The following is a 144,179-nucleotide window of genomic DNA, read 5'->3' as shown; positions in this document are numbered from 1 at the left end:
ACAAGCCTATGAGGGAGAAGGAATAGAGGGTTATGCTGATAGAGTTAGATGAGGAAAGACAGGAAGAGGCTCGATTAGAGCATAAACACCAGCATGGATAGGTTGGGCCGAAAGGCCTGTTTATGCGTCGTATATCCTGTGTAATTGTGAGGAGCCAACACAACAGAATTGGTGCAATATCCAAGACCTGGAGAAAGTGTTGGGATCCACAGTGATGGGCCACTATGACGAGTAAACCCCGCCCCTTTGCCTGTCGCGCTGGCCCCGCCCCCTCAGCGCGCGCCGGTCTCACTCGCCGCTGCCCGTGCGGTGACCGCTCGCTCTGCTCACCGGCCGTTGGGTTTTTGTGTGTCTGTGTACCAGCGGTCCGACCGCGAGTCATGTCGCGCTCGGTGATTGAGCGCTGCCTGGCGCTGCTGCTGCGCGCCGCCTCGCGGGTCCTGCTCGTCCTACTCTCGCTCTTCCAGCCCTCCCACCCCCGGGATTGGCGGCCGGTGTCGCCGGCCGTGCGGCCGCTCCTCCTGCTCTCCGGGGTGGAGCTGGCCCGCAGAATTCGGCAGAGACAGGTACAGAAGGAGCCTCATCCCAGGTTTGAGGGGCGGGGGAGAGTGGGGCGGGGGAGAGTACGGGCGGCCGGCACTCTGCGGCCATATTATGGTGCCTGCGTGAGATAACAGACAAGATGTCCCAAAGCGGAAATCAATATCCATGACCAACAAAACTGGCCTTTCTTGCAAATTGCAGAAATGCGCATCTAAATACTGAGTTACAAGGTCAGCGTTTGCCCAGATGCGGCTAGCTTTCCTGTTTACTAAATTAGTGTCTCAGTCGCTTCAGCCAACCTAGAGGATGTTGTCAGCCTGGCTAGGTGGGTAGCACTCTGGCCTCTCTAACCCAAAGGTTGTAGGTTGGACCAGGACTTGCTGAAAAAATTAACTGCATGTGAACGACACGGGGCGTTTGTCCGCAGATTCCTTGCGAATCGCCGCAATTTGCTGGACGATTTGTGCCGTTCGCTTCGCGAAAATGGCATTTCCCCCTTCACCTCCCTGTGAGTTTCATGAAGTTGCTGTATTTGCACATTAAACTCGCCACAGAAAGAAAATTTGCACTTATATAGCGCCTTTAATATAGTAAAATGTGCCACTGCACTTCACAGGATGTTACAGAGGTGGAAATGGGCGGTCTTGGGGATGTGAGGTAGGAAGCTCATTTTGTGATCAAATATAACACCTAGGTTGTGAACAGATGGGTCAGCCTCAGACAGTTGCCAGAGAAAAGCATGGAATCGGTGGTAAGGGGATGGAGTTTGTGACGCGGACCGAAGACAATGGCACAGGTCTTCCCGACATTTAATTGGAGGAAATTTCTGCTTACCCAGTGCTGAATGTCGGACAAGTAGTCTGACTATTTAGAGACAGTGGAGGGGTTGAGAGAGGTAGAGTTAAGTACTGTTAGTGTACATGTGAAAACTCGCACTGCGTCGGTGGGTGATGTCACCGAGTGGCAGCATGTAGATGAGAAATAGGAGGGTACCAAGGATAGATCCTTGGGAGACACCAGAGGTAACAGTACGGAAGCGGGAAGAGAAGCCATTGCAGGTGATTCTCTGACTACGGCTAGAAAGATAGGAATGGGACCAGGTGAGTCCAGTCCCATCCAGCTGGACGACGGAGGAGAGGCATTGGAGGATGGAGTGGTCAACCGTGTCAAAGACAGCAGACAGGTTGCGAAGGATGAGGAGGGATACTTTACCTTTGTCACAGTCACAAAGGATGTCATTTGTGACCTTCGTAAGAACCGTTTCGGTACTGTGGCGGGGGCGTAAACCTGATTGGAGAGATTCAAACAAGGAGTTCCAGGAAAGCTGGGCACTGATTTAGGAGGCCACAACACGTTCAAGGACTTTGGAGAGGAAAGGGAAGTTGGAGATAGGGTGATAGTTTGCAAGAACAGAAGGGTCAAGGTTTTTTTTTGAGGAGGAGATGATGTCAGCAGATTTGAAGGCGAGGGGAACAGCACCTGAGGAGAGAACTGTTAACAATATCGGCTAATATGGGAACCAGGAATGGAAGGTGGATGGTCAACAGGACCTGATAATGCTTTATATGATTGAGCCATATCTGGTAATGGACGGTTAAACCAGTTGTCTGCCGAAGACGTTCATGTCTGCGTCCCTCGGACTTAAGGGAGCGGAGGTAAGTGGTATACCGGGGGTATAACTAGGGTGAGAGAGTATAATAGTTTTAGTGGGGACTGGGGCATCAAAGGTGGTGGAGAGGATGTGATTTAGCAAATCAGTAGCTGCAGAAATGTCATGAAGAATTGTAGGCCAAAGGTTATTTAGTTGGGAATGTGAAAGTGCTGTGGTAAGGGACTTGAGGGAGACAGAAAGAAGTGGGGTTGGGAGGAGGAAGGGGAATATGGGTAGAGTGTGACATAAGTTTAACTCACATTATACTCATCACGGAAAGTTAAGTCTCGTCATTAATAGCGGAAGTACCCTTTTAATGATGTGATAATTTTTAATGACTGCCAACTCTGGCCCAGGAAGTGAAGTTATAAGTGTGGAGTCTCATTCCTTCATGCTGTGAATTGTTGGAGATTTAAAAAATGTCAGATTATTTTTTTTCTTTTCCTTTCTGTCTCTTTTTCTCTTTCTCTTAATCCAATTTTTCTGTCCCTCTGTTTACTTCTGTTTCTGTACCTGATTTGACATTGAATCCACCCACTCTAATACATCCTCCTTCTCAGTCCTTCCTTTGTATTTTTGTCAATCCATATATTTTATTGGCCAAGGTCCTGTTGTTCACCAGGGTCCCAGGGCCCTTGCCGTGCTGTTAGCAGCTCACACTTCTAGCAACTTACAGGACAAGACATTTTTGAGCTGAAAGGTGCAGGAGAAAGTCTAATTAACTGGGTGAGATGCCCTGCTCCAGCAAATTCCGGCCCTAGAGCTCAAAATCAAGGCTGACAAGGCAGTGCTGCACTGTCGGAGGTGCTGTCTTTCGGATGAGTCGTTAAACCAATGCCCCGTCTGTCCCCAAAGATCCCATTTCATTATTCGAATAACAGGAGAGTTCTCCCTGGTGTCCTGATCAAAATTTATCCCTCAAAACAGATTATCTGGCTATTTCATTGCTGTTTATGGGACCTTGCTGTGTGCAAATTAGCGGCCACACTCCTGAGATTTTAGTACATAATCTCAGATGTTGCAACAATAGTGACTACATTTCAAAAGGACCTAATTGACGAGAAAGCACTTTGGGACGTCCTGAGCACGTGAAAGGCTGTATATAATTACAAGTTTGTTCTTTATGGGCGTATGATCATAATTTGATGTCAGTATTTCTTTTGAAACTGGCCAAAATGTAGTTTTATTATTTTAGTTTTAATATTTATGTTTTGTTTTGTACATTAAAGTCATGGAAACTATTGGTGAGATTTAGGACCCATAAGAGCGAGGCTGATCGCAGTCAGCCCATTTAATAAAGCTGTGCTTATTATTTTTTTTTTTAATAAGAGTTGCACATCTTTAAACCAAAAGTGGAAGATGCATTTATTTATAGTTACTTTTGTGTAAGCGAGCATGTGTTGAGTTCTCAAACAGAAAAAGAAAACCGCTGGAAACACTCAGCAGGTCAATCAGCGTCTATGATGAGAACAGATGAAGTTAACATTTCAGGTGTGGCCCTTTCCTCTGGGTTTACTCGTCCTTTCCATAGATGTGGAATGCTTTTGAGTGTTTCCAGCATTTTCTGGGTTTTTTTCCAGGTGTCTTGCATCTGCAGTTTTGTTTTGCTTGGAGCTCTCTCCATTCATGCTCCTAAAGCTTATCATTGTAATTTAGGGATGCTGTCTACTGATTTTGGTTTCAGGCTGGTTGTGGGGCTGGTCCTGTCACCTGGCCCCAGCTTGGGATGGCGCCTTTAATTAACAGCTCAGTCTGACCTTTGTGAAAGAGTCGGGGTCATTGATTGGATGGAGTCCTTGTTGATGGGAGTTTGATGGCCAGACTCTTTGAATAGAATCAATAGAAATTGTTCAACCAGAGGGCTCCATGTTTATTAATAGTTTCAGTGCCAACCTAAGGTTAGGCTAAAATAACAACAGAAAACACTGGAAACACTCAGCAGGCCAGGCAGCATCCGTGGAGAGAGAAACTTCATCTGTTCTTGCCATAGATGCTGTCTGGGCTGCTGAGTGTTTCCAGCATTTTCTATTGTTTCAGATTTCCAGCATCTGCAGTATTTTGCTATTGTATGAGCGGTTAGGCTACTCTGAAATTAAAGCAAACTTCTGCTTAAAGTCTATGTTTAGAGAAGCAAGTTGCGTGTTTGTTGTTTTGTGTGTCCCGGAGGGTAGAGAAATACATATATCACTGCGAAACTGTTCCTTTTATCTTATTTGAATAAAACCATTTGTTAGTCCAAAGCCTGTGCCTCCATTTAGTAAGTGTATATCCAGTCTGGCTTTTTGAGGAGAGGAGGACCATGTGATCAGATCCCTGAGTGTGACTCTTATTTTCCTAGGGCAGGAAAGAGTGCACTCCAGATTGTAGAAGACGAGAGGTCCTCTTAAGGGAGCGACCTGTGACCCCCAAGAAAATATCTAGCATAAAAACCCAAAAACATGACCTTTGGGCTAACTAATTTACAAATTAATTTTGTTAATCCACTAAGGCACTTGATCCTCACCGATTTGGATCATTAATACTGCTGTTATATTGGCTTTTAACTCATGTGATTTATTACTACAGGTATTAATGCCAATTAATGTCAGTGAGTGTATGGCTTTGGCTGCCTTGCTATTCTATGGTACATACAGTGAAGTGGAGAATTAATATACTTGTATGGAATTATCTGCCACATATCATTGTTGAAGAAGAGTCCACAAATTCTTTTAAAATAGAATTAGGTAGTCATGAAAAAGAGGAATATTAAGAGTATGGAGTGTGTGTTTAGACTTGTGGTTTGTGGAGAAAACTCCTAGCAGAGACTTAATGGACCAAATGGCCTGTTTCTTTGCTGTAAAATTCTATGTCCTCCCCCTCCACCACAAGCAGGAAAAATAGTTGATCAAAATGTTTCTCTATATAGATCGGTTATAATTTCAGAATTTATGACATTGGTGAGAGTTAATGTCATGAACTTTATTTAACAAATCATCTCTTGTGTTTATCTTAGGTAAAGTGTGTAGATGTAATACAAGCATATATCAGCAGAATCAAAGATGTCAATCCTATAGTCAATGCTCTTGTTGCAGAGAGGTAAGAAGTTCATTTTGTGTACAATTTGCTAGAGATGACACAATGGCCCAGAAATTCGGGTCGGGGGCTTCCCGCGGGTGCAAGCCCCCGAAATGCACTTACCTTGCGCGCCGGCCGTTGAGCTCTGGGCCCCTGTGGAATCCCGATCCGGGGCCTGGTCCAGCTGCCGGCGCGCAGTGCTTGCGTATCCCAGGGGTGCAGCTAGTTCGATGCGTCCCCTGGGATCACGTGGGCCATGGGGAGCCAACCGGAGCAGGGAATGCTCCATTCATAAGTCTGACAGGAAGTGCTGTCAAGACTTATAAATACTACGGCCCCAAAACAGCACTAAATCTTCAAATAAATTTTTTTTTAATCACATTTTTTAAATAAACTATGAATTACATGAAATAACTATTTTAAACAATTTAAATTTTTTTAAATTTTCTAGCGGGGCTAAAAATAAACTTACCTTGCTTTAAAGTATTTACAGGTAGACTATCCTTTATCCGAACTTCTGAAAACCGAAAGTTTTTTCGTTCAGCATAAGTCGTGCGCACGACATGACCCGAGTGGCGCAAAACATGACAGGAGTGGTCCTCCAGGCCCAGAACAAGAATTCCTGCAGATTGTCGACACGCCGGCCTTTGCTCTCGATGTTAAGTGTGACTGAGGGAGCTCTGCCTTTCCCTGTGAGCAGGGCAGAGGGTCACAGAGTTCCCTCCTGGGTAGGAGATTGCAGGCCGAGCTGGGCAGTGTGAAGGAGGTACCGGGAGAGTGAACCCAACAATACAGCGGCCCGTCCGATATTATTTTTCACCACCCCCCCCCCGACCTGATTTGCGGGCCAGCTTAGCGTAGGAGTCAGCCGATATCTGGCTTTCCCACAACTGGCGGCGGCAGTCGAGCCCCAGACCCCCGCTAAGTCAAGGAATTCAGAGAAGCAGGAAGGGGAATGAGACACGGAACAGTCGCAAGAGGTAGCCTGAACTTTTAAAATTTATATTAAATACAAATACTAATTACCAAATTAATTTAATGTTCAGAGTTTCCCAGTCTGAAATACAGGTAGACTATCCTTTATCCGAAAACCTCGGGACCAGCCGTGTTTCGGTTTTCGGAGAATTTCGGATTTTGGAAGGTGGGTTGGCGGGGGGCCGGCGGGGGGTCGTGCGCCCGACCCCCCCCCCCCCCACGGACCCCGTCGGACCCCGACCCCCCCGCCGGCGCCGACCCCCCCGCCGGCCCGGACACCCGCCGACCCCCCCGCGGACCCCTGCCGGCGCGGACCCCCGCCGACCCCGACCCCCGCCGACTTACGGTCGGGTTCGGCGGGGGGGGTCGGGGCCGGCGGGGGACCGCGGAGGGTCGTGCGCACGACTTACGCTGACGCTCAGCGTAAGTCGGCGGGGGTCCGCGGGGGGGTCGGGGCCGGCGGGGGGGTCGCGCGCACGACTTACGCTGAACGAAAAAACTTTCGGTTTTTAGAGGGTTTCGGTTTTCGGAAGTTCGGATAAAGGGTAGTCTACCTGTAATACCTTCTGAAATCCGAAAATTTCCGAAAACCGAAACACAGCTGGTCCCAAGGTTTTTGGATAAGGGATAGTCAACCTGTATTTTAAAAATAATAAGCCTGTGGAAAAAATGTTTTAATTTTAATTAATTCATCACTTACCTTGTAAAAAGCAGGTCTTACGCCTGCTTTTTACATTTCTAACATCTGGAGACTTACCTTCCCGGGAAAACCTGTTTAAATTTTTTTAAAAAAAAACGAAGTTCGATGCGCACGCGCAGCCCCTCTTGCGCACGCATTCAACCTCTGAACCCCTTCGTTCAGAGGAACGGAAGTGCCGGTTTCCCGCGCATGCGCAGTGCATGCAGGAAACCGGCACTTCCATTGGGCCTACGGGTGAGTACCCCGTGCGTACTCACCCGTGGAGACCCAAGTTTCTGGGCCAATATTGTTATGCCTATGATCATAATCTGAATATCTTAAGTACAGCGCATCAATGGTAGAGATACTGCAATTAACCATGTAGGGGAGGAGAAAATCAGTTACTGCTTCTATGCCCTCTGCCAGAACTCACTTTGTGTGGAGATTGGATGATGACAAGGCCAGAGTTAGCTGTGATACCTCTTGCAAAGAAATAGCTTGCTGATGCTCACTGTTAAGGCTCACAGGAGGTGGCCACTTGGATCAGGTACTGATCCTCAGAAAAGGAGGGGAGAAAAATAGATCAAATAATACACCAGACCGGCTACTGTCTTGCCGCTCCCAGGCTCCATTTCTCTGCTCCCAGGCTCCATTTCTCCTCTCCCCACCCCCAACTAAGCTGCTCTCCTATCCCATGATGCTCTTCAGTGCTTTCAGATCTTGCCCCCTCCCTCTGAATGCTCTCAAAACTCAACCCCTTGAGAACTCAGACTATAGCCCCTCCACCCAAGTTCTTCCAGGGTCTAGCTAACACCCTTCCCAATGTTTCCAGGCTCCCTTACAAATTGGGACCCCGTGTAAAATGTGTACTTTATAATCGACTTTTGTATGGCTGTTCAAGGGTAAAATTACATATTGACTTGAACTGATGATGCATACATTAATCTCTCTCACTTTAAGGATTATATTTTGCCCCTAAGATTATTTTTCTCAAAGTTCTGTAAGGCAATGATTTTGACTTTCATGTCACAAAGCTTTAGCATTGTATTTTAATATCCTTCATTTTCCCAAAACCACATTGTGCTGTTCATTGCTACTCCAGGTTTGCAGCTGCCTTGAAAGAGGCCCAGCAGGTGGATAACAGGCTTGCTGAAGGGAGTGAAGATGAGAAATCACTGGAGGAGAGCGTTCCTTACCTCGGTGTTCCTTTCACAGTCAAAGAGGCATTTGCTTTAGAAGGTATGTCAGTACACTTGAATGGTCACCTGGGTTTCTTGTCAGTCATGATGCATATTTTCTTTTAGGTCAAGAAATCATGATCCCTTCATTTTATCCTCCACCTTGTAATCTGAGCTGGAATGTCACTCCCATTGTGAATACTCCGAGTGCTGCCCTTTTATATGGATTGAACCAAGTTATTCCATCAGATTCAACAGTATAGTCCACAATTCATTGGTAAAGAAGTCTAACCAGTGATTCGCCAGTGGAATGTGTACCCCATTGTTACCACCTCTATGATAGGAAGCCTGCCAGCTGTGCAAAAGGCCACTCTCCCATTCCATGACTGTTTGCTTAAAACAAGTACATAAAAATGTTATTTTGAGAAATCAGCATACTTTGACCCGACAACACCATTTGGACTTTACAGAGTTGGGTAATGCTGGTTTCGGCTGATCTGTCTTGGCTGGAATCCTAAACACACTCTGCTCTTTTCTTCCTCCTCCTGCACCCCCCTCCCACTTCCTTTTCCAGGACTCTCTCCTTCTCATCCTGAATACTGCTAGGAAAGTCTCTAGTTGTGTGTGGAGGATGCCAAATGAGAGAGAAAGAAAAATTACCTACCTTTGTGGATTCTTCAAGTAGACATCCATCATATACACTGCATCCACCAGGCTCTCTGCTATAGCGGGGAGGGTATTTGGTAGTGTTCTGCTTGTCTTTCTAAGTGTTTTAAGATGATGCTGCTATGTGGCGCAGGAGCATGCTACCATCTGGCATGATGTCAAGAGTTTCTTCAAAAAGATGTTATTGCTTTATTAAAAACAACTTGAAGGGAAGTCTAAAGAAGTTAACTTTTTTTAAATTTGGGAAAACAGACACCCTGCTATCTACACTGCAGTATTGTAATCATCAAAGCGGTGATCCGTCTAAACTTATGAAGTTTATAGGTGACTTACTGTTTTTATGTGATACTGTTTTGTGATATTAACTTACTTTACATGTTTTTGCCCCAGGTTCACCCAATTCATCTGGTCTTGTAAGCCGTAAGAATGTGATTGCCCTAACAGATGCTGCTGTTGTGACTAATCTCCGAAAAGCTGGTGCCATCCCATTAGGTGTTACAAACTGCAGTGAACTGTGTATGTGGTATGAATCTAGTAACAACTTGTACGGGACAACCAGAAACCCATACAATGTGGATCGCATTGCGGGTGGAAGCTCAGGTGAGCATTATCCAAATCCTAGTGACGAGCTCACAGAACAAAAAAAAACAGATTTGGCAGTTTCACTTAAGTGATCACGATGTCTGAAATGGAAATATCACACTAGTGCAATATACGCCAACATTTTCGCTAATATTATTGGCAAGAGGAATTTGGCAGAGTAGAGCAGAGGGTTTGGAACCTTCCATTGTGGGAACCCAACACTAATATTCTCACACTCCTGCAGACTGCTTGTCCTAAAACTTTGAAAAGACATAGTCAGTGACCCAAAGATAATCAGTGCTCTTAATGTAGAAAGTGTTTTTTTTTTACTAATAATGGCAACAGAATTATCATGCTTGAAATGCTAGAATTACAGATGCATGGTCAAAAAATTCAGATTTCTGGTTATGATTCCTCCTTGCAGACCCCCAAGTGTCTTATGATTTCCAATTTGAAAACATCTGAAATAGAGGGACCCTTACTCTGTATCAAACAATGTTAAGCCTGACCTGGGAGTCCCTGATGCAGACACTAGATGCCTGAAATTGGAAAGCTTTCTCAACACTAACATTCCTCACCTTGAACCCACATTCACAAACATAAAACAATGGTATAGTACGGTACTAAACATAACCTATCTAGAAGACTTAATGGGCATTTATGGATTGGATGGGGGAAGTGTGTTAAAAAAGCTATCTGACTAAGGTAAAAATTCCCCCCCCCCCCCCCCCCCCCCCCAAGGTGACAGTATTTCAAGTTTTCTTTTTCTTCTGTCCTATCTTGAAGGATGTAATTTATGCTGTTGCCTTTCTTTGTCCTATCTTATATAACAGCAATTTCACCATTTAGGGTGGGAAGGTGTTCTTAAACTCTGGTATATTTAAACTATAAGTAGAAAAAACGGTTCCATTTTGTTGTGGCTTTGTTGTGCAGGTGGCGAGGGGAGCATTATTGCTGCAGCGGGGTCAGTGATGGGCGTGGGCTCTGACATTGGCGGGAGTATTCGAATGCCTGCCTTCTTCAATGGCATTTTTGGACACAAGCCGACAACAGGTTAGAATTATCTCCAACTCTGCACTGGTTCTGTGGTGTACATCATATTGCAAGATTCTGCCTTCTAAATATGATACTGTGACTTATATGGTTTTGTGTTTGTTATGACTTAATTATTTTAGTGAAAGTTTAGATTTGAGGCACAACTGATTTATTAAGGCAGCTCTGTGTTCTGATGTACCACTTTAGTGCTTTCCTTTCTTTTTTGAATCATATAATTTAAAACTTCTTTGTCCCTTTAACTTGCCTGTTGGCTTTCTGTTATAGAGTTAGTAATACTTGCAAGCACTTGTCACACTTATTATTATTACAGACACCCTAGTCCACTCCTCTATCGCCCCCAACAGCCCTTCCCCTTCGCCTGGCACCTTCCCGTGCAAGCGCGGGAGATGTAACACCTGCCCCTATACCTCCCCCCTTCCCACTGTCCAGGGCCCCAAACACCCCTTCCAGGTAAAACAGCTATTTACTTGTACTTCTTGCAATCTAGTGTACTGTATTCGCTGCTCACAATGCGGTCTCCTCTACATTGGGGAGACCAAACGTAGATTGGGTGACCGCTTTGCGGAACACCTCCGTTCAGTCCGTAAGCGGTCACCCCGAGCTTCCGGTCGCCTGTCATTTTAATTCACCGCTCCATTCCCACTTGGACCTCGCTGTCCTTGGCCTCTTGCATTGTTCCACAGAAGCTCAACGTAAACTCGAGGAACAGCACCTCATCTTCCGATTAGGCACTTTGCAGCCTTCCGGACTCAATATCGAGTTCAACAATTTCAGATCATAACCTCGGCCCCTATTACATTTTTACTTATATATTTCTTTTCCACCCCTTTTGGGGTCTCTTTTTCCCCCCCCCCCCTCTTTTTTTCTCTCTCCCACATGGCAGCTGTCTTTCTGCCAGTACACTTCACACCTAATCTGAGCTGTCTTTTGTCTCCACTGTCCTATTACCATCTCGTCTGGTTTTGAATACCTCTACTTCTTTTGTTCTATCGTAGCCCTGCCTTCGATCTATTTTATTTCCTTTCCAGTTTTGAAAAAGGGTTTGCCCTGAAACGTTGACTCTAATTTCTCTCCACGGATGTTGCCTGGCCTGCTGAGTTTTTCCAGCATTTTCTGTTGTTAACTAAATTACATTTCCTGTTTAGCAGAGTTCAGGTTATTTTATTTTAAGTACAAGGGGCACTCAAACCCTGGTTCCCTACACAGGTACAAGTTACTATATTAGCCTATTTTTCCTGCCCCATTTCTAGCATAGGATCTTTAATTTTATAAATATACTTTTTTTCTAACATTGGGTGTCATAGGAATGGATGGGTGACTTCAAACTGGACCAAGTGGCTCTGGAAATACCCAACTTTACAAATCCATGCATTGGACTCGATGTAGATTTCGTAGCAGGAAACCTAGCATTGACCAAACAGTGAAGGAGTCTGTTTTTGAGGGTCCTATATATAGGATTACTAGCTGGGGAGCCCCGCGTTGCGAGGGCAATTTTGGGGCGCTTGGTCTCCCTGCCCCTGTGTGTCCCCCCTCTCCCTGTCATGTCATCTCCCTGTCCTATCCCTCCCTCCCCTCCCCTCCCCTCCCCTCCCCTCCCCTCCCTCCCCTCCCCTGTCTCCCTCCCCTCCCCTGTCTCCCCCACTCCCCTCTGTCCCTCTCTCTGGCCCCTCCCCCTGCCTAGCGCCTGAGGTCCGGAGCTGAGGTCCCCTGCGTATCGCGCGGCTGATGGACGGCCGCTGTGGGCGGGCGGGTGGCACATGCGCGGTCAGTGCGGGCGGCGCGAGCCCCCCGCGATTTCCCGAGGCTCCCCCCCCCCCCGCGATTTCCTGAGGCTCCCCCCCCCCCCCCCCCGCGCGATTTCCCGAGGCTCTTCCCCCCCCCCCCCCCTATTAAATTATTTAATTCCCTAACACATCATTAAAATATTTACCTTAGTTCCCTAACACACACAAAGTGTGGGGGAAAAAATTGTGAAAAATCAAGATGGCGTCCACTCACCTCGGTTCAGAAGGATAAGGCCTGCCCACACACGCACCGATTAGTCGACCGGTCAGGTCACCGAAGCGTAGGATTGGTCAATCGTCGAGTCACTCGACACTCAACTGTAGGAAGGAACCCGCTGTCCGATTGGTGGACCTCGACGTCACACGGTCGCTAATGAGATGCTAATGAGCGGAAGGCTGAACATTTTTGGGATACCGCGGGCGGGATTTTTGTCTGGCCGAAACGTAAATACGCCTATGACCGGTCCAGAATCGCAAGCTTTCTTTTGAGGCGACGCGCGCGTCGGTAAGCTCTGTAACTTTCAAACGTATAGAACACGGAGGGACAGACAGACATCGGGACAGACAGAAGAGCCGCTTTATATATATATAGATTATAAGAGTAACATCAAAAAAACCTGTCTCAGTCTGCATGCAGTTGCAGGCTCTGGCCACCAAGTGTTGCTGTAGAACATCCTTCAGTGTTTGAGCCAGTAGCCATCTTGGTAAAGATATTTTCCCTCGCTCCAGATCAAAGTACAGTAGCATTAATTAAGCAAATTCACAATCACCATTTATTTTTATGGGGAGTGCAGAGCTGTTATAATTGTTTCAATGAGGGTCTCTTTGGAGCGGTGCAAAAGTCCCAGGAAATTTATTATGATTAGAAGGCCTGTTAGGGGATACAAGTGTTGAGAATGGATTCCTCCCCTCCCCCCCCCCCCCCCCCCCCCCCACTTTTTGCACCCAGTGTCGGCATCAAGCACTCCAGCTCAAGTATAGTATACATTACTTGGAGGGTAAAGCTTCCTTTACAGTGCCCAGCATTGTGTTTTAACTCTGGCCGTGACAAATCAGCCCATGCAACACTTTCATTTCCCAGACAAACTGTATTGTTGTCTCTCAGGCTGCTACTTTAGTGCCGAATTATGAGAAGTTTTGTACTCTTCTGAAGCTGGATTCAAATTATTTTGACTCATTTCACTTTAGACCCATATGGGTTTTTGCGAGAGGAGGCAGTTTTATCCTATAACTCTGGATAGATTTCATAGAATCATAAAGTGGTTACAGGACGGAAGAAGGCCATTCGGCCCATCGAGCCCGTGCCAACTCTCAGCTAGTCCCACTCCACCTGCCCTTTCCCCGTAGCCCTGCAATTTTTTCCTTCAGATACTTATCCAACTCCCTTTTGAAAGATAAAATTGAGTCAGCCTCCACCACCCTTTCCGGCAGTGCATTCCAGACCATAACCATTCGCTGTGTAAAAAGTTTTTTCTTGCGTCTCCTTTGGTTCTTTTGCTAATCACCTTAAATCTGTGTCCTCTGGTTTTCGACCCTTCTGCCAATGGGAACAGTTTCTCTCTATCTACCTTGTCCAGACCCCTCATGATTTTGAACACCTCCATCAAATCTTCTCTCAATCTTCTCTGCTCCAAGGAGAACAATCCCAGCTTCTCCAGTCTATCCACATAACTGAAGTCCCTCATTCCTGGAATCATTCTCGTAAATCTTTTCTGCACCCTCTCTAAGGCCTTCACATCCTTCCTAAAGTGCGGTGCCCAGAATTGGACACAGTGGGGCTGAATCAGTGTTTTATACAGGTTCATCATCATTTCCACACTTTTGAACTCTATACCTCTATTCATGAAGCCCAGGATCCCGTAAGCCTTTTTAACTGCTTTCTCAACCTGCCCTGCCATCTTCAATGATTTATGCACACATACCCCGAGATCTCTCTGTTCATGCATCCCCTTCAGGATTGTACCATTTAGTTTGTATATCCTCTCCTCATTCTTTCTACCAAAATGTATCACTTCACATTTTTTCCTGCGTTAAATTTAATCTGCCACGTGTCCGCCCATTTCACCAGCCTGTTTGTCTTCCTGAAGTCGATCACTCTCCTCCTCACTGTTCACTAAACTTCCAAGTTTTGTGTCATCTACAAATTTTGAAGTTGTGCCCTGTACACCTACGTCCAAGTCATTAATATATATCAAGAAAAGCAGTGGTCCTAGAACCGACCCCTGGGGAACACCACTGTATACCTTCCTCCAGTCCGAAAAACAACCGTTCACCACTACTCTCTGTTTCCTGTCACTTAGCTAATTTTGTATGCAGGCTGCCACTGTCCCTTTTATTCCATGGGCTTCAATTTTGCTGGCAAGCCTATTATGTGGCATTTTGTCGGACGCCATTTGGAAATCCATGTACATTACGACAACGTCCGGTTTCAAAGGCAAAAGTGTAATTTTTAACCTACTGTACCATCCAGCCCCCAATATTAAATTCTGCATTTCATTTTTTTTTAAACGTGGCCAGCAAAGCTTCCTTGATTCCCCAAAAAATTATACTGCAGATCAAAATGCAAGAATCTGCTGGAAACCCATTCCCTCCTTTCACGAAGATTTAATTTTGTTTTGCCTGTGACATCTTAAAACTACAAAACCTAAGCCTGATAAATGTATGTAAGTGAAGGTTTCAGTAAAAATGTGTTCAGCATTGAACATTTGATTAAAGCAGGAACTATTGTCCTGAATTAGGATTTTGTATTATGGATCACTTGTGATTTAAATACTCTGTAAAATGGTTAGAAAGTGATGTGCGTGGACCAAAATTGTGATTAAATCAGTATGTACCCATCTGAAGTTGACTGCACTACTTATTCTATAGCCTTTGTAGGTACCTGTAATACTCGAAATATTTTGTTAATGTGTTTTCAGGTTTAGTACCTAATGGTGGTCAGTTTCCAGATGCAACGGGCCTAAGAATGGAATTTCTCTGTACTGGTCCCATATGTCGTTATGCTGAGGATCTCATTCTAATGTTCAAAGTCATGGCTGGTCCAAATATCTCCAAGTAAGGAAAAAGCTCAAACAGTAATCACTACTTCCATTGATATACAGCCTTTAATGTAAGTAAAACATAACAGTGCTCCACAGAGGAAGAAAGGAGCAAATGGAAAACCTTGTAGGAGATTTAGAAGAGGTGTTTGAAAGTTTGGTCAAGAAATGGGTTTTCAGAAGGCTTTAAGATGGATAGAGTGTAAGGCAGAGGTAGCTGAAGGTTCTGCCACAAATGGTAGAATGGATGTGGGGGGAGGGGATGCACAGAAGACCATAAAAATTTACTGCACAGTAGGATGCTGTTTGGCCCATTGTATCTCTGCTGGGCTTTTTGAAGAGGGAGCTGATGATGCTGGAGGAGAATGGTGCCTGCGTAAGAGATGTTTTCAATGTCAGCAAGTATAGGTACCAGGAAAGTGGGTGAGGAGAGAATCAAGGGAGCAAGAGGAAGATCTTGTGGAAGAGACTTTTTTTTGTCCTTCCCTAATTGACCAAAGAAGGTGATGGTGGATCTTCTTGAGCTGTTGCAGTCCTTGTGTGAATGATGCTCCCACAATGATGTTAGGTAGGGGATTCTAGGATATTGACCCAGCAACATTGAAGGAACGGCAATATATGCTAAAGTCAGGATGGTGCGAGTCTTTGAGGTGATGATGTTCCCACCAATGTTCCCTCTTTTTTTTCCTGTGTACGGTCCCTTTAACTGGCTGCGTAGCCCATTCAAATTTCCGCGCATGCGCAGTTTCTTCCATATAAAAACCAGTGGGCTTCCTGTGCGAGACCGCCAGACCGCTGTGCGGCCATGCAGCTTAGCAGGAACGTTGGTTCCCACGCTATTGCTACTCATGACCTTTTCAGTGGTACAAGTGGCAGGGGAGGGAGGTGCTGTCTAAGTAGATCATACATACTGCAGCCACAGTGTGCCGGTGGCAGAGTTGGATATTGAGTCCAATGATGGGAGCTTTGATCAAGAAAACTTCGTTGATGGTGTTGGGTTTCTTGAGTGTTTGGGCTGCACCCATCCAGGTGAGTGGTGAGTATTCCATCGCACTTCTGACTTGAGTCTCTTAGATGGTGGAAAGGTTTTGAGGAGTCAGGAACAATGTTCCCCATAGGCTGCGCAGCCGGCTCACCGGCTTTTGAATGGAAAAATCTGCGCGCGCTGTATTTTGAATGGGCTGCTCAGCCCCCAAAAAATTAAAGGGAACATTGGTCAGGAAGTGAGCCACTTGCCAATCTCTGCTCTGCTTTTGTAGCCACGGTGTTAATATGGCTCGTTCAATTCAGCTTTTGCTCAGTGGTGACTGTAAAGTCTGTGGGTTGTACAGTTAATAACGACACAGACTTCAGGAATAACAAACAAACAGGTCTTTACTATTCGAAGGTCAGGGCGAATCTGCCCAAGGAATCATGCCACAACACTTATATACCGGTGTGGTCACCGTCGGTATTACAGTATACAGAAGCCAAACAAGTAGTGCCACACCTAAAGTAGTTCTCTTAAAGGTGAACGGTTACATACAATAGTTCTCTTAAAGGTAGACGGGTACATACACTACAATCCTCCCTTTTTAGCTTATTACATACAGAGTCCCCATTAAACATAACATATCTTCAACTTCATATAAAACAATTTACAGACATAGTCTCGGTGGGAAACAGTTCACAGGTTCAGTCTCTGCGGGAACAGTTCACAGATTCAGTCTCTGATCTTGACTCGGTCCGAACAACATCTCTTTGGTGTAGATGGTTCACATTGCTAGCGTGACTCCTCCATATCCTTTTCTTGACGTAACAGCTTGAACTTTCGTCCTGCTGAACCAGCAGTGCTGACTTTTACAACAACTGGGTTGCCTTGATATTTTCCTACTTCCCAACTGATTTAACTCCTTTCGTAGGGTCCACGCATGATCTGGTAGAAGTGATAATATTTGCGATAGTTATCATCTTCTGCTTTTTCTTTTCTGCTTTTTGGAGACTCTCGGGGCTCCCTTATCAGCTGCCAGCTGTAGCGCCACCAACTCTCTATGTTCCTTCGACTTTAAGTGCTTCATCCTGATTTCGGCACTTTGGGAGTTTTCATCACAAACTGGGCAGACCACATCCTCGTAATATTCAGTGTCACTCAACAGGTCATGGTAATATTCGGGTTCGTCCTGAGTTAGGCCAGCGAGAGGGCCTTCTACTTCCTCCTTACCCATCTGGACGTTAGCTGACTGTGGTTCCTTCCCTAGACATCTTTCTTGAAAAGACTTCTTCATGCATTCATCTTCATCCCGCTCTTCCTGGGTTTCCTGCAAATCCTTCACTAATGACCTCATTTGTGATTGCAATACTTCCCCTTCCCTCGGGGATTGATTGATCGGGCTATTCAATCCTTCTACTGGAGCAGCTGTTTCAACATTCTGTTCACATAGACGCGATTCAGCGTACTTTTGGCATCCCAGTAAAGTCTGTTTTGCAACCTCAGCTATTTCCCAAACTTTTGAGAGCTCCGAACTCCTTCCCGTTGAAGATTGAAGCTCGTGTTCAGATTGTTCCCATTGCAGAGTCTTTTCCCTCAGCATATGAAGGAGTTGGCTGACCGTTAACTCTTCCACAGGAACACTGTGGATCAGAGTCTTCTCCATTTCATCCACCTTTTCCTCCAATGCTTCCACCTTCTGTTCCTCTTGTACTTTGGCTTTCAGCGCTCGGAAAAGTTGCGCCCTGATGCTCTCTAGCTCATGTTCAGGGACCATTCTTACAGTCTGTGTTTCTTACAGTTTCCTTTTCTTCCACTGAAAGGATTCCCAGTTGAATCTGTTCTTCAAGTTGTTGAACCTCGGACATTGCCGCCTCATATTTGTCTTGGGTTTCCTTCAATATTTTTGAGTTCTTGGACATCTTGTCTTTCATGTTCTGCCATGTCTTTCACCTCTAATTTCTCATCTATGGATGGAACTTCTACCGATGAGTCTGTCTTGGCCTTGAGCTCATCAAGAATTTCCTGCAGCCTTTGGACTTCTTGCTCATGTTCAACCTTTAGTTGTTCATATGCTTCTACTGAAACTAGCTTTTCGGAGGTTGCCGAGTTAACCCCCTCCAGAATTGTAGCCTGGGCCTGTTCATACTGTTCTTTCAACTTCTCACACTCTGCTTGTAAGGAGTCGTAGAGAAGAACTGGAATAACATCCTGGCTTCCTGAAGATTCCTCTTCATTTGCTTCTTTCGCAATTTCCTGTTGGAGTTCAGCCAAGGCTGCTATGCTATCTGCCTCTCGAAGTCTCACTGCCATCAAATCTTCTTTATTCCTGCAGTCTATCTCAGCCATTTTCCGATTACTTTCATTTAACTGAGTGAGTAGTCCCTTATTCTGGGCTGAGAGATATTGCACCTTCTCATGTAGACCATAGTACTCCTTCTCTGCTCGACATAGCTGGTTACTGCTGATTTGGTTCTGTGTTTCAAGTTCCAACATCCTTTGCTTAGCTTCTTTCAGTTTCGCCCCTATAAGCTCCTCTTGCAACATGGCCACATTATTCACATCAGGTAAAGAAGCGTTTCTCTTTTCCATGTCCAAGATTTTTTTCTGCATATCTTTAAGTGCACACTGCGATTCAGCTTCTCTTAACCTTGCTTGCACTAGCTCCGTCTCCAATTGCAGAACAAAATCCTCAGTAGCGTGGTTTGCCTTTATGCTGTATCTCTAAATCATGCAAATATTCTAACTCCTGAACATCATAAGGGAGATGTGATCGGTAATTGGTCACGATGGCTCTATGGTCGCTCTTTGCTTGAGCTAGCTGCCTCTGCTGTCTTTCCAGGTTCTCCCATTCGGTGTCCCAGAACTTTTCCATTGTTTTCATCTCTTGTACGAGACGGTAACTCAACTGTTCTAATTGTTGTCGTACTTTGAAATAAGTTTGAGTCCGAGTTCGGTGTTCTTCCGTCATGGATAAGTCCTTAACTTGAACAGGCTCAGAATTCTCTGTCAAACTGGAGTTCTGCTCTGAAGCTTTATTCTTCTCGGTAGCATAAGCCTTTATGCATGTCTTTGTTTTCTCCACCATAGTCGGCAAGTTCATTTTAGCCTTGTCTTTCATATTTGAGTTGGTCTTATCGTCATCCGTTTCAGAATCTGAGCTGATAGCTTGCACCGAGTCCTCACTCATTATGGCTTTTAGATAGTGCCATTCCATGTCTATTTTCTTGATCCACTCTCGTCCTAGAAGTGGTGGTCCTCCCTCAGATAATACGTACAAGTTCATTCTTGGGTGTTCTTTACCCCTATCTCTCACCTTGACTCTTATCTTCCCCATGGGGTATACCTTATGCCCCGTGTATGTCTGCAATACGAATTTGGTATTTCTTAAGGGTATGTGAGAGAATAGCCGGTGGTAGTCCCTTCGATTTATGACTGATAGAGCTGATCCAGTGTCCAACTCCATTCTTACTTGGACTCCAGCTATTTTTAGTATGACCCAGATAGTTTGTAGGTCAGCTTCCTTACTCACATTGTGAATTCTCAGACTACCCAGCTCCTGGCTGTTTGGGTCTGAGTCCGAATTCTGTTCGTCTGAACTCTTCTCAGCCACCTTGTGTACCTTGTTGTACTTTTCTTGTGGTGGCTTCCTTTGGTTGTTGGTCTTCTTCCCTGACCGGCATACCTTAGCGATGTGACCCAGTTTGCCACATTTCCTACATTCTTGGTTCTTAAACCAGCATTGATTCTGGTCGTGTGTTGTCTTCCCACAACGATAACATTTTGTTGTACTTGAGGTAATTTGGTCCACCCCGAGTGCCGCCGCCTTTAGCTGCATTTCCGCCGTTCCTTTCGCTGCGGCTTCGTGCGATGCGGCTATAAGGACAGCCCTGTCAAGTATGAGGTCGTTCTCTTCGAGTAGTCGCTTTTGTGTCCCTTCCTTGGACAATCCGCATACGAACTTGTCTCGCAGTGCTTCTGTCAGATTCCCTCCGAACTGGCAGCACTTCGCTAGCCTATGCAGTTCGACCAAATATTCCGCGTTGCTTTCGTCTTTCCGTTGCGTTCTTGCATAGAATTTGAATCGTTCAGCCAACATCAACGGTGTGGGGTTCAAGTGGTCCTTCAGAACAGCCACAATCCCTTCGAAAGTCTGATCCGCCGGTTTAGCTGGTGCTAGTAGATGCTTCAAGAGCCCGTATGTCTTTGCGCCCATCGAGTTTAGCAATGTTACCGCTTTGTCGTCTTCCTCTATTTTGTTGGCTTCACAATAGATCTCGATGCGTTCCACGTACGTGGCCCAGTCTTCTATCTCAGAATTAAAATCGTTAATATTCCCTCGCTTAGGCATCTTCCTTTCCTTGGGAGCAGCACAAGTATTTCTTTAAATTCTTATTTATTATTTATTTATTTCTAAGATGGCGGTTTTTCCCGCGAAAATGGCGGTTTCCCGCTCTTTCCTTCTCTCCCCGCCCCTTCAATGGCGGTCTCCCGCGTCTGTCGTCTTCTCCGCCTAATGGCGGCTTCCCGCGTTTCTTCCCTGGTGGGAGGGGTACGCTTTCCCCACAGCGGACAGGTTCAGCCGCTGGGCTGGCTTCCGCACAGCTCCCCTTACTCGGCTCTGTCTTTCTCTCCCGCTCGCATGGCTCTACCGGCGCTGGGTACCCCGTTCACGGAGAACAGTTCAGCCGCTGGACTGGCTCTCGCGCAGTCTCTCTCCCCTTGCTCGGCTCTGTCTCTCTCTCCCCCACGTTCGGCTCTACCGGCGCTGGGTACCCCGTTGGTGGAGAACAGTTCAGCCGCTGGACTGGCTCTCGTGCAGCCTCCTTTGGTCGGCTCTGCCTCTCCCACACGCCCGGCTCCCGTTCGCCTCCCAGCCCTCACGCAGTCCGGTGCTTCCCTCCCCGGCTGCGGCTGAGTTTCTCTCTTCCTGCGCCTGCTCCCGGTCTCAGCGCTTCGTGGCTTCGGTCGCTGCCCGGCTTTTCCCGCCGATCGCGGTCCGGCTATCTCACGACGCCGTTGGACCCGCCTTCCTGACCAGCTCTGCTCCCCCCTCGACCGTGGTCGAGTGCACAGCCCTTATCCTCCGGATTTCGTTACACTTTTCCCTACTCACAGTCTCCGCGGCCGCCTTGTTTCCTGCTGATCGGCTCACTCCGCACCGTGGTAGAAGGGTAGTCAGTGCCTGTTGCTGATGGAAGCTTTTGTTGCTAAAGTCTTCCTCCTTTCTATTGCTGCAGCCTCGTGTTTTCTTCCAGCAGAACGACGAGGGCGGTTGCCTCTCTTCGACGCTCTTTAGTTGCTTTGGTAGTCTTGCCGCAGGGTACGATCGGACTCGTCGCCACTGTAAAGTCTGTGGGTTGTACAGTTAATAACGACACAGACTTCAGGAATAACAAACAAACAGGTCTTTACTATTCGAAGGTCAGGGCGAATCTGCCCAAGGAATCATGCCACAACACCGTCGGTATTACAGTATACAGAAGCCAAACAAGTAGTGCCACACCTAAAGTAGTTCTCTTAAAGGTGAACGGTTACATACAATAGTTCTCTTAAAGGTAGACGGGTACATACACTACAGTGACCCTCAAGATATTGATGGTGGGGGACTTGGCAATCGTGCTGCCGTTTAAGGTCAAGAGGAAGATGGCTGGGCTTCTTGTTTGAGATGACCATTACTTGGCATTAATGTGGCACGAGTGTTACCTGCCACTTGTCAGCCCAAGCCTGGATGTTATCTTGGTCATGCTGTAGGTTGGCATTGGCTGCTTCATTTTCAGAGGTGTTGTGAAATCATCAGCAACTAGCCCCATTCTGACCTTATGATGGAGGGAATGTCACTGATGAAGCAGCTAAAGATGGTTGGACCAAGGACACATCTTTGGGGAACCCCTGCAGTGATGTCCTGGAGCTGTGATGACTGGCCTCCGATAACCACAGCCACCTTCCTTTGCATCGGGTGTGACTTCAGTCATTGGAAGGTTTTCCCTTTGACCCCCATTGACTTCAGTTTTGCTACGACTTCTTGGTGCCATACGCTGTCAAATGCTGCGTAGTTAATGAGTTTAGCTACTTTCGCCTCTCCTGCATTTGGCCCTTGCGTCCATTTTGGATCAAGGCTGTCATGAAGTCTGGAGCCAAGTGGCTTTAACAGACCTCGAACTGTGACGGTGAGTCAGTGAGTATGTATGGCTTGATAGAACTATTGATCACGCCTCCCATTATTTTACTCCTGATTCTGAGATGGCAGTGTTTGGCTGTCTTAAATTTAAGCTTTTTTTGTGGATAGGACATACCTTGGGCAATCTTCCATATTTTTGGGTAGCTGCCAGTGTCATAACTATACTGGAACAACTTGGCTACAGCACTTGCTTTGGTGCACAACATTAAAGCTGGGATGTTTTCAGCGCCCATAGCCTTTGCTGTATCCAGTGCATTCAACCAGTTGATATGTTGAGTAAACCAAATTAATCTGGACATTGGTGGGGACTTTGGGAGGAGACTGAGTAGGACATTCACTTTGCTGAAGACACACAAACACTTCAGTCTCGTCTCTTGCACTCAACGTGCTAGCCTGCACCATGGTTGATGCTGGGGATGTTCCTGGAGCCTCTTGCTCTTAGTTGTCCACCATCTCAACTGATGTAGGACTACAGTGTTTTGCTCTTATCCGTTGGTTGTGGGATCAGTTACCTCTGTCTATAGTTTGTTGCTTTTGTTGTTTAGTATGCTGCAGGTTTGCTCTGTGTAGTAGCTTCACTAGGTTCGTACCTCATTCTAAGTTTTGTCTGGTGCTGTTCCTGGCATGCCCTTTTACAATCCGCATTGAATCAGGCTTGGTTTCCTGCTTAATGGTGATCAAGGAGTGAGGGATGTGCCAGGCCATGATGTTATGGATTGTGATGTAAAACAATTCTGCAGCTGATGTTCCACATGGATTCCCAGTTTTGAGCTTCTATGGCGGCCCCATATTAGAAAGTAGGAGCTTGTCCAGGGCCATTTCCTGGGCCAGCGCTTTCAGCATAGAGTACTGTCTGCAGTTTTGGGTGCCCCAATATAGAAGAGACATAAATGGAACATAGTGTACGTACAGCATAGATTCACTAGGATGTTGCCAAGAATGAGAAACTACAGTTATGAGTGTGGACTTGAGATACTAGGATTATTTCCCCTGGAGCAAAGAAGACTAAAGGGAGATTTAATAAGGTGTTTAAGATTATGAAGAGTTTTGATGGAGTGAATAAGGAAAAATGATTTATTCTGGTTGGGGAATAAGTGAGGTCACCATTTCAAAATTATCACTAAGAATGAGATGAGATGTTAGAAGAAATTTCTTTACACAAAGGATTGTTGGAGCCTGGAATGCTTTGCTGAGGCCATTGCATCGGTTATGATTTTGCTCTTGCCGTTGATACTTCAGATTCAGTCGCTTCTGTAAGCGGTCTGAGCATCTTACTTTTATAGGAGTTGACACACCTATATTTACTTGAGTGATAGTGAGACTTGGGGTGTAACAATGAAAACCCCCTTGTGACCTGAACTGGGTATCCGGGTCTTTTGCACAGTCTTTCCAAAGATGGACTGAGTTAATACTAAATGAGGTGAAATGTAGTACGAATCATTCAGCTGCTTTAGGTGAATGTACAGAACAATAGCTATGATCAGATTCACTTAATTCAATCAATACTACTTATGTCCACAAGATCACACAAAAATAATGAATGCGCTAGATTATCCCACTCATTGACCAACTCCTTTGTATCCTTGAGCCTGCCTCTACCTCAAATTACCCTCTATTGCAAAAGCTAGACTGCCTTTTGATATTCTGCTTTATTTCTTGATTTCTCACACGTGGAAAGAAATCAAAAACTTTCTAATACAATGGGTGTGTGAGATGTTTATCAAGGCTATTTCATTAACGTCTTAACTCCCTAATGTCTCAAATTCCTCTTTTTTTTTCTTTCAGTATTACACACTGCTTTTAAAACACGTTAAAAGTAACTCTTTCTAAATCCTTTCTGTAGAAAAATGGTCAAAAAACTCGCAAATGTGACTTATCTTTTAAAGAAATTTGGACAAATATTTGAAGCAGAGGAAGCTATAAAGCTATGAGGGAAGCAGGGTAATGGGATTAGATTAGCAAACTTCTTTTCTGTAACCTTTGGCTCGGAGTTCCTCTAGAGGCTAGCTGTAATACAGCTACCTGGAGTTGACCCTGCTTTTTCAAAGGATTACTGACTTTAATTAATTTGTTTGGGACAATGTTACTGTGCTCCAAGGTAATCTGAAAATGCAAGCCCTCGCCACACCCTATTTTATTCCACTGGTATACTTTCTGGTTGCATGTGAAGGTTGAATGAATGAGGAAGAATGTAAACATTGATACAGTCTTCCTTATTTGAAATTTAGCTTCCATAGACAAAGCTTCCATTGATCAACAACTCTTCTCGCTTTGAGCATATGGCTTAAAATTATTAGCTTATCACACTAAATTACTGTTTTTATTTGGTGTTCTGTAGTTTCGCACATTTTAATGTTTTATGGTTATCATTATGGTATTTTAATCACTAGTTAGAATTTCATTAATGTCATTTAATTGCCCCTTAAGCACAAAGAACTGAGATTCTGCCTCAGTGAGTTTATGACTCGGCAGAGCTGGGGGCAGGAAAGCTTGCGTAATACCGGATTGTGTGATTTTTGTCCATGGACCACATCTCTAGGTGACTTGTCCCGATCCTTTGTTGCTCTACCTCCCCCCCTTCTCTCTCTCTTTCCCCCCCCCCCCCCCCCAAAAAGTTGGAAGGAATTCTTATTTGTATATTGAGGTCACTCTAATCAAAAAATGAGGAAGTCTATAGCTGTGGTAAATAATCTACTGCTATATGGTATTTGCCTAATGCCTTGGTTACAGCAGAGCAAGTGATGTGCATTTCCCATGTATGTACCTATTGTACATCTATACCTGTGTTGCATTTGTATGTGCTTGGAGCTGTCCATAAAAGTATACAACAAAGGAATTTTTATAGGTATGACTTGAAAGAACTCACTCATACAATGCTCCTGTGTATGTTTGTATATAAGGCAGGCTTGGAAAGACTCACTGCAATGTATGCTTTTATGTAACCACTCGAACTTGCCCTTGTTTTAGATTATGCTATTTTGAATATCCTGTCACAACATTTTCCCTTAAATGGACGGTCAGCCTCACCTATCTCAATTAAGTATAGTAGAGTATTAAATAGTAATATTATTGGTAGACAATTTTGCACCACTGACAAGAACTTCAATCAAATCAACAGTTTATTTTTTAAAGAAACACAAAGTCTTCACTGAAAAACGCAAGTCTTCATCTCTTTGAGGCTTAAGTATGTAAAAATAAATTTTGATATTTTTACACTAGGAACACAGATCATAATATTTACCCCTTACTGTTCAAATAGACTATACACAGCTGTCAGACTTAAAATGCCCAATGTTGTTCCACTAACTATTTGTAACCTGATTGTATGGAATGCTATCATGTGTCCTGACCTGGCGTGTCTCAATGAAGTTGTTAATTCTACTTTGCTGTCTGGAAAAGTATATGTGCACTGACACCTGTAAAAACTAGTACATAAAATGTAACCTAACACCACAGAGGTTTCAATATAATTTGTTTTAGTAGCACTGCATTTGGTTCTAAGGGACAGTGGTATGTCAGGGCTTTGTTTTTGGAATAATGCATGTTCAATTGTTGTCTTGTAATTTTTGTATTTAAAAAGGGTGAAGCTTGATGAAGAAGTTGTTATCAAGAAAGTGAAATTCTATTCCATGGAACATGATGGAGGATCTCCAATCGTGTCCAAAGTGGACAACGAACTGATTCATGCTCAGAGAAGGGTAGGTTGGAATACTTCATTCCTAAAGTTATCTAACTGCTGCTTGTACTTTCAAAAGGTGTTATCAATGCATCCTTGTCCTTTTCTTTTATATATAAAAAAAATTGGATTTATGTAGCACTTTGTATCTCAAACATCCCAAAGCGCTTTACGTTCAATTAAATATTTTGAAATGTAGTGACTGTTCTGTAGGCAAATGTAGCAGCCATTTCATGCACATAATGGTCCCACAAACAACAATGAGATTAATAAATAGTTAATTGGTTTTAGCGGTGTTAGAAGAAAGAATGTTGGCAAGGACATTGGGAGAACTCCCTGCTCTTCAAGTAGTGCCATTGGGTCTTTAATATCCACCTGAACGACCGTAGCAGGCAGATGGAGGCCTTGGTTTAATGTCTACTCTGAAGGACATTTCTGACAATGCAATATTTCCTCAGTACTGCACTAAGGTCTCAGCCTAGATTATGTGTTTAAATTATGGAATGGAACTAGAACCCATATTCTTCTGACTCCAAGGTCTGAATGCTATTAACTAACTGGAGATGTTTTGTAATTGTATTTTTAAAATAAAAAGCTTTCCAAATAATATATTGTTTTGTAATGCATGTCATCCCTCCCCATAATGGAAAGTTAAGTCTTTGATTCTGTTAAATATAGCTTCCTTATTCATTCACCATCCACATACAAATTAATAGACCAGAATACAAATGACATAGTCACTGGGCTGGACCCCTTTAAGACCTTTGTTCCTGCAGTAGTTGTCAGCCAGTGATCTGCACCAGACTGCTATACTTGTAATCATATCTAACTTTCTCAGTTAGTAGTTTAGTTTGTCTTTATAAGTTTTTTTGCAGGTGCTTGTATGTTTTTCATAGTTTTCCATTCAACTTGTTTCCAATTGCTGGTGTTTGTAACCTGACTAGCAGTACCTTTTTTAAATTTTCTGTGTTTGGCTAAGATGAGCGTTGAATCTGTGTTGCTTTGATGGAAGTCTCCCATCAGCCATCTAGATGTCGCTGGATCAAGAGTACCGGCGGTCTGTGTCTGGTATATCTTGCAGTAAAGGAACCTCGACCACTACTTGAGCTAAAGAGTTGTCCATCAACTTGTTATTCAGATCTGTTCCTGACTGGAACCCCAGCTAGCTGTAAAAATCAACTAAAGCTTCAGTTCGGATACATTGTGGCCACAAACATTAGACTTCAGTTCCTTTTACTGAAGGCAAACATGCAGCAATTTTGAATAATGCCAACACGCATTCCAAATTTCAGTTTATCTTACTGGCACAGTCCATTAAATTCTCAGTGACCCTTAAGGGTAGATCCTTGTTTCCAGTCCCAGTATTGATTTCAGTTGAAATTCAAGAATCTGAACTGGATAATTGTTCTTCCTGCCATGCTTGTTGCGATCCAAAATTGTGTGAAACATACACGACCTAGGTTTCAAGGGAAGCCCAATTTGGTTGTTTAAACTTAGGAAAAGGAATAGTGTGAGCTTATGTACCTATATACAGTTTAAAGCTAAAAAGAAGGCACTCGTATTTGAACAATTCATGCAACAAAGACTGGAGTGTCAGTCCAGAGTAAGAAAAGATAAGGATAGTGGATAGATACTCCATTTAGTGCCACACCTTTTAACTGAAAGGAGTCATACCTAGCACAAAGGAAGATGGTTGTGGGTGTTGGAGGCCAATCGCTGCAGTAGCTCCTCAGGGCAGTGTCCTAGGCCCAACCATCTTCAGCTGCTTTATCAATGACCTTCCCTCCATCATAAGGTCAGAAATGGGGATGCTCGCTGATGATTGCACAGTGTTCAGTTACATTCTCAACTCCTCAGATAATTAAGCAGTCTGTGCCTGCATGCAGCAAGACCTGGACGACATTCAGGCTTGGGCTGATGTGTGGCGCGAATGTTACTTGCCACTTAAGTCCCAGGCAATTACCATCTCCAACAAGAGAGCGTCTAACCATCGCCCCATGACATTCAATGGCAATACCATCGCTGAATCCCCCACCAACAACATCCTGGGGGTCACCATTGACCAGAAACTTAACTAGACCAGCCACATAAATACTGTGGTCACAAGAGCAGGTCAGAGGCTAGGTATTCTGTGGCGAGAGCCTCACCTCCTGACTCTCCAAAGCCTTTCCACCATCTACAAGGCACAAGTCAGGAGTGTGATGGAATACTCTCCATTTGCCTGGATGAGTGCAGCTCCAACAACACTCAAGAAGCTCGACACCATCCAGGACAAAGCAGCCTGCTTGATTGGCACCCCATCTACCACATTAAATATTCACTCCCTCCACCACCGGCGTACCGTGGCTGCATTGTGTACCATCTACAAGATGCACTGCAGCAACTCGGCAAGGCTTCTTTGACCGCACCTTCCAAACCCGCGACCTCTACTGCCTAGGAGGACAAGAGCAGCAGGTACATGGGAACACCACCACCTCCAAGTTCCCCTCCAAGTCACATACCATCCTGACTTGGAAATATATTGCCGTTCCATCATCATCGCTGGGTAAAAATCCTGGAACTCCCTCCCTAACAGCACTGTGGGAGTACCTTCACCACATGGACTGCAGCGATTCAAGAGGCGGCTCACCACCACCTTCTCGAGGGCAATTAGGGATAGGCAATAAATGCTGGCCTTGCCAGTGACGCCCACATCCCATGAAGGAATTTAAAAAAATCAAGCTCATTTTGCAAACTTATGTGAAAAGACATCACTGCAGTGCTAACATATGACCAATCATGCCCATGCCAACGTTTAGTAATTTAGACTGAACCAGAAGTAACTGCTTGGTAGACACCGCTGTAAATTACTTTCCTACGGCTGATAGGAAATCTTTAAGTGCAGGACATTCACTCACGTCATGTAGAATGTAATGCCCATTACTGCTTGTTTACTTTGAAGGGGTAAAGAGCTTGGCAGTAAATTTTGGTAAATCCGAATGAATGGTTTAGTGGAAGAGTTACCTGGAAGGGGGAAATAACTCGATCTTTCCTAAAAGGACAATACAGGAAACTTTGTGCTATCCGGCACCCACGGGACCAAGCTGCTGCCGTTGCCTAAAAAGTGCCGTACTCTCCAGAGTTAATGTTGAGAGATATGGAGATTCTTATCTCCGTATTTGACAACAAACACTGTTGCTTAGCAACAGCTTCTAAACACTCGGGTGTGGCCCTAAAGCTCTAGCTGAAGCTATAGCTACAGACCTTGCACAGCTTGACTGTTCAAACAAAGCAAAAAAAACAAACAAAAAGAATAAAAAACGGCTGCTGATTTTTGCCGGTGGCTCCAGATTGCCAGATAGCTCACCTCCGGATAGCACAAAGTTTCCTGTAGCTTAAATATGATTTGCAGTTAGGAAAAGGCACAGGGAATAAATCTCTCAGCCGTTTTCCATGGCTCTTCTGCTGAGGTTATAGTGGATGATCAGGAAAGCCTCCGCCCCCGCGGTTTTGAAATATGCGGTGCAAGTTTTAGAATTGCTGAAGTAAACTGACCATGCCTGCTGGAAACAAGTCAGAGAAGTTTTTAATACCTCTGTTGAGCCACTATTGTCAATGAACAAGCTTCCCTGCTTTGCTGACTGATGGGTTTCATCAGAGGAGCAGAGAACATAACAAACCCATTGAACAAGTCCACATTTAATTTGAAAATAGCTGGTTTTGTAAGATGTGGAACAGTCAATTGAGGAAATTTACAATATGAAGGTGAAAAAAATGAAAGCTACTGCCGACTTTGAATCCAGTGAGGTTATAATGTGGAGACCAGAACTGTTCACAGTACTACAAGTGTGCTTTAACCAAGGTTCTATACAAGTTTAATGTAACTTCTCTGCTTTTCAATTCTATCCCTCTAGAAATGAACCCCAATGGTTTGTTTGCTTTTTTATGGCTTTATTAACCTGCATCGCTACTTTGTGATTTTGTGTATCTGTACCCCCAGATCTCTCTCTTCCTCTACCCCGTTTAGATGCTTATTTTCTAAGGAGTATGTGGCCTTTTTTTTCCTACCGAAATGTACTACCTCACACTTGCCTATATTGAAGTTCATTTGCCAATTACACGCCCATTCTGCAAGTTTTTTAATGTCTTCCTGTATTTTGTCGCAGTCCCCCTCTATTAACGACACCCCTGAATTTGGTGTAATCTGTAATTTTTGAAACTGTACTTCCGATTCCCGAGTCCAAAGTGGTCCTAGCACCGATCCTTGTGGAACACCACTTCCCACCATTTGCCAATCTGAGTAACTACCTTTAACTCCTACACTCTTAGCCAGCTTGTCTACTGTTCTACTTGTCCCCGACTCCACATGTCATGAGTGTACCATGCGATACCTTATCAAAGACATTTTGGAAAACCAAATATATTGCGTCTACTGGATTACCCTTATCCACCCTTTCTGTTACTTCCTCAAAGAATTGAATAAGGTTGGTCAAGCAGGACCTTTCCTTTTGGAATCAGGGCTGACATAGTTTCAGTTTGTAGATGTTTTTCTATTACATCTTTTAGTAAGGATTCCATTATCTTTCCTACCACTGAGGTTAAGCTACTTGGTCTATAGTTCCTTGGACTTGTTCTAACTCCCTTTTTATATACAGGAATCACCTTAGCTGTCCGCCAGTCCTCTGGCACCATTCCCTTTTCCAATGACTTTTTTAATATATATGTATTAATGCCTCTGCTATCTCTTCCCTAGCTTCTTTTAATATGTGCGATGCATTCCATCCGGACCAGGGATTTTATCCTCACTAAGTTTGATTAATTTAGCAATTTTATCACCCCATTCTATCTCAACAAACCTTTAAGTCTGAATTAAATTAATCACAAGGGCATTGGTGGGTTTGAATTGTCTTAACAATCCCAAAAGTTAAATCAGCAGTCTTGCAGTACCTTAAATACCATGCCATTGGCTAAAAATATTTTTACTGGCTGTTTCTGTTTGCTGCTATCTTAAATATTATCAAGTGATAAAGTAAATCTTGACACTGCATATTTAATGTTTTGGTGTTGTATTTTGGCATTTTTTCAGTTAATTGAATACCTTGAAGTGCAGTTTGGTGTTCAGGTACAACAAGTTAAGATTCACAAGATGAAGTATGCTTTTCAGATGTGGTCAGCAATGATGTCTTCCCCAGGGATTGATGGCAAGGTACAGTTGCATTGGTTATTTCTGACATTTAAGGAATTAACGGTATTTTCTCTCTCCACGAAAGAAACCATGAATTTAAACTTTAAAAATATAAGATTGCTGGAATTATGCTAGTGCATATATAAAATGAAGTACAAGATTGTTCAGTAACCTCAATGGTGTCAGAAATAAAAATGTAGTTATATCCTAGATCTTTATTCCACTGTCTCAGGCTGAACCAGACTATTCGAAACCTCAGCATCCTATTTGACCCGGAGGTGAGTTTCCGACGCCATTTCCTCTTCATCACAAAAACCACCTACTTCCACCATAATATCGCCCGTCTGCACCTTTGCCTCAAACCTTTGCTGGTGGAAACCCCCATCCATGCTTTTGTTAACCCCAGATTCGACTATTCAGTGCTCTCCTGGCCAGCCTCCAACTTCCAGCCTCCATAAATGTGCTGATCCGAAACCATATCGTAACTCGCCCCAAGCCCTGTGTACCCATCACCTCTATGCTCGCTGATCTACATTTGCACACAGTCCACCAACACTTCAAATTTAAAAATCTCATCCTCATTCAAATCCCTCCATGGCCTCGTCCTTCCCTATCTCTGTAATCTCCTCCACCCACCCCTCCAAGAACTCTGCGTTCCTCCAACTCTGGCCTCTTGCGCGTCCCTCACTTCCTTCACCCCACCACTGACAGCCATTCCTGCAGCTGTCTAGACTCTAAGCTTTAGAATTTCTTCCCTAAACCTCTCTGCCTCTCCATCTTTATCCACTCCTTAAAGCCTACCTCTTTGGTCATCTGTTCTAATGACTTGGCGTCAATATTTGTCTGAATACAGTCCTGCAAAGCACCTTGGGGCCTTTTATTACATTAAAGGCACTATATAAATGCAAGTTGTTGATGTATTCATTGATGCATTTGAAATGATCAGCTTTCAATACTGTACCATTTGTGGTTTACCTATATATTAATTTATATTGCTAATCTTTATATTTACTTGTCACTATTGACTTGTGTATAGGGTTCTTATCATTTTTTTCCAATACATTTCTAAAATTTACAATTATTCCAGTAATATTTTTGACAGGTTTGTCAATTTGTGCAGTTTTCTGCAATTTTAATAAGTCTAGAAAGTTGGTCTGTGCAGTTTTTTGTGCTGCACAGGACAGTGGCATTTCGTATTGATGGCCTATATCATTTTCCACTCCAGCACAAGTTCAAATGCAAGCCATATTGGTAATTATATTAACTATTATACATTGTTTTCCTGCCTGAGTGATGGCCAGCAGCCAGGTTCCATGTCCACCTGTTGAAAACTGGTCTGTTTTGTCATCCAGCATTACCTCAATCTAATTTAAAGATAGTGCTTCCAGAAAGTCTGGATTCAAATCTTGTATCTACTTCTAAGAAATTTATTTCAGTTTGACAACCTATAGTTTAAAAACAATCAAACTCTTCCCGCCCCCCAAAAAGTCTTAAGTACATGTCCATATGTTTTTGTACAGTTTTTGTTTTGTGACATTTTTATGACATTTTCATATTAGATTTTCAAAATATTACATTGGCTCCCAAATGGCTCAATGGGTTTATCCAGTGAGTAGTTGAGAGACACAGACCAGGTTCAGCCTTTGTACTTGGCTGATTTCAGCTGGGTGTCAGCAGTGGTACTACAGTTGGTCCCATAAATGAATAATTACAATTGAATAATAATAACAATAAATAAACTCCTTACTTGTGCCTTGTAGATGGTGGAAAGGCTTTGGGGAGTCAGGAGGTGAGACACTTGCCACAGAATACCTAGCCTCTGACCTGCTCTTGTTGCCACAGTATTTATGTGGCTGGTCCAGTTAATATTTTGGTCAATGGTGACCCCCAGGATGATGTTGGTGGGGGATTTGGCGATGGTAATGCCGTTGAATATCAAGGGGCGGTGGTTAGACTCTCGCTTGTTGGAGATAATCATTGCCTGGCACTTGTGTGGGGCGCATGTTACCTGCTACTTATCAGCCCAAGCCTGAACGTCGTCCAGGTCTTCTTGCATGCGGGCATGGACTGCATTATCTGAGGAGTTGTGAATGGCACTGAACACTGTGCAGTCATCAGTGAACATCCCCATTTTTAAACTTATGTTGGAAGGAAGGTCATTGATGAAGCAACAGAAGATGGATAGGCCTAGGACACTGCCCTGAGGAACTCCTGCAGCGATGTCCTGGGGCTGTGATGATTGACCTTCAACCACCACAACCATCTTCCTTTGTGCTAGGTACGACTCCAGCCAGTGGAGAGCTTTCCCCCCGATTCCCATTGACTTCAGTTTTACTAGGGCTCCTTGATGCAACACTCAGTCAAATGCTGCCTTGATGTCGAGGGCAGTCACTCTCACCTCACCTCTGTAAATTCAGCTCCTTTGTCCATGTTTGGACCAAGGCTGTAATGAGGTCGGGAGCCGAGTGGTCTTGGCGGAATCCAAACTTGCCATCAATGAGCAGATTATTGGTGAGTAAGTGCCGCTTGATAGCATTGTCGATGACACCTTCCATCACTTTGCTGATGATTGAGAGTAGACTGATGGGGCGGTAATTGGCTGGATTTGACCTGCTTTTTGTGGACAGGACATACTTGGGCAGTTTTCCACATTGTCGGATAGATGCCAGTGTTGTAGCTGTACTGGAACAGCTTGGCTAGAGGTGCAGCTAGTTCTGGAGCACAAGTCTTCAACACGACAGCTGGGATGTTGTCGTGGTCCATAGCCATTGCTGTATCCAGTGCGCTCAGCCGTTTCTTGATATCACGTGGAGTGAATCGAATTGGCTGAAGACTGGCTTCTGTGATGGTGGGGACCTCAGGAGGAGGCCGATATGGATCATCCACTCAGTACTTCTGGCTGATAGTTTTTAAGCAAGTGGAACCTTGTCTGATTCTATGTAGGGGTAAGAGATCAAAGGAAGGCTGTATTCTCTATTTTGTGTGATTTCCCCAAGACCCTGTGGGGTAATTATTTTTTGGGGGTGGGGGGCGATGCAGTGAGTATGCAGATCAGAATTTCATAGCCAATGAGTTGCACAAACTGCTGCCTTCACAGGCTATGGGAAGGGCCAAGTTGAGGCAATTCAGGGTTCCCCTGTTCATTGCTGTGGTTCTGAAAGGTTTGGGAGGATTATATTCCATGCACTTGGATGCAAGAGTTCTGACTTCCAAATTGCAGTAAGAGTTCAAACCAATCACACTAACCCAGATATGTTGGTTGATGTTTCTGGAAGACTGACTAGCAGCTCTGGCTGCAAGGATGCAGACTTTCATAACCGGATTCTGATAGTCCCAGAAAAAAAGTCACTGAAGCTCAAAGTGGCAGGATTTCACTTTTGGCATCCAGGGTGCTCACCAAGCATCAGTCTGTAACATCAGCACTTCGCCGATTTAGGCACATTCATGCATTTCCTTATCTGGATGGATTACAGCTTTTGAGGATACCAAGGGCAGTGTACAGCATCAGTTCTGTTTTCTAGTGAGACTGGGTTATATTGCAAATTAAAGAAAACTCCTAATTACACAAGTTTTTTAAAAATTTGTTTGTGGGATCAGGGCGTTGCCGGCAATGCCAGCATTTATTGCCCATCCCTAGTTGCCCTTGAGAAGGTGATGGTGAGCAGCCGCCTTGAACCGCTGCACTCCGTGTGGTGAAGGTACTCCCACAGTGCTGTTAGGGAGGGAGTTCCAGGATTTTGACCCAGCGACGATGAAGGATTGGTGATATACTTCTAAGTTAGGATGGTGTGTGACTTGGAGGTGGTGGTGTTGCCATGCGCCTGCGGCCCTTGTCCTTCTAGGTGGAAGAGGTCACGGGTTTGGGAGGTGCTGCCGAAGAAGCCTTGGTGAGTTGCTGCAGTGCATCTTGTCGATGGTACACACTGCAGCCACGGTACACCAGTGGTGGAGGGAGTGAATATTTAAGGTTGTGGATGGGGTGCCAATCAAGCGGGCTGCTTTGTCCTGGATGATGTCGAGCTTCTTGTGTTGTTGGAGCTGCACTCATCCAGGCAAGTGGAGAGTATTCCATCACACTCCAATTCAATTTCAATTTTTATTCAATTTCAATTTCAATTCAATTTCAATTTTATTGGTCACATAACTAAATACAAGAAGTGTAATCTAGTCAGTGAAATGCTTTTTTCTTGACGAGCCGAGAGCACCAAGCAGCAAGAACACTTAGCTGCCTGGTACGCACGGAGCTCGCAAGGACGGCAGCCATCTTCATCGGCGCCATCACAAAAAAACACATACCGACATATACACGCATACATACTTTAAATATAAATAAAGCAGACATAAAATAAATAAAAGACATAAAAAGACAGCACATAAAATGAACAAGCAATAATGTAAAAAAAAAAGTAATTTCTACAGTAATTACATTGACATTTCTACCCAGGCTTCTAGAATAATCTCTGGTTACATACAGGGTGGCTGCACTGGGAGAGCATCGTGAGGAACTCGCAACTTATAATTAAATAAACTTAATTAATTAATAAAATTAAATAAATAAAGTGCCCCCTCAGTCTTTCTCGATGTTTCCATCTTGGTCTCTCTCGATGTTTCCCCTCTCTCTTTCTCTCGATGTTTCCTCTGTCTTTCTCGATGTTTCCTCTCGGTTTCTTCCACACACCTGGCCTGCACATTACCCCTGGCTGTCCAACTTGGCGTCCTGGTAACCGGGTTCCGCTCCAGCTCTCGTCCTTCAAACTGTCACTCCAGCTCTCGTCCTTCAAACTGTCACTCCAGCTCTCGTCCTTCAAACTGTCACTCCAGCTCTCGTCCTTCAAACTGTCGCTCCAGCTCTCGACCTTCAAACTGCTCACTCCAGCTCTCGACCTTCAAACTGCTCACTCCAGCTCTCGACCTTCAAACTGCTCACTCCAGCTCTCGACCTTCAAACTGTCACTCCAGCTCTCGACCTTCAAACTGTCTCTCCAGCTCTCGACCTTCAAACCTCCATAGGGTGCAGTTCCTGGCAAGTTGAGGCATAAGTTTAGTATGGCTAGGGTTATATTGGGGTTATTCAGGTTGGATGTTCTGATCTCAAAATAATATGCAAAATTCAGGCTCGACATTGGATATGAATCTTGGGACTGATGGCAGCAGACATGTTGACACAAGGCTCTTTGTAAAACCATTGCAATGAAACCGTCTGGCACGGCAGTCCCCAGCATAATAGCTTATCACAAGAAATTGAGGTCAGAGGTAACAGATACCCTAAAATGGTAGTCTTTAATCTTACTCCATCTCTTGCATACCAGACCTCTTTCTTACAGGGGTCAGCTCACACACCTCAAAGGAATATGGTCCTTACTGTAAAATTCTTGATGCATAAGCAGGCCCAAGTTGTAAACTGATTTGGTTAGCACTGTTATTTAAAGAGCATATCTAAATCAATTGGGTGGAAGGTGAAAGCAGGTTATAGACCGAAGGACTTATTCCCTGAGTCATACAGGATTGAGGAGTTGAGGGATGCTGGGAATTTTGCCTACACCTCTGGTCACAATTTGCATATTAAATCTGTAGTAGATGTAGGTGTCACTAAGTGGGAGCAGATTAGGAGCCTATGTTTAATGTTGATATTATCAAGTGATGTGGAGCAAAGGCAGGTAAATGGATTTGTGGCACAGATCAGCCATGATTTAATAGAATGGCAGAACAGGCTTGAGGGGCGGGCCAAATGTGCTGCTCCTGTTCCTATCTAGTGGAGGTGAAAACTCGAGGCAGTTGGATGCTGTGATGGGGAGAGATTGTTCTATTGAAGGTTGATCTAGATGGGCTGAATAACTCCAACATCTGTACTTATGTGAAATGAGTAAGGATAGACAGTACCATCTTTGTATGAATTGTGGGAGGGAGGGGGGCAAGAAAGGTGCCTGAGACACAACTGAGCCTTTTAAATTTTGCACATAAATAGATTTGACTATGCAAAGCTTGGCCAAGTTCTGACCTAAGCCAATTTAGTTTGGTTTTCTAATGTTTGGAGATTTTTCTTCCTGTGTAGATAAGATAACTATCTGTTTTAATTAGACCCATAATAAGTTACATTTTTGTATATCATGTACATTATTTTAACAGGAACCCGAGTCTTTCAAAAATTTGATGGGAGACTGTAGGAAGGAGATGAAGCCGCTGTGGGAACTGGGGAAAAAGATTCTGGGACTATCGCAACACACACTTCCTGTAATAGGTAAAGACTACCTTGGCAGAATGCACTTCATCTGCGTTAAAAGAAAAAAACAGACTTGCATTTATAGGAGAGCGAGAGGTGCGGCCGAAGATTAAGGTAGGTCCGAGAACGGACTTGCGGGAGAGTGAGCGGAGCGGTCGGAGATAAAGGTAGGCCCGATAGCGGACCTGCAGGAGAGCGAGAGGAGTGACCAGAGATAAAGGTGAGCACGAGCGCTGGGAAGCGAGGTTTATAAAAAAAAAAAAAAAAAAACCTAAAGTGACATCAACACAAGGGAAGGCGCTGATTGGTGAGTAGCTGGTGATTGTTTTTTTTTAAATTCTTGAATTTATTTCTGTTAAGTTAGTTAATAGTCTATTAAATAGAGGCATGGCAAGGCACCTTAGTCCCGTGGAATGCACATCTTGTGCCATGTGGGAACTCCAGGACGCTTTCCTTGTCCTGGACTACTACATGTGCAGGAAGTGTCATCAGCTGGAGGAGCTTGAGCTCCATGTTTCGGAGCTTGAGCAGCAGCTGGTGTCATTGCGGTGCATCCGTGAGGCTGAGAGCTATGTCGATAGCACGTTTCCGAAGGTGGTCACCCCGCAGCTTAAGAGTGTGCAGGCAGAGCGGGAAGGGGTGACCGCCAGACAGGCAGGTAGTGCAGGAGTCCCCTGAGTGCTTCTCGCTCTCTAACCGGTATTCATAAGAACATCGGAAATAGGAGCAGGAATAGGCCACTTGGCCCCTCGAGCCTGCTCCGCCATTCAGTAAGATCATGGCTGATCTCGGGCTCAAAGCCACTTCCCTGCCCGCTCCTCATAACCCTTCACTCCTTTATCTTTCAAAAAATCTGTCTATCTCCACCTTAAATGTATTTAATGACCCAGCCTCCACGGCTCTCTGGGGCAGAGAATTCCACAGATTTACGACCCTCTGAGAGAAGCAATTCCTCCTCATCTCAGTTCTAAAAGGGCGACCCTTTATTCTGAGACTATGCCCCCAAGTTCTAGATTTCCCCACGAGGGGAAACATCCTCTCTGCATCTACCTTGTCGAGCCCCCTCAGTATCTTATATGTTTCAATAAGATCACCTCTCATTCTTCTAAATTCCAATTAGTATAGGCCCAACCTTTCTTCATAAATCAACCCCCTCCTCTCTGGAATTAACCTAGTTAATCATTTCTGAAGTGCCTCCAATGCAAGTATAGCCTTCCTTAAATAAGGAGACCAAAAATGTACGCAGTACTCCAGGTGTGGTCTCACCAATACCCTGTACAGTTGTAGCAGGACTTCCCTGCTTTTATACTCCAGCCCCCTTGCAATTAAGGCCAACATTCCATTTGCCTTTTTGATTACTTGCTGTACCTGCATGCTAACTTTTTGTGTTTCATGCACAAAGACCCCCAGGTCCCTCTGAACTGTATTTTGTAATCTCCATTTAAATAATTTGCTTTTTTATTTTTCTTACCAAAGTGGATAACCTCGCACTTTCCCACATTATACTTCATCTGCCAAATGTTTGCCCACTCACTTAGCCTGTCTATATCCCTTTGCAGATTCTTTGAGTCCTCTGCACAACTTGCTTTCCCACCCATCTTTGCATCATCCGCAAACTTGGCTACATTACACTCGGTCCCTTCATCCAAGTCATTAATGTAGATTGTAAATAGTTGAGGCCCCAGCACCGATCCCTGTGGCCCCCCACTAGTTACCGTTTGGCAACCGGAAAATGAGCCATTTATCCCAACTCTCTGCTTTCTGTTAGTTAGCCAATTCTCTATCCATGCTAATGTATTACCCCCAACTCCATGAGCTCTTATCTTATGCAGTAACCTTTTATGTGGCACCTTATCGAATGCCTTCTGGAAATCCAAATTCACCTTTGTCCACCCTGCTCGTTACTTCCTCAAAGAACTCCAGCAAATTTGGTAAACATGAGTTCCCTTTCATAAAACCATGCTGACTCTGCTTGATTGTGTTATGATTTTCTAAATGTCCCACTACTGCTTCCTTAATGATGAACTCCAGCATTTTCCCAACGACACATGTTAGGCTAACTGGTTTATAGTTTCCTGCTTTCTGTCTCCCTCCTTTCTTAAAGAGGGGTGTTACATTAGCGGTTTTCCAATCTGCTGGGACCTCTCCAGAGTCCAGGGAATTTTGGTATATTGCAACCAATGCATCCACTATCTCTGCAGCCACTTCTTTTAAGACCCTGGGATGCAGGCCATCTGGTCATGGGGACTTGTCATCTTTTAGTCCCATTATTTTACCAAGTACTTTTTCCTTAGTGATGGTGATTGTCTTTAGTTTCCCCCTCCCTGTGGCCCCTTGACTATCCATTATTGGGATGCTGTTAGTGTCTTCTACCGTGAAGACAGATACAAAATATTTGTTCAGAGTCTCTGCCATTTCCCCGTTCCCCATTATTAATTCCCCAGTCTCATCCTCTAAGGGACCAACATTTACTTTAGCTACCCTCTTCCTTTTTATATACCTGTAGAAGCTCTTACTGTCTGTTTTAATATTTCTTGCCAGTTTACTCTCATAATTCATCTTCCCCCTCATTATTTTTTTAGTCATCCTTTGCTGGTTTAAAAAAATTTCCCAATCCTCTGGCCTCCCACCATTCTTGGCAACATTGTATACCTTTGTTTTCAATTTGATACCATACTTTACTTCCTTAGTTAGCCACGGATGGTGCTCCCTTCTCTTAAAATCTTTCTTTCTCACTGGAATATATTTTTGTTGAGAGTTATGAAATATGTCCTTAGATGCATTTCAACTGTCTTACCCTTTAATTTATTTTTCCAGTCCACTTTAACCAGTTCTGCCCTCATGCCATTGTAATTGTCTTTGTTTAAGATCAGGACACTGGTTGGAGATACATAGAAACATAGAAGATAGGAGCAGGAGTAGGCCATTCGGCCCCTCGAGCCTGCTCTGCCATTCAATGAGATCATGGCTGATCATTCAAATTCAGTACCCTGTCCCTGCTTTCTCCCCATATCCCTTGATCCCTTTAGCCTTAAGAAATATATCTAACTCCTTCTTGAATATATTTAATGAATTGGCCTCAACTGCCTTCTGTGGTAAAGAATTCCACAGGTTCACCACTCTCTGGGTGAAGAAATTCCTCTTCATCTCTGTCCTAAATGGCTTACCCCTTATCCTTAGACTGTGACCCCTGGTTCTGGACTCCCCCGCCATCGGGAACATCCTTTCTGTATCTAGTCCTGTTAGAATTTTATAAGTTTCAATGAGATCCCCTCTCATTCTTCTAAACTCCAGCGAATATAAGCCCAATCGACCCAACCTCTCCTCATACGTCATTCCTGCCATCCCAGGTATCAGTCTGGTGAATCTTCGCTGTACTCCCTCCATGGCGAGAACATCCTTCCTCAGATAAGGCGACCAAAACTGCACACAATACTCAAGGTGTGGTCTCACCAAGGCCCTGTACAACTGCAGCAAGACATCCTTGCTCCTGTACTCTAATCCCCTCGCTATGAAGGCCAACATACCATTTGCCTTCTTAACCGCCTGCTGCACCTGCATGCTTACCTTCAGTGACTGGTGCACAAGGACACCCAGGTCTCGTTGCACTTCCCCTTCTCCCAATCTATTGCCGTTGAGATAATAATCTGCCTTCCTGTTTTTGCCACCAAAGTGGATAACCTCGCATTTATCCACATTATACTGCATCTGCCATGCAACTGCCCAGTCACCCAACCTGTCCAAATCATACTGGAGTTTCTCGGCATCCTCCTCACAGCACACCCAGCTTTATGTCGTCTGCAAACTTGGAGATATTACATCTAGTTCCCTCATCTAGATCATTAATATATATTGTGAATAGATGGGGTCCTAGCACCGATCCCCGCGGTACCCCACTAGTCACTGCCTGCCACTCGGAAAAAGAACTGTTTATTCCAACTCTTTGCTTCCTGTCTGCCAACCAGTTCTCCTATCCAAGTCAGTACCTTACCCCCAATCCCATGTGCTTTAACTTTACATGCTAATCTCTTATGCGGAACCTTATCGAAAGTCTTCTGAAAGTCCAAATACACCACATCCACTGGTTCTACCTTATCTATTCTACCAGTTACATCCTCAAAAAATTCCAGTAGATTAGTCGAGCACAATTTACCTTTTGTAAATCCATGTTGACTTTGTCCGATCCTGTCACTGTTTTCCAAGTGCTCTGCTATTACATCTTTTATAATGGACTCCAGCATTTTCCTCACTACTGATGTCAGGCTTACCAGTCTATAATTCCCCGTTTTCTCTCTACCACCTTTTTTGAATAGTGGGGTTACATTAGTTACCCTCCAATGCATGGGAACGGTTCCAGAGTCTATAGAATTTTGGAAGATTACCAGCAATGCATCTACTATTTCTAGGGCCACTTCCTTAAGTACCCTAAGATGTCGATTATCAGGCCCTGGGGATTTATCGGCCTTCAATCCCGTCAATTTCCCCAACTTTCTCACCCTCCAAATGAATTTGAAATTCAACCATGCTATGATCACTCTTTCCTAGAGGATCCTTTACTATGAGATCATTTATTAATTCTGTCTCATTACACAGTACCAGATCCAAGATAGCCTGCTCCCTGGTTGGTTCCACGACATACTGTTCTAGGAAACCATCCCGGATACACTCTATGAACTCCTCTTCAAGGCTACCATGGCCAATTTGATTTGTCCAATCAATATGGAGATTAAAATCATCCATGATTATTACTGTACCTTTTTTACAGGCCTCCATTATATGTTGATTTATACTCTGTCCAACAGTATTGCTACTGCTCAGGGGGCATGTAGACTACGCCCACCAGAGACTTTTTCCCCATTTTTTTATCTCCACCCAAACCGATTCTACATCTTGATCTTCTGAGCCAATATCATTTCTCACCACTGCATTGATCCCATCCTTTACCAACAAAGCCACCCCACCCCACCTCCCTTTCCTTCCTTTCTTTCTATCCTTCCGAATTGTCAAATACCCTGGAATATTCAGTTCCCAGCCCTGGTCACTTTGCAGCCACGCCTCGTAATGGCGATCAGATCAGATCCTATTCAGTTCTTAATACTGGTGAGAGCGATGGTTCATCTGGGGAGTGCAGCCAGAGCCAAGTCCACGGCACCACGGGTGGCTCAGCTGTATGGGGGAGGGGGGGAGGAGGAAGATCGAGAAACCAATACTGATATGGGTTTCAATAGTTAGGGGAACAAACAGGCGTTTCTACGGCTGCAGACGTGATTCCAGGGATGGTATGTTGCCTCCCTGGTGCCAGGGTCAACGATATCACCGAACGGCTGCTGAACATTCTGAAGGGGGAGGGTGAACTGCCAGAGGTTGTGGTCCATATCAACGACAGGTAGAAAGAGGGATGAGGTTCTGCAAGCAGATTTTAGGGAGGTAGGAAAGAGATTAATAAGCAGGACCTCAAAAGGTAGTAATCTCTGGATTGCTGCAGGTGCCACGAACTAGTGAGTATAGAAAAAGGAGGATAGAGCAGATGAATGCATGGCTGGAGAGATGGTGCAGGAGGGAGGGCTTTAGATTCCTGGCACATTGGGACCAGTTCTGGGGGAGGTGGGACATGTACAAGCCGGACGGGTTGCATCTTAACAGAGCCAGGACCAATATCTTTGTGAGGAGGGGTTGCTAGTGCTGTTGGAGAGGGTTTAAACTAATTTGGCAGGGGGATGGGCACCAGGATATAGCAATAGAAAGGAGAAACAAGGTGCACAAAGGATTGGGAGAGACAGATAGCACTAGAGTAAGTAGTAGTATGGTATTAGGTGGGGGCAGATTAAGAGAATACAAGAAGGTCTAAGATAGGTTTACAGTGCATGTGTGTAAATGCACGAAACGTGGTAAATAAGGTTGGTGAGCTGCGAGCACAAATAGCCACTTGGGAATATGATGTCATCATGGTGATAACTGAGACCTGGCTCAAAAAAGGGCAGGTTTGGGTACTAAATATTCCTGGATATAAGATGTTCAGGAAAGGTAGGGAAAGAAAGAAATGAGATGGGGTGGCAGTATTGATTAAGGAGAACATGTCAGTGCTGGCGAGAAAGGATGTCCTGGAGGAGTCAGGGACAGAATCTATTTGGTTAGAGTTAAGAAATAATAAAGGTGCCATTACACTACTGGGTGTATTCTATAGGCCACCAACTAGTGGGAAGGATACAGAGGAGCAAATTTGCAGAGAAATTAGAGAGGTGCAAGAACTATAGAGCAGTGATGATGGGGGATGTCAACTATCCTAATCTAGACTGGGATAGTAATAGTGTAAAGGGCAGAGAGGGGGAAGAATTTCTGAAGTGTGTTCAGGAGAACATTCTGGATCAGTACATTTCCAGCCCAACGAGGAAAGAGGCATTGCTGGATCTGGTTCTGGGGAATGAGGTGGGTCAAGTGGAGCAAGTGTCAGTAGGGGAACATTTAGGGAACAGTGGTATAAGGTTTAGATTAGCTGTGGAAAAGGACAAGGAGCAATCTAGAGTAAAAATACTTAATTGGAGGAGGGCTAATTTTAGTGGGTTTAAAATAGATCTGGCCCGGGGTAAATTGGAATCAAAGATTGGCAGGCAAAACTGTAATCGAACAATGGGCTGCATTTAAAGAGCAGATGGTTCGGGTACAGTCGAGGTACATTCCCACTAGGGGGAAAGGTAGGGCAACCAAAGCCAGAGTTCCCTGGATGATGAAAGAGATAGAGAGTAAGGGAGCATACGACAGATGTCAGGTTGAGAATACAAGTGATAACAAGGCTGAATATAGAAAGTTCAGAGGGGAAGTGAAAAAGGAAATAAGAGGGACAAAGAGAGAGTATGAGAATAGATTGGCAGCTAACATAAAAGGTAATCCAAAAGTCTTCTATAGGCATATAATTAGTAAACGTGTAGTAGGACGAGTGGGGCCGATTAGGGACCAAAAAGGAGACCTACGCATGGAGGCAGAGGGCATGGCTGAGGTACTAAATGAGTACTTTGCAGCTGTCTTTACCAAGGAAGAAGATGCTGCCAAAGTCATAGTGAAAGAGGAGGTAGTTGAGATACTGGATGGGCTAAAAATTGATAGAGGAAGTACTAGAAAGGCTGGCTGTACTTAAAGTAGATAATTCACCAGGACTGGATGGGATGCATCCTAGAATGCTGAGGGAAGTAAAGGTGGAAATTGCAGAGGTACTGGCCATAATCTTCCAATCCTCCTTAGATATGGGGGTGGTGTCAGAGGACTGGAGAATTGCAAATGTTACACCCTTGTTCAAAAAAGGGAGTAAGGATAAACCCAGCAACTACAGGACAGTCAGTTTAACCTCGATGGTGGGGAAGCTTTTAGAAATGATAATCTGGGACAAAATTAGCAGTCACTTGGACAAGTGTGGATTAATTAAGGAAAGCCAGCTCAAATTTGTTAAAGGCAAATCATGTTTAACTAACTTGATTGAGTTTTTTGATGAGTTAACAGAGAGGGCTGATGAGGGCAATGCGGTTGATGTGTACATGGATTTCCAAAAGGCGTTTGATAAAGTACCACATAATAGGCTTGCTGGCAAAGTTGAAGCCCATGGAATAAAAGGGACAGTGACAGCATGGATATGAAATTGGCTAAGTGACAGGAAACAGAGAGTAGTGGTGAACGGTTGTTTTTTGGACTGGAGGAAGGCATACAGTGGTGTTCCCCAGGGGTCAGTACTAGGACTACTGCTTTTCTTGATATATATTAATGACTTGGACTTGGGTGTATGGGGCACAATTAAAACATTTGCAGATGACACAAAACTTGGAACTATAGTGAACAGTGAGGAGGATAGTGATAGACTTCAAGAGGACATAGACAGGCTGGTGGAATGGGTGGGCGCTTGGCAGATGAAATTTAACGCAGGAAAGTGCAAAGTGATACATTTTGGTAGGAAGAACGAGGAGAGACAATATAAACTAAAGGGTAAATTTCTAAAAGGGGTGAAGGAACAGAGAGACCTGGGGGTATATATGCACAAATTGTTGAAGGTGGCAGGGCAGGTTGAGAAAGCAGTTAAAAAAGCATACAGGATCCTTGGCTTTATAAATAGAGGCACAGAGTAAAAAAGCAAGGAAGTTATATTGAACCTTTATAAACACTGGTTCGGCCACAACTGGAGTATTGTGTCCAAGTTTGGGCACCGCACTTTCGGAAGGATGTGAAGGCCTTAGAGAGGGTGCAGAAAAGATTTACGAGAATGATTCCAGGGATGAGGGCCTTCAGTTACGTGGATAGACTGGAGAACTCACTCACAGAACTCACAGAAACCCCACAGTGCAGATAGAGGCCATTTTGGCCCATCGAGCCGGCACCGACACATATCCCACCCGATCCCCGTAACCCCTACACCAACACATATCCCACCCTATCCCCGTAACCCCACGTATTTAATCCCCCTAACACTAAGGGTCAATTTATCATAGCCAATCAACCTAACCTGCACATCTTTGGACTGTGGGAGGAAACCGGAGCACCCGGAGAAAACCCACGCAAACACGGGGAGAATGTGCAAACTCCACACAGACAGTCGCCCGAGGCCGGATTCGAACCCGGGTCCCTGGCGCTGTGAGACAACAGTGCTAACCACTATGCCACCGTGCTGCCCATTGTTCTCCTTAGAACAGAGAAGGTTGAGAGGAGATTTGATAGAGGTGTTCAAAATCATGAGGGGTCTAGACAGAGTAGATAGAGAGAAACTGTTCCCATTGGCAGAAGGGTCGAGAACCAGAGGGGACAGATTTAAGGTGATTGGCAAAAGAACCAAAGACGGCATGAGGATAAACTTTTTTACGCAGCCAGTGGTTATGATCTGGAATGCACTGCCTGAAAGGGTGGTGGAGGCAGATTCGATTGTGGCTTTCAGAAGGGAATTGGATAAGTACCTGAAGGAAAACATTTTACAGGGCTACAGGGAAAGGGTGGGGGTGTGGGACTCGCTGATGTGCTCTTGCAGAGAGCCGGCATGGCTCGACTGATCGAATGGCCTCCATCTGTGCTGTAACTATTCTATGAATTTATGATGTTATATAGCGCCTTTCACAATCACCGGAGGTCTCGAAGCGCTTTACAGCCAATGAAATATTTTTTGAAGTGTAGTCACTGTTGCACTGTAGGAAACACGGCAGCCAATTTGTGCTCAGCAAGCTCCCAAAACCAGCAATGTGATCATGACCAGATCATCTGTTTTTGTTATGTTGATTGAGGGATAAATATTGGCCAGGGCACTGGGGATAACTCCCCTGCTCTTCTTCAAAATAGTGCCATGGGATCTTTTCCATCTCATCCGAATAGATGTATTAAAGTGCAATTATACTGCTACGTTTGTGCCATTGCAAAGTGGTTTAAAACTGCATTGAAGCAAGAAGTGAAATTGCCTTGAGTAGGTAGTCTTGTACCACTTTGACTTTTTACTGAGGTAGAATGCATGCCGCGTCCAAGACTTTAAAAGTACTCGGGCTATACAGTGAACCTCCTGGAGACTCTTTCAATCTTAATGTTAAGGGAAAGCAGATACTCAGGCACTGATAGCATCAGAAGTTAGCTATGGGGGAGTGAAGCCCTGCACAATTTGCTGCTGACTTTAGCCTGAGGCACAGTAAGCAGTGTAGCACATCTACTGACTGATCATCTCACCCTATGCATACTAGTCTGAAATCAATATCTGTGGTAAAGTGCACCCCTGTCTTAACTAGCATATTAGCAAATCCAAAAATCTAGAGTATGAAGGGTAGAAAAGATCCAAAAGCATAACATGCACCATTGCTCTTCTAGTGAGGCCATTTGCTGAATCTGCTTCCATAGTGGTTTTTCAAGCCTATGCTTGTGTATCAGGGTTTGGGTGGATTTGACTGTAGCAGAATTCTTCCAGTATTGAAGTGTCCTGCAAGCATGTTCTTAAACTCTGCCCCTCCCCTCCCCTCCACATACACACACTTGGCAGCTTCAAACAGTGCTTTCTCCTTGCCTTCTATGGTCAGTGTGTTGACCAAGGCAGAAAATTGGGCCTATAAACATTGGGCACATAGCTAACCAGAAATATAATTGTTCCAGCCTGTGCTTCAGTCAAGCTAGCCCTTCCCTGAATCCATCCCTGGTACACTATATGTATAGACAAGTTTTTATTCAAGGTGCCATGGGTATGGGAAACTGGCTCAGGAGGCATGAGGTCATTTTATTTCTTCTTCTTAGGCAAACCCTCTGAACCGAGGATGACTTGCTTCCACATTAAAAATGAGTTCTCCGGTGACTGATGAGTCCAATGCGGGACCTACAGTCTCTGTCACAGTTGGGGCAGACGGTGGTTGAAGGGGCGGGTGGGCTGCTTGGGTTGACATGCGCTCCTTCCGCTGTTTACGCTTGGCTTCCACTTGCTCCCGGCGAAGAGATTCGGTATTCGGCGCCTTCCCGGATGCTTCAGCAAATAGCAGCAAATGAGTCGTGATGGATTTTTTCAGTCAGACAGTGAGAGCTGTAATGATGCAGTAAGAATTGTAAGAGAAATGTTTAAACTCATTTGAATGGAAAGTTTTATGGGGGAAAAACTATTGGATATGTATTGGTGTGGGGGGGAGGTATAATTAAAATCCTAGACACAAGATAGGGTGAGCAGACATGAAATGCTTAAGGTTTTTGCAATAAACCTTTTTTCACACTTTGTAGTTGTATCATGTTACAGTAGAAGCTACTCCTAACAGCTTTATGAGTAGCTTTTATGATTGCAATATTAGAGTTTGTTTCAGCATCTCCGTGCTGAAAAATGAAAAAGCTGGCTGGCTTAGGGAGCCTGGAGAAAGTTCTCTGGAAGTCGCAATCTACGGATTAAAAAGACATTCTTGTGTGATTTTTTTCCTTTAATGATGGGCCTATACTAAAGAATGGAGGATAAATTGCTTTGGAAAAGATGTCTTGGAACCAAATATAGATAATCTAACCTTAATTGGCTTTTAAGTAGAATACCACACACATCCTGGTAACATTACAGCACTAATTCAGTGTGTGAGTTTGTCACTTGTGTTAAACAATTGAGTCCACTTGTGCAAGTGTGTTTTTTTTAAACTGGAGGCGATGTGGTATCTTCAGTTTGCAATATCGGGAAGTTGTGCAGAGGAATTTTCTTTGCCTGAATCCATTAACATAAGGCATAATATAGTCTTGCAAGACCATCAACATGATTGGGTATAGTAGTCTCGGTACATTTTGTATCATTGACATCCTTTATAAACTTGTAAATCGTACTGTAAGTTAATTAAATACTATTGCCTGGACATACCTGATGTAGTTTATTCTGTTTCTTAATATAGGTCTTGGTATTGTAGAGGATTTGGCCATGATAAATCACCGTAGTAATGCTAAGCTGATAAACATGTGTCAGAGTCTTCAAGCTGAGTTTTCCAGTCTACTAGGAGATGATGGTGTATTTTTATACCCATCCCATCCAAAAATTGCACCCAGACACCACCACCCTAAACTTATGCCTTTCAACTTTGCATACACAGGTAAGTAGCACACAAAGTTGAATACTTTTTAAACTTCAAAATCTTAAACAATATGGTGTAAATTTAAAAAAGTCCTTTATTATAAAGAAAAAGTGTATTTTACAGCTTTTCTTGCTAAAGAACAGAATTCAAAAGTTTTGGTAGTTACTGTGATCTTCAGCATCTCCTTAGGAATCTATTGTACTTGGTCTGAAATAAGTCGATCTAAAGTGTGCAGTACATAATTTACAACTTCCTTCCAAACCTACACATACTATTAGTACGTACTGAGGCAATTAATTGGGCAAATTGCCAACTTCAGACTTGTGTGATTCACCTTCATTGGTCAAATATTTTTTTTATGCACTTGCCATTTTTACTTTTGCTGACATTTTTGGATATAAGCATCGCTCAAAGTGCCAAAATATATTTCACAATTAACCATTCTTGGTTTTTGCCATGTTTCTCGTCAAAGCACAGTATGACTTCCTGTTTTATCCTTTCTATCAGCTTGTCTGAGTGCCCAGAGCAACCCTTGATCTTTTAGAGGCCATTTTGAAAGACTGTGCCCCCAAATTGGTAATTTTGGAAGTCTCCAATTAAGCTGGTTGAATTGACTCAACCTGGTTCCTTAGAATCGATACTTCCTGATTTCATGACTTGCTGTCTGTACTATTGGATACAGAGTGGTGGCCCAGTAATATATCTATGGGAGCTGGTTATCAGTCTTTGACCCTGAAAGCTTTCCATTGAGGATTTAACAGGAACATGCTGGCACATTGACACAAATAAGTACAGATGAAGGAGCCTACACAACCCATCTAGGTTATCTTTCTACAGAAACTGATGGTGCTCCTACCCCTCTCAGTCACATTATCTACCCCTCTCAGTCACATTATCTAGCTGCCTCTTGAATGATTCCAGAGCCTTTGTATCCAGTACCCTACCTGGAAGGTTATTCCAAGTGATAGTCACTCTCTGCTTGAAGTGCTTCCTGGTCCTGAACACTTCTCTTACCAGTACGATAGCAAAATACTGCAGATGTTGGAAATCCGAAATAACAACAGAAAATGCTGGAAAAACTCAGCAGGTCAGGCAGCATCCGTGGAGAGAAATTTGAGTTGACATTTCGGGTTTGACCCTTCTTCAAAACTGGAGAGAAAAGGAACTAGATCGAAGGCAGGGCTGCGATCGGACAAAAGAATAAAAGAACCAAAAGAAGTAAAAGAGATTAGAAGCTAGACGAGATGGTAATAGGCTGGGATTAGGTGTAAAGTGTACTGGCAGGGCAAAAGATAGCTCTTACCAGTTTGCACGTCTGTCCTGTAGTTGCAGTTTAACTTGAAATAGTTCTTTAAATTAATCTTCTCTGGTGGTGGGGGGGGGGTGGTAACTTGAATTATGATGACAGGACTCTCTATCAGCAGTGTTAGTAATACTTAACAATTCTATTTAATAAATATTATCTGGTAGCACATTAGTAATGTTTAAATCTTTAAGTTTAAGAACTTAACATAAATGTCGGAGATGAGAAAGGGCCAAAAAGCAACATCAAACCTCATCTCCATAGTGTATTAATTCCACCATCATGGCATCTAATTGTATTTTGAATATCTATAATGTTTTTGCCTTGTTTGGTAGGTTATTGCAGACATTTATCGCTCTGAGTAAAGAGTAGCTTTTCACTAATTTCCATTTATGTTTTCTGATTCTATTTTCTGGATGTATTTAGAAATAATCTGGGTAAGCTTAATTTAAAAGCCATTTAATGATGACTTAATATGTTTGTAACTTCATGTTCTAGCTGTTTTCAATGTGCTTGGACTGCCGGTGACCCAGTGTCCCCTCGGGTTGAGCAAAGATGGGCTGCCTCTTGGAATTCAGCTTGTAGCTAATCACCATAATGACCACCTCTGTCTGGGTGTGGCTCAACATTTAGAGAGTGCCTTCGGTGGATGGCGAAATCCAGGAGCACCCTGAATATATTTCAAACTATCTGATTCCTGCTTCAACAAATATAGGACTTTTTTTTGTATCCACTGCTACTTTTAATTAATGATAGAGATATGATTCAAGTATATATGTGTGTGTGTGTGTATATATATATATTTAAATATATATATATATATATATATATTTCTTAAAGAGAGATTATCACTTTTTGTCAAACAATCCTATAGCAATGTAAATGTGAAATACAATTTTGAAAGATGGCAATGTTGCTTGTAGTTATACTTCCCTCCAATATATTAGCACTTTTTTTTATTAACACTTATGTTAACACTTTAACTGATAAGTCTGTACATTATATAGAACAGTTTCTCTAACTGTTAATGGTGTAAAATTGTGTATAATCATTACTTTCATTCTATGAATAACTTGCAGATAAAATTAATCTAGCGTGATCAAGGTTTTAACAAAAGTTTCCTTCTGAGAAAGAATATGCAACTCTAGAATTATTTTCCAAACTGCAGGCTTTAATTGAAATAATTGTTTAAACCTTTTTGTCATTTAAAAAATAACACCTTTTTCTTTAACCACCAACTTCTTTTCTGTAACCAATTTCAAGTGGGTCTTTTTTCTTGTGCAATTCAGTAGAACTAAGTGTTTTTCACACTGCTGTTTATCATTGTGGCTCAATAATAGTTGTAAAATTGTGAGTGATGTTGTCTCTTCCGATTAAATAAATCTAGGGCAGGTGCACTATTATAAATAGATTGAACAAGCTACTTGATTGAAATCGTGGAAATCTAAGAATGTACCGTTATGGACTTGTTATGGCATTGCACTGTTCACTGATGTGTAACAAAGCTTTGGAATGTAAATTTTGATATGTATATTCTGATGGCCAGTTTATATAATTTGTAAGCAATAAAGATACTTTAAATGAGGTGCGTTAGAGGTGTTTCTGCATTCTTGCTTTGATGAAATCTCAGTTAATCAAAACCAGGTCTTGCATTGAGGTTCACCTGACTTATTCAGCCACACTTTTGGAAGTTCAACAAGCAAGGTTATGTGAAACTTGTTTATCCTGATCTATCTTCAAGTCTTCCCACTCCTCAATTACATGATCAGGTGGTTGTCGCTGCCCAATATTCTGCACTATCTGTGCTGTTTCCCTTCACAATATTAGATACTAAATGACACAATATATTTCATATAAATTTATTGTTCTTCTAGTAACTCCTTTGAAAAGGTAGTAAAGGGTATCTGCTTGAATGGAAGAGACGTTGATAAGGTAGAAACTTAGAAATGTACAAGATAGATAAAATTGGGTAAAAGGCTATTGCGATCTATCTGGACAGTCCCAAAGTTCACAAATACCTTGCTATAACCTGTCTTACAGGTTTTGGCATAAATTATAAAATACTCCACTCTATGGCTGAAGGCTTGTTGTCAGCCAGTGGCTCAGTTGATAGCACCCTCGCCTCGAGTCAGAAGGTTGTGAGAATACTGGGGAAAGTCTCCACATTCTAATCTGAAATATAATCAATTCATATGATTATTAATTGTAGATTAAATATTTCATTATGTAATTGTTGCACTTATAATACTTGTAAACCTGTTGTAAAATGCCCTGGTTTGGGAGGTAAGATGGAGGAAAACTAAAGGCTCGTGGGTCCTTCTTGATCAAAATTAAAAAAGACCATTCCAGCATTTCTCATAAAAGAATAGCTGCCTGTAATACAACAAGGCCAGCTTGGCAAGATTCCAGAGACCCTGAAAAGGGACAAAGGCTAAATCATAACTGTTCACTTCCCAGGTGAGAGAAATGATGGGACAAGGACATCATGTCTCGTTTGAATTAGACATTGTTAGGGAGTGAAACACAGGTGGTGTCAGGAAATGATGAGGTGATGGCCTGACTGGCAGGTGGGCTCGGTGAGTATGTGGCCTCCCTATAATTGAGTAGTGAAATTCAGGTGCAAGTCCATGATTTCTTTAACTGGTTCACATAGACTTTGCTGTGAAGAAGTGGTATAAGGGGGGTGGTCTCTTAGACGTAAGGGTTGTAGAGGTATTCAGCTGAAAAGCTTGGGACTGGCCAAGAGGGACCACATATGCGACACCGACCGTACGCAGAATCTAAAGGGCTAACGGACCGGTGGGGGTTTGCTCGTGGTGATCGCAACCTTTCTACACAGGGCATAACTGGTAATATAACACTTGATTGTGCCTTATTAACTACTGCTCAGATACTAGTAATGTATCAAGTCTCACTGAATAAAGTATAATCGCTGTCACCAATAAGGGTCAAGTCACAGAATCACCACAGTGCAGATAGAGGCCATTTCGGCCCATCGAGCCTGCACCGACACATCCCACCCTATCCCCGTAACCCCACGTATTTAACCCCCTAACACTAAGGGTCAATTTATCATAGCCAAATCAACCTAACCCGCACATCTTTGGACTGTGGGAGGAAACCGGAGCACCCGGAGGAAACCCACGCAAACACGGAGAATGTGCAAACTCCACACAGACAGTCGCCCGAGGCCGGATTCGAACCCGGGTCCCTGGCGCTGTGAGGCGACAGTGCTAACCACCGTGCCGCCCCGAGTCGAATCTTTCGGAACTTAAGAGTGAAAGTGTTAATTGATACAGACCCAGAAGGTTGTGGGTTCAAGACCCACTCCAGAGACTTGATCACAAAAATCTGAGCTGACACTCCAGTGCAGTACTGAGGGAGTGCTGCACTGTCTGAGGTGCCGTCTTTCAGATGAGACATTAAACCAAGGCCCCATCTGCTCTCAGGTGGATGTAAAAGAACCCATGGCACTATTTCAAAGAAGACCAGGGGAGTTATCCCTGGTGTCCTGGCCAATATTTATCCCTCAACAACATAACAAAAACATGATCTGGTCATTATCACATTGCTGTTTGTGGGAGCTTGCTGTGCGCAAATTGGCTGCCGTGTTTCCTACATTACAACAGTGACTACACTTCAAAATTACTTCATTGGCTGTAAAGCAGTTTGGGACGTCTGGTGGTCGTGAAAGGCGCTATATTAATGTAAATCTTTTTTTCTTTTTTAAATGTAATTTGTGGAATGCAGACATAGCATTCTGCATCCATCCAGATAGTCTTATCTATACTGAATAGTAGCATTTAAGCTTCACGTACCGCTTCTACTTGTAGACTGTTGTCTTCACCTAGAGATTGTTGTCACCTATAATTCTGCCTCTAAGTTAAAATGAAAATTAACACTCACTTGTTAAGCCAGGATCCCTGGAGTAGCATTTGAGGTTATAGGAAGTCTGACTTGCCCTCATTGGTGCCAAGTACAATTTCTTTCATATTTTTCAGTCGCTATCATAACTCTTTTCCTTGCTACAGTTGCCTCTGATTGAACCCTATTGTCAGAGAACCTTGTGTACACAAAACAGATATAATACCAGAAAGAAATTGAGTTTTTTTTTTTACTCCATTGGCTTTGGTGTCACTGAAACATTTGTATTCTTGGAAGTTTTACTTGTAATTCACCTGCCTCAGTATATTAATAGGGTGAACATAAGAAATAGGAGCAGGAGTAGACCATTTGGCCCTTCGAGCCTGCTCCGCCATTCAATGAGATCATGGCTGATCTTCTGCCTCAATTCCACTCACCGGCCGTATCGCCATATCCCTTGATGCCCTTACTAGTCAGAAATCTATCAACTTCTGTTTTGAATATACCCAATGACTGAGCCTCTGGGGTAGAGAATTCCAAAGATTCACCACCTGTGTGAAGAAATTTCTTCTCATCTCAGTCCTGAATGGCCTACCCTTTATCTTGAGGCTGTGGCCCCTGGTTCTAGACTCCCCAGCTAAGGGAAACATTCTCCCAGCATCCATCCTATCAAGCCCTGTAATAATTTTGTATGTTTCAACGAGATCCCCTCTTATTCTCTTCTCATACGACAGTTCTGCCATCCCAGGAATCAAACTCGTGAACCTTTGTTGCACTCCCTCTATGGCAAGTATATCCTTCCTTAGGTAAGGAGACCAAAATTGTACACAGTACTCCAGGTGTGGTCTCACCAAGGTCCTATATAATTGGAGTAAGACTTCTTTACTCCTTTACTCAAATCCTCTTGTAATGAAGGCTAGCATACTATTTGCCTTCCTAATGGCAAGGACATCCAGGTCCCTTTGAGCATCTGCATTCCCCAATCTTTCACCATTTAGGAAATACACTGCCTGTCTTTTTTCTACCAAAGTGGATAACTTCACATTTGTCCACACTATAATCCATCTGCCATGTTCTCGCCCACTCACTGAGCCTGTCAAGATCCCCTTGAAGCCTTTTCACATCCTCTTCGCAACTGCCACTGCCACCTAGCTTTGTGTCATCAGCAAATTTGGAAATGTTACATTTAGTCCCCTCATCCAAATCATTGATATAGATTGTGAATAGCTGGGGCCCAAGCACTGATCCTTACGGTACCCCACTAGTCACAGCCTGCCATCCTGAAAAAGACTTGTTTATCCCTACTCTTTTTTTTCTGTCTGTCAACCAATTCTCAATCCATGCTAGTATATTAATCCAAATTCCATGTGCCCTAATTTTGTTCACCAACCTCTTGTATGGGACCTTATAAGGCCTTCTGAAAATCCAAATACACCACATCTACCGGTTCCCCTTTGTCTACTCCATTAGTTACATCCTCAAAAAACTCCAATAGGTTTGTCAAACAGGACTTCCCTTTCATAAATCGATGTTGACTCTGCCCAATCTTACTATTAGTTTCTAAGTGCCCAGTTATTGTATCCTTTATAATAGATTCCAGCATTTTCCCAACTACTGATGTGAAGCTAACATGTCTGTAGTTCCTCTCTCCCTCCTTTCTTAAATAGCGGGGTTACATTTGCTATCCTCCAATCTGCAGGAACCGTTTCAAAATCTATAGAATTTTGGAAGATGACAACCAATGCGTCCACTATCCCAATGGCCACCTCTTTCAAAACCCTAGGATGTAGGTCATCCGGTTCTTGAGATTTATTGACTTTTAGTCCCATTAATTTTGCTAGTACTGTTTTTTTTACTAATAATAATTTCTTTAGGTTCCTCATTCTCGTCGCACCCTTGGTTTTCTCGTATTTCTGGGAGGTTTTTTGTGTCTTCTTCCGTGAAGACAGAAACAAGGTATTTATTTAAGAACATAAGAACATAAGAAATAGGAGCAGGAGTAGGCCAATCGGCCCCTCGAGCCTGCTCCACCATTCAATAAGATCATGGCTGATCTGATCCTAACCTCAAATCTTCTATCACTCTGCATCCACCCGAACCCATGTGATCTCCCGGGAGAGGCGAAAAACCAGATAAAGACCCAATGGCCAATTTGGGAGAAAAAAATCTGGGAAATTCCTCTCCGACCCATCTAGGCGATCGAAATTCTTCCAGGAGATCACTCTGTCCCTATATTTTCTACAGTACTTACCTTCTGTAAAGGCGATCTCCACCCCAGCCAGGAACAGGAATAAAACCATCTCCTGAAATCTAACAGAATTAGAACACAGTAGGAGCAGAACAAGGCTACACGGCCCCTGGGCCCGCTCCACTACCCACAGGGCCATGACCATTCCGAACCCAGACTCATGTCCAATTTCCTGCCCGCTCCCCGTAACCCTTTATTCCCTTTACTTCTAGGAAACTATCTATTTCTGTTTTAAATTTATTTAATGATGTAGCTTCCACAGCTTTCTGGGGCAGCAAATTCCACAAACCTACCACCCTCTGAGTGAAGAAGTTTCTCCTCATCTCAGTTTTGAATGAGCAGCCCCTTATTTTAAGATTATGCCCCCTAGTTCTAGTTTCACCCATCATTGGGAACATCCTCACCGCATCCACCCGATCAAGCCCCTTCACAATCTTATATGTTTCAATAAGATCGCCTCTCATTCTTCTGAACTCCAATGAGTAGAGTCCCAATCTACTCAACCTCTCCTCATATGACCACCCCCTCATCCCCGGGATTAACCGAGTGAACCTTCTTTGTACTGACTCGAGAGCAAGTATGTCTTTTCTTAAGTATGGACACCAAAACTGTATGCAGTATTCCAGGTGCGGCCTCACCAATACCTTGTACAACTGCAGCAATACCTCCCTGTTTTTATATTCCAACCCCCTAGCAATAAAAGCCAACATTCCATTGGCCTTCTTAATCACTTGCTGCACCTGCAGACTAACTTTTTGAGTTTCGTGCACCAGGACCCCCAGATCCCTTTGTACTACAGTACTTTCCAGTTTCTTGCCATTAAGATAATAACTTGCTCTATGATTTTTCCTGCCAAAGTGCATAACTTCACACTTTCCAGTATTGTATTCCATCTGCCAAATCTCTGCCCACTTACTTAGCCTGTCTATGTCCCTTTGCAGGTTTTTATGTCCTCCTCACTCACTACTTTCCGTCCCATCTTTGTATCATCTGCAAACTTTGATATGTTACACTCGGTCCCCTCCTGCAAATCGTTAATATAGATTGTAAAGAGTTGGGGACCCAGCACTGACCCCTGCGGAACACCACTAGTTACTGGTTGCCAATCTGAGAACGAACCATTTATCCCAGCTCTCTGCTTTCTGTTAGAGAGCCAATCCTCCACCCATGCCAGAATATTACCCCCAATCCCGTGATTTTTTATCTTGAGCAATAATCTTTTGTGTGGCACCTTGTCAAATGCCTTTTGGAAGTCTAAATACACTACGTCCACTGGTTCCCCTTTATCCACCCTGTATGTTACTTCCTCAAAAAACTCAAGCAAATTTGTTAAACATGACTTCCCCTTCATGAAACCATGCTGAGTTTGCCCTATTAAATTGTGTTTATCCAAATGTCCCGTTACTGTCTCCTTAATAATGGACTCTAACATTTTACCAACCACAGATGTTAGGCTAACAGGTCTATAGTTTCCAGCCTTCTGCCTACTACCCTTTTTAAATAAGGGTGTTACATTAGCAGTTTTCCAATCTGTCGGGACCTTTGCTGAGTCCAGTGAGTTTTGGAAAATTATTACCAATGCATCCACAATCCCTACCGCTACTTCCCTCAAGACCCTGGGATGCAAGCCATCAGGTCCAGGGGATTTATCCGCCTTGAGTCCCATTATTTTACCAAGTACCACTTCCTTAGTGATTTTAATTGTATTTAGTTCCTCCCCCCCCTAGAGCCCCCTGTTTGTCCAGTGTTGGGATATTCTTAGTGTCCTCTACTGTAAAGACTGATACAAAATAATTGTTCAGTGTTTTTGCCATCTCCATGTTTCCCACCATTAATTTCCCGGTCTCATCCTCTAAGGGACCAACATTTACTTTAGCCACCCTTTTTCTTTTTATATAACTATAGAAACTTTTACTGTCTGTTTTTATATTTTTTGCTAATTTACTTTCATAATCTATCTTCCCTTTCTTAATCAATCTTTTTGTTATTTTTTGCTGTCTTTTAAAGACTTCCCAATCTTCCATCCTCCCACTAGATTTGGCTACCTTATATGCCCTTGTTTTTAGTCGGATACTATCCTTAATTACTTTACTTAGCCACGGATGGCTATCTTTTCTTTTACACCCTTTTTTCCTCAGTGGAATATATTTTTTTTGGAAGTTGTAAAATAACTCCTTAAATGTACACCACTGGTCATGTACCGTCTTACCCTTTAATCTATTTTCCCAGTCCACTCTCATTAATTCCGCTCTCATACCTTCATAGTCTCCTTTATTCAAGCTCAGCACGCTTGTTTGAGATCCAACCTTCTCACCCTCTAATTGAATATGGAACTCAACCATGTTATGGTCACTCATTCCAAGGGGATCCTTTACTGGGACATTTTTAATTAATCCTGTCTCATTACACAGGACCAAATCTAAGGTTGCTTGCCCCCTGGTCGGTTCAGTTACATACTGCTCAAGAAACCCATCCCTAATACACTCAATGAACTCTTCCTCAAGGCTGCTCTGCCCAATTTGATTTGTCCAGTTAATATGATAATTAAAATCCCCCATAATTATAGCTGTTCCCTTATTACAAGCCTCAACTATTTCCTGATTAATACTCCGTCCAACAGAGTTGCAACTGTTCGGAGGCCTATAGACTACACCCACTAGTGTTTTTTTCCCCTTATTATTCCTTACCTCCACCCAAACTGTTTCACTATCGTGCTCCTTTGACCCAATATCATTTCTCTGTATTATAGTGTTTCCTTCCTTTATTAACATAGCCACCCCACCTCCTCTCCCTTCCTGCCTGTCCTTCCTGATTGTTAAATAACCTGGTATGTTTAATTCCCAGTCATGGTCACCCTGCAGCCATGTTTCTGTAATGGCCACAAGATCATACCCATATGTCATTATTTGTGCCGTTAACTCATTCATTTTGTTACGAATGCTACGTGCATTCAGATAAAGAACTTTCAAATATGTTTTGTAACACTTAGTTCCTGTTTTTTCCCTTTTCAGTACTTTACTTTTTACTCCATACCTTCTGTCCCTTCCTGACACATTCTGTTTTTTAATTCCCCCACTGCTACCTAAGTCTATGACCTTCTCTGTTGTCATTTCTATGATTTGCTCTCTAGAAACCTCCCCCCCACTAATTAGTTTAAAGCCCTCTCTACAGCCCTAGTTATATGATTCGCCAGGACTCTAGTCCCAGCACTGGCCAAGTGGAGTCCGTCCCAACAGAACAGCTCCCTCCTGTCCCAGTACTGGTGCCAGTGTCCCAAGAAGCAAAACCCATTTCTCCCACACCAGTCTTTGAGCCAAGCATTTAACTCTTTAATTTTATTTATCCTAGCCAAATTCGCTCGTGGCTCAGGTAATAACCCAGAGATTATTACCCTTGAGGTTCTGTTTTTTAATTTGACCCCTAGCTGCTCATACTCCTTTAACAGAACCGTCTTCCTTGTCCTATCTACGTCGTTTGTACCAACATGGACCACGACAACTGGATCCTCCCCCTCCCACTGCAAGTTTCTTTCCAGCCCAGAAGAGATGTCCTTAACCCTGGCACCAGGCAGGCAACACAGCCTTCGGGACTCCCGCTCTTGACTGCAGAGAACCCTATCTATCCCCCTAATGATACTATCCCCTACCACTACAACATTTCTTTTTACTCCCTCCACTTGAATGGCCCCCTGTACCACGGTGCTGTGGCCAGGTTGCTCATCCTCCCTGCAGTCCCCGCTCCCGCCCTCACAGGGAGTAAGAACCTCGATCCTGCTGGACAAGAACAAGGGCTGCGTCTCCTTCAACACTACATCCTGGATCCCTGTACCTTCCTCACTCGTAGTCACACCGTCCTGTCCCTGACCACGGACTACATCTGCAGTAATTAACTTCATAGGTGTGACCATCTCCTGAAACATAGAGTCCAGGAACTTCTCCCCCTCCCTGATGTGTCGCAGTGTCCGAAGCTCGGTCTCAAGCTCCATAACATGGAACTTGAGTTCCTCTAGCAGCAAACACTTGTCGCAGATGTAATCACCGTTAGTCTCAATGGGGTTCACCGGCTCCCACATCTCGCAACAGTAACACATCACCTGCTCCATTCTATATAATTAATTAAATTTCTTATTATTAGTTATGAAGACCCTGCCCGGATATATATGATAATATCACACCACTATTCAATAGGACTTACCAACTTAAAGGTATGAAAGAGAAGAGAAGGAAGAAAACCAACCAACCAGCTGATCACCAACCTCCTCCTTGAATACTGTCTGTGGAGCATGTTTGGTTGACTCGTCTCGCTGCTCCGCCTCCACAGTGCTGTCTAAGCCTGGGAGTGGGGAATAAAACAGAGCAAAAAACACACCCTCACCTCCCACTTATCCGAACTCTCCCACTTAGCAAAACTCCAACAGCACTCAATGCACAAAGCACTCCATGCACCGCACTAGCCCCTCCCCTTTTATACCCGGATTCTACTTCCTGTTTAAACTGCCCAAGAGTTTAAAAAACCCTTAAAAAATTAAACTTACTTCAAATAATTGACTTCTTAACACACTAAAATTCACAAAATACACTTAAATGATTTTTCTCCCACTTAGCAAAACTCCAACAGCACTCAATGCACAAAGCACTCCGTGCACCGCACTAGCCCCTTCCCTTTTATACCCGGATTCTACTTCCTGTTTAAACTGCCCAAGAGTTTAAAAAACCCTTAAAAAATTAAACTTACTTCAAATAATTGACTTCTTAACACACTAAAATTCACAAAATACACTTAAATGATTTTTCTCCCACTTAGCAAAACTCCAACAGCACTCAAAGCTTCTTAATTTCTCTGCCATTTCCTCATTCCCCATTATAAATTCTCCCGTCTCTGACTGTAAAGGACCTACATTTACCTTCGCCAGTCTTTTCCTTTTCATATACCGATAGAAGCTTTTACAATCCATTTAAAAATATTTTTCGCTAGTTTGTGCTCATATTCCATTTTCCCTTTCTTTATCAATTTCTTGGTCCCCCTTTGCTGATTTCTAAAAAGATCCCAATCCTCAGGCTGCCTGCTATTTCTGGCAACTTTATAAGCTTCCTTCTTTGACTTATGGCAGTGCAAATTGTACATGCTCCAGTGGAGGGGGCAGGTTCAATGGGCTGAATGTTTTTTAATCCGTTATTTTCTTGTGTGGTAGGTGTACAGTTACAGAATAAAATTTATTTTCAGGACAGTATTCTATCTGTCCAGGGGAATGTCAGTGCAGCAAAAATTAAAGTAACATATTCCAGTAAACTATTGTGTGTTGGTCATTAGCAGAATAGTATTCCACAGACTGGATTCTACAACACACAGCACGATATTGTTCCGAATACATGGCTGAAGGTTTTAAACATAAATCTGTTTTTCCCCCCATTTTTAAATATTGCAGTTTCCTTTCAAATCTTTATAGCCTATGAATTACTGTTGACAATATTAGCCAACGAATGCTTAATGTGTTTATATAACACTTCTCTCCCTGTTTCAGTGGTGGCATTAACCCATTTATTTTAAACTGGTTTAACACCCATTAAAATAGTGGACAAAAGAATGTCATGAATGCTACAATTGGCATCAGTAATTTCTAGGATTGTAAAACATGTTACTCCACCTGCAATACGATTCTCACCGCTTGATGACGCTTCAATATGTCAGAACATATTTTATATGTATTAAAATGTGATTCATTACCACAACTGAAAATGTGATTCATTACCACGACTTGCTTCCAATTATTCATCAACTTCCAAACAGTATCACTCTGACTCATAATTCAAAGCATACGGCGACTTAGGGATTCATTTTCTCCAACAACTTTCAGGCTTTTCAATCCCAAGCTTGGGGCCACTATTTATTCATTTACTTCATTTTCTTTTCAAACCTGCTGATGTCCTGCAATACTGGCCTTTGTGTAGTTTTCTCAATAAAGAAGGCACTTAAAGTAAGCAGCCGAGATTAGGTGAGGATCATCACTATGTAGTCTGTAGATTACTTATAGCTGTTTATCCTTAAATTGCTTCAAATAGTACTGCTGTGATTATTTCAATCCAAACTATATGAAATCTTTTACAACATATAGGATTAACGGGAAAGGCAAACTCAATCGGTAATGCCATAGAGACCTCCCACGCTTTAATTTTATTATCGTGCTCCTGTGCTACTGAGACTTCAGAAAATTCAAAATAAAATGGTATTCTTTGTGAAAGGTTGAAATCTGCAATTTTTTGCATAAATTTGCAAAATAAAAAGCGGATTTGCAACAGGATGATCCACCTGCGTCAATTGTCTCAGCAACTTGAAAAATATTTTGATTTTTTTTCTGCTACTGTTGGTTTGGGTTAAAGCTAAGATTGATTTACACTGCTACATGCCGCTTGAGGACTTTTGTGTCACCCTTTACCTGGCATTGCACCATGTAGTGGCTAATGCAAGAAATGTTCCTGTGGGTGCTTGGATTGTACTGGTCACATTGAAATTCATTGCGGTAAATAATTTTACTGGCAGAGCTACAACACCATTAAACCAGATTATCTGGTCATTATCACATTTCTGTTTATGGACCTCGCTGTGTGCAAATTGGCTACCGCGTCTCCTACATTGAAGCGAATAGTATAGATGCTTTTAAGGGGAGGCTAGACAAGCATATGAGGGAGAAGGGAATAGGGGGTTATGCTGATAGATTTAGATGAGGAAAGATGGGAGGAGGCTTGAGTGGAGCATAAACGGCGGCATGGACTGGTTGGGCCAAATGGCCTGTTTCTGTGCCGTATATCCTATGTAATCCTGTGTAATTACAACAGTGACTACACTTCAAAAGTACTTTATTGGCTCTAAAGTGCTTTGGAACGTCCTGAGGTCATGAAAGGTGCTATATAAATGCAAGTCTTTCTATGTGGCCTGTAGAATCTACCTTGCCTCTACTATGAAATCACACATCTCAATGTCTGCTAAGCCTTTTGCTGCATTGCACCTCAGTCAGGCCAAGATACTTGAACCCCATGTACCAGTGTACGATTCAGACATAGCTCCTTATATGCCATGGCATGCCTCTTGTACCATCTGTGCTCATTGGTATCATCTTCCTCCATCTCCTTGAGCCACAATCCCAGCACCATGAGGATGTGCATGATGTGAGTTCCTCATATATTCTGCAGTACCTTCACCTGGCAGTGCTCTGATGAAACTATCGTCCCTATCTCAAAAACATTTTGTTTCACAGTAAAGCTCAGTGTTATTAGCTAATTGCCCATTAACATGGCCTAATATGTTGTGAAGTTGTGTATTTGTGCGGTAGATAGAAACTAAACCCGCGCAGATATTTAGGGCTCGTAATTACAAGTGTAAGTACCCTTTTAACAATGTGATAATGGTTAATTACTGCCAATCAACCTCTCTGGCACTGAAAATACACTATTATAAGCGTGGGGTCCCATGCCTTCAGGTTGATAGAATTGATACACCGTTTGATGCCCTGTTCACTCAGGTCCCAGATACCCTGTTTCCGTTGCTGCACCATTATCAGCTTGCACTTTCAACAATTTAGTGGGCAAATGTTTTTGAGCTGAAAGGTGTTGGGGCAAGTTGAACTGACAGCAGATGCCATTAGATGCTCTGCTACAGGAACATCTGTAGGTCCCATGAGACCTCCTTCAAATAATATCATAGAATCTCTTGAAATCCACCTGAACAGGCAGACAAGGCTTCAGTTTAATGTGTCATCCAAAAGACAGCACCTTTGACACTGCAACCCTCCCTCAATGCTGCACCAAATTTAGCCTGGCTATATACATGAATCCTGGAGTAAGGATTGAACCTCTAGCTGCAAGACAAGAGTACTACCAACTAACAAATGCAGACACTTTGCCTTAACAGTAGTAATGACTACAATTAAAACGTGGTTTGGGATGTCCTGAGAATGAGATAGAAAGAAAGATTTGCATTTATATAGCGCCTTTCACGACCACCAGACGTCGCAAAGCGCTTTACAGCCAATGAAATACTTTTGGAGTGTAGTCACTGTTATAATGTGGGAAACGTGGCAGCCAATTTGTGCACAACAAGCTCCCACAGATAGCAATGTGATAATGGCCAGATAATCTGTTTTTGTTATGTTGATTGAGGGATAAATATTGGCCAGGACACCGGGGATAACTCCCCTGCTTTTCTTTGAAATCGTGTCATGGGATCTTTTATGTCCACCTGAGAGCAGACAGAGCCTCGGTTGAACGTCTCATCCGAAAGATGGCACCTCCGACAGTGCAGCACTCCCTCAGCATTGCACTGGAGTGACTGCCTAGATTTATGTGCTCAAGTCTCTGGAGGTGGACTGTGAACCCAACAACCTTAGAGGCGAGTGTGCCACAGCTGATAGGGTCCTATATAATGCATGTTCTTTCATTACATCTGTAACTGTCCCCAAGCCTTCTGTGTGGATCATTGCATCACAGCAACAACAAAGGCCACCACTAAAACACCATTGTCCGCATGTGAATTGAATACACCTATAATATTCAAAGCTCGTATGCATGCACCCTCTAAGTTGGTTGAACTTGTTGTAGTCCGTAGTTCAGAGATGTATGTGAGAGAGAAATAGAAAACCGCCTGTGGTGAGGGCGAGGTGGATTTTAGCTTAAAAAAGTAACTTTTTTGAAACACCACCAGCGTGACCTTGAGGAACAATATTTTCTATACATAAGATGGGCCAAAAATGAGAATTCATTGTTATCTGCAGCTGCACCACAACACAGGGTGCCGCCTCCAGCTATTTTGGAGTTGAGTCTGAACCTTCTGATTGGTATCCAGGGACATGAGCAACACGTACAGAGGCGGAGTCCGCTTCACGGAAATGTACAACGATGAGACCAGGACACCGAAACCCTCAGGACCAGGCTCTGCCGAAATCGACATCGGGCCGGCCAAAGAGAGCGATCGATCGGTCACCGTTTGCTGGAATGGATACGCTGAATTTAAAGGTAAGGTGCAACTGAGGAGGGGTGGGGCACTCGCGCGCGTCCATGGTAACACTCCCGTCTGTCCATTGGGAACTGGCGCGTCCATGGTAACACTCCCGTCTGTCCATTGGGAACTGGCGCGTCCATGGTAACACTCCCGTCTGTCCATTGGGAACTGGCACGTTCATGGTAACACTCCCGTCTGTCCATTGGGAACTGGCACGTCCATGGTAAGACTCCAGTCTGTCCATTGGGAAATCTGACACCGATTACCTTTCAGAGAATTTCGGCGTTACAAGTCTTTTTCAAGGAAACTAACCAAAATAAGAGACAGCTGATGAGGAATGTTGGGTGATTTTGAAAGAATGTGAGGAAGAAAAGTAGAAAAATAAAAATAAGTTTTCTTCCTTACATTCTTTCAAATTCACCCAACATTTCTCAATAGCTGTCTTTTCATGTAATTGTATTTTGAACACAATTACATAATCCCGTGTGGGAACCATAACGCTTCTATCCAGAATTTATTTAGGAATCTGTTTAGAATTATGTCAAAATATAATACATTTATTACAACATATATATTATATAATATATTATATAATTACATAATATATTACAACAGTGACTACATTCCAAAAGTACTTCATTGGCTGTAAAGTGCTTTGAGAGGTCCGGTGGTTGTGAAAGGCGCTATATAAATGCAAGTCTTTATTTGGGAAAAGTTATTTTTTTGCCCAATTTGGAAGGACTCCCTTTAAGAGAAGTGGCATTGCGTGCTGTCTACTCTTAATTCAAAGTTGATTAAGTCAAATAATTCACTTTATTCTTGGCACTAAATTCCTACTTTACTGTTATTTATCTTAATTCAAATTATGGGATAACTCAAACTGTTAATGTAAAAAAAGACGGAATTATCAGGGGTAGACTTGTCACAATTTAAAAAAAAGTAATTTAAAATCTTTCTGTACTCATACGACATCATATTTGCAACATTGCAGCAACATAGATTGTGTTTGGGACTTCTGCCAACTACAGAGGGAAACAAGAGTAAGTTTTCTTAGGTCAAAAAGCAGTATTGTCTGGCTCAAGTCTGCGGGAGGTAATAATTTCCTAAATGATCTGGTTGCTGTGCCTCCTGAACACCCGTTTTCCTGGGGATCGAGGACAGCAGATCCAGCCCTTTCCACAACACTGCCACCTGCTGCCAGACCGCTGAAACGTACTGTGGGGCTTCCTTTGGTATGTGGTAATCCTTTCACCGCCACAATGAAGTGTTGTTCACCCAGTTTGCTGCTGTAGTTTGATTGTCATTTAAAAAAAAGATTTGCAACAAAGTGCAGCTGAGCGACAACCTCCAAAATCAACACAGATGTCAATGGACAGGTCGGGTGGACAACAATGGCAAATGGAATTCAATCTGGAGAAGTGTGAGGTAATGCATTTACGGAGGGCTAACAAGGCAAGGGAATACACAATAAATGGTAGGACACTGAGAAATGTAGAGGAACAAAGGGACCTTGGTATGCAGGTCCACAGATCCCTGAAGTTAGCAGGCCAAGTAGATAAGGTGGTTAAGAAGGCATGCAGAATACTTGCCTTTATTAGCCGAGGCATAGAATAAAAGAGCAGGGAGGTTATGCTTGAACTGTATAAAACACTAGTTAGCCCACAGCTAGAGTACTGCGTGCAGTTCTGGTCACCACATTACAGGAAAGATGTGATTGCACTTGAGCGGGTACAGAGGAGATATACGAGGATGTTGCCTGGACTGGAGAAGTTTAGCTATGAGGAAAGATTGGCTGTGTTTGTTTTCTTTGGAACATTGGAGGCTGAGGGGAGACCTTATTGAGGTGTATAAAATTATGAGGGGCCTAGATAGGGTGGATAGGAAGGACCTATTTCCCTTAGCAGAGGGGTCAACAACCAGGGGGCATAGATTTAAAGTAATTGGCCGGAGGTTTAGAGGGGATTTGAGGGGAAATCTCTGGGGGTCTGGAACTCACTGCCTGAAAGCGTGGTAGAGGCAGAAACCCTCACCACATTTAAAAAGTACTTGGTTATGCACTTGAATTGCCGTAACCTACAGGACTACGGACCAAGAGCTGGAAAGTGGGATTAGGCTGGATAGCTCTTTGTCGGTCGGCGTGGACATGATGGGCCGATATGGCCTCCTTCCATGCTGTAAATTTCTATGATTTCTATGAACTCCAAAATTGGCGCATTTTTTTTATGCAAGGTGCCAATCAGTTACAGGGTTAGCTAATCAGAGTAGGTTGGAAGCGAGGCAGGAGAAGGAAGACTACAGTACCAATAAAGTTAGTCTCACACTTAATGCCCCATTAGAGTTCTTGAGAGAGAAAGTTGTACATGCCTGGTTGGAAGGAATGGGCTCGAGGAGCTGAGTGATTGTTTCTTGTTCCCACCTTTCTTATGCTCTTATAAAGACATAAAGACTTGCATTTATATAGTGCCTTTCACGACCTCAGGATGTCCCAAAGCGTTTTACAGTCAATGAAGTACAATGAAGTACAATGAAGTATGCTCTTATCATCTGAATATTTCACACTTTGCTAATTCCACATATTATAGATTGTTGGGGTGTATTAGGATTCTGTATTTGGCTGCTGTATTTCCCCACATTACAACAGTGACTACACTGCAAAAGTACTTCATTGGCTGTAAAACACTTTGTGACATCCTGAGGAAAGGCGCTATATAAATGCAAGTTCTTTCTTTAAGTTGTACCATGTTTCATGGACTGTATTTTTTTGCATTTTACTGTAAGGTATTTCATTTAACTAGAGCCAAATTACTTTCACTTTATATAAACAGGCCTTTCAAAATACTATAACATGAATAAGATTAACTGCAATTTTTCCATCTCTAAGAAAAGCCTAGTGTGGGATTTGAGGGGAGCGTGATAGTCTTGTCAAGGGATGTCAGCATATGCAACGTGTCATTTATTCTTCTGGATCTCAGAGCTCCTGAATGTTGCATGTCAGCATTTGAAATGCATGTCCCTGTTTATCCTTTCACACAATCTAGCCAATAAATAGGTTCAGCCTACTTATTTATTTTTAAACCTGTGTCAGATGTCTCTGTGGGTACCTGTTGTCAGAGTGCAATTCTGGTGTGATAGCCCCTTGATAGTAATGTTGCTAAGAGAAGAGATTAAATGAGCAGCAGCTACCTGATAACCTGAGAACTTGAGTAATGCACTTCAGGATTTTTCTGAATAGCGTGCCATCAAGTATTGTGAAGCACTGTACAGCAGCATCTTCTATATTTTGCTAAATGGGGTGCACTCTGGATCTTTTTTCACCTGATATTTATAATATATACATAAATATTAATAGAGAAGCTGGAGGGGAGATTTAATAGAAACATTCAAAATTATGAAAGGTTTTGATGGAGTGAATAAGGAGAAACTGTTTCCACTGGCAGTGGGTCAGTAACCAGAGGACACAGATTTAAGGTAATTGGCAAAAGAACCAGAGGGGAGATGAGGAAGAATTTTTTACGCAGCGAGTTGTTATGATCTGGAATGCACTGCCTGAAATGGTGGTGGAAGCAGATTCAATAGTAACTTTCAAAAGTGAATTGGATAAATACTTGAAAGGAAAAATTTGCAGGGCTATGGGGAAAGAGCAGGGGAGTGGGACTAATTCCATAGCTCTTCGAAGAGCCGACACACACATGATGGGCCGAATGGCCTACTTCAGTGTGGTATGATTTTATGAAATGTAAACGTGTCAAATTTAAAAATCTATCAAACCTTTTTCGTTTGGGTACATTACGTAAGAAAGAAAAAAATACTTGTGTTCATACCAGCGGCGATTTCGTTAGTGGTATTAAAGTGTGAACACTTAGAATGCAGAAAAAACATTTTTTCTTACAGCCATTTCTTGTTTTAAAACTACAAATGGTTAAAAAAAATGCAAATGAGGTTCCCGTTTCACTGAATTAGTGTTACTGACCTTTTTCAAAATGTCATTTGGCTTAATAAAGCCATTAAAGATAGAAGTCCTATTGGAGCTTGGCTCAACTTGTAGCTAAATTGTCTAGTGTTTAGAGACAAACTGCCATCACAAATTGGGCAGCTTAAAAGCAACTTCCTTTGGTTGAACACCATGATGTGTTATTGAATGGAAGAAGTAAGAGAGAGAGAAATATGGAGAACGTACAGAGAAAGAGAGAGAGTGGAGAAACCAAGAGAGAAAGGAAGAGTACAAGTAACGAGGTTCACTAGGTTGATTCCAGAGATGAAGGGGTTGCCTCATGAAGAAAGGTTGAGCAGGTTGGGCCTATACTCATTGGAGTTTAGAAGAATGAGAGGGGATCTTATTGAAACAAATAAGATTCTGAAGGGGCTTGACAGGGTAGATGCAGAGTGGATATTTCCCCTCGTGGGGGAATCTAGAATTGGGGGCATAATTTCAGAATAAGGGGAAACCCTTTTAAATCGGAAATGAGGAGGAATTTCTTCTCTCAGAGGGTCGTGAATCTTTGGAATTCTCTTCCCCAGAGAGCTGTGGAGGCTGGGTCATTGAATATATTCAAGGCGGAAATAGACAGATTTTTGAGCTACAGGGGAGTCAAGGGTTATGGGGAGTGAGTGGGGAAGTGGAGTGGAGGCCAAAATCAGATCAGCCATGATCTTATTGAATGGCGGAGCAAGCTTGAGGGGCCAAATGGCCTACTCCTGCTCCTACGTCTTATGTTCTTATGTTAACAAAGGCCTATGGGGATCACGAGGTGGCTGGCCCTGAAATTTCCTGCCTTTTCTGGAGAGAACATTGCTTTACACTCGCATATTTATTGGCTGAGTTAGTGAACACAGGAATTTCAGTCCCACAGAGAGAAAAAAAATTGTGATTCAGAGTAAGAGAGAAAAACAGAGTGAGAGAAAAACAGAGTAAGAGAGAAAAATAAAAGCACAGTGATCATGTAAATGAAGAAAGATGCTTCTCTTTAGCCCACGAATACAAGTGTCAACCTAAAAAAAAAACTATCAATAGTTGACCGACAGCTTAAAAAATACTGACAGCCCCCAAAAAGCTGACATCCAAAGCAGTCTAAATAAAACTCTTATTTTATGTGAAGGCAAGGAGTTAGCCTGAAAGTGCAGTAGGACGTGGGTTTTTCAGGGCCAAAACAAAAAGGTTTACTTGGCCCTGTCAAAAAAGGTTTATTTTTCTAGTGCTGGAAATAAAAATGGTTCGACACGGCAATCGTCCAGATAATGTGCACGGAATTGTGGTTTGCACCAACACTCACCAGGAGCTAAATGTTCTGCTCTCAGCTGCAGCTGACAGACTTGGGGTTGCAATCTATTTTAGTCTGATTATGTTAGTCTTCCCATTTCCTCATGAACATTGACCACTCTAATGCAGATTTTGTGGGTTTCACCCCAACTTCTTCCTGGTAACAAAGGGACTTCCGCCATGAGCGCGTAAACAAACTGAAAATAGCTTTCAAAATCGCAGTATACACTCAGGCATTATAACTCACCACAACTAAGTCAATGGCCCATTTCACGCATCACAGCATACGCTGTACTACAATCTTAATTATGACAATCTCAATGTAATTTTAAAAATGAAGTAAAGTTCACCTCCAATTCTACTCCCGATTTTATTTCCAGACCCTGTAATTCCAAAAGTGCGGTTGCGGAAATGCTTAAGTAAAGCCAGTTAATGCATTCACACCAGGGAGCATCTTCCTGATCTCAAAAAAGTAGCTGAACTAGTCTTGGCAAAAAACAAATTTTGACGTAAGACTGATGTTGGACATGTCTCAGAAAGTTTCTTTGAGGAAGATGAAAAGTTTTTTTTAAAAGCTCAATTTTTGCCAGTTATTTGGTAAGTATAATTTTTTGGGGGGGAGCAAGCAATAAATAAACACACCTGTAACTGAAACTCTTCGAAATGATCAGTTCGTCTTAAAGCTTTTTTTGCCTTAAGTTTATGCACAACCAACATTGGGAGAAAGTAATGCCTGGTTACTGGTTATAACAGCCTTTGGTCCCAATCTCCAACCATTCTGATTCGCCTCACCTTTCAACTGACCTGATTGATTGATACTGACATCTTCCAATCCTGGTGTGTAAAAGAAGTTGATTGTTCTTGTGAAACGCTGAAAAAGCTGCTGCTTGCATGTATATGCTAATCCATGGAGTGAGGATGTGTCTCCTCTGTACCTTGGTACGATCAATGAATAAAGGTAACTGGATGTTGTCCCAGTATAATTGGGAACCCCTGGTTGATGTGCAAGGTTGTGTCCTGGAACAGCATTTAAAAAAAATCAACAAGTCTTTTCAATCCTTTGGTGGAAACTTGGTGCCCCTGTGAACCCAAGGAGAAGAACTTTTGCATTCCTGCTCAGATGGAAAGGTGGAAATGATAGGATATATTTTTGGATTGTGAGCATCTGGTTCGGAGCCTTTCCCGCCGAAAACCCATACCAAGAAATCACATGCTTGGGCCACGATTTCCCCCCCGATTATTGACAGAAACCCGAGGCCCCCTTCACACGATTTCCAGTGTGCACTGGGGCACAGAAGTGGAATATTTATCATCATACATGCAAGTGCAAGAGATAGGAAGAGTAAGAGCATCAAATTTGTGTGGAGAAAGATTTTAACCGACAGCTTCAAGGCTTTGATTAGTGGGTGGTGAATATTAAAAGGTTTTTGTTGTTGTAGGAGGGTGAAACGTTACACAGAAACGTTGCATGTTTGGCACCTTCATCATTGGCATCGAGCAAACTTCACTTCAGCTTTTTTCATCTGAAAGTGATACTTTCATTACCATGCAGGCAGTCCTGCTGAATGTGTAAGACTCAGCTGCTGTGTCGCTAAGCTGCTATTCAGTTGCTTAAGTTTTAAGGTAACTGTCTAGCCTACAGCCCAACACCCACCTTCACCTGTGATGCCCTGGTCCTCTTTGCCTCTCTGCCTAAAACTGCTCACTATTCCAGCATCAACCTGGAATGCAAAGATAAACCCCAGCTTCTCTTCTCCACTGCAAACCATCTTCTTAAAATATCCTCTCCCCTGCCTCCTGCACCCTCACCTCCAACAACAAGTGCGAGGAGCTCATGGACTTCTTTGTCACTAAGATCGAGACCATCCGTTCAGCTGCCCCTGCCGCTTCCCTCCCCATGCCCACCAGGCCAAACTTCCCCTAAGGTTCCTCCCTGCCCTAACCCTGAACTCGCATCTTTCTCTAGTTTCTCGCCTATCTCCCCTCATTGTCTTCGGTCCCTGCCACAAAATCCGTTCCCCAGCCACTGACTCCATCCTTCTCCCTGGCAACTGTCTGAGGCTAAACAAGACCGTTCGCAACATTGGTATTGCATTTGACCCTGAGATGATCTTCCGACCACATATCTGCTCCATCACCAAAACCACCTACTTTCACCTCCGTAATATCATCCAACTCCGCCCTGCCTCGGCTCATCTGCTGCTGAAACCCTCTTCCATGCCTTTCTTAACTCTAGATTTGACTAGTTCAATGCTTTACTAGCCAGCCTCCCATCTTCCACCCTACATAAACTTCAGCTCATCCAAAGTCTACTGCCTATGTCCTAACTCACACCAAGTCCTACTCACCCATCACCCCTGTGCTCGCTGACCTACATTAGCTCCTGGTCCAGCAATGTCTCAATTTTAAAATTCTCATACTTGCTTTCAAATTCTTCCATGGCCTCACCCCTCACTAGCTCTGTAATCTCCTCCAGCCCTACAACCCCCGAGATATCTGCACTCCTCCAGTTCTGGCCTCTTGCGCAACCCTGATTTTAATTGCTCCACCATTGGCGGCCGTGCTTTCAACTGCATAGGCCAGAATTGGAAGAACGTAGCATTCTCGAAGGATTGTAACCACTGCTGTAACTTGAGTTAACACTCCTGTAGTTAAAGAACAATAGAAATAAAAATCAAATTCCATGAACGTGCACGAAAGCACATCAGTTCGCATCTTTTCACAGGTAACTTACTGTTTTTTTTTGTTTGCATGCTCCAAACTCCTTCTGTGCTTGACCACCATAGCCTGGGCAGCACAGGGCAACACTTGTGAGGGCCCTTAATTGCTCCTTTAGAGTCATAGAGTCATAGAGTTTTACAGCACAGAAAGAGGCCCTTCGGCCCATCGTGTCTGCGCCGCCCATCCATCCCTGTCCAGTCTAATCCCATTTTCCAGCATTTGGTCCATAGCCTTGTATGCAATGGCATTTCAAGTGCTCATCCAAATGCTTCTTGAATGTTGTGAGGGTTCCTGCCTCCACCACCCTTTCAGGCATTGAGTTCCACATTCCAACCACCCTCTGGGTGAAAAAGTTCCTCCTCAAATCCCCTCTAAATCTCCTGCCCCTTACCCTGAATCTATGCCCCCTTGTTATTGACCCCCCCACTAAGGGGAAAAGTTCCTCTTTATCTACCCTATCTATGCCCCTCATTATTTTGTACACCTCAATCAGGTCCCCCCTCAGCCTTCTCTGCTCCAAGGAAAACAACTCCAGCCTGTCCAGCCTCTCTTCATAGCTGAGGCGCTCCATCCCAGGTAACATCCTGGTGAATCTTCTCTGCACCCTCTCCAAAGCAATCACATCCTTCCTATAGTGAGGCGACCAGAACTGCACACAGTACTCCAGCTGTGGCCTCACCAGCGTTTTGTACAGCTCCATCATAACCTCCCTGCTCTTATATTCTATGCCTCGGCTAATGAAGGCAAGTATCCCATATGCCTTTTTAACCACCTTATCTACCTGCTCCGCTGCCTTCAGGGATCTATGTACATGTACACCAAGGTCCCTCTGACCCTCTGTACTTCCTAGGGTCCTACCACTCATTGTGTATTCCCTTGCCTTATTTGTCCGTCCAAAATGCATCACCTCGCACTTTTCAGGGTTAAATTCCATTTGCCACTTTTCCGCCCATCTGACCAACCCGTTTATATCGTCCTGTAGCCGGAGGCTTTCCTCCTCGCAATTTACCACCCCACCAATTTTCGTGTCATCTGCGAACTTACTGATCATACCTTTTACATTCTCATCCAAATCATTTATGTAGATCACAAACAATAAGGGACCCAGCACCGATCCCTGAGGTACCCCACTGGACACAGGCTTCCAGTCACAAAAGCAACCTTCGACCATCACCCTCTGCCTCCTGCCACTCAGCCAGTTTAGGATCCAACGCGCCAAGGCACCCTGGATCCCATGGGCTCTTACCTTCTTGACCAGTCTCCTATCTTTGGTAGAGGCATTCGCTGGTCTCCACCTCCTGTAGCTTTGCATAGTTAAAACCGGTTCTGTTGCATGGCAGGTCTGTGAGGGGAAAACCTCTGTGATAATTTCACTCGCTCATTCTGCAGGATATATGATGCTGTCCGGGAGAAATGCTACAAAATGTTTATGAGGATCTGTCGGCTATGTGGGCCAGTGGGAGTATGGCTAAGTCAGCACTATGGATAATAATGTTTTTACATCTTCTTTTACATGGTAAGTATAAATTATTTAAATTATTTTAATAATACAATCCTTATTAAACTAAAGAAACAGCCTGTTGTACAACCTTTTCATAATTAATTTAGAACAAAGGGCACCTTTTTGAGAGACACTGTCTGTAATACTAAACATTGGGCTGGATTTTACAGTCAGAGGCGAAGGAACAACACCAGCCGTTCATGACACTTAGACTTTCTGTGGGCTTTGCCAAAACGGCACAGCGACCTCTACAGGGGATCTGGGACCTGTGTGAACAGGGCAAGCAGCCTGTCTCCTCACCCAATCAGATTGGAGAATCCTTACTGAGCCACATTAGAATATTTAATTCAAAGTAAAATCACGTACAGAAAGCAAAATAAAGAGAGGGAAATAAAAATGGGATTAAGAGAGAGATAAAAGAGATAGAAAAGTAAAAACAAAATGTTATTCAAATTTTTAAATTTTTTAAAATCTCCAACAATAATTAAAATCTAAAGGAATGAGACGCCACATTTGTAAAAGTAAATTTTCAGTGCTGGAGAGGTTGTTTGGCAGTAATTAAGACTTATCACGTCGTTAAAAAGTCACTTACACTTGAATGGACAAGCCCTCATTTTTTCTGGCGTGTTTAGTGGGTATCCAGTGGGCAAGATTTGCAACTTTACACCATTCCATGTGCTTCAATGGCGAGTCTCTCGGCAGGGCAGCTCGGACAGTAACTTCCTGATTTCCACATTCAACTGCGAATGTGCTGTCTGATACACTCTTTAATAACAGTAAGCGTTGATAGCCTCACCGTACTGCAAAATCCAGGCCATTTGTTTTTGGAAAATATAAGTTTTTTTTTTAAATGAAAGAAAAATATGTTAAACTCTCCTAAACTGAAAATAAATTGCATCAGCTTTCAGAAGATTGGGAGTGAGATAGCTAGTGTTTCACATTTGATCAGTCAACAAACAGAATTTAAACTTAAGCAGCTACTGTAACGTTAGACAGTCAGACCACTAACCACACATTAATCCTTCGGGGGAATTCTTTGCTCCTTGGGTTGACCAGCCTTTTATAATTCTTTGGTGTTACACAGATAGTTACTCAGATATCAGTTGTTTATTACTGTAATGTTAATTACATTTACATTTGTTCTTTAGTTTTAGGCCAGATTTCTAGGGTAAACACTAAGGCCGGGATTTTCTAGGGGGTCAGCGGGTGGGATTGGTGGTGGGTTGGGTGGGAAATTTGATATTTTTGACACACCACCATGCGCCTTTCCCAATGTCGGGTCTGTCAGCGCTGAACAGACCCGACAGGCAGCGGCAGGGGACCCAATTCAGGTAATTAGTGGCTTGTTTAGAGCCATTTAAGAATGATTTTTAGCTTACCTTTTACATTTGACAGCTCGCCCACGGGGCCCATGCTGGTCGTGGACCACATCTGTCAAGCTGAGGCGGGAGTTCAGTGGCCATTGAATCAGCTGATGAGTTGACAGCTTCAAATGTAAAGTAAAAGCTCCCACCTTACATAGACATCTTCCCTCAGCCGCAAGCTGTTCCTCACTGCATTTCCACAACAGATTCACCATGCTGCAAGTCTTTACACAAGTCTCCATCCAGTCTGACCTCATTACCTCTCTCACCATTGACAGATCACTTCTGTCATCTCTACTTCACCTGCCATCTATTCCATCAGCATGGGTGCCCTTTATACGCTTTCACCTTGGTCCTCAGAATCCCACCACGATCAGCCCCAACACCAGCAGCACCAGGCACACCAGCAGCACCAACAATAACACCAATCTTCTCCGCAATCAACTGATGCTGCACAGAACAGAGGGCATCAGCACCCAACCACATTGCTGCCCGGGAGGACAGGGATGGCCTTGCCATGGCCAGATTTACTTCACTTGACACTGTACACCCTGGCTGCCACATGATGCGCCAGGTTGGCATCACCCACATCAACACCTTAAAGCATCCCTACAATGCCCAAGCCATTCCTTTCACACTCATGACCATTGCGGAGGTCGTTATGTCTCACCATTCACTGCAACTCACTAAGCCACTTCCAAAGGTGCAGACAAATCTGTCCAAGAATGTTGGCATGATTGCACTAGGATGAGGGTGAGTGTGAAGGGTGGCTAGTGAGATGCGGATGTGATAATATAGATAGAGAGAGGGATGGGTGGAGGTGCAAGGTAAGTTGATGTGAGTAAGGATGTGCAGGAGGAGGCTAGGGAAGACAGAGTGATGGAGATGTGATCAGAGGCACAGCAGGATGAGGTTGAACATAAGAACATAAGAACATAAGAAATAGGAGCAGGAGTAGGCCAATCAGCCCCTCGAGCCTGCTTCGCCATTCAATAAGATCATGGCTGATCTGATCCTAACCGCCAGTCTACTATCGCAGAACCATCTCCTGAATCTAACAGAATTAGACACACGAAATAGGAGCAGGATCAGGCTACATGGCCCCTGGGCCCGCTCCGCTACCCACAGGGCCATGTCCGATCCGAACCTAGACTCATGTCCAAATTCCTGCCCGTAACCCTTAATTCCCTTTACTTCTAGGAAACTGTCTATTTCTGTTTTAAATTTATGTAATGATGTAGCTTCTACAGCTTTTTGGGGCAGCATATTCCATGGACCTACCACCCTCTGACTGAAGTAGCTCCTCCTCATCTCAGTCTTTAAAGAGCAGCCCCTTATTCTAAGACTATGCCCCCTAGTTCTAGTTTCACCCATCATCGGGAACATCCTCCCCACATCCACCCGATCCAACCCCTTCACAATCTTATATGTTTCAATAAGATCGCCTCTCATTCTTCTGAACTCCAATGAGTAGAGTCCCAATCTACTCAACCTCTCCTCATATGTCCATCCCCTCATCCCCGGCTTTCTACTAACGGTTCGTGATCTACTGAGATCATCAAAACGTTTGCGGCACTGCACCCAGGTCCTCCTGACCACATCCCTGCTTGTGCCCTCCTCTGCAATATGCAACCAGGCTGCGTTGGTCTCCTGGGAAGGTCTCTTCCGCCCATGGGAAGGGAAGAGAACCTTCCTGCGTGCTGTGACTCCCTCCATAAGCATATGGAGGGAGTCATGGGAGAGCCTGGGTGCAGCCCTGCACCTTTGTGCAGTGCTTGTCAGTGTTTGCAGAACCTCAATGCTGTAGAACACTGACAGCGGAAATGTCAAAATAAAGTTGGCCATGGTCCCTTTATGGAAACCAGCTGATGACGCGCCATCAAATGACATCACCAGACCCGCTTCCTCTAATTGGCCGGGAAATGCGCTGGGCGGGCTTAACAAGCCCTATCAACGTAAATTCATTTCACAGAGCAGGATGGAGCCGGCAGCGGGGTCGGGACCCCCATCAACGTCACCCGCCACGGACCCACTGAGGTGAGCAAAATCCCGTGTGTAAATGAAGAGTTTTAAAAACTGTTTTCCCTTTTCTCACCATTCACTCTTTTTATTCTGTATTTTATCTGACTAACATCCTATATTGTAGGCAAGACTACAGAAGGCAGCTGTCCGATCGAAGGCGTGGAGAACAAAGCAAGGGAGGGAAGCACAAGTGGTTTAAAATCAGATGATTTTGACCATACCTCGCCTGGAACAAGCCCTGATAAAACTGAGTCCTTTTTTCTGATTTGTTAATGTTTAAAACACTGATCTTACCTTTCTCCCTGTGCCCCTGGTGTCCCACAGTCCATTCTGGAGCTGGAAGGCTCATCTTGAAATATTAGTCTCGGATCGACCGAAAACAGGCTCCAAAGGTGCATGTATGGCAAATGAATCTTTTATATTTGTAGTTAGCTGGGATCTGCATTGCTCTTTCCATATCAGAAACCTAAATGTGTATTTGTTCTTTAGTTTTAGGTCAGCTGCCTGTACCACAGAATGTGAATTTAACTTCTGAAAACTTCAAGCATATTGTGAAATGGGAAGCGGGAGCTGGGTCACCTCCAAACACACGGTTCACAGTCGAGGCCTGCAGGTTAAGGTAAGCACCTGTGTTGGATTTCTGAAATGTTTCTCCAGTGAGTCCATTGTGGGGTTTTTTCAGTCTCAGGATCTGGGTGTCGCTGGCAAGGCCGACATTTATTGTCCATTCCTAGGTTGCCCTTGAGAAGGTGGTGGTGAGCCTTCTTCTTGGACTTCTGCAGTTCGCGTGGTGAAGGCACTCCCACAGTGTTGTTTGGTAGGGAGTTCCAGGATTTTGACCCAATGACGATGAAGGACCGGTGATATACTTCCAAGTCGGGATGGTGTGTGACTTGGTGTTCCCATGCACCTGCTGCCCTTGTCCTTCTAGGTGATGGCGGTCACGGGTTTGGGAGGTGCTGTTGAAGAAGCCTTGGCAAGTTGGTGCAGTGCATCTTGTGGATGGTACACACTGCAGCCACTGTGGCTGGTCATGGATGGAGTGGATGTCTAAGGTAGTGAATGGGCTGCTGATCAAGCGGGCTGCTTTGTCCTGGATGATGGCGAGCTTCTTGAGTGTTGTTGCAGCCACACCCATCCAGGAAAGTGGAAATTGCGAGTTAAATTGCGCTGTCATGTTTCCTGCAGAGCAGAACTCAGACTTAAGTTAATGGTTTCCATTAGAAACAGAGGTTAGCAAGCTCCTAGACTCACCGTCGTAAACCTTTGTACTTGCATCTCTTTGTGGTGTGAAACCCTCCTCATTTACCTCAGACAATGGCCTGGATTTTCCAGGGCCTTTGACTGCATACGCAGTGCGTACGCGGCTGTAAGGGCCCCGCAAGTTCCGGGTTTCTGCATGTGATGCGCATGCGTGAAAACCTAGAACTTGCGATCCCGCATTCCCGGGAAAAGGACATCTGCGGGCGGAGAGTTGGGCTATTTGCCCAACTACTGCCCAGCGAATGCCTGTGAAGCTCTTACGCCTAGAAAAGCAGGCGAAGGGCCTTCTTTTACCAGCGTAAGAGTTTAAATAAATATTAAAATAATTTAAAATTATTTAAACATAAAAAAACTTTAAAATTTGTTATAGGTTATTTTTAGCCCCTTTAAAACATTTACATTTATTTTTCAAAAAATTAATTTTTGTTTTAAATGTTTAATGAAATTGTATTTTAATTAATTTTAAATATGTCTTTTTTTTAATTTCAAGGTTGTGTACATGTATTTTTTTGGATGATTCCTATTATGCTTATGGGGGTTCCGTATGTAAATAGAATCCCCATAAGCATAATGGGGAATCCCCTTTCTGATTGGTTGGGCTGGCTCATGTGATCCCAGGGGCACTTGCGAACTGTGTGCGCCCCGGGATACATGGGCCTCTACGCATGTCTGCACGTAGAGGCCCAGGAGCGTGGGTCTCTGCGGATCCAGGACCATCGAGTAGGTGCATAGATTTATTGTGGATCGGAGGCATCCGCCCGCGGGAAACCTCCAACCGCAAATTCAGGCCCATTATCATTGTTGGGGAGGCTTTCAGCAACATCTCCAAACCACAAGCCATGTGGCAGCAATTGTTTTACATTCGCTTTTCTATCCTACATTTATGCAAAACTAGTTTCAAGTTTCAGATGTGAAAATAAGGGTAATGTTTTCCACTGACAGCTTGCATGTTCCAAAGAAGGGATTGAAGAAAAATGAGCGAGGTTCACAAACCATGCCACTGGTAAGGTATGTCCACCAGCTCCTCATGAAACACAGAAGGTTAGTATACAGGTACAGCAGGTGATCAGGAAGGCCAATGGAATCTTGGCTTTTATTGCAAGGGGGATGGAGTATAAAAGCAGGGAAGTCTTGCTGCAGTTATACAGGGTACTGGTGAGGCCACACCTGGAATACTGCGTACAGTTTTGGTTTCCATATTTAAGAAAAGATATACTTGCTCTTGAGGCCGTTCAGAGAAGGTTCACTCGGTTGATTCCGGAGATGAGGGGGTTGACGTATGAGGAAAGGTTGAGTAGGTTGGGCCTCTACTCATCGGAATTTAGAAGAATGAGAGGCGATCTTATCGAAACATATAAGATTGTGAGGGGGCTTGATCGGGTGGATGCGGTGAGGATGTTTCCACTGATGGGTGAGACTAGAACTAGGGGGCATAATCTTAGAATAAGGGGCTGCTCTTTCAAAACTGAGATGAGGAGAAACTTCTTCACTCAGAGGGTAGTAAATCTATGGAATTTGCTACCTCAGAGAGTTGTGGAAGCTGCGACATTAAATAAATTTAAAACGGAGATAGACATTTTCCTAGCTGATAAGGGAATAAGGGGTTACGGGGAGAGGGCAGGGAAGTGGACGTGAGTCTAAGTTCGGATCAGCCATGATCCTATTGAATGGCTGAGCAGGCCCGAGGGGCCGTATGGCCTACTCCTGCTCCTACTTCTTATGTTCTTATGTTCCTCTGGGCTGCAGGTCTTGCTTCAACAATCTGCAAATGTCTGCGATGACCTGGCGCGATAGCCTGAGCCTCCTTTGGCACTGGTGCTCAGTCATGTTGAGGAAGCTCATCCTCTGCCTGTATACACTGTGTTGGGGGTATCGCCACCGGCGCGGTGCAGCCCTGCGCTGATGCCCTCTGTCCTGTGCAGCTTCAGGTGGTTGTGGAGAAGGTTGGTGTTCTTGTTGGTGTTGCTGGTGCTGCTAGTGTTGGGGCTCATCGTGGTCTGATTCTGAGGACCAAGGTGAGACAGTATAAAGGGCACCTATGCTGATGTAATAGATGGCAGGTCAAGTAGAGATGACAGAAGCAATCTGTCAATGGTGTGATAGGTGGTACCAATGAGGTGACAGTGGATCCGGACTTTGCTGAAAAGACTTGCAACCTGTAGAAAGTTAAATCTGTGCTGACAATGAACTCAGCAACAGGTGGGATTATTTATTGTGTTTTCCATGCTGTGCACTAATGAGCTGGATCAATGGCCACTCAACTTCTACCTCAGGTTCACAGACGTGGTTCCCGAGCTGCGTGATTCCCATGCTCAGCCAGGGAAATTTGAAAGGTAGGGTTAAAAAGAGGTTTAAGGGTCTGACAAGTACCTCATAATGATGTAAGTTAGCTCGGCCGCCTCTGCCGTTCGGGTCGCTGCTATGCTGGCAAACGCGCCCGAGGGAAAGACACGTGGGGGCAGGAGGGAAAGACACGTGGGGGCAGGATGACGGCGGGTTCCCGACCCACTCCAACTTATTTCAAATTTCCCTCCCGACCCACCTTCATTCCCGTCCGCATGGACGTCAGAAAACTCCGGCCTCAGCGTCGGAATTGCACTGTGAACACACTGCCACTGCTCCATCTAAGGTGCACGGGTGCGCACTGATCCCGAGCTCGTGCGCAGTGATACGCTTATCAATTACTTCATAAAAGGTGATGAGTCGAAGAAGAGATGATGAGTCGAAAGAAGAGATGAATAAGGCTTTTATTAGCTAAGAAGAGACCATGCTTCTTCGTGAGTGACTGAACAAGTCTGAACGAAACCCACACAGTGGTGGGTGGAGTCAGCTGAGGCGTGCCTCCATACACAGCGCCACCCAGAGGTGGCAATATACAATACAGTGGTTTACCACATTCACCCCTTGTTTAATGTGAAGTCCGGCGGGGTGAAGGGTACTACAAGTTAAGTCTATCAGGAGGCCTTGTCTGACGTCCTGATCGTCGTGGTGGCGGCGGTGGTGTTGCAGCATGCGACGTCGGGTCTGGTGTCTGGGTGGTTGGCGAAGATTCCTGGGGCTTTGGCATGCCGTCTGCAGGGGTTGGGTTGGGAGGGGTGGTGGGGGATAACAGTGGTAAGGGGGATAACGGTGGTAAGGGGGATAACGGTGGTAATTCAGGGGTACCCGAGGGTGCGAGATCTCGTATGGAGACCGTGTCCTCCCGCCCGTCTGGGTATGTCACCCAGGCATACTGGGGGTTGGCGTGTAGGAGGTGCACCCGCTCGACCAGGGGGTCCGTTTTATGCGTCCTCACGTGCCTCCGCAGTAGGACGGGCCCAGGAGAAGTCAACCATGCCGGTAGCGAGGTTCCCGATGTAGACTTCCGGGGGAAAACGAACATTTTCTCATGAGGGGTCGCATTAGTGGCAGTACAAAGCAGTGACCGAATGGAGTGAAGCGCTGCAGGGAGGACCTCCTGCCAGCGGGAGGTCGGAAGGCCCTTAGATTTTAGTGCTAAGAGGACTGCCTTCCAAACCGTCGCGTTCTCCCTTTCCACCTGGCCGTTCCCCCGGGGGTTGTAACTGGTGGTCCTGCTCGTGGCGATACCTCTTGTTAGCAGGTACTGCCGAAGTTCGTCGCTCATGAACGATGAGCCCCTGTCGCTATGTATATAGCTGGGGAACCCGAACAGAGCGAAGATGTCATTCAGACACTTGATGACCGTGGTACTGGTCATGTCTGGGCAAGGGATGGCAAAGGGGAAACGGGAGTACTCATCAACTATGTTGAGGAAGTACACATTGCGGTCAGCGGAGGGGAGGGGCCCTTTAAAATCGACGCTCAGGCGTTCGAAGGGGCGGGTGGCCTTGATCAGGCTTGCTCTGTCCGGCCTATAGAAGTGCGGTTTGCACTCGGCGCAGATTTGGCAGCTCTTGGTCATGGTCCTGACCTCCTCGATGGAGTAGGGCAGGTTACGGGATTTGATAAAATGGAAAAACCTGGTGACCCCCGGGTGGCAGAGGTCATTGTGGAGGGACTGCAGCCTATCACTCTGTGCGTTGGCGCATGTACCACGTGATAGGGCATCTGGGGGCTCATTGAGTTTCCCTGGCCGATACAAGATATCATAATTGTAGGTGGAGAGTTCGATTCTCCACCTCAAGATCTTGTCGTTCTTGATTTTACCCCTCTGCTTATTATTAAACATAAAAGCTACTGAACGCTGGTCAGTGAGCAGGGTAAATCGTTTCCCGGCCAGGTAATGCCTCCAGTGACGCACCGCTTCTACAATAGCCTGGGCCTCCTTTTCGACGGAGGAGTGTCTCGTCTCGGGGCCCTGGAGGGTCCTTGAGAAAAAGGCCACGGGTCTGCCCGCCTGGTTAAGGGTCGCGGCTAGGGCGAAGTCGGAGGCATCGCTCTCCACTTGGAAGGGGATGGACTCATCCACCGCGTGCATTGCGGCCTTCGCGATATCGTTCTTGATAAGAGTGAAGGCTGCACACGCCTCTGGTGTCAGGGGGAAGGAGGTGGCTTTGATGAGGGGCCTGGCTTTGTCTGCATAGAGGGGCACCCACTGGGCGTAGTAGGAGAAAAACCCCAGGCATCTCTTCAGTGCTTTTTGGCAGTGGGGAAGGGGTAGCTCCATTAGGGGGCGCATTCTGTCGGGGTCGGGCCCGATGACTCCGTTCTCCACCACGCAGCCGAGGATGGCCAGGCGCTTGGTGTGAAACATACATTTTTCCTTATTGTACGTTAGGTTCAGCCGTTGGGCCGTACGGAGGAAATTTGCTAGATTAACGTCGTGGTCCTGCTGGTCGTGGCCGCAGATGGTGACGTTATCCAAATAGGGGAAGGTTGCCCGCAGCGCGTTCTGGTCAACCATTCGGTCCATCTCCCTTTGGAAGACCGAAACCCCGTTGGTGACGCCGAAGGGGACCCTAAGGAAGTGGTAGAGGCGGCCGTTTGCCTCGAAGGCAGTATACTGGCGGTCCTCATGGCGGATGGGCAGCTGGTGGTACGCTGACTTAAGGTCGATGGTGGAGAATACTTTGTATTGCGCAATCTGATTGACCATATCAGATATGCGAGGGAGGGGGTACGCGTCCAGCTGGGTGTACCGGTTTATGGTTTGGCTGTAGTCGATTACCATGCGGCGTTTTGCAGTGGTTTTAACGACTACAACCTGGGCTCGCCAGGGGCTAGTGCTACCTTCGATAATGCCCTCCTTCAAGAGCCGCTCCACCTCAGAGCTGATAAAAGCTCTGTCCCCGGCACTGTACCGCCTGCTTTTGGTAGCGATGGGTTTACAGTCGCGGGTGAGGTTAGCGAACAGGGGAGGGGGGGGGACTTTTAATGTGGAAAGGCTGCAGGTGGTTTGCAGCGGGCGATTTAAAAGTTGTTGGTTGCAGACTGTGAGTGGGGGGAGGGGTCCACCGTATGCTAGTGTGACACTCTTAAGGTGGCACTGAAAATCCAACCCTAGCAGGACGGCAGCGCAAAGACGGGGCAGGACTAGCAGTTTAAAATTTTGATATTCAGTGCCCCCTACTGACAGGGTCACCACACAGTAGCCGCTGATGTCCATTGACTGGGACTTGGACGCCATAGAAATGCGATGGTGCGTTGGCAGAATCGTGAGGGAGTGGCTACGTACCGTGTCGGGGTGGACGAAACTCTCTGTGCTCCCGCTGTCGATCAGGCAACTGGTGGCGCGGCCGTTTACCGCGATATCCATCATGGAGCTGGATAGGTGGTGAGGGTGGCCTTGATCCAGCGTCACGGAGGCCAGTATGTGGCTTAGTGAGTCACTATAGTCATCCGCCGAGACGGTGGTCGGTTCCGGTGACGAAATGGCGGTTGAGTGCGTTGGATACGATGGCGGCGGATGCCATGCGGCCGGGGGTACACAAAATGGCGGATAAGATGGCTGCTCCCACGGCCCGCACGCTGCGCTGCTGGCTGGCTTCCCCTTGCAGGCGTTAGCGTAATGGCCTTTCTTCCCGCAGCCCGAGCAGGTAGCTGTCTTAGCTGGGCAGTGCACTCTGGGATGTTTTAACTGGCCACAGAAATAGCATTTTTGGGCCTGGTTACTGGGCATCGAAGCAGTTCTTACCGGAGGCTGCTGTCTCGGTTGGGTCGCTGCAGCGGTTGGTGCCGGGGGCGGTGGTCCCGTGTCCCACGGTTTCGATTGCCATGTCTCGGCGCCGTTACGGGGGTATGCCTCGAGGTTTCGGTGGGCCTCCTCTAACGAGAGCGCAAGGGCAATGGCCGTCTTCAGGTCGGGTTCCTTGCTTTCTAGCAGTCTCTGCCGGGTGTGGTCTGACTGGAGGCCCCTGACGAAGGCATCACAGGCGAGTCACTGCGCGTGCTCCACAGCCGTTACCGCTTTACAATCGCAGTCTCTGCAGAGTGCCAGTAGCGCCCGTGCAAATGCCCCTACCGATTCTCCCGGTTGCTGCCTGCGGGATCCCAAGAGGTGTCGGGCGTAAATTGTGTTCACTGGGCGCGTATATTGCCCTTTTAGTAGCTCGAGGGCCGCCACGTACGTATTAGAGTCCCGGATTAGCATATATACTTGATGGCTCACCTGGGCGGTCAAAATTTTCAGTTTGTGATCCTCCTCTGTAACCTGTGAGATTGCGAGGAAGGATTCAAAGCAGCTCAGCCAGTGTTCAAACTTGGCTGATGCACCCACATCTTGAGGGTCGAGGTCCAGGCGTGGTGGTCTGAGGGCTCTCAGCAATGTCTGCTGTATCCGTTGCTGTTGTTGCTCCTCAGGTGTCGCCATTTAACTTTTAGCTAATAAAATTGATACGCTTATCAATTACTTCATAAAAGGTGATGAGTCGAAGAAGAGATGATGAGTCGAAAGAAGAGATGAATAAGGCTTTTATTAGCTAAGAAGAGACCATGCTTCTTCGTGAGTGACTGAACAAGTCTGAACGAAACCCACACAGTGGTGGGTGGAGTCAGCTGAGGCATGCCTCCATACACAGCGCCACCCAGAGGTGGCAATATACAATACAGTGGTTTACCACACGCAGTTGATCTGAAAAGCTGCACAGAGAACTGAACAGGTGCTGGGGTGGGGCAGGAGCCTAATACACAATGGCCCGGGAATCCAGACAGACTCGTTTGTGAGTCTTGTGACCTCAGAGCCGATCGCAATCGCAGCTCTTGAACTAAGACAAGAGTATATATAAACAAGGCGAATGTATATTTATAAACTCAGGGATATACCTGTTTATACACTATGAATGGAACCGCGTTTATGTGTTCAACCATAAATGTATTTTGATGCTTTGGCAACATAAGATGTACCTTATCATGCCAATAAAGCGATTTGTATTGTATTGTATTGTATTGTGTGTTCCGATGGTTGATGGGTTGCTGTGTAACACCGGAAGCGGTTTGGCTTTCTCCCTTGAACTTTGACCTGTCAGCGGGACAATCCCCCGAGCTCTGATTCTTTGCCTTTCGGCCTTCTGTGGCTGCTCACGGGATACCGGCGCCGCGCATGCGCAGTACCCAGTTCGGCCGCGCTTTCATCGGCTCCATGCAGAGGTCAGGGGATCCATTGGTGGCCGGTGGGGGGAAGATCAAGGATCGAAAGGGGAGACAGGGGGAATCGGAGCGGGGAGGGAGAGGGAGAGGGGAGAGAGAGAGAGAGAGGGATGGAAAGAGAGAGGGGGACAGGGAGAAGGGGACGGAGAGAGGGATGGAGAGAGAGTGAGAGGGACGGGGAGAGAGATAGAGGGGGATGGAGAGAAGGGGATGAAGAGAAGGGGATGGAGAGAGGGACGGACAGGGGGACGGAGTGAGAGGGGTACGGAGAGGGAGAGGGGATGGAGAGAGGGGAATGGAGGGAGAGAAGGACAGAGAGAGAGAGAGAGGGAGATGGGGAGAGAGAGAAAGGGACAGAGAGAGAGGCACAGAGAGAGGGTAAGGGTGCAGGTACGCGTAGTCTGTTCCCAGGGACTGAGCGGCGGCCACACTTTGGAACAACACAGGTGGAGGTGCAACACATGTACAACGGCCGCTGGAAGGAGCTAAAGCAACAAGTTTTAGGCCCCCGGTGAAACAAAAATTAGAATTTTTGAAAAAAAATTCAGAAAATTGTTTAGAGCCAGAAAAAAACACAGGAAAGTGATGTTGAAAGTCCCGCGGTCAGTTCCTGTTAAATTTTGCCAGGTGTTGTCCCCTTTTTGGGGATAGATAACCACACCACCATCTTCGGAAGTTTAACCATTTTATTCACTTTCTTATTTGAGCCCCATTTGGAATTAGAGTTTATTTTATTATTTTTTGTTGTATGTTTAATGGCAGCATTGAAGAGGGAAAGAGAAACTTGGAGCAACTTCTATCAAAGCTGTAATGAGACTTGAAAGTATTTAAAGATTTTTAATGAACTTTTCACAAAAAATGAGTGTTAAAAACACTTTTTCCCGCTAAGTTTTGAATATGATTTTGGAAGAAACAGAAACAAAAATCAATTTTCCCCTCATCTAACAAGTTTCAACCAGGTCTTGAAGTCCAAATGCTTAAAACATTTTAAAATTGAAATTTCTCAATAATTGATTTTGAACGATTGACTGGAGTGAGTAGCTTTACACAAACATGTAACCATGCTGCTGAGGAGGGGGAGGGCGGGGAGTGTAGGGTTTTTTTTCCTGCTCTCTTGCCCGTTCTGGCCCCCTGCCAGGCTTCGTGCAAGAATTACCCTTGAGTGGTTCGACCCACTCCCCCTACGGTTCTAGACCTTGGACTTAGATGCAGAGAACAGTAGTGCAGAGAAAAGGACTCAATAGACCAGGCTGAATAGCACGAAATGGATACTTTTATTTTTAAACAGTTTGAAGCATTACAAAATACATGTCATAGGCACAGATTAAAGTAACTACAATCATGCACAAATTTATGAACTTGACTCTATGGAAATGGGGAACACACGGCACATCGTAAAAGGGGAAACACATTACGATTTCCCTTAACTCCCTCCCCTATACCTAAACTAAGTTTCGACCTGGGGAACTTGGGATCATGCTCACCACTCTCGAAATCGCGAAAAGGGGTTCGCAGCCTTTTTGGCACCGCTTCCCGTCGTCACGTGGATTGGAAGCTTCTGGCGCAGTCGATATTCTCTCCTCCCTCGAGGCGGTGGGGTAGACCCAGCCTCGATGAGCGCTTGTTAAGGTTGAGATCCACTAGGCCTGTCGTGGATTTTTGTTCGTGGAGTAGACCTAGATGCAGGTTATGCACATGGGAGAATCTTGTGGCCTAGATCGCCAGTCCTCCAGAGGGTTTCTTCTCAGTCGGCCTGGGTCGTCGATGATCTCCCGACCCCAGTACCCGGGCCACCCTCGTCGTTTTCTCGTCGTGGCCGAGCCTTGTTTGGCTGAACACCGACCACGTTGTCCTTTTACCGAAACCGTCCGCCTTTAAAAAGACGAAAACGTTTTCATCGATTCTGCATCTGCCGAAGTTGAAGTCGTCCAAGAAGAAGAAGCAGCCGCCGTCCAGTCAAGTGAAGTTGTTCAAGTAACCCGAAGTCCGAAGCGACTTAGATGGACTTTCAATCCATAGTTATACTCTTTTGGGACAGTCTTATCTCCCGCCAAATCATAGTCCTGTCTTTGTATTAATTCTGGCGGGCAGAAATCTCTGCAGGGGCGCTTTGTCTTGTAACGAAGCCGGTGATAACTTAAACTGGCCTTCCTGGCCGATAATGTCTGTTAATGTCCTTTGCATTGTCACCGCGGCTCGGTTCGCATATTGATCGGTCCGGACATTTTCCTTGATGGCTGCTAAACGGTTTTTCCTTTGTACAATAAATGGGTATAAGTGTTTTTACATTGTCCGCCCATATCTTGATGGGCCCCATCCTGTACTTATAATCCATTGAATATGTATGCTGTTGCTCTGAGTTTCGGTTCCCAGATACTGGCTTTCGCGGGTTTACTGTCTTCAATCCACAAGCCTGTCTAGCTTGCAGTAACAGAAATAAACTGGTTCAGAAACTGATCACGGGGCCTGGCGGCCATTTTGTATGCCCTTTTATCAAAGGTTTTTCTGTGCAAGCTTACTTTGGTCAATAAACAGTCTTATTTTATCCAGTTTTCTTGCGTGATTTTTGCTGAAAATTGCGAATTTTACAGGCCCCCGTGATACTGATAGCTTGCTTAAAGTATCAATCCTTGATGAGCAAATTTTCCCTGATTCCCCACATCCAAACATTCCTGGCACTTAACTATCTATGCCCCTCACGACACATGCAGTTCCCATTTCCGGAGAAAATGAAAATTACCTCATGCACATTTGGAATCATAGACAGCAAATCTTAAACTATAACACCTTCACCTGTCAGATGGGCAGGGGTTGATACCCTTTTGCGCCATCTGCATACACCTTTTATTAATCAAAACTTAATAACGACTAATAACATAACAATACTTAATTCCTTATAACCCAAACCAAATGCAAAAGAAAACACGGATGTTCAAAAGAGAAACAAAAACCAAAAAAATCTTAAAATGGATGGACTCTTAATCTTCTACTAGCAGCTTAAAGTGGGGTGTCTTCTTCCCCCATTCGCACATAGCGTTCTTTCCATTCGCCCGCGTTCTCGTGCCTCTGGAGGCGTTTGCCTCTCTTACAATGCACGAAGAGCAAAAATATCACAATTAAAACCTGACATACTACTAGGATATGGGATGCTATTCTAATCCAGGCTGGGATTTCTATGTTGGTGAACAAGTCCCACCATGGTGGGATGGTTATGTCCAATATGTCTTTTCCTATCTCTAAAGTCTTCTGCTCCAGTGTGTAGAAATGTTTGTGAAATTATAACGGCTTTTAAAATCTTGGTGAGGTGTTCGGGAAGAGGGGGAATGACATAACCAAAATGCGCGACAAATCGTTGTAAGTCTGTGAAATTCTCTTTGATAGTGATGTGTACGGTGGAGGGTGCAGGAATGGGAACAATTCGTTGTTGTGCCACTTGAACCTCGGCCCTGGGTTTGAAACAGAAACTGCTATCACCGACCGAACACCACTCGTGTTGTCCGTATCGGTACTGAGGCGCTGCAGTGGTGACGCAGTATGTCCCACCCCCGATATATGCCACCTGTGGGGGCACATGGTCCTCTGCCATTGCCTCCATGGTGCAATTCACCGGCTTCGCGCTAGCAGTTCTGAACCCGCACTGTGGTTTCAAAAAGGCATTCAAGTGCTGGGGACACAGGATGATGTGTGCTCCCCCGGCTCCGACACCCCGAGAGGTCGGTGCCTGTCATCGTACGCTCCCATCTGATGACGTAAGGCGGGACCACTGCGTAACGAATGTGTGCGCCCCCCTGAATGACTCCAATGTTCTCTACTCTGTATACCGGGGCGGGCTTTGCTGCGGGACCCAGCACCGGCATTCTTACTACTATTCCCATGATGGTGTGATTCGAATGTCCGCAGTCCACTGGAACTGGGTATGCTTCTGCGGCTAGCCTGAGCTGGCACGGGCTTAATGCATTCTCAAAAGGGTGGAGCGCTTGCAAGTGCTTGTTGCTGATCCAGGACGGGACCAAACCCTGTTTTAAATCCTCAAGATTACTGCGGCCCTCGCCCAATAACCACGCCCCGTACAGCACACAGGCCTCGTTTTGCGCAGCTTGATCGGACGCATTCCGATCCTCAATGAGTGCATTTACCGTTCTCGCGTGTTTCTCCAGCTCAGCAATTATGTCCTTAAAGTGTAGTGTCATGGCCTGGTCCTCATGCAACTCAGAACCCACTACCTTGTTTTCGTCTGTCAATATGTTCCTTAACTGGGCTTTTAAACCGTTGATCTGTGTCTGCAGCTCCACGTTATCTAGAGCGTTGACAACAGATGTCCCGGTATTAAAAGCAGTGAATATGTCATTTACAGTACCCCTTCTTTGCCTCCCGACTCGATCCAAAACTTCTGGCGGTGTGGTGTATAATTTGTCTCTGTCGATGTCGGCAAAGTCAAATTCGTAAAATTGTCTAAACATACGGGTTAACAGGACCTGGTATAATTGTTCCGTTTCTTTGGGACACCACTCCGGCAATCTTACCCCAGTGAGATTTAAAATCACTGAGGCCACCGCGTAGTGTGCCCCTTGGTACAGCACCTGACCGGTGGGTACCAATACTAAACCGTTCCCGGGTCCCTTGGTGGTGGTTGGGCACCCTCCTTTCTGGGCTAGTGCTACCGGAAGCGTGGGCAGGGGCTTGCGTGGGCGGGTGATGAGTTCAGTGGCGTTCACCGGAATAGGGGAGTATGGGGCTCCGCACGCTCGAGTGCTAACATCCCATCTCATCCCCTTCCCTTCATCCTGCCACTGCCTCTGGAAGAAGATGGACACGCCCTTGGGGCAGACGTGTCTCGAACCCCACATACAGACATATATTCCCTCATCTGGTTCCCACCATTTGTCCCAACACACACGTAATTGTCCGTGAGTTCCCGTAATAGTCCGATGGGTATTATTACCCAGTCGTTCCCACTCGACCGTAGAGTTTCTCATGTCCTTTCCCAGCTTTCGTAGCCACCACCATCGCCTTGGTGGTACGTTCCCATTGCACACCAGACAAATCCTCTTTCCCACGGTAACGCTGACTCTGGGCGCTAGGATCCTCACTCGAGGGCACGTTAATGAAGTCTCTTGGTAGGCAAAACCGAAATTGCTGGAATATTCCGTGGAATTTGTTCCCAACCAACCTGGCCATCTCCCTTGGTGGAAGTAGGTGGCGGTTTCCTCTACCTCTCGCTCCCCCGTCCCATCCGTTGCGATGGGGGCCGTGTCCCCGGAGCACCCGAAAATGATGACGTCCTTGGTGCGGCCTCGGTAGGCCCACCCGCACCCGAGCGCCATGAATGCGATGAAAATCCTTTCCATCATATCCCAGGTTTCTGTAACCAACAAAATGATGTAGCCGGGCTCCCGATAGGTGCTGGCCTAAATTAATTGGACGCGCGGGTTCCTGGACCCCGCTCCCTAACCAACACACATACCGGGCAGACCTCAAAATTGTACTCTTAACACCATATACTTTACATTCCTTAAACTATCGCCATAATTTCCTAACTTATCTTATGTACAGCGCCGCCCTCCGTGGGGCGGCTTTCCGAATCCCTGTGAGGTCTGTCGTGTGCCACACCCTGCGGTGGGGCTGCATTGATCTTTGGCTTTGATCCCCCGCAGCCGGTCGCTGCTGAACGGGGATCATGTCTTCCTGGGGCTGCTTTAAACCGTGGTTGGGAAGGATGGGGAGAATCTGGCCAAAATTTTCTGGGCTGGGGCGCTCGAGCCGACCTACGAGGGGCTGCTTTGGGTTGGGCTCCCGGGGCCGATGGACCAGGGGTTGGGACTGTTACCGTTACAGCCTGTGGTTCCTCCACAGCTGCCGGCTCCAGCTCCCCTCCCTCAGGCTCCGCCCCCCCGGGGTCGGGATCTGTGGCTTCTGACTCCACCTCACCTGTCCCTACAGGTAACGAGTCTCCGCCCCCACTCCCTACCTCCCCCAAGCTTGAGTCGAGGGCGGGACTGCCGTCCTCTGACTCTTCCTCCTCCGTGATTGGGTCTAAAGCGAGGTTGAGCTGTTCGGGCTCTCCCCTGCCTAAATCCCATTCAAAAGATGAGACCTCCCACTCCAATGGGATGGCCTCTCCCTTTACGCAGGCTACTGCTCCAGCCTGTGTGGTCTGTGACTCTGTTACAGGCTGAGGATCTTTGTTCTCAGACCTGGTCCCCTTTGGTGGCCCTTGTGCACCCGGTTTAAACAGTTTACACTGGTTGATGTGAAACCATTTGGTACGTCGGGGCGTCTTCACTGCATAAACCATGGGGCTGGCCTTGTCTACAATGCTGTATGGCCCCATGTACAGTGGTTCAAAACTCCCTACCCTGGCGTAGTTTCGGACCATGACCTGGTCTCCGACTACCCACTCGTTGTTTCCGAGGTTCCAACAACAGTTTATTTCCCTGGTGCTGTCTTCCCATGTTCCCAGCCGCCTGCCCATAAACCTGTCTCAGGCGCTCCAAGAGGGTTTGGGCGAATTTGTCCCGTTTCACCTCTCGGAGCTGGCCCTCAGTGAGCACCGGGGCTAGCACATGGGTGGGTGTTCGCATGGTCCTTCCAGTCATTAACTCGTGCGGGGAATACCCAGTGCTTTTGGACTGGCTGGCTCGGATCCCCATGAGGACTAAAGGCAGGACCTCCGCCCATTTCTGGGGCGAGCCCATTGTCTCTTTCCTCAGCTTTTCCTTGAGGGTCCGATTCATACGCTCAACAATCCCGGATGACTGGGGATTGTATGCTACGTGCCACTTTCCCTCAATGCCCAAGAGCATGAGGGCGTTCTGCATTACTTGACCGGTGAACTGACTCCCCTGGTCGGACTCTACAAAACGGGGGAGTCCCCACCGTGAGAACACTTCCCGAATCAAGATCTTAGCAGTACCCAGTGCCGTAGCGGTTCTGCACGGGAAGGCTTCTACCCATTTGGTGAACACATCTACCAGGACAAGGCAGTACTTATAGCCTCCCTGGGCGGCGGGCAGGGGCCCTATGTAGTCGACCTGAATCGACTGCCATGGTCCCTCTACCCTCCTGATGTGCCCCATGGGCACCTTCCTTTTGTGGGGGTCTGGGTTGTTAGCAGCATACACAAGACAGCTTGCGCAGAACTCGCGGACATCGTCCCGAAGTCCCGGCCACCATCCCGCCTGCTCCACCCGTTGCCAGGTGACCTCAGGTCCGGGGTGTCCCGCTCCTGGACCCTCGTGGGCCAATTGCAGGAATTCCCTTCGGTGCTGCTGCGGCACAACCCACTGCTCCTCTCGGAACAGCATACCTTCTTTGACTGTGAGGGCTGCCGTACTGTACGGACCTTCTACCTGTTTGCCCTCTGTGATGGCTTTTAGGACTGCTTTTAGGGCGGGATCCAGGGTTTGGACGGTCTTTAGGTCTGGGGGCGGTGTCACCCCTGTGTTCCCGGGAATTCCCTCCCTGCCTTGGATCGCCGCCACGGGTCCGGGTTCGTATGGGTCCCAGAGAATGCCGTTGCGGGCACCCTCCCTGGCTAGCGCATCCGCCTGCTGGTTGCCCTGACTGCGGGGTTCTGTGGTGGAGTGAGCCTTCACCTTATGGATGAACACCTCTCCTTTCTCCCCCACAGCTGCTAGGATCTTCTCCAGCAAGGGCTTAACTGTTAAAGGCCGCCCGTCCGCGGAGGTGTACCCGCGTCGGGACCAGATGGCGAGGTACTCTGTACACGAATTGCACGTGAACATGCTGTCTGAGCAAATCGTGTATGGGGTTGGGAAAATCTCGGGGTGGGTAACCACGTACGCCACCGCGGACAGTTCAGCCTGCTGCGCGCTCATAGTGCTGGGGAGCTTAATTGCCAGGGCAATGTTTGCCGCAGGGTCATAAACTCCACACCCTGTGAGTCGCTTGCCGTCAGCTACAGTGCTAGAACCGTCTACGTAGATCTCGCGGCCTGTGGGATGTATCCCGGCCCGTAAACCTATGTTAACTTCCCATACCCCTTCTACGGAACATTGATGGGCTGTCCCGGGATATGCCATATTGGCTGCGAGCCTTGGCGCGCAGAGGCCTTTAACTTTTAGATCCATCTGGGAAAGGAGGAGGGTCCAGCGCGCAATCCGAGCGCTGCTTACGGTCCCATCCTTAATCCTCCCATCCAGAAGCATCTTCGTGGGGGTGTGATGGGTGAGGAGCGTAATGGGAGAGGTCCCTGTGAAGATCACTGATCTGTTCACAGCCCAATGCGTGGCCAGGAGATGCCGTTCGCAATTGGAGAAACTCCTCTCCACATCCGTGAGCACCCTGGAGGAATAAACTACTGGTCTTAGCTTGCCGTGCCGCTCTTGGAGCAGCACTGCGCTCAGGCTGTCCCCACTAGCGGCTACCTCCAGAAAGAACTCCTCTCCCCCATCTATGGCCCCTAGGGCTGGCGCGGTCTGCAGATCTCTTTTCAACTTCTCGAACGCTGCCTGGCACCCCTTGTCCCAAGACCACTCGACTCCCTTGTGTAAGAGTCGAAGTAGCGGGGCCGCTGTGGCAGCATCGTCCTCGATGAAATCTCTGCAGTACCCGGTCAATCCCAAAAAGGACCTTACACCCGTTACTGTGTTGGGAATCGGCAGATCTTGTATAGATTCCCGTCTGGCCTTATCTATGGCTCTTTCCCCAGCGCGGATGGCCAGACCCAGGAATTTGACTTCCTGCTGGCCGATCTGGGCTTTCTTTGGGTTTACTTTGAAACCCTTCCTTTCTAACAGTTCCAACAATTCGGCTAATAGTGGGCCGTGTTCTTCCCTTGTGTCTGTGAACAGGAGTAAGTCGTCCACATACTGCACTATCTGGTTGGGCTGGCTAAACTCTTTCAAACTCCCCGCCATGCACTGATGGAAAATGCTGGGGCTGTTGTGAAAACCCTGTGGTAAGCAGTTCCAAGTGTACTGTTGCCCTTTGAAAGTAAAGGCAAACTTGTACTGGTCCTCCCGCCGCAGCGGAATGGACCAAAAACCGTTCGAGATGTCCAGCACCGTGAATGTGGTCGCCGATGCTGGAATACTCCCTATTAAGTCTGCAACTGCTGCTACCGTGGGCGCGCAGGCTGGGATATTACTATTGAGGACTCTAGTCCACCGTGGCTCTCCACGAATTGTCCGGTTTCTTTACCGGCCATAATGGGGAGTTCACGTGGGTGGCTATCGTTCTCAACACGCCCTGCTGCACCAATGAAGATATTGCTGTCTCCATGTCGGGTTCTGCCTCCTTGGGGAAATTATACTGCTTTTGGGGTCGGATCATGGGGTCCCCGTCTACGCTGACTTCGAACCCAGTGACTCTCCCACAATCGTGCTTGTGGGTGGCGAACGCGGTCAGATTTTCTGACACACTCGCCTGCAAGTCCGTTGGGACGCTCGCTACCATGAGCTCGAGATCGTAACCTCCTGACGGCTTCATAGTGCACAGGGCCCCCTTTTCTTCCTTCCCCGGGATTACGACTACCTTACCTAAACCGCCCTCGGCTCCCCAGAGACAGTGATTTCTCAGGTCCACGAGGATCCCGTGTTCCACCAAGAAATCAGCCCCGAGGATGCCTTTTCCCCCCCCCTCATTCCACTTCAATAGGATGCACGTCCATGTGGTGTGGAGCGCTCCCAACTGAATGGAGAGTGGGAGGGAGTACGCGCCAGCCTGTTCTCTACCTGTGAAACCCGCTACTAAATATGGAGCCTGGGCGGACAGAGGTGAGGCAAAAGGTTTGTCCGTGTGGATCACGGTACACGAAGCTCCCGTATCCAACAGGTAGCTACCCCTTTGTTTCTCCACCTCCATCTCCACCACAGGTCTTCTCCAAGCGTCATAGCGGAGCGGACACAAGTAGACGGGCTGTGCGGGCGTCAGTCATTTAGGTGTTTCGGCTGGGGCCTCGGGGGCGATAGGGCTGTTAGCAACCGCTACCTTCCCCTGCCAAGTCATCAGAGACCGCATAGTCTCCAAGACTGACTCGATCGCAGCGGGGTCCACAACCGCACCACCCCCTTTATTCGGGGCAGAGGCTACGGTTGGGTTCTGGACTGGTGTTGGGGCAGCGGCCTGCCCTTGTGGTTGTGCTGGTGTTGGGTAAACTCTCGGGCCGTTGGCAACTCGGGCTTGGGCTTGATCTTGGGCTGCGGCGAACGCTCTCTCCCTCTTATCCTTCCAAGGATTCCTACAGTCCTTGCGCCAATGACCCTCCTTCCCACACCCGTAACAACTGCTATTGGCTTGAGGAGGGCGATTTCCCTACTGACGCCATTCCCTTTTAGCAGAGGCTGCGGGTCTCACCTCATGCACCTTTCCTTTCACAACAGGCGTTTTCTTGCCCTTGTTGTTTCTATAACTGATCGTGAGCTGATCTAGTACTACTTCCTCCGTGGAGCGGGCGTTGGTGGGGTCAAACCATGCTTTGGCCTGTTCCTTCACTACTGGCAGGCAACCTGCTACCAGGCACCGAAGCCAGTGAGCCCTTTGTTCGCCATCCAGCCCGGCCCGGGCCGGCCCGCCCGGGCAGCTGCGCCGATACACTGGCCACAACCTGTCGGCGAAAACCCGTGGGGGTTCTCCCTCTAACTGCACTGTCTTTTCTAAACGGAGGAACGGAGTTCCGTCCCCCTCTCCCATGATCTCCAGAATCTCATCCCGTAGCAACTCATAGTCCCTGTGCCCTCTCTTGCTCTCGTCAGGGAGACACTGGAGGAGCGAACTGTCCAGGGAGAACAGCAGCATTTTAGACTGTTCAACCCCGTCGCAGTCATTGACTGCTGCGGTCTGCTCCACGTCCCTGAAATGCACGGAGGGATCTCCTGACTCGGAGAGTTTTGGGATGTGACTTATCATCTCTCTTAGCTGTCGTGCGCTATGAGGCATTATGATCTGACTCTCAAGGGGTCCGTCATCGCCATTTTCTTCATTTGGACTGAGCCTCCGGTGTCTCGTTGGACACATCGGCGCCGGCCCTGACTCTACTATCTGGGGTTGCGCTACCTCAGGGCTCTCTTCCTCTACCGTCTCCGTCTCCTGTCCCGGAGTCCAAGACTCCTCGTAAGCAGGAGGCGCAGAGGGTTCGGGAGTTGGTACCCCAACTGCCTCTTGTGGGATCGGTCTTTTGGATTCCTTGGCTAGCAATAGCTGGCTCGCCGGTGGATTTATGAGACACACCAACCCGTTTGCCTTCGCTAGGGCCGTTCTCAGGTCCTCTAGCTCCCGGCGGCAAGCGCTGTGGTCGGTGCTCTCAGATCTATCCTCCATGGCCATCTTATATGCTGCCCTGGCTCCCAGAAGTTTTTCCTCTTGGGCCTCTATCTGCTTAGCTAGACGGAAACACTTTTCTCTCATTCTACCTTCGCAGGCCTTGGCTTCAATGACCTGACATTTTAAATACTCTACCCGGGTTTCGTGGCAGCGAATTACAGAGCGGCGTTCCTGATTCAGCGCGTCAAGCGATTCAATCAGTTTTTGACCTCCCGCAACCTTTTCCTCTACGTCTTTAAACAAGCCGTTGATCTGGACTGTCTGTGCTGCAACTACCTGGTCCAAAAGCTGGACTTGCTTCTTGTAGCACATCAGCCAAACCGCCTTTTCTACAGATTTCTTATGCTCTCTACCCGCTGTCCACTTGATGGCTGCGTCTAGCGGGCGCCTATCCCTTAATAGATCAGATATCCATTGTTTTGTGAGGTTGACTTTTCCGAAAACATAATCTGCTATTCTTTCATCCATCACATTTTGTTTATTCAGATCTTGATCTAACACACTACTTTCCTGCTGCCAAGGTCCTGCCGCGGTCGCCATTTCTGTAGGGTTTTTTTTCCTGCTCTCTTGCCCGTTCTGGCCCCCTGCCAGGCTTCGTGCAAGAATTACCCTTGAGTGGTTCGACCCACTCCCCCTACGGTTCTAGACCTTGGACTTAGTTGCAGAGAACAGTAGTGCAGAGAAAAGGACTCAATAGACCAGGCTGAATAGCACAAAATGGATACTTTTATTTTTAAACAGTTTGAAGCATTACAAAATACATGTCATAGGCACAGATTAAAGTAACTACAATCATGCACAAATTTATGAACTTGACTCTATGGAAATGGGGAACACATTACGATTTCCCTTAACTCCCTCCCCTATACCTAAACTAAGTTTCAACCTGGGGAACTTGGGATTATGCTCACCACTCTCGAAATCGCGAAAAGGGGTTCGCAGCCTTTTTGGCACCGCTTCCCGTCGTCACGTGGATTGGAAGCTTCTGGCGCAGTCGATATTCTCTCCTCCCTCGAGGCGGTGGGGTTGACCCAGCCTCGATGAGCGCTCGTTAAGGTTGAGATCCACTAGGCCTGTCGTGGATTTTTGTTCGTGGAGTAGACCTAGATGCAGGTTATGCACATGGGAGAATCTTGTGGCCTAGATCGCCAGTCCTCCAGAGGGTTTCTTCTCCGTCGGCCTGGGTCATCGATGATCTCCCGACCCCAGTACCCGGGCCACCCTCGTCGTTTTCTCGTCGTGGCCGAGCCTTGTTTGGCTGAACACCGACCACGTTGTCCTTTTACCGAAACCGTCCGTCTTTAAAAAGACGAAAACGTTTTCATCGATTCTGCATCTGCTGAAGTTGAAGTCGTCCAAGAAGAAGAAGCAGCCGCCGTCCAGTCAAGTGAAGTTGTTCAAGTAACCCGAAGTCCGAAGCGACTTAGATGGACTTTCAATCCATAGTTATACTCTTTTGGGACAGTCTTATCTCCCGCCAAATCATAGTCCTGTCTTTTTATTAATTCTGGCGGGCAGAAATCTCTGCAGGGGCGCTTTGTCTTGTAACGAAGCCGGTGATAACTTAAACTGGCCTTCCTGGCCGATAATGTCTGTTAATGTCCTTTGCATTGTCACCGCGGCTCGGTTCGCATATTGATCGGTCCGGACATTTTCCTTGATGGCTGCTAAACGGTTTTTCCTTTGTACAATAAATGGGTATAAGTGTTTTTACATTGTCCGCCCATATCTTGATGGGCCCCATCCTGTACTTATAATCCATTGAATATGTATGCTGTTGCTCTGAGTTTCGGTTCCCAGATACTGGCTTTCGCGGGTTTACTGTCTTCAATCCACAAGCCTGTCTAGCTTGCAGTAACAGAAATAAACTGGTTCAGAAACTGATCACGAGGCCTGGCGGCCATTTTGTATGCCCTTTTATCAAAGGTTTTTCTGTGCAAGCTTACTTTGGTCAATAAACAGCCTTATTTTATCCAGTTTTCTTGCGTGATTTTTGCTGAAAATTGCGAATCTTACAGGAGGATTTGTAGGAGTTACATATTACTTGTTACTGACTTAAAAAAAATATTAAGACATTTAGGAAGAGAACCAAAAAAGGGGAAAAACACAAACCATTTTATTTTGTCTGTCATTCTATAGTCCTAACAAGTCCCAAGAATAATGTAAATATTGATTTCCTCTTAAACATTTAGTGGAGTGCTAATAGAAACACAAGTTATGTAATGATGTATAAAAATTGCAGGAAGCTACTTTAGAAGAAACTACTATTTGTTTATTGAGAAAGACAGAAAATACTTTGATTAAACTGATAATGTACAATTTTGATTTGGTAAAATGATTGAAATAGGAGATTAAAAATTGAGTGTATAATGAAGTTTGCTTCCCACTATTTAATTGGGAAGTACCTAAAATAATTCAACTCTTCATGAAAGGAGCAGGGATTAATATTGTGGAGAATGTTTGAGAGAAAAACATTAGAAGCAAAATTCGTAAATTAACATCTTTACGTCAACATATTAGTAAACATTTCCAAGTCAGTCTGATTGGTTCTCCTGTCCAGGTGGAAAGATGAATGTTTATTTCTGTTATCATAGCTTTTTCTGCTTTTTGTTTTTAATTCAGTGACACAAATTATGTATGTGTTTTTCTACACTTGTGAATAACTGCTGCATTTCTGACATGTTACGTGGGGGGGGGGGTGTGCTGGATCAAGAAGACAACATTTATTAATGGAAGTGATTGAAGTTGGAAATACGGATACCCGTTTTTGTTCAATTCTTTTTAATACTATGAACTAAAGAACTATAGCACTTTATATTTGTTGGTTGTTTGGTTGCATTGTGATTAATATTCTAATTACTTATGTGGACGTACAGCACGTCAGCACCATAGGAAAGCCGCTGCTCCTGCTGCTTGTGCAGCCACTGCTATAGTGACATGAGGGATGGGCTAATACGTTGAAAACTTTAAAATTAATATAAATTGCACGAATAGATATGCCTCTTTCAGCTCACCTTGGGCTTTTGGATTGTTTGTCGATGCATAACCATGTGATGTTTCTGAAGTGTTAATGCATTATTATGCAGTTCTTTTATATCCCAGTCATTTCTGACAAGAATTTTTTTATTAAATAGAGTTTGTACATGACGAACTAAAAGCATTTAATTAATTCTACCATAAACAAACTTGCAGAATGGGCATGTAAAGGACAAATGAATTTCAATATAGATAAGTGTGAGGCGGTGCATTTTGGTAGAAGGATTAAGGAGGTGACCTACTCCTTGGAAAACAGTCTAAATGGGGTAGAGGTGCAAAGGGATCTAGGGGTATAGATGCACAAATCATTAAAAGTAGCAACGCAGGTTAAAAAAAGCCATAAAAAAGTGCAAATAAAGCATGGGGGCTCATTTCTAGAGGAATTGAATTCAAAAGCAGAGAAGTTATGCCAAACTTGTATAGAACCTTGTCTGATAGTCTCATGATTTGAGATGGCGGAGTGGCAATATGGCATTACTGTATATATGCTTTTAAGTGGTTGCTGTTGCTGTTTTTGTTGTAAAAGTTGTTGTTGTTTTAAAATTTGCTCACGAATGAAAAGGTTGCATTCAAGGAGTTCGCGGCCCGCTCAGTGCAAAAAAAATTAGAGGCAACATTGCACACTGCCCATTTTATTTTCACCGGGCATCACTGAGGGAGCCGTAAGCTCATGCTGCTCAAGGGCGCGAGCCTCATTTAATATTCAGAACTGGTGGAAATGGAGGTTGGGCTTCACCATCCCAAATGTTCTGCTGGCTCACTCCAATTGTGTGCAATGGCATCACTGCGCACCTGTATAAACCAGACTGTACTGAACACATGGCAGCAATTGGTTTGCATTTTTTTTCCCTATCCTACATTTATGCAAATGTAAATGCAAATCAAGCTTCAGATGGGAAAATAAGGGTAATGTTTTCCACTGACAGCTTGCATGTTCCAAAGAGGGGATGGAAGTAAAATGAGCAAGGTCCACAAACAATATGTCGAGCTCCTCAAACGCAGTGAGCTCCTATTTAGTGTATTAGTGATTTTCACAAGTTGCCCAATGTTATTCAGTATTATATGTGTGTAATATTGAGTATACATAAAAGGAGCATAGTATCGTGCAGCACAGAAGGAGAACATTCGGCCCATCGTGCCTGTGCCAGTTCTTTGGTAGAGCTACCAATTAGTTCCACACCTCTGCTCTTTCCCCATAGCCCTGCAAAGTTTTCCTTTCCAAGTATATATTGAATCTGCTTCCACCACCCTTTCAGGCAGTGCATTCCAGATCATAACAACTTGCTGCGTATACAATTCTCCTAGTTCCTTTGCCAATTATTTTAAATCTGTGTTTTCATAATTTTGAACACCTCTATTAAATCTTCCCTTAACTGTCTCTGTTCTAAGGAGAACAACCCCAGATTCTCCAGTCTCGCCACATAACTGAAGTCCCTCATCCCTGGTGCCATTCTACTAAATCTCCTCTGCACACCCTCCAAAGGCCTTGACATCCTTCCTAAAGTGTGGTGCCCAGAATTGGATACAATACGCCAGCCAAGGCCTAACCAGTGATTTATAAAGGTTTAGCATAACCTCCTTGCTTTTGTACTCTATGCTGCTACTTATAAAGCCAAGGATCCCATATGCTTTTTTAACAGCCTGATCAACTTGTCACAGAATCACAGAAACCCCACAGTGCAGATAGAGGCCATTTCAGCCCATCGAGCCTGCACCGACACATATCCCACCCGATCCCCGTAACCCCTACACCAACACATATCCCACCCTATCTCCGTAACCCCACGTATTTAATCCCCCTAACACTAAGGGTCAATTTATCATAGCCAATCAACCTAAACCCGCATATCTTTGGACCTGCCACCTTCAAAGGTAGCATGAGCAGTCCTCATGAAAGAGTGTTTGGCAAAAGTTTTTGATTATTTACAAACAGCCATTGAATAAATGGTGTCAACATCCATCATCAGGTACCTATAGCTAATAACTTGATGACAGTAACTCATGTCTCTTTCCCCCCCCCCCCCCCAACAAAAACAAGGTTTTCCAAACACTTATTAGTGAGTTCCTTTAAAGATTACCTAATGGTGCTTCGCCCATTATTCCAACGCTCTCTTTTTTGGCCTCCCAGATGTGTCAGCTGTGGCTCAGTTGGCAGCACACTCACCTCTGAGTCAGAAGGTTGTGGCTTCAAGTCCCACACCAGGAACTTGAGCACATAAAGCTACGTTGACACTCCAGTGCAGTGCTGAGGGAGTGCTGCACTGTCGGAGGTGCCGTCTTTTGGATGAGATGTTAAACCGAGGCCCCGTCTGCTCGCTCAGGTGGACGTAAAAGATCCCATGACACTATTTCAAAGAGCAGCAGGGGAGTTATCTCCGGTGTCCTGGCCAATATTTATCCCTCAACCAACATAACAAAAACAGATTATCTGGTCATTATCACATTGCTGTTTGTGGGACATTGCTGAGCACAAATTGGCTGCCGCGTTTCCCACATTACAACAGTGACTACACTCCAAATGTACTTCATTGGCTGTAAAAGTGCTTTGAGACATCTGGTGGTTGTGAAAGGCGCTATATAAATGCAAGCCTTTTCTTTCTCCCATTCTCCATTGCCCATAAACTCCAACGTGTCCAAAATGCAGCATCCGTATCCTGTCCTGTACTAAATCCTGCTCGCTCGCCATCCCTGGTCCTTGCTGACCTACATTGGCTCCCTGTCTATCAACATAATGGCCCAGAACTTGGTGTCGGGGGCTTGCCGCGCGTGCAAGCCCCCGATGTGCACTCACCCTGCGCGCCGACATCTGAAACCTGGCCCGCAGTGGATTTCCTTTCAGTGGCCAGGTTCTGATGTCGGCGCGCTGTGCTAACCTGACCCAGCAGTGTAGTTAGTGCGATGTGCCGGCTGGGATCAGGTGAGCACTGTTCAGCCAATCAGGGGAGGGGAAACTTCATTCATAAGTTTGAGAGTAAGAACTGTCAAACTCATGAGAAGTGCTGCACCCCAAAACACTACTTAAACTTTAAATAACATTTAAAAAAACATCCCAATCATTAAATTAAGTATAAATAAGTTTAAAAAAAAATAATGTAAACAATAATTTTCTTTTTTTGAAAAAAATAAATTTTTAATAAAAAGGGTCTAAAACTAAACTGGCCTTATTGTAGATTCTTTAAAATAATAAACCTGTGGGAAAAAAAAATTCTAAATTGCACTAAAACACCACTTACCTGTAAAAAATAAATACTTACGTGTGCTTTTTACAAGCGTAAAGACCAGAGGCCTTTAGACATGCGCAAATCCCCCAAAACAGAGGAAATCCAAGACGCACGCGCTGCCCCCTACAGCGCACGCACTAGCCTCTTCAGCTCTTGGGTGAGAGGAGAGGAAATGCCGGTTTTCAGCGCATGCGCTGTGCATGCTGAAAACCGGCATTTCCTCCGGCCAGATGTGTGAGTACCCCTTCCGTACTCACGCGTTTGGGGAGGAATTTCTGCCCCATTAATTGTAAACACTTTTGCTTGGAATTTCCGTAGGGGTTCTCCGATCTCCCACTGTAACTTCAGCATAATATTGCTGCAATCGCTGGCGAAATGGTATAAATAGCTAAAAACGGCTATTTGCACTGATTTTCCAGGGATTCCGCCAATCTTCTGTCAAAGTTATGGTAGGGAATTGGGTGAACCCTGCAGAAATATATTATCCTCATTTATCCTTATTGTCAAACCCCTGCAGTCTCCTCCAGCCTTATCGTTCCCTACATCCTTTGGTCCTTTTGTTCACAATCCCTTTCTTTATTGCACCTTTGGTGGCAGAGTTTCCAGCTGCCCTGGCCCCAGTCTCTCTAACCTCTCCACTTCTTGCTCCTTCTTAACAAACCTTTTTTTTTCACCAGGCTTTTGGTCACTCCTATTAATCTATCCCTTCATGGCTCAGCTTTCATTTCCCTATCTATTTTGATTTGTGAAGCTTCCTGGACCTTTTATTTTTAAATTATAGGTGCTATATAAATGCAAACTATTGTTTTTTTAAAATCCTGACCACTGTCTAGACATTCCTTTGGAAATTCCTCTTGCCCTCTGAGAGCTGGAGAATGGGGAGGAGTTCCACAGGCATAGGCAAAGATATCTGTGGTATCATTGGCTGTAAATTACTTTGGGACAGCCTGAGGTTGTGAAAGATGCTCTATAGATGCAAGTTCTTCTTCTTCCTTTCTTTTAAGTACCTCTCCCAGTTTTTCTTTGAGTCTTGATTTTTACTTTGTCCTCACATTTTCGGGGTTTCCAGTTTCCAGTCCAAAATGACTACTAATTACTGCTCTGTACACATTTCATGTCAGCTTCTCCCATTCTAAATTCCTATGTCCATATTTATAATGGGAACTGCCCATGTAAACTTGTCACACTGTAATTACACCCTCCCACCAATGGTAGTGCTGTAGCATCTCAATTTTGCAACTCCCAGCTCCTTGTCCTGCACTGCAGAGAAACTCTTTTGCACCAATCAATTCTACTTCTCTGCTTCCCAAATGTCCATTAGTTCTGCTATTTAACAATTACATAAAATCAATTTATTATATAAATAAGGACAGAATGTATGACTTTAAAATGGGGACTGAATAATGTCTGCATGCTCTGGTCCAATGAGACCTGCTGTCTAATCTCACTTGACCTGCAGACTGCTTGTGGTCTTGATTCTACATGTGTGACATCACAGGAGAGCAACAGGTTTTTGTTAAATGTCTCAAACAGCAATTTCTAGGTCTGTGCTGAGTTTTGAGGTTCTAATGACATTTGTAAGGTTGGCTGTTATATACAATCAGTCTGACAACCTTACATCTACTTAACCTTTTCCCTAATTTTATTTAAAAGAAAATGGTTTCATTTTCTGCTATGTGCCACTAAGTTCCGTTAAGCCTTGGTTGATGCAGCCCATGAAAGCCTCAAGTGGATTTGATGATATAGTGTGCCACAGCGATTGATTTTGTTGTGTTTCTTTTGTTTAAAGCAGTACTAAGGCGGAATTCACTCCAGTGAAAAAGTGCGTCAATATTACGACTCTGTTGTGTGACCTATCACAGAGGTTTAAGGATCCTTACGATATTTACTGGGTACGGGTTAAAAGTGTCACCAACACATCCGAATCCAAGTGGGTAGAATCGAATCAGCTTCAGCCAAACCAAGACAGTGAGTGCCTTACTCTTTTGTTTTAAACTCTGTGGTAATTTAGCACCAGCAAAGACTAATACAACCACTTCTTGTTTGCACATAAATCTAAGCAGTGTTAGCTGTGACTCAATGGTAGCACCCTTGACTGAGTCAGATGGTTTTGGATTCAAGTCCCATTCCAGAGACGTGGGCACATAATCTAGGCTGACACCTCAATGCAGTACTGAGGGAGTGCTGCAAGTCGGGTGCTGTTTTTCAGATCAGACATTTAACCGAGGCCCTTCTCAGGTGGATGTAAAAGATCGCACGGTGGTACTCGAAGAAGAGCAGGGTAGTTCAATGGAGAGTAAAATCGGGCAGGGTGGAAAAGGTAGGCTCGGTTAAAATTGCCCCCTTAGTTTTTCATGATCAGAACAACTAGGCAAGCCAATGGAGCTTCAGTTTTAAATACTATGACCTGATTGATAGCCTGTGAAGGTGCTACAGCCTGATAACACACTCCAATCGCATTGTATTCCAAATGTACCGTCGTTCTTCTCTGCCAGAGGCTGCATCCTGAGTTCATTATATTTGAGGCTCCTGGCACAGTCTCTACTTCTTAACGAGACTTCCTTCTACTTTGGAAGCTTGTGGTTCAGGCAGGCATGTACTGGCAGACACGTGATTCAGCACCAGACCAACAACCTGAGATACTTACTGTCCTCTTTTCTGATAAGCAAACACTCGGCTGTACTCATCGAGCAACAGATTTGAGCAAGTTTGGTGACATAGAAGCAAATCAAATTCTGTTAATTTGGACTCAGGAAGCAATCAGTTTCAAGGAAAAAAAGTAATCATTATAATTGATCACTGGTGCTGGAAGTGTGCCAGATTAAACAGCCTAGAGGTGCTCTGATCAAACACTTTTCTCTCCTATTTTCATGTGGTCTAACCTTAATTTGCTGTAGGTTTCTAGTTAGATTTATACATGAATCCCTGTAGGGATTTATAGACAGTAAGCTGGCTGACTATTAGAACTTACTTTCGATGGACTGTCGAGGCACAGATGATCTTTAGTACAGCTGGAATGTTATTATTGCTGGGGCTGGCGCTAGATGGTCAAAGCAATGAGGTGCTGATCAAAACAACAGCTTGCATTTATATAGCGCCTTTAACGTAGCAAAATGTCCCAAGGTGCTTCACAGGAGTGGAATCAGACAAAAATTGACACTGAGCCAAAGCAGGAGACATTCGAATAGGTGACCAAACGTTTGGTCAAAGAGGTAGGTTTTAAGCCGAGTCTCAAAGGAGGAGAGAGAGGTGGAGAGGCGGAGCGATTTGGGGAGGAAATTCCAGAGCTTAGAGAAGTTTTAAGGGAGGTTAAAAAGAAAACTCACGAATGGTGTAAATAAAAGAAAAACAGAAACTGTTAGAAATGCGCAGCAAGTCAGTCAGGCCCTGAAAGAGAAAGGCCGATTAACATGTTAGTGCTCCCCTTCTGTTGTGTCTCAAATTCATTAGAAGATAAGTTACTAGGATAGTTAATGGAGTAGAGCATGTTGCATCACCTATCACACATGTTGCTGAAATTTTTCTTTTTAAAAATACTACCATAATAAAAATAATACTAAAGGTGCTGGGGTGTCACCCCATATTAGAGCATCGGTGGTAGGAGCCGTGGAATGGAGGGGCAACATGTTTACTTCCCCAGTATGTTGAGTCCTGTGTCCAAACTGTGCGAGGACGTGCTGATTGGAGGCCTGGTGGCTCCCAGCAGGAGGAGGCAAGTTTGAAATTGAATTTTCCTTTGGACCGTTGCCATGCATCTCCCAGCAGTCAGTCAAGAGCAGCATTAGAAACAGTGAAGTACTGAGATACACGGCAGGAAAGTTTCTAATGCAACAGTAGTGCCCCTGCAATTACAGGAACATTCCTCAGGTGCGGACAACATTTAATGTGAAAGGATAGGTGCATCTTTAGGGATGGAATTAGTTTAATAGTTACTTTTAATCACTGGCTGAGATGAGATGGTAAACACCACATTAATGTGCTTACAGGTCTGTGCCCACTCATCAAACTTTTATCTTCGTAAGGAAGTGATCTTCCTGAAATTCTGGTTTGGCTACATTTTACTGCTTTGATTCTATAATTGTTTCTCAAATTTGTTATTCTAACTTGCCTAATAGAAAGATGACGTAAGCTCGAGGAACAGCACCTCCTCTTTCTATTAGGCACTTTACAGCCTTCTGGACCCAACATTGAGTTCAACAATTTCAGAATATAACCTCTGCCCCTATTTTTTCAGGCGGCAGTTGTTGATGATTCTGCCATCCCCATTTGCAACATTTAACCACTCCTGCCTTCCACCCTATCACAGACCGTCCCTTTCGTTCTTTCCTCCCCTCCCCCTTTCCCTGCCTCTGCACCTGCTTAAAACCTGTTACATCTCTAACTGTTTCCAGTTCTGACAAAGGGTCACAGACCTGAAACGTTAACTCTGTTTTTCACTCTCCATGGATGCTGCCTGACCTGCTGAGTGTTTCCAGCATTTTCTGTTGTTATTTCAGATTTCCAGCATCCGTAGTATTTTGCTATTGTGATTCCTTACGGAGTTTATTTTGTGTTTTGGCCCATTTGGTGTCTTACTACTTTACACGTTATTGGCATCATTTGACAGTATAGCTGGATTTCACTGTCAACCTCTGCATTTTATGCTGTAATCTGGGAATGAACTACACAATAGATATACTTAACATAAGGTTAATGTGATAACAAGTAACTTTACTTCGTCCAAAAGTCAATGAGACAGTGGTGACCTTTTGACATCCATAGGTGCTGAACTAGGGTGAACAGAAAGAAGTCAACAAAATAAACCCGATAATAATGCAATTTTTAAGACTGGCCATGACTAGGCCCACTGGTTTATGGTGGCGAAATAAATGTTGGCCAGGACACTGCGGAGAACCTCTTCAAATAGTGCCGTGGGATCTTTTACGTGCAACTGAGAAGGCAGAATCTTGGCTTGGTTTAAAGAATGCAAAATCATGTAGTTCCAACTGAACAGACTTGCAGGATCCTGTTTATTTCCTGGCGTTTGAGCACAAACAGACATTTCTCTATTTTTGTTGTCCCCACCCACCAGGTGCCTGAACTCCAGAGATTAACTTAACCGATGTTTTGCCCATACAACCATGTGGCTATGTTGTATACACATTGAGTGAAGTAAGGTGGAGCAGTCAATGTCTACCTTGTTTTGTTCCAAAACATTTATGTCTCATTCTCCAACTGGGAGACTGACCTATTCACCCATTCCTTCTACGCACAGCGTTGAATGCAGCTGCCGGAAGAGTAATCTGCCTGACCCTGCGGCATCCCTTACAAAGGGGAGAGCTTCAAATGCCTCCAACATTTTCAGCGTCCTTCTCTTTGGCAGCCCAGGCCTCCCAGCTGGGCCTCACTTACACCAGGTTCAGCTATGTACACCAGGTATAGCTGTGCCGATGCAACACAGGGAGCAGAGTGAGAGCTGGGACATGGGAACAACCCCCCTGACTTAGGGAGTCCCTACCCTTGTGTTCTTGAGTTTTGTAGCAGCAAGCAAAGGCTCCGTCCCCACAAGGGCATCCTGGGAGCTGTGGCTGAAGGCTGGGACCTGGCGAAGCGCACCCAGTCGAGCCTGCGGCCATTCCAAACTCATGGCAGGCGCCTGCTGGAAGGGCCGTAGATTTTTGGAGCCCATATGTTTAAATGTTACTCTTACTGCTTATAAATATCACTCCTAACATCTCCTCAACGTTGGCAACTGTGGCCAAAGCAGGGGCCAACACATTCTAAATGGAAATGCTAACTTTCAGTAGCAGAATTGCCTGTAGGGCGGGTGGCGGTGGGAGAGGGATGAGAAAATTCCTGTACTTTTAGCGCAGTTTTTAGAATTGACACATAAACAAGGAATATCAGTCCCATAAACTGTAGATGGAAGTTGTTTCTTTGGCATTAGAAAAGATGATCATTTGTAATTTCGGAGAGATTACTAATACCTAGTAATGACACCAGTGATTTGATTGCTTTGTGCAGGCATTTGTTTAAGAGTTTTTACTTTTTTTGCTTCAGAATTGAAAGACCCATCTTTTCATTATACTCTCAGTGCAGTACTGTATGCTTCCTGCTCAGAGATGAAAACATGCGGAACTCATCACTCTTCACTTTTTTTTAAAGAAGTGTATGCAGGGAGGGTTAGTCATTGTGAAGGTATGCCACAGATACTGCAGGATGAAAGCATTTCATGGGTGCAGCTATCCTTCTCGGCATTAACAATGACATTGAGAAACAAGGGGAAAAATGCCAATTTGGGGTGGAGCATTAGATTTTACTGAACAAACTGAGTGGAACTTTTTTAGCCACCATACCTATTTTAATACACTAGATATTGACATACGTCAAATGGGATAAATAGTTACCAAACACTGCAATGTGATAATGTACACAATAATAAAATTGCCATCCATAAGGGGAGGAGAATACACATGATAGTATGCAATACGTTATGGTAGCTGGTATGTGCAGTAAGGGCTCTATGTTAGGATCCCAGGGTCATGCTATTGTTTAGCTAGATATTGGACCGAGAAAGGTGCATTCTTGATTGTAAGGGATGCAAGGTCCCCTTACAGGAGTGACTAATGACACTGAAGTCGAGAAAATATCTAGCATAAAAACCCAAAGACGGTGACACTATACTACACTAAAGAGTTCCACCTCTTTTCAGATCCTTTCATCTCCCTGATACTTTATTAATGCTTTTTTGTTTAAATTTCATGCAGCCATCTTGGGTCCCCCGATTATCAATGTGAGCAGCAATAAACAGACGATTGAAGTTACTCTTGACATGCCTCTGACTCCACACAAGCAAGGGAATACTGATAAACTAAAGACAGTGAACGATATTAATCCGTCATTAATTTATATTGTTATTTTACTCGATGAAGCCGACAAACAATATGCGGTAATTATGAATAATTATTCATGCTATTCTGGCAAGATTCATTTTATTTTTTATAATATTTCTATTGATACTATTGACAGTGTAATATTGTTTTGGGGATATATATATGATAGACATACCAGGTGCATATATACTCTAACCAACTGCAGTGCCACAAAACAGAATAGGAGCCTGGCCATCATTGAAACAGCCCATTCCGCACTCATATTTAGGACCAAATTGGCACCAAGTCCACTTTAAGATGCCGGCTCCTTTGCTGTGGTAGGAATTAAGCTTACCCCATAGAAAAATGCTATCCCAGCACCTGAACTGTACTACACATGTATGAAGTCACCTTTTACCAACTGTGCATTGCCCACAGATACATGAAGTTAAGATACGGATCAGCCATAATCTAGTTGAATGCTGTAACAGGCTCGGGGGGTCTGAATGACCTACTCCTGTTCCCATGTTCCTAAATTATATTTAGCAAAATAACACCTTTAATCACAATATTCATGCCACTTCCAAGACATTGCTGGGTGAGTGTGAGCCTATCTGGTAGCAATTGGGTAATTCAGGATTATGCACTGCTAATCTTCAATGTTCAGTATGCTTCCCAACAAAAGATATTGATAAGAGGGATAGAAAATGTGTATTGTTCAACTTGGCTCTCGGGCTGAGGAACTGCCTGGTGGCCTCATTACACCTGACCAATCACTCTATTTAGGAAACCTGGATACATAGTGGCCTCATACAATCTCAATCAAGGTGCTCCTGCATCCTGATCAGGCTATTTAACATAGAAACATAGAAGATAGGAGCAGGAGTAGACCATTCGGCCCCTTGAGCCTGTTCCGCTATTCAATGAGATCATGGCTGATCATCCAAACTCAGTACCCTGTTCCTACCTTCTCTCCATATCCCTTGATCCCTTTAGCCTTAAGAAATATATCCAACTCCTTCTTGAATATATTTAATGAATTGGCCTCTACTGCCTCCTTTGGCAGAGAATTCCACAGGTTCACCACTCTCTGGGTAAAGAAATTCCTCCTCATCTCTGTCCTAAATGGCTTACCCCTTGTCCTTAGACAGTGACCCCTGGTTCTGGACTCCCCGACCATCGGGAACATCCTTCCAGCATCTAGTCTATCTAGTCCTGTTAGAATTTTATAAGTTTCGATGAGATCCCCTCTCATTCTTCTAAACTCCAGCGAGTACAAGCCCAATCGACCCAATCTCTCCTCATACGTCATTCCTGCCATCCCAGGTATCAGTCTGGTGAATCTTTGCTGCACTCCTTCCATGGCAAGAACATCCTTCCTCAGATAAGGCGACCAAAACTGCACACAATACTCAAGGTGTGGTCTCACCAAGGCCCTGCACAACTGCAGCAAGACATCCTTGTTCCTGTACTCAAACCCTCTCGCTACGAAGGCCAACATACCATTTGCCTTCTTAACCGCCTGCTGCACCTGCATGCTTACTTTCAGCGACTGGTGCACAAGGACGCCCAGGTCTCGTTGCACTTCCACTTTTCCCAATCTATTGCCATTTAGATAATAAATGTGTTCTCCACTCTAACTGCAGTGTGTTTCCTGTGTATAAGTACATGTGGATCGCACCAAGGAAAGTGTACAAAACAAGTGTCTTCATATTTTTTTTCCAACTAGATTATCAAATAAACATTTATAATTTACTCTTGTTTTATGTCTCATCTCAGTCTCTGCTTTCCTCAGTTGTTACTTTTGTTGCTGACTACAGTTTTCTTCTTGGGATTTTTATGTTCCATTTCTTTCTCTGTGTCATTTTGCTGTTTGTTCCTTTTGTTGTTTCTCATGTTTATTTATCATATTAGTTTCATTGACTCATCTCCCCTCCATTCGGTCTGTCTTGGCTCTTTGAAAGAGCAGAGAGAGAATTTTGGGGGGAAATGGGGCATGACTGTCTTCATCACAAGGCTGAGGTTGCGTTCATAACTGAAGAGCAATAAAAGTAGTATCATGTTTGTTCCTATCAAATATTAATGTTTGTACAACTGGTTTTTAAATTTTTGTGGGGAATTTTTCCTTGTTTTGCATGGGAGACACAGAGATGTAGACAGTTAACCACATCAGGGTCACCTGTGAATGTGGGAAGGTCTCTGTGACCTAACTTTAAAAAACAGTAATTAACATTAATTAAAAGATTTCAAATTTTCTCTTCTGGACTACATCAAATTGTGAGATTGCATGCTTGGGAAAGATTTGTTTTGTATTTTAGATGTAAAGTGGCAAATATCAATTTAGGAATATATGAAGTAAATTAAGCTCCTTAAGCCTTGCTGCTGTATTGCAGATGAACTTGCTGCTTCAGGCACAATATTCTCAGATGCTTGATTCAATTTTACCATCAAAGATTGACCTAGTTACGGCCACGACCACATCAGTGTTAAAATGTTGGATTTCCGACTGTTTACAAAGCTAGCCATTGAAGTCAGCTTTCAGCCAATCAAAGCCCACATTCTTTGGCAAATTCTCATACCAAGAAAAGAGGAAAATAGATAAGTAAAATGTTTTCAAGTTATTTCAGAGGAAACGTGTTTGAATAAATAGTGGGACTACCTGCACCACACGGACTGCAGCAGTTCAAGAAGAAGACCCAGCACCATCCTCTCAAGGGCATCTAGGGATGGGCAATAAATGCAGGGCTTGCTAGCGACACCCATATCCCCAGAATGAATTTAAAAAAAACATTAGGTTGTGGCGGAGCCACCAAAGGACTCAGAGCGGTTGTACATAATTCCTTTAACGGCAATTTAGTTACTGTCTGTGCCTGTACCTTTAATTACACTGACTGTACAATGCCTAGTTACCTTTACAGCACGGTTTCAACGTGATGACGTCATGCTGTTAGTCACGTGATGCCCCAATGGCGGGAAGAACGTGATGACGTCATGACGTCAGTCTCCTGATCAGAGGATCAGTCCTCGTGGAGCCCTCAAGGAGAGTAGACCTGTTATTGATGTGTTCTAGCAGTTTCCAGTTTAAACTCGTTTGATTTCATTAAAGTTCATTAATTTAATTACCTGAGTCGAACTCAGTCTTTTTGATAGGAACCTCCATTCCCACATTTGGTGACCCCGACTTCTACGAATGATTTTCGTGGAAGATTCAACATGGACACGAACGCCGTCACGCTGAAACTGCCACAGTTCTGGGAGCAACAACCAGACACCTGGTTCATCCAGGCTGAAGCCCAGTTCGCCATTCGGAACATCAACGCGGATCAGACCCGTTATTATTACGTGGTCTTCGCCCTCGACAGCGCAACTGCATCACGGATCATCAGCCTCATCGGTAGTCTTCCTGCTGACAGCAAGTATGATGCAATTAAGGTGTGTTTGCTTCAGGTTTTCGGGCTATCAAAGTCGGAGCGTGCTCGCCGGCTCATCACACTGCCCGGCCTCGGGGACTCCAAACCGTCAGAGCTCATGAGCCAAATGCTCACGCTCTTGGGTGCTGAACCAGAATGTTTCATCTTCCGGGAGCTTTTCCTCTATCAACTGCCTGAACAGGTTCAGGCTGCCCTGGCCAGCTCCGACATCACTGACTGCGCCAAGCTTGCACCCGAAGCCGATAAGATTTTCACGGTTACCCAGCAGTGCTGCGCGGCCACGAGGCACCCACCCCCCACAGACGCGGTCCCGGTTTCTCCTACAGCGGGCTGGTGCTCCTACCACACCCGTTTTGGCGCGAAAGCACGATGCTGCCGTTCCCCCTGCAGCTTTTCGCCAAAAAAAATAAGGCGTAGGCGGCATCCCTGGCGACGGATGACCAAGTCTAACGGGCGTTCCGCGGTGGCGATGGCCGTCGGTTCTACGGGGAAACTCCTCTATATCACCGATTCCCTCTCGGGCCGCCGTTTCCTTTGTGACACTGGGGCGCAGTGTAGCATTCTACCTGCGTCGAAGCTCGACATGCAGACTGGGAACCTCGGTTTTTCCCTCGTAGCAGCTAATGACGCAGCTATTCGAACATTCCGAAAGCGGCGGGTCGAAGCCTGTTTCGGCGGTCAGCGCTTCTTTTGGGATTTCGTCACGGCTACAGCCTCACAGCCTATACTAGGGGCAGATTTTCTGTGTGCCAACAGCCTACTAGTCGATGTTCGACACCGCCAGCTGATCAACGCGGCCACCTTCCACTCGATTCCGTGCTTCCACGGTACCTCCGTGGCGCGCTCCATTGCCTGTGCTTTCCCTCCTCCAGATGACTTCACGCGGCTCCTCGGGGAGTTTCCAGAGCTGACAAGGCCCACCTTCTCCTCTTCGGCGATGAAACATGGTGTTGAACATCACATCACCACTACTGGCTCCCCGGTTTATGCGCGGGCTAGAAGGCTCGAACCTGGCAAGCTTGCAGCTGCGAAGGTGGAGTTCGCCACAATGGAGTGGCTCGGCATCATTAGGCGATCGAAGAGTCCCTGGTCTTCGCCTCTCCACATCGTGCCGAAACCAGGCGGCGGCTGGCGGCCATGCGGTGACTACCGACACCTCAACGACGCCACCACTCCGGATCGGTACCCGATCCCGCATATCCAGGACTTCTCGGCCAACTTGGCGGGAAATACTATCTTCTCTAAAGTCAACCTCGTCCGTGGATATTACCAGGTTCCAGTGCACCCACAAGACGTCCCGAAAACCGCAGTCATCACCCCTTTTGGCCTCTCAGTTCCTGCGGATGCCGTTTGGCTTAAAGAACGCAGCACAGGTGTTCCAGCGTTTAATGGACTCCATTCTTCGAGACCTGCGTTTCCTTTTCGTCTACCTTGACGACATACTCCTCACCAGTGCCAGCAAGGAGGAGCACATCTCCCATTTGCGTTCCCTCTTTACGCACCTCAGCCAACACGGTTTAATCATCAACCCGGCCAAGTGCCAGTTCGGCCTGCAACAAATCGACTTCCTGGGACATCGCATAACATCGGACGGCGCCGTCCCTTTGGCGACGAAGGTTGAGGCGGTTACTTCTTTCCCGCGGCCGTCGACAGTCAAGGCCTTGCAGGAGTTCCTGGGGATGGTCAACTTCTACCACCGTTTCGTCCCCAAGGCGGCTCAACTCATGCAACCCTTGTTCGGGGCCCTCAAGGGCAAGTCCGGTAAAGACCCAATCAGCTGGACAGCTGAAATGATCCAGGCATTCGGCGACACCAAGAACGCTTTGGCCAATGCAACCATGCTGGCGCACCCACTTCCAGGCACTACTATCGCCCTTACCACCGACGCGTCAGACTACGCCATTGCTGCGGTGCAAGAACAGTGGGTCAACGGCACATGGCAACCGCTGGCGTTTTTCAGCCGTCAATTGCGAACAAATGAAAAAAAGTACAGCACCTTCGATAGGGAACTACTGGCCCTTTTCCTCGCCATTCGCCATTTCCGGTTTTTATTGGAGGGGCGCCCCTTCACGGCTTTTGTCGACCACAAACCCCTTACGTTCGCCATGGCCAAGACCACCGAACCGTGGTCCGCTCGTCAACAACATCACTGGACGTTCATTTCCGAATTTACCACTGACATTCAACATGTGTCTGGTAAGGACAACCTGGTGGCAGATTACCTCTCCCGTGCGACGGTCCACGCAGTGCACCTGGGAATCGACTACGACCTCATGGCGGCAGATCAGGTTTCGGATTCGGAGGTCCAATCATATCGAACCATTCCCTCTAGCTTCCAAGCGACCGACGTCGTCTTCCAGGCTGCAGGTGCCATGCTCCTTTGCGACGTTTCCATGCGAGTTCCTCGTCCCATAGTGCCAGTCGCATGGCGCCGGAGGGTTTTTGATGCCATACACGGGTTGTTGCACCCAGGGATGAAGGTTTCGCAACGGCTTATGTCAGCCAAGTTCGTCTGGAAAGGTATGCACATCGATGTCCGTGACTGGGCTAATACCTGCGTCGTATGCCAGAAGGCCAAAGTCCAGCATCATGTCAAGGCTCCAGTGGTTGCGTTCACTGTTCTGGAGCTTCGTTTCGACCACGTGCATGTGGACCTCGTGGGGCTGCTTCCGCCTTCTCAGGGTTGTACTCATCTCCTCACCACAGTGGACCGCACCACTAGGTGGCCAGAGGCAATTCCTTTGGTTTCCACCACGTCGGCAGACGTCGCTAGAGTTTTCATCTCCTGTTGGGTCGCCTGTTTCGGGGTACCGGCGGACATCTCCTCTGACCGCGGGCCACAATTTTCCTCGGATCTGTGGAACGCTGTGGCTCAGGGGCTCGGTACCAAACTTCATCGCACCACCGCCTATCATCCGCAGGCAAATGGCCTTTGCGAGCGATTCCACAGGTCGCTTAAAGCCTCTCTCTTCGGGCCAGTCTTCAAGGCGCAGGATGGGTGGACAGACTCCCATGGGTCCTGTTGGGTCTCCGTACGGCGCCCAAAGATGATCTACAATCATCTTCAGCTGAATTCGTCTATGGCCAGCTGCTCCGTGTACCAGGAGATTTCCTCCCTTCTCCCACAGAGCCATGGTCTGCCTCCCGGCAACTCGTTCGCCACCAAGAAGCGGCCAGATGCTTTGCTCCGATACCTACATCCAATCACGGTTTGCAGACCTCCTACGTGCCATTGGGACTGAAGAATGCGGAGTATGTCTTCATCCAACACGACGCTCACCGGGATCCGCTCAAGCCCCCTTACACTGGTCCTTTCCGCGTCATCGAACCGGGAGACAAATCCTTTTTGGTCGAAGTCAGAGGGAAACCGGATCACATCTTGGTGGACCGCTTGAAGCCGGCTCACCTGGACCGGGACCATCCTGTCGTAGTCGCTCAACCACCCAAACGTGGCCGACCGCCCGCTGCCACCGCACCTGATCAACCAAAGCCGCCTGACAACCCGACTGCGCTCACCGCGCCTGCTCAGCCGCCACCGACTGCCAACTCGTCCACCGGTCGTCAACTTCCTCTACCAGGGTATCGAAGTCGATTGGACAGGCTCATCAGGCCTCCTCCTCGCCTCACCTTTTCTGTTAAAGACAATTCTGGGGGGGCGCATGTGGCGGAGCCACCAAAGGACTCAGCAGTTGTACATAATTCTTTTAACAGCAATGTAGTTACTGTCTGTGCCTGTACCTTTAATTACACTGTTTGACTGTACAATGCCTAGTTACCTTTACAGCACGGTTTCAACGTGATGACGTCATGCTGTTAGTCACGTGATGCCCCAATGGCGGGAAGAACGTGATGACGTCATGACGTCAGTCTCCTGATCAGAGGATCAGTCCTCGTGGAGCCCTCAAGGAGAGTAGACCTGTTATTGATGTGTTCTAGCAGTTTCCAGTTTAAACTCGTTTGATTTCATTAAAGTTCATTAATTTAATTACCTGAGTCGAACTCAGTCTTTTTGATATAACCTTGTAGGAACAGAGGTTCCTATTAGATAGAAGACAGTAAAATTGAAGTTAAAATAATGAAATGAGAGCAAGGGTAAACAGACGTCAAGTTTAATTTCTGTTAGTTGTGATTATTTTGTAGCATTGAGTTAGTATTATAGTAAAGAAGTTAGTCCTGACATTTAAGTGCCTTTAATTACCATAATAATGTCTTTAGTATCAGAGTGTGTGAGCTGAATATTTAAAATACAGAAGGGACAGGGAAAGTCATTTTCCTGAAAATTTCAGTAGTCTGATAGTTGAATTGCTAATGTGGTAAAATTAAGAAATGTGCAACTTGTAGATTATTAACCCTTCGAGTACGTTGGAACAATTTAGTCATCTAGGTGTTATTGGTGCGGCTGGTCTGCCAAGGAATAACCCTCTTACTGGTTTTGATGCTGAAAATGCATCAAAAAATAATAGGGCCACTTCAATGACATGAGTCAGTTAATCCTCAAATGTTTTGCCATTTGACTGGCTGAAAAAAATCCTTTGGAATCACATCAAATGGGAATTTTTGCAAAGTTGCTCCCACCTCCAAAAATTGACAGTAGGTGCAGAGCAACAGGAAAGACAAGGTTTTAATGTTAGAAGGTACAGAGAAGAATGAAGGTTAGAATAAGGAGAGTAGGTTAGGAAAACAGTATAATTAAAATATTACAGGATAGAGTGTGAATAGGAGGAAAAACAAATGCAACGTTCAAAATGTCATTCTTATCTAAAACTGTGTCTTGGCATTTCTTTTAGTGGCTTAGATTTAAAATGACAGTAATAAAACTATTCCCGATGTTTAAGTAGTTTTATTAATGTAACGTTAGTTTTGTTTTTCCAATGGCACAGCACATCCGCTGAAAATGAATAAAAGTCATTTGCCCAGGGATTCAGGAGTTTCCCTGAACTTGCTGGCAGTCTAAAGGTTAAATAAGTAATAGCCTTGAATATTGTATGAATTTGATTGTGAAACTTGTATATACTATTTGATCCATCAATGATGGCTAGTAGTTCGGTTTTAGTTTTAGTCACTGTGGTTTCTTTCTGTCTGAATCATGTTCCGAAGTGTCGATTGTTCCGATTTATTTTACTTTCTGAGTTAGTTGTTTTGTAATGAGGAGCACTAAAGAGAGGGTTATGGTTGATTTAAATTGTTTGTGTGTTTGGTGAAATTAATTGGACTACATGTTATTGTGAGATATTTAACATTTTAAGGCGCAATTTTACATTTACTGTTTGTTAACTGATGATGTTTGAAAAATTGTGCTATATATTGGTGTAACAACTATTTATGTAATGTATATCAGTATAAGGACTAGCTATGTCATGTATATCTGTGTTAGGTCTGTATGTAATATGTGAGTGTAAGGACTATGTAATATATATTAATGTACGGATTAGATATGTAATTTATATCCGTGTAAAGGCAAGCTATGTAATATATATCCAAGTAGGCTTTTAATCTGTCAGTTTAATCATTTGTTTTGGACACAGTCTTCTAATGAAGTCGCTGTAGTCACATACATTAGGGTAACTTTTGTGACTCAAGGCTACCATTGCAGTGTCGTTTGACTGGAATGTGAATTGGGGAATTCACAGTGCTCCTAATTTTCTGGTAATTAGTTTACATGGCTTGAAAATGGGAAGTGCTGAGAATCTGATGTTCTGCTCTTTGTGCCCAGTCCTCTGATCCACTCTCCCGTGAAGAGAGTGCAGCCTCACAAAATGTATTTGCTCTGCAATTCTTTTGTTCGCCAGGTTTACTGTATTTTTTCAGCACTAACCCACCGACGCTGCCTTCATCCTCCTGCATCCTGATACTTTGGAGGAAGCTAGCGGTTCCTGCAGTCACCAGATGATGCACATTAAACACATGCTCCACTCACCAGATCCTTAAACATGCAGTCTCACATTTCCAAGTATCTGAGAGTTGCTGTTGGGTGTAAACTTTCCCCAGATTCTGTCAGTTGAACTTTGATGAGCAAAATTTCACCATGACTGAAATTTATTTTAAAGGTTTCATTTTTACTGCTAATATAGGAAAAAAAATGTTTTGACAATAACATTACTATAAAAGGTTTTCTGTGTTATAAATGATTTGTACTGTTTTGCTGTGTATGTGTATACATATCTACATCCGCACAGCCTAAAACTGTTGGCGTATATAATTAAGGACTAGTTGTTGATGTCTCTCAGTTTCATGACTTGCTGTATAATATACATGAGATTAATGGCTGTGCTTTTCCCACCAGCAAAATAAAATAAAGCCTGATAAGTCAGGGAAAGGAAGTTATCAGTTTGAAAACCTAAAACCCAAGTTTACGTACTGCGTTGTAGCAAAATTTGAGTCAACATATAATCATCATATTAAGGATTCTGAAAAAATCTGCAAAACTACCTCATCCCAAAATACAGGTAAATAATCTTTACGCTTCCCTGTTGAATTGTGCTGAATAATGTATCTTTCTCACGTCTTGCTCATTTTAGAATAATTCTGCTAACCCAAAAAATTTGCTGACGGTGAAGTATGAATAATTCTTCACCCCAGAGGGCCTTAGTTTAAGGCTTTGCGAACTGGAGAGAAACAACCATCGTCACAAGGCCCACTTGGTGGCGATGACGATGGTTGGTTGAGGCTGGCCAGTATTCAGAGCTCAAATTGGCAACAGCAGAAGCGTGGCGATCTTACTGCTTGTGGCATCTTCAGCTGCTGGCTTTTTTACAAGGCGGCGAAATGACTACAATTTGAATCTGGCTTCTCTGATATAGAAAGAACTTGAATTCATATGGCTCCCTTCATGACCTCTGGATGTCTCAAACCCTTCGCAGCCAATGAAGTACTTTTTCTGAAGTGCAGTCACTATTGTAATGTAGGGAAACAGGGCAGCTAATTTGCCCACAGCACGATCACACAAACAGATTGTGGTGATTGAAGGTCAATCATCACAGCCCCAGGACATTGCTGCAGGAGTTCCTCAGGGCAGTGTCCTAGGCCCAATCATCTTCAGCTGCTTCATCAATGACATTCCCTCCAACATAAGGTCAGAAATGGGGATGTTCACTGATGACTGCACAGTGTTCAGTGCCATTCACAACTCCTCAAATAATGAAGCAGTCCATGCTCGCATGCAACAAGACCTGGACGACGTTCAGGCTTGGGCTGATAAGTGGCAGGTAACATTCGCGCCACAGAAGTGCCAGGGAATGACTATCTCCAACAAGCAAGAGTCTAACCACCGCCCCTTGACATTCAATGGCATTACCATCGCCGAATCCCCCACCATCAACATCCTGGGGGTCACCATTGACCAGAAACTTAACTGGACCAGCCACATAAATACTGTGGCAACAAGAGCAGGTCAGAGGCTAGGTATTCTGCGGCAAGTGTCTCACCTCCTGACTCTCCAAATCATTTCCACCATCTACAAGGCACAAGTAAGGAGCGTGATAGAAAATTCTCCACTTGCCTGGATGAGTGCAGCTCCAACAACACTCAAGCAGCTCGACACCATACAGGACAAAGCAGCCCGCTTGATTGGCACCCTATCTACCTCCTTAAACATTCACTCCCTCCACCACCGGCGTACCGTGGCTGCAGTGTGTACCATCTACAAGATGCACTGCAGCAACTCGCCAAGGCTTCTTCGGCAGCACCTCCCAAACCCGCGACCTCTTCCACCTAGAAGGACAAGGGCAGCAGGTTCATGGGACCAACACCACCTCCAAGTTCCCCTCCAAGTCATACACTATCCTGACTTAAAAGTATATCGCCAATCCTTCATCGTTGCAGGGTCAAAATCCTGGAATTCCCTCCTTAACAGCACTGTGGGAGTACCTTCACCACACGGACTGCAGCGGTTCAAGAAGGCGGCTCACCACCACCTTCTCAAGGGCAATTGGGGATGGGCAATAAATGCTGGGCTTGCCAGTGACGCCCACATCCCATAAATAAATAAAAAAATATTCACCAGATAATTTGTCTTTGGTAGTGTTGGTTGAGGGGTAAATGTTGGCCAGGACATTGGGTGAGCTCCTCTGTTCTTTATCAGATATTGCCATGGGATTTTTTATGTCCACCTGAGAGGGAAGACGGAGCCTCATCCAAAAGATGGAACCTCCGGCAGTGCAGCACTCCATCAGTACTGCACTGAAGTATCAGCCTGTGCTGAAGTTTCCAGAGTGGGGATTCATTTAACTTAAATATATTTGCCCTTTGAGAGTTTCTATTATTAGGGCTGTCAGTAACCATTACTCACATTTCCCCATACAAATCAAATTACCCAAAAATTTTTTTGAAAATCCTTTTGGTTGCCATCTTAAATTATCACCAGCTGAGAAAGTTAGTACTGGAGACATGATTTTTAACATGATGGCCCAGATTTTCCATTCCCCATGATGGCGTACGCTGTCCTAAGCCTTTTAAAAGGCCCTGCAAGTTCCGGGTTTCCGCATATGCTGCGCATGCGCGAAAACCCAGAATTTGCGATTTGTCAAGGTTTACCTTGATCGATTACCTTCACCAACCCAAAAATCACTTTTGCTGGTGAGATTTGCCCAGCAAATGCCCACTAAACCTTTACGTCTGGTAAAAGCAGGCATAGGGCTTGCTTTCACCAGTGTAAGGGTTAATATAAATGTTAAATTAAAAATTTAATAATAAAAAATCATCCACAAACATTTAAAATAAGTTTATGTAAATTTTGGCCTGGATTAGAATGTTTAAAATTATTTTTCAGAAAATTAAATTTTTATTGTAACTGCTTCATTAAAAGGACTTTAAATTAAATTTGAAAATGGGAACATTTATTTTTATTCCAGTTGTGTAAATTATTTAATTATTTGGGGATTGGGTTCATGATGTGGGGATTCCATTTGTAAATGGAATCCCCATAAGCATATGAGGAATCCTCCTCTCTGATAGGAGGACCTGGCCCATGTGATCCCAGGGACGCTTCCGAACCACCTGCGTCCGTGGGATCCGTGAGCCTGCAGGCCCAGGACCCGAAGTCTCCGAAGCCTGGAAGCCATCAGGTAGGTGTGGATTTTTTTATCGGGACGAAGGCATACTCCAGAGGTACGCCTCTGACCATGAAATCCGACCCAATAAAGACATTCAAAGTCACAAAATTTACAAGAAATTATTAAATGTAACAATGCAATAAAAAAGGATTATCACTATTTGAAGTGGCTGTAACAATACTTTCCATTGGATGTCTGTCTGTCTATCTGTCTATACTTCACTGACAGGAATTTGTACTCTCACAACCTTGATCCATACCCCAGACTAACTATGAGCAATGCAAATCTATTTGTATTAGCGTATATAAACTGAAGATAGCAGTGGAACTTAAATCAGAAATAACGACTTAGTTTTTTTGTGGCATTTTCTATATGTCTTCTCTGTCTAAGTGCCTGAGTAGAGGTCATAAATTTGTTGTCTGTGTTTTCTCTTCCCTGACAGATATACTGTGGATTGCACCTTTGAAAGCAGCAGTAGTTTTCATTGCAGGTACAATTATCGTTAGTATTTTGGTTTTGGTGCTGAAAAAATTTACCTGCCTGCATTTGGCCCAGTCGCAACTTCCCAAATCCTTGGTATGTAAATCATATTGTACTCTAGCTGTCTATACTTGGACATTTAGAACTGTCCAAATTTCTGTCTCATTGAATTGGTTGAACTTTGGGGAACTCAGCTGTCCTGATCAGTCAATGAGTTTATCCAGTGAGTTAATTGAGCCTTGAAAATGAGGAGGGTCCCGCTGAATTAGCTGACACACACAGCTGAGGCAGCGGTCCAATGACCTCAATAGATTCTGGTGCTGATTCCTATTGATCAGCCTCTGCTGTAAATGTGTGTTCTTGGATGTCAGAAGAGGGCAGGATTGGACTTGACTCCTGCAGTCGAAGGACTTGCTGCCACTCTGCTGAGGCTCTCGTGTGAATAATGGCGTCTCGGACCAGCTACCAAAGGGTATCTGTGGAGCCGATGGAACTATACCCGAGCAAAAAGTGAATACCTTCAGAAGAAGAGAATTAGTGGAAAAAAGTGAAGTTTGATGAAGTATGAGGTTAATGAAAAATGCATTTGAATTACAGATTTTGACTGTGAAGGATAAAAGTAACAAACTCTTTGCAATCGCAAAGTTCAAAATGGCACCCAGTCATTCTGATATCATTGACTGTAATGGCTACAGTCAATTAAAAAAAAAAGAGACCCCGTGATATAAGGAACAGAGAACAAAATCTTCTGAGTTGACAGGGATAGGGATAATATTATGAGTCTGCACTGTTGTGCTTCTGTAATGATTGGAAAATGCTACTTGCTGTCGACAGGCTAAGCTCCAATCCGGCAGCACAGACTTGGAATAATAGGCTTAATTGTTTTAATAAATGGAAAACTTATTATGCCTGACAGGAGAGGAGGACCAGGCAGGTAGTGCAGGAGTCCCCTGAGTGCATCTCGCTCTCCAACCATTCTGGTCTGAATACTGGTGGGGGCGATGGTTCCTCTGGGGAGTACAGCCGGAGCCAAGTCCATGGCACCACGGGTGGCTCAGCTGCACCGGGGGGGAGGAGTAAGATCAGGAAAGCAATAGTGATAGGGGATTCAATAGTTAGGGGAGCAGACAGGCATTTCTGCAGCCGCAGATGTGACTCCAGGATGTTATGCTGCCTCCACGGTGCCAGGGTTAAGGATGTCACTGAGCGGCTGCAGAAAATTCTGTTGGGGGAGGGTGAACATCCAGAGGTCGTGGTCCATATCGGTACCAATGACATATAGGTAGAAAGGAGGACCTCAAAGGTAGTAATCTCTGGATTACTCCTGGTGCCACGCACGAGTGAGTATAGATATAGGAGGATAGAGCAAAGATAGTGGCTGGAGAGATGGTGCAGGAGGGAGGGCTTCAGATTCCTGGGGCATTGGGACCGGTTCTGGGGGAGGTGAGACCTGTACAGGCTGAATGGGTTGCACCTCAACAGAGCCGGGACCAATATCCTCGCGGGGAGGTTTGCTAGTGCTGTTGGGGAGGGTTTAAACTAAGTTGGCAGGGGGGTGGGCACCAGGATGTAGCATTAGAAAGGAGAAACAAGATGCACAAAGGATTGGGAGAGACAGATAGCAGTAGGATAAGAAATAGTACGGTATTAGGTGGGGTCAGACTAAGAGAGAACACAGTATGGTCTAAGATAGGTTTACAGTGTATGTACGTGAACACACGAAGTTTGGTAAAAAAGGTTGGTGAGTTGCAGGCACAAATAGCCACATGGGAATATGATGTTTTGGCAATAACAGAGACCTGGCTCAAAAAAGGGCAGGATTGGGTATTAAATATTCCTCGATATAAGGTGTTCAGGAAAGATAGGGAAGGAAAGATAGGAGGTGGGGTGGCGGTATTGGTTAAGGAGAATGTTACAGTGCTGGAGAGAGAGTATGTCCTGGAGGGGTCATGGACAGAATCTATATGGCTAGAGTTAAGAAATATTAGAGGAGCCATTACACTAGGTGTATTCTATAGACCAGCAACTAGTGGGAAAAATATGGAGGAGCAAATTTGCAGAGAAATTACAGAGAGATGCAAAACTATAGAGTAGTGATAATGGGGGACTTCAACTATCCTAATATAGACTGGGATAGTAATAGTGTAAAGGGCAGAGAGGGGGAAGAATTTCTGAAATGTGTTCAGGAGAACTTTCTTGATCAGTACGTTTCCAGCCCAACGAGGAAGGAGGCATTGCTGGATCTGGTTCTGGGGAATGAGGTGGGTCAAGTGGAGCAAGTGTCAGTAGGGGAACATTTAAGGAACAATGATCATAGTATCATAAGGTTTAGATTAGCTATGGAAAAGGACAGGGGGCAACCTAGAGTAAAAATACTTAATTGGAGGAAGACCAATTTTAGTTGGATGAGAAAGGATCTGGCCCAGGTAAATTGAAATCCAAGATTGGCAGGCAAAACTGTAATGGAACAATGGGATGCCTTTAAAGAGGAAATAGTTCAGGTACAGTCGAGGTACATTCCCTCGAGGGGGAAAGGCAGGGCAACTAAAGTCAGAGCTCCCTGGATGACGAAAGAGATACAGAGTAAGATGAAGCAGAAAAAGAGTGCGTATGACAGATGTCAGGTCGAGAATACATCAGAGAATCTGGCTAAATATAGAAAGTTCAGAGGAGAAGTGAAAAAGAAAATAAGAGGGGCAAAGAGAGGGTATGAGAATAGAATGGCAGCTAACATGAAAGGTAATCCAAAAGTCTTCTGTAGGCATATAAATAGTAAAAGGGTAGTAAGAGGAGGGGTGGGGCCAATTAGGGACCAAAAAGGAGACCTACACATGGAGGCAGAGGGTATGGCTGAGGTGCTAAATGAGTACTTTTATCTGTCTTCCCCAAGGAAGAAGATGCTGCTGTAGACATAGTGAAGGAGGAGGTAGAGGAGATACTGGATGGGATAAAAATTGATAAAGAAGAGGTACTAGAAAGACTGGCTGTACTTAAAGTAGATAAGTCACCAGGACCAGATAGGATGCATCCTAGGACGCTGAGGGAAGTGAAGGAAGAAATCGAGGAGGTACTGGCCATAATCTTCCAAGCCTCCTTAGAAACAGGGGGTGGTGCCAGAGGACCAGAGAATTGCAAATGTTACACCCTTGTTCAAAAAAGGGTATAAAGATAAACCTACCAACTACAGGCCAGTCAGTTTAACCTCGGTAGTGGGGAAGCTTTTAGAAACAATAATCAGTGACAAAATTAACAGTCACTTGGACAAGTGTGGCATAATTAAGGAAAGCCAGTATGGATTTGTTAAAGGCAAATCGTGTTTAACCAACTTGATCGAGTTTTTTGATGAGGTAACAGAAAGGGTTCATGAGGGGAATGCGGTTGATGTGGTGTACATGGATTTCCAAAAGGCGTTCAACAAAGTGCCACATAATAGGCTTGCCAGCAAATTTGAAGCCCATGGAATAAAAAAGAGACAGTGGCAGCATGGATATGAAATTGGCTAAGTGACAGGAAACAGAGAGTAGCGGTGAATGGTTGTTGTTTGGACTGGAGGAAGGCATACAGTGGTGTTCCCTAGGGGTTGGTTCTAGGACCACTGCTTTTCTTGATATATATTAATGACTTGGATGTGGGAGTACAGGGCACAATTTCAAAATTTGCAGATGACACAAAACTTGGAAGTGTAGTGAACAGTGAGGAGGATAGTGATAGGCCTCAAGAGGACATAGACAGGCTGGTGGAATAGGTGGACATGTGGCAGATGAAATTTAACGCAGAAAAGTGCAAAGTGATATATTTTGGTAGGAAGAATGAAGAGAGGAAATATAAACTAAAGGGAGTGCATGAACAGAGAGACCTAGGGGTACATGTGCACAAATTGTTGAAGGTGGCAGGGCAGGTTGAGAAAGCAGTTAAAAAAGCATACGGGATCCTGGGCTTCATGAATAGAGGTAGAGAGTACAAAAGTGTGGAAATTATGATGAACCTGTATAAAACACTGGTTCAGCCTCAACTGGAGTATTGTGTCCAATTCTGGGCATCACATTTTAGGAAGGATGTGAAGGCCTTAGTGAGAGTGCAGAAAAGATTTACTAGAATGATTCCAGGAATGAGGGACTTCAGTTACGTGGATAGACTGGAGAAGCTGGGGTTGTTCTCCTTAGAGAAGAGAAGGTTGAGAGGAGATTTGATAGAGGTGTTCAAAATCATGAGGGGTCTGGACAGAGTAGATAGAGAGAAACTGCTCCCATTGGCAGAAGGGTCGAGGACCAGAGGACACAGATTTAAGGTGATTGGCAGAAGAACCAAAGGCGACATGAGGAAAAACTTTTTTACTCAGCGAGTGGTTAGGATCTGGAATGCACCGCCTGAGATGGTGGTGGAGGCAGACTTAATCACGGCTTTCAAAAGAGAGTTGGATAAGTACCTGAAGGAAAAAAATTGCAGGGCTACGGGGAAAGGGCGGGGGAGTGGGACTAGCTGAAGTGCTCTTGCAGAGAGCTGGCACGTGTTCGACGGGCCAAATGGCCTTCTTCTGTGCTGTAATCATTCTATGATTCTAGGATTCTATATCAATAGTTTAGTAACAGGGAACAGCCTATTAGAGTAGCAGATGTTTGGAATAGATTTCCATTTAAGCAATTAAAGCTTTAATGCTTCACTGCTCTTAAAAAGGTGCAGCATGACTGTCTGGTTACCAACAGGATTGAAGGTTATAAGAAATAAAACAGAAAATACTGGCAATACACAACAGGTCACTCGGCATCTGGAAGAGAAATGTCAGTGTTTTGGGCAGGATCGTTCATCAGAAGGCTAAGCATAAACATAGGTGATCAAACAGTGTAAGAAAGAAATGAAAGACTCCCCAAAATGTTTCACACATAATGAGTTCAATTTTGATTGTTAGTGACTGTTGTGTAGACAAGCATGGCAGCCATTTTGCCCACAGCAAGATCCCACAAACAGCAATGTTCAGTTAATGTGTTTTTGGATCCAGAATGAAGTAGATGAAAGGCAATGTTCGGTGAACATTTTTTGGATACTTGTTATTGTTCTGCTGTGATGACACCTGTGCCCTTGCACAACAAACAAAACAGTCTTCATGTGGATTTATTGTCAACACAGATGCCACAACTTGTCTCACGGCATTTCATGAAAGCACAAGGAAGATGGAAACCGAGCCAAACAACGCTGTTAGGTGGGGCATTCCGGGATTTTAACCCAGTGACGGTGAAGGAACAATGATATATGTTTAGTGAGAGAATTTCAGGTCATGGGGACGAGGCAGCTGAAGGCACAGCCACCACTGGTAGGGTGCAGGGAGAGGGGATGCATAAGAGGCTGGAGTTGGAGGAGTGGAAACATTGGGGGGGACAGTGGGTGGTAGGGCTGGAGGAGGCTGCAGAGATAGGGAGGCCATGGAGGGATTTAAAGACAAGGAAGATCATTTTAAATGGATGCTCATCAACGTTTTGGACGAGCTGGAGTTTATGGAGGATATGAGGCTGGCCAGGAGAGTATTGCAGATACAAGCCCCGATATTTACTGTGGCGGGATTTCCAAACAAGGTGGTGGGAGGAGTTCTGGTCCGTGGAGTTTTAACTGATTGACAGGCTTGGCTCCCTGTCGGGTGGGGAAAGTTACATAGGCCACAGCCCAGGAGCTGCTCAGGGTAGAGATCATGAAGGGGTTGTATACAGAGTGGTTTGGAGGATCGGTGGGTGATCACGGGGGCCAGGGAGATATCGGTGCAGAGATGGGAGTTTGGGGGCAGGGTCAGTGATCCTGGCCAGTGGGGGGGGCGGGGTTCAGTGATCCCGGGGGAAGGGGGGGTGGTCGATGATCACGGGGGTGGGGGGGCGGTCGGTGATTGCGGGGGGGGGGGGTTTGGTGATCACAGGGAGGGGTCGGTGATCAGGGGGGGTCGGTGATCGGAGGGGTCAATGATCGGGGGGGGTCGGTGATTGGGGGGGTCGGTGATCGGGGTTTGTCGGTGATGGGGGGGTGGGTCGGTGAGCTGTGGGGTCGGTGATCAGGGGGTTGGGGGGGTCAGTGATCGGGGGATCGGGGGGGGTTGGTGTTGGGGGGGGTCTGGGGGGTCAGTGATGGGGGTAGCGGTGATCGGGGGGGGTCAGGAGGGGTCGGTGATCGGGGTTTGTCGGTGATTGGGGTGGGGGGTCGGTGATCGGGGGGGGGGATCAGTGATCGGTGTTTGTCGGTGATCGGGGTTTGTCGGTGATCAGGGGGTCGGTGATCGGGGGGGGGTCGGTGATCTGGGGGGTCGGTGATCTGGGGGGTCGGTGATTGGGGGGGTCGGTGATCGGGGTTTGTCGGTGATGGGGGGGTGGGTCGGTGATCTGTGGGGTCGGTGATCAGGGGGTTGGGGGGGTCAGTGATCGGGGGATCGGGGGGGGTTGGTGTTGGGGGGGGTCTGGGGGGTCAGTGATGGGGGTAGCGGTGATCGGGGGGGGTCAGGAGGGGTCGGTGATCGGGGTTTGTCGGTGATTGGGGGGGGGGTCGGTGATCGGGGGGGGGGGATCAGTGATCGGTGTTTGTCGGTGATCGGGGTTTGTCGGTGATCAGGGGGTCGGTGATCGGGGGGGGGTCGGTGATCTGGGGGGTCGGTGATCGGAGGGGTCGGTGGGGTCGGTGATCGGGGGGGTCAGTGATTGGGGGGGTCGGGGGGGGTCGGTGATCGGGGGAGGGTCGGTGATCGGGGGAGGGTCGGTGATCGGGGGGGTCGGGGGGGTCGGTGATCGGGGGGGTCAGGAGGGGTCGGTGATTGGGGGGGGTCGGTGATCGGGGGGGGGGATCAGTGATCGGTGTTTGTCGGTGATCGGGGTTTGTCGGTGATCAGGGGGTCGGTGATCGGGGGGGGGTCGGTGATCTGGGGGGTCGGTGATCGGAGGGGTCGGTGGGGTCGGTGATCGGGGGGGGGTCAGTGATCGGGGGGGTCGGGGGGGGTCGGTGATCGGGGGAGGTCGGTGATCGGGGGAGGGTCGGTGATCGGAGGGGTCGGGGGGGTCGGTGATCGGGGGGGTCGGTGATCGGAGGGGTCGGGGGGGTCGGTGATCGGGGTTTGTCGGTGATGGGGGGGTGGGTCGGTGATCTGGGGGGTCGGTGATCAGGGGGTTGGGGGGGTCAGTGATCGGGGGATCGGGGGGGTTGGTGTTGGGGGGGGTCTGGGGGGTCAGTGATGGGGGGTAGCGGTGATCGGGGGGGTCAGGAGGGGTCGGTGATCGGGGTTTGTCGGTGATTGGGGGGGGTCGGTGATCGGGGGGGGATCAGTGATCGGTGTTTGTCGGTGATCGGGGTTTGTCGGTGATCAGGGGGTCGGTGATCGGGGGGGTCAGTGATCTGGGGGGTCGGTGATCGGAGGGGTCGGTGATCGGGGGGGGTCAGTGATCGGGGGGGTCGGTGATCGGGGGAGGTCGGTGATCGGGGGAGGGTCGGTGATCGGGGGAGGGTCGGTGATCGGAGGGGTCGGGGGGGTCGGTGATCGGGGGGGGTCGGTGATCGGAGGGGTCGGGGGGGTCGGTGATCGGGGGGGGGGTCGGTGATCGGGGGGGGTCGGTGATCGGGGGGGGGTCGGTGATCGGGGGGGGTCGGTGATTGGGGGGTCTGGGGGGTCAGTGATGGGGGGAGCGGTGATTGAGGGTCGGTGATCGGGGGGGTCAGGAGGGGTCGGTGATCGGGGTTTGTCGGTGATCGGGGTTTGTCGGTGATTGGGGGGGGGGGTCGGTGATCGGGGGGGGGATCAGTGATCGGTGTTTGTCGGTGATCGGGGTTTGTCGGTGATCAGGGGGTCGGTGATCGGGGGGGGTCGGTGATCTGGGGGGTCGGTGATCGGAGGGGTCGGTGGGGGTCAGTGATCGGGGGAGGTCGGTGATCGGGGGGGGTCGGTGATCGGAGGGGTCGGTGGGGTCGGTGATCGGGGGGGGTCAGTGATCGGGGGGGTCGGGGGGGGGGTCAGTGATCGGGGGAGGTCGGTGATCGGGGGAGGTCGGTGATGGGTCGGTGATCGGGGGGGGGTCGGTGATCGGAGGGGTCGGTGATCGGGGGAGGGGGTCGGTGATCGGGGGAGGGGGTCGGTGATCGGGGGAGGGGGTCGGTGATCGGGGGGGGTCGGTGATCGGGGGGGGGGTCGGTGATCGGGGGGGGGGTCGGTGATCGGGGGGGGGTCGGTGATCCGGGGGGGGTCGGTGATCGGGGGGGGTCGGTGATCGGGGGAGGTCGGTGATCGGGGGAGGTCGGTGATCGGGGGAGGGGGTCAGTGATCGGGGGGGTCGGTGATCGGGGGGGGGGTCGGTGATCGGGGGAGGTCGGTGATCGGGGGAGGTCGGTGATCGGGGGAGGGGGTCGGTGATCGGGGGGGGTCGGTGATCGGGGGGGGTCGGTGATCGGGGGGGGTCGGTGATTGGGGGGGGGGGGGTCGGTGATCGGGGGAGGGCGGTGATCGGGGGAGGGCGGTGATCGGGGGAGGGCGGTGATCGGGGGAGGGCGGTGATCGGGGGGGGGGGTCGGTGATCGGGGGGGGGTCGGTGATCAGGGGGTCGGTGGGGGGTCACCGGGGTCTGTGATCGGGGGGGGTCGGTGATCGGGGGGGGGATCAGTGATCAGGAGGGTCGGTGATCGGGGGGGGGGTGGTCGGTGATCGGGGGGATCGGGGGGAGGTGATCGGGGGGGGATCGGGGGGGTCGGTGATCAGGGGGTCGGTGGGGGGTCACCGGGGTCGGTGATGGGGGGGGTCGGTGATCGGGGGGGATCAGTGATCAGGAGGGTCGGTGATCGGGGGGGGGGGTGGGGAGGTGATCGGGGGGTCGGTCATCTGGGGGGAGGTGATCGGGGGGGGATCGGGGGGGTCGGTGATCGGGGGGGGGGGTCGGTGATCGGGGGGGGGGTCGGTGATCGGGGGGGGGAGTTGGTGATCGGGGGGGGGGGAGTTGGTGATGGCGGGGTAGGGGGGGCTGTTCGGTGATCCCGGGGGGAGTCGGTGTTCGTGGGGGCGGGGAGGTCAGTTATTGTGGGGATGGGGAGGCCATTAACTGCGGGGGGGGGGGGGGGGTGGCTTGTGGTTGCGCGGGGGATTGTGGAGTGAGGGGGGAGAGAAGGTCAGTGATCCTGCGCAAGGGTTGGTGATCATGCAGGTGTCAATGATCACGCGGAGGAGTCGGTGATTGCAGGGGGTTCGTTGATCGCGGGGTGTCTGATCGCGGGGTGTCTGATCGCGGGGTGTCTGATCGCGGGGTGTCTGATCGCGGGGTGTCTGATTGCGGGGTGGTCTGATCACAGGGGGGTGTCGATCATGTGGAGTGGGATACAGATTTGCTTGGCGGGCCGGGAGGAAGCACTCCTGCTCCTTCTGGCCTAGTGGAAAAGCACTTACCTCTTCCATGCAGCAGTTCTTGCCTCCCTTTAGCTACCGGGTTCCCTGAGGCCCGAGAAACCCAGCCGGCCAGCGGTAAAGCTGGCAGAGAGATAAAATCTGAGGCAAGTAGCCTCAAAAAAATATTTAAATAAGCGACCTGCTTCCCAGAACTGGGCATTCAAATCCGGTTTTGTTCAGGTTTGAGATTTTTTTAACAATTTAACTTCCCACCCGACCCAAACCCACCTGTTTTTGGGGGTTAAAATTACCCCCATGGAGTCTAGAAGTGATAAAGGCTTGGATGAGGAATTTAGCGTTGGATGGGCTGATGTAGGGTTGAGGTCAAGCAATGTTACAGAGGGAGAAGTAGGTGATCTTTGTAATAGAGAGGATATGGGGTTGGAAATGCAAATCCAGGTTGAACAGTTTGATTTAGCTTCAGATTCTATCTGAGAAAGGGATGGGGTCAGTGGTGAGGGAGCAGAATTTGTGGCGGTGGCTCAATATGGCGGCTGTAGACTTCCCAATGTTTACTTGATGGAAGTTAGGACTCATGCAAGACTGGATGTCAGAAAAGCAGCCTGACAGCACTGGCAGTGGACAGGTCGAGAGAGGTGGTGGAAAGGTAGAGCTGGGTGTCATCAGGGCACTTGTGGAAGCTAACCTCATGTCTGGAGATGATGTTGTCATTGGGCAGCACGTAGATGAAGAAAAGGAAGGGCCAGGAAGGGATCCTTGGTGAATTCCAGAGAATACAATGCAAGAGTGGGAAGAGGAGCCATTTCTAGAGATGCTCTGGCTACAATCAAATAGGTAAGAGTGGAACAAAGCAAGGGCAGTCCTAATGAGCTGGTCAAAGGAGGGGAAACGTAGGAGGAGGATGGTGTGGTCGGCCATGGCAGAGGTTTGGAGAGGTGGAGGAGGATAAGGAGGGATAATGCACCATGGCCACAGTCTCTAGCATCTGCTGTGTTGATGAAAATCAGATCACTAATCCAGATGAACCTTTGTTCATATTGAAGGGTTAACCTATAACTAAACAGATATATTCCTTTTATAGCAAAAAGTTCAGACAAATAACCATTGAAGCTAAAGAAATGTCTTTCTTATCTATACAGGTCATTATTTATGAGGATTTACATGTCAATCTGCAATGCCAAGAGCTGGATGAGAATCCAGAAGGTGACCACATCTCATTCATTACACACAGTGATTGCTCAGATGATTATCAGCAGAAATGTCAGAGCAAAGATCTTGCCTCGAAAGTGCAGCTCACCTCACACAACTGTATAATGGATACAGATGAAAGCATTTTCTACCAAAGTAACGGTTTGAGTAGTGATGGCTATGAGTGTAACAATCTAATGAAAGAAACAGACGTTTGCACGTATAGGGATGCCGAGGGCTTTCCATCCTACCTACAAACATCTACTGAAAATAGGGACAGTACAAGCTCCACACAGCAGATCAACCCCGGAGTGCCAGTATCCTATAATTTACAGTACCAACAGTTTTCAAGTTCAAAAGATATCGAAGAAACAAGAAGCAGCAACGTTGCTGAAAGTGTTCCAACACTACAGACTGTGCATCATGATTTCAGTACATTCCAGGCAATTAAAACAGAGACCATGGAAATAGAGCTTTGGAAATGTGCAGATGTTCCTCTGAGTTCAGTAAAACTTTTCTTTAATGACGACACTGAAAAGGACAATTCTGAAGTAGGTACATGTGGGGATGGACCATCCAAGCTGCTGAGAACTGATGGCTTGTCTTCCCAATTTACTTGTGACTTGACAGCAGCTACTGAGCTCCCTCCAAATGGCATTCAGGAATATCAAGCACAGTCTATAAAACTACCTCAATTTATAAATAACTATAAATTTCAGAACCTGGGCCAAAAGCCTTCATTTCATATCTCTGAGCCTGAACGTATGCAATTCTCTGAATACGAGGCACACTGAAAATTTGTATATGAGGCGTGCCAGTGAACTAAAATTTGGGCTCTTCCAGAAACCAGAAAGGGTTATTATATTTTCTTCTTCAGGACATCTTGACTGTTGAAATTGGAAGAAATCGTCAACTATTTTTTCTAGTTTCTGGTTAAAAAGCATTTTTGTTTTCTAAAGTGATATTCTGGATGTGTTCTCGGGTTGGAGGTGGGTTCAGGTTGTGATGCAGATTTTTAGCACTTTAACTACCCCCTCGCCCCCAAGCCACCCATTTTTGTTAGGTTCAAATTCCCCCCAATATGTCAGCTATTTGACAACAAGGGGTAGCGCAGCCGAACTTGACCCTGGCTCGGAGATGGAAAAAAGGCTGTTTGACTGACAGTCAAGAATCATCCAATCGGATAACAAAGAATCTGTTTCCTCTCCAATTGGTGTGGGAAGGCGGTGATCTGCAACATTGGTCCTGTCAGGTGACCAATAGCAGGAGTGTGGGGGTGGAGTGGTTGGACGCAAGTGGTCATGTGATGAAGCCTCCTGGAATGTGTCCAACCAGAGTTGGCAACCCTAAGCAGAGTTGAATAGTTTGACTCATTGATCTGTTCCAAGGACGTTGGATAACCTGTTAGACAGCTCCCCATCCATACACAATAGCAGCGATAGATCCATGCAATGTCCATTTGTGTAAAATTGGGAACTGTCAGAACACATTTTACCTGTGATCCTTTATAGTTATCAGTGAGTGATGAGCCCTTAAAAAACTGCATTCAGTGTGACGTCTGTAGATAAAAATGACAAAATGAATGCAAACAGGTAACTTAGCTGAGAATTTGCTGGTTCGAATCAAGTTATTTTTACATTAATATAAATCAGAGCTATAAAATATTGTTCCTTTTTCTAAAAATGTTGTACTGCTTCATAAAATGTGAAATAAAAAGAAACATGTATGACAAAGGATAAATTGTGACTACAATTATGCACTTTACTCCAGATGAATTCATACCTGATCTCAATATAATTCTGATTCCAGAATAAAATTCCAAAATGTTGGACCACATCCCACTCATTCTCATTGGGGTTGAAATTCCTTTCTGTGCTATTTTGTAAAGTCATTGGGGGAAAGATTCGGTATCTCCCCGTTTGGGGCGCCATTATTGGCGGTGCGCAAAGTTTAGTGCCTGGCGCTAATTATCGCCTCCGACAGCAAACTTGGCTTTTATCGCCCCTGGAGGTGATTGGAGCACTAAATCAGGCGCTTCTCACCTGTCTTAAGGCGCAAAGGCCGAGGAGCGAGGCGCTACCTCAGAGCGCTGGCGAAGCAAGGAAGGGCAAATCAAAATAAACCTGCAAAGTGCTGCTCAGTACTCAAAACTACTTCACATAGCATTGAATCTCTCCAGAAGTCTCTCTCTCTCTCAATGCGTGGTGCAAAAATGTCACCGACAAAAAAAGGCAGGAAGCTTTCACCTTTAGATAGCACTCCCCTAGTCCCTTTCTGACAACATAACGCTCCCCTCAACTTGTTGTTGCTAGCGGCAGGCAGTAAGGCAGGGGGCGCCACTCAATATCTGGTCTGGGGTGCTAACGGGGTGTTGCGCACTCGACTGACATCATAATCTGCCGGTGCAGGAGACCGTGGTGGTAGTGTTTAGTGCCGCCGCAAAATGTCTAGTTAATTTCGCGAGCGGCACAAACATCGCCGTGCCCAGCCTCCAATTGCTTTGCGCCCCAATTGGCACCCTCTTAAGGCGCTAATGGGAGACGCAAACAACTGAATTTTTCCCCCATTAACTTTTCATTTAACATTTTTGTTTCATAGTGTACAGAGCAAACTCACCCAAACATTCTAACATCTTGTTAAAAATTGTACACAGAGGAGTTTCTGGCCCGTTGTGTAGAATTCTGGTAGAATCTCGCTCACGGGTTTTATTTCGTTTGTTTTACCAATAGTGCATTCATTAATCGTGCAATAAATCAGCACCTTTGTTTAATGGAGTCTTTGCTACATTTGCCCTCGGTCCGCAATTGGGTCTCGGGAGTAAGAATTGGCAATGTACCGTAAAACACAGACTGTACATTAAGGGTATTCTTTCTACCAATTGAAGGGAAATGTGCAAATTTGCACCTTTTGCAGCTTCATTCATGTATCACACATTTTTTAAGAATTCATATGTTCCAGTTGGCAAACACTTCGCTCAAGACTAACTTCAGTTATTTTGCGAGAATCCTCTAGTGTAATTATTAGAATCATCAACAGAATGTTTTGACAATTTACCTTTTGTTTTTGAGACTGTTTTAACTCTTACTCTGATATCATGAATTCATGATTTGAAAATGAGAGCCATTTGGGAGATGTTGGGTGTAGACTAGATCCTTCCCCAACGGAAGAAAGGTACAATCAAAGAGCTAATCACACAATGGATTTCACCCTCACTTTCATATAGCTGCCTCAAAAGCCGGTTTGGCAGAGTTTCAAATCATGTCAGCTGACACCTTCTCAGTTGGAGCATAGTGTATGACATTTAGGAACAAAAGAAGGGAATCGATTTCACAACAACAACTTGCATTTATATGGCGCCTTTAAAGTAGTAAAACGTCCCAAGGCACTTCGCAGGAGCATTATCAAACAAAATTTGACACCTCAGCAAGCACTGACATGTGATGGGGGACATCATGGCCCTGAAGAAGGTACAGGAGAGGGAGACCAAAAGGGATAAAGATGGTAGGAATAGGAGCTATATGTATGTGTCAGCTGTGGCTTAGTTGGTAGCACTCTCCCCTCTGAGTCAGAAGGTTCTGTGTTCACAGTCCCACTCCAGAAAGTTGAGCACAAAAATCTAGGCTGACACTTCAGTGTCAGAGGTGCTGTCTTTCAGATGAGATGTTAAACCAAGGCCCCATCTGCTCTCTCAGGTGGATGTAAAAGATCCCATGGCACTATATTGAAGAAGAGTAAGGGAGTTATCTCTGATTTCCTGGCCAATATTTATTCCTCAATCACCAAAACAGAATATCTGGTCATTATCACATTGCTCTTTGTGGGAGTTTGCTGTGTGCAAATTGGCTGCTGTGATTCCTACCTTACTACAGTGCCTACACTTCAGAAGTACTTCATTGGCTGTAAAGTGCTTTGGGATGTCCTGAGGTTGTGAAAAGTGCTATATAAATGCAAGTCTTTCTTTTTAATCAAATAGTTAGGTTAGATAGTAAGTAGGCAGTGCTTCAGCTGGACCTGGGGGAGAGCAGCATCGAGCGCGGCGAGGTATAAAACCGGCGGCAGCGAATGAGGCCCGACCACAGCGGCTGGACCTGGGGGAGAGCAGCATCGAGCGCGGCAAGGTATAAAACCAGCGGCAGCGAACGAGGCTTACCAATTCAGCAGCAGGGGACAGAGGTAAAAAAAGTAATCAAAGTGTGACGTCAGCAGGAAGCAGGTAAGTGATTGGTTGGTGAGTATTTCTCTCTTTTTTAAACTTTAACTCTGGTTTATAGTTTCTAAGGTCTCTCTGGTGTAGCGGGGACTGTTGGTAAACTATTTAACTGTAGTGTAATTAGTGGGATTGATTGATTTAATTTAAACTCAATTAATTAAAGGGTAAATCATGCCAGGACAGCCCGGCCCCGTGATATGCTCCACCTGCGATATGTGGGAACTCAGGGACACTTCCTGTGTCCCTGACAACTATGTATGCAGGAAGTGCACCCAGCTGCAGCTACTGACAGACCGCATTGCGGCGCTGGAGCTGCGATTGGATGCATACTGGAGCGTTCGCGATGCTCGGGACATCGTGAATAGCATGTTTAGGGAGTTGGACACACCACAGGTAGAGGTTCAACAGGAAGACAGGGAACGGGTGACCAACAGGCAGAGTACTAGGCACAGGCAGGTAGTGCAGGGGTCCCCTGTGGCCATCCCCCTTTCAAACAGGTATACCCATTTGGATACTGTTGAGGGGGATGACTCACCAGGGGAAGGCAGCAGCAGCCAACTTCCTGGTACTAGGGGTGCTTCTGCTGCTCAGGAAGGGAGGAAAAAGAGTGGGAGAGCAATAGTGGTAGGGGATTCTATCGTAAGGGGAAAAGATAGGCGTTTCTGTGGCCGTAGACGTGACTCCAGGATGGTTTGTTGCCTCCCTGGTGCCAGGGTCAAGGATGTCACTGAACGGCTGCAGGGCATTCTGAAGGGGGAGGGTGAACAGGCAGAGGTCGTGGTTCACATTGGGACCAACGACATAGGTAGGAAGAGGGATGAGGTCCTGCAGCAAGAATTTAGGGAGCTAGGTAGCAGATTAAAGAGTAGGACCTCAAAGGTTGTAATCTCTGGATTACTTCCGGTGCCACGTGCTAGTGAGTATAGGAATAGGAGGATAGAGCAGATGAATGCGTGGCTAAAGAGCTGGTGCAGGAGGGAGGGCTTTAGTTTCCTGGATCACTGGGCCTGCTTCTGGGGAAGGTGGGACTTGTACAAGTCGGACGGGTTGCACCTGAACCAGAGCGGGACAAATATCCTTGCGGGGAGGTTTGCTAGCACTGTTCGGGGGGGGTTTAAACTAAAATGGCAGGGGGTTGGGAACCTGAGCAGGGAGACAGAGGAAAGGAAAACAGGGATAAAAGCAAAAGATAGGAAGGAGATAAACAAAAGTGGCGGTCAGAGAAATCAACGGTTTAAATCAAACGTGGCCACAGTAAATAATAATTCTAATAGGTGTAAGAGCGTTAAAAAAACAAGCCTGAAGGCTTTGTGTCTTAATGCGAGGAGCATTTGTAATAAGGTGGATGAATTGGCTGTGCAAATAGAGGTAAATGAATATGATTTGGTTGGGATTACGGAAACGTGGCTCAAGGATGGCCAAGACTGGGAACTCAACATCCAGGGGTATTCGATATTCAGGAAAGATAGGCAAAAAGGAAAGGGAGGTGGGGTAGCATTACTGGTTAAAATTAATACAATTGTAATGAAGGATATTAGCTCTGATGATGTGGAATCTGTATGGGTAGAATTGAGAAATACTACGGGGGAAAAAAACATTAGTGGGAGTGGTATATAGACCTCCAAACAGTAAGGCGGAGGTTGGGGATGGCATTAAAAGGGAAATTAAAGAAGCGTGCAATAAGGGCACTGCAGTCATCATGGGTGACTTTAATCTACATATAGATTGGGCCAACCAAATTAGTAACAATACTGTGGAGGAGGAATTCCTGGAGTGTTTACAGGATGGTTTCCTGGACCAATATGTCGAGGAACCAACCAGAGATCAGGCCATCTTAGACTGGGTATTATGTAACAAGAAAGGATTAATTAGCAATCTTGTTGTACGAGGCCCCTTGGGTCGGAGCGATCATAATATGATCGAATTCTTCATTAAGATGGAGAATGAAGTAGTTGACTCGGAGACTAGGGTCCTCAATTTAAATAAAGGAAACTACGATGGTCTGAGGAGCGAGTTGGGTAGGATTGATTGCGGAATGGCACTCAAAGGGTTGACGGTGGATAGGCAATGGCAAACATTCAAAGACCGAATGGATGAGCTACAGAATTTGTTCATCCCAGTTTGGCATAAAAATAAAACAAAAAAGTTGACTCAACCGTGGCTAACAAGGGAAGTTAGGGATAGCATAAGATCCAAGGAGAGGACATATAAATTGGCTAGAAAAAGCAATAATCCTGAGGATTGGGAGCAGTTTAGGAGTCAACAAAGGAGGACAAAGGGATTAATTCAGAAAGGGAAAATAGAATACGAGAGTAAGCTTGCAGGGAACATAAAAACTGACTGTAAAAGCTTTTATAGATATGTGAAGAGAAAAAGATTGGTGAAGTCAAGCGTAGGTCCCTTACAGTCAGAATCAGGGGAATTTATAATGGGAAACAAGGAAATGGCAGACCAACTAAATACATACTTTGGTTCTGTCTTCACAAAGGAGGACACAAATAACCTCCCAGAGATGCTGGGGAACATAGGGTCTGATGAAAGGGAGGAACTGAAAGAAATCGGTATTTGTAGGGAAATGGTGTTAGGAAAATTGATGGGACTGAAGGCCGATAAATCCCCAGGGCCTGATGGTCTACATCCCAGGGTACTTAACGAAGTGGCCCTAGAGATAGTAAATGCATTGCTGGTCATCTTCCAGAACTCAATAGACTCTGGAACGGTACCCATGGATTGGAGGGTAGCTAATGTTACCCCACTATTCAAAAAAGGTGGTAGAGAAAAAGCGGGGAATTATAGACCGGTAAGCCTGACATCGGTAGTGGGGAAAATGCTAGAGTCTATTATAAAAGATGTAATAGCAGAGCACTTGGAAAGCAGTGACAGGATCGGACAAAGTCAACATGGATTTACAAAAGGTAAATCATGCTTGACGAATCTACTGGAATTTTTTGAGGGTGTAACTGGTAAAATAGATAAGGGAGAACCAGTGGATGTGGTGTATTTGGACTTTCAGAAGGCTTTCGATAAGGTCCCACATAAGAGATTAGCCTGCAAAATTAAGGCACATGTGATTGGGGGCAAGGTATTGACTTGGATAGAGAACTGGTTGGCGGACAGAAAGCAAAGAGTTGGAATAAACGGGTCATTTTCCGAGTGGTAGGCAGTGACTAGTGGGGTACTGCAAGGATCAGTCCTAGGACCCCAGCTGTTCACAATATATATTAATGATCTGGACGAGGGAATTGGATGTAATATCTCCAAATTTGCAGACGACACAAAGCTGGGTGGGAGGGTAAGCTGTGAAGAGGATGTCGTGAAACTCCAGTACGATTTGGACAGGTTGGGTGATTGGGCAGAAACATGGCAAATGCGCTATAATGTGGATAAATGTGAGGTTATCCACTTTGGTGGCAAAAACAGGAAGGCAGATTATTATTTGAATGGCAATAGATTGGGAGAAGGGGAAGTGCAAAGAGACCTGGGTGTTATTGTGCACCAGTCGCTGAAGGTAAGCATGCAGGTGCAGCAGGCGGTTAAGAAGGCAAATGGTATGTTGGCCTTCATAGCAAGAGGGTTCGAGTACAGGAACAAGGATGTCTTGCTACAGTTGTACAGGGCCTTGGTGAGACTGCACCTTGAGTATTGTGTGCAGTTTTGGTCACCTTACCTGAGGAAAGACGTTCTTGCCATGGAGGGAGTGCAGCAAAGATTCACCAGGCTGATACCTGGGATGGCAGGAATGACATATGAGGAGAGATTGTGTCGATTGCGCTTATACTCACTGGAGTTTAGAAGATTGAGAGGGGATCTCATCGAAACCTATAAAATTCTGTCAGGTCTGGACAGACTAGATGCAGGAAGGATGTTTCTGATGGCCGGGGAGTCCAGAACCAGGGGTCATAGTCTAAGGATAAGGGGTAAGCCATTTAGGACTGAAATGAGGAGGAATTTCTTCACCCAGAGAGTGGTGAACCTGTGGAATTCTCTACCACAGAGGGTGGTGGAGGCCAGTTCATTAAATATATTCAAGAAAGAGTTGGATATATTTCTTGAGGCTAAAGGGATCAAGGGATATGGGGAGAAGGCAGGGACAGGGTACTGAATTTGGATGATCAACCATGATCTCATTGAATGGCGGAGCAGGCTCGAAGGGCCGAATGGCTGACTCCTGCTCCTATCTTCTATGTTTCTATGTTTCTTTTCACAGAGAGTCAACATTTTCTGGAACAGATTACCAAAGAAAGTGATGAGTGTAGATTCCCTGCAATCCTTCAAAGGGTTGCTGGACAAGTTCCATAAACAAGAGAGCATTTCTAGTTATAGGAGGTAAAGTAAATCTCAGTTGGGATTAGAAGCCTTGATTTACTGTGGTGTCCAGGAGCTTAGCCGGATTGCCTTAGGGAGTTGGAAAGGAATATTCCAGATTAAAAAAAAAAATTGATCTTAATTAAAAAAAATTTTTTTTTTGTTGCTTTCCCCAGGAGATTGCATGAATAGACGGGCAGGTCAATGGTGCACATGGCTACATCATGTCTAGTGAAGTGGGCTTGATGGACCAGATGGTCCTTTCCTGTCCTTTTCCTATGTGCTCCCTATGACATCAGTGAGACATTTTCCATTTCTTAAGCCAGGCATCCTCGCTGAGTGAAATTGTCAATTAGTGCGACATTAGGGTCAGTTGTTGTCTGCATGCGACGATGAAGGAATGGCTAATATACTTCCAAGTCAGGGTGGTGTGTGACTTGGAGGGGAACTTATACAGAATAAATTCCTAGGAGTAAAGCCTATTGTGTCAGTTCAATCCTTTAAAGAGGAGTTTGATGAATATTTCGTTAAAAAAGAACTTGCATTTACATAATGCCTTATCATTGTCTCTCAGGATGTTGAAAGCACTTCACATACAATCAATCGCAGGTGAAAAGAAGATGGATGTTTATAAATTAAACATAGATGATTGCATACTCTGTGTGCTTGCAGTGTAGTTGGGACTATGGAACTTCTATTGAATGCAAAAAAGATTGAACAATGCAAGTTGTAATAGTAAAGTGACATTTTGTTCAATAATCTT

The 144,179-nt window shown here is 45.5% G+C and overlaps 2 protein-coding genes across 4 annotated transcripts; both read left to right on the top strand.

Moving 5' to 3' along the window:
* The first annotated feature begins 252 nt into the window (after nucleotides 1–252).
* Nucleotides 253–51,824, top strand: faah2a (fatty acid amide hydrolase 2a). 2 transcript variants are annotated; one of them, XM_085995813.1, is made up of 11 exons: nucleotides 262–566; nucleotides 5,187–5,269; nucleotides 8,005–8,141; nucleotides 9,137–9,346; nucleotides 10,262–10,381; nucleotides 15,087–15,222; nucleotides 25,935–26,052; nucleotides 31,096–31,215; nucleotides 37,321–37,432; nucleotides 48,760–48,954; nucleotides 50,738–51,824. In XM_085995813.1, exons 1-11 carry the CDS (start codon nucleotides 381–383, stop codon nucleotides 50,911–50,913), a joined length of 1,593 nt encoding a protein of 530 aa, XP_085851939.1. In that variant the 5' UTR covers nucleotides 262–380; the 3' UTR covers nucleotides 50,914–51,824. The 2 variants fall into 2 exon arrangements, with proteins under 2 accessions (XP_085851947.1, XP_085851939.1); XM_085995821.1 differs by lacking the exon at nucleotides 48,760–48,954 and having other exon boundaries at nucleotides 253–566.
* Nucleotides 51,825–64,553: 12,729 nt separating this feature from the next.
* LOC147124993 (uncharacterized) lies at nucleotides 64,554–136,635 on the top strand. 2 transcript variants are annotated; one of them, XM_085995800.1, is made up of 8 exons: nucleotides 64,554–65,356; nucleotides 74,710–74,836; nucleotides 78,697–78,826; nucleotides 106,348–106,523; nucleotides 111,302–111,483; nucleotides 121,121–121,283; nucleotides 124,330–124,463; nucleotides 134,853–136,635. In XM_085995800.1, exons 2-8 carry the CDS (start codon nucleotides 74,734–74,736, stop codon nucleotides 135,693–135,695), a joined length of 1,731 nt encoding a protein of 576 aa, XP_085851926.1. In that variant the 5' UTR covers nucleotides 64,554–65,356; nucleotides 74,710–74,733; the 3' UTR covers nucleotides 135,696–136,635. The 2 variants fall into 2 exon arrangements, with proteins under 2 accessions (XP_085851926.1, XP_085851917.1); XM_085995791.1 differs by having other exon boundaries at nucleotides 106,345–106,523.
* The last annotated feature ends 7,544 nt before the right edge of the window (nucleotides 136,636–144,179 follow it).

This window comes from Somniosus microcephalus, chromosome 1 (genome assembly GCF_052327205.1).
Source record: "Somniosus microcephalus isolate GS21.2 chromosome 1, FLI_Smic_1.0, whole genome shotgun sequence".
Classification (NCBI taxonomy): domain Eukaryota; kingdom Metazoa; phylum Chordata; class Chondrichthyes; order Squaliformes; family Somniosidae; genus Somniosus; species Somniosus microcephalus.
This window is presented reverse-complemented; position numbering and strand designations above follow the sequence as displayed.

Bases quoted from the DNA above. Each gene is read 5' to 3' on its own strand.
- faah2a (XM_085995813.1), top strand. From the start codon at position 381: ATGTCGCGCTCGGTGATTGAGCGCTGCCTGGCGCTGCTGCTGCGCGCC. The intron at 8,142-9,136 runs GTATGTCAGTAC...TTTTTGCCCCAG, and splicing joins AGAGGCATTTGCTTTAGAAG to GTTCACCCAATTCATCTGGT. The intron at 48,955-50,737 runs GTAAGTAGCACA...TTCATGTTCTAG, and splicing joins TTTCAACTTTGCATACACAG to CTGTTTTCAATGTGCTTGGA.
- LOC147124993 (XM_085995791.1), top strand. From the start codon at position 74,734: ATGCTACAAAATGTTTATGAGGATCTGTCGGCTATGTGGGCCAGTGGG. The intron at 121,284-124,329 runs GTAAATAATCTT...CTTCCCTGACAG, and splicing joins TACCTCATCCCAAAATACAG to ATATACTGTGGATTGCACCT. The intron at 124,464-134,852 runs GTATGTAAATCA...TTATCTATACAG, and splicing joins CGCAACTTCCCAAATCCTTG to GTCATTATTTATGAGGATTT.